At 34.2% G+C, this 142,097-nt stretch overlaps 15 protein-coding genes, 1 long non-coding RNA gene, 2 other non-coding genes and 1 pseudogene across 30 annotated transcripts in view; 10 read left to right on the plus strand and 9 right to left on the minus strand.

Moving 5' to 3' along the window:
- Nucleotides 1-690: 690 nt before the first annotated feature.
- Nucleotides 691-11,469, plus strand: LD (Homeodomain-like superfamily protein). The gene is made up of 13 exons (XM_022051171.2): nt 691-1,110; nt 2,097-2,124; nt 2,850-2,980; nt 3,199-3,602; nt 3,684-3,777; nt 3,863-3,956; nt 4,661-4,790; nt 5,931-5,982; nt 6,067-6,110; nt 6,182-6,270; nt 6,864-7,298; nt 9,226-9,779; nt 10,400-11,469. Exons 1-13 carry the CDS (start codon nt 937-939, stop codon nt 11,267-11,269), a joined length of 3,099 nt encoding a protein of 1,032 aa, XP_021906863.1. The 5' UTR covers nt 691-936; the 3' UTR covers nt 11,270-11,469.
- Nucleotides 11,470-12,001: 532 nt separating this feature from the next.
- LOC110821358 (Cation efflux family protein) lies at nt 12,002-18,524 on the plus strand. 2 transcript variants are annotated; one of them, XM_022051162.2, is made up of 12 exons: nt 12,008-12,460; nt 12,952-13,021; nt 13,983-14,080; nt 14,336-14,493; nt 14,946-15,061; nt 16,161-16,257; nt 16,643-16,727; nt 17,206-17,268; nt 17,390-17,495; nt 17,725-17,870; nt 18,047-18,138; nt 18,219-18,524. In XM_022051162.2, the coding sequence occupies exons 1-12, from the start codon at nt 12,107-12,109 to the stop codon at nt 18,337-18,339; spliced, it is 1,506 nt and encodes a 501-aa protein (XP_021906854.1). In that variant the 5' UTR covers nt 12,008-12,106; the 3' UTR covers nt 18,340-18,524. The 2 variants fall into 2 exon arrangements, 1 of the variants encoding a protein (XP_021906854.1); XR_015819060.1 differs by lacking the exon at nt 18,219-18,524 and having other exon boundaries at nt 12,002-12,460; nt 17,390-17,577.
- A 352-nt stretch (nt 18,525-18,876) lies between these two features.
- On the minus strand, nt 18,877-18,953 carry LOC148253651 (small nucleolar RNA Z155). Its single transcript, XR_015820858.1, has one exon. It is a non-coding gene; the product is annotated as a small nucleolar RNA Z155 (small nucleolar RNA).
- Nucleotides 18,954-19,039: 86 nt separating this feature from the next.
- On the minus strand, nt 19,040-19,133 carry LOC148253652 (small nucleolar RNA R41). The gene has a single exon (XR_015820853.1). It is a non-coding gene; the product is annotated as a small nucleolar RNA R41 (small nucleolar RNA).
- Nucleotides 19,134-19,688: 555 nt separating this feature from the next.
- Nucleotides 19,689-22,560, minus strand: LOC110821225 (uncharacterized). Its single transcript, XM_022050989.2, has 3 exons — nt 22,320-22,560; nt 21,240-21,636; nt 19,689-21,143 (listed from the first exon to the last, which is right to left on the minus strand). The coding sequence occupies exons 1-3, from the start codon at nt 22,558-22,560 to the stop codon at nt 19,856-19,858; spliced, it is 1,926 nt and encodes a 641-aa protein (XP_021906681.1). The 3' UTR covers nt 19,689-19,855.
- Nucleotides 20,983-22,954, plus strand: LOC148253653 (uncharacterized). The gene is made up of 2 exons (XR_015819216.1): nt 20,983-21,121; nt 21,401-22,954. It is a non-coding gene; the product is annotated as an uncharacterized LOC148253653 (long non-coding RNA).
- A 2,454-nt stretch (nt 22,955-25,408) lies between these two features.
- Nucleotides 25,409-27,989, minus strand: LOC110821408 (ATP synthase small subunit 6-A, mitochondrial-like). Of its 2 annotated transcripts, none has more exons than XM_022051245.2 (4): nt 27,880-27,989; nt 26,853-27,023; nt 26,602-26,644; nt 25,409-25,642 (listed from the first exon to the last, which is right to left on the minus strand). In XM_022051245.2, the coding sequence occupies exons 2-4, from the start codon at nt 26,971-26,973 to the stop codon at nt 25,639-25,641; spliced, it is 168 nt and encodes a 55-aa protein (XP_021906937.1). In that variant the 5' UTR covers nt 26,974-27,023; nt 27,880-27,989; the 3' UTR covers nt 25,409-25,638. The 2 variants fall into 2 exon arrangements, with proteins under 2 accessions (XP_021906937.1, XP_088076453.1); XM_088220327.1 differs by lacking the exon at nt 25,409-25,642 and adding an exon at nt 25,649-26,463.
- A 9,227-nt stretch (nt 27,990-37,216) lies between these two features.
- Nucleotides 37,217-38,024, plus strand: LOC110821302 (nuclear transcription factor Y subunit B-4 pseudogene; annotated as a pseudogene).
- A 670-nt stretch (nt 38,025-38,694) lies between these two features.
- Nucleotides 38,695-43,903, minus strand: LOC110821303 (potassium transporter 5-like). The gene is made up of 8 exons (XM_088220039.1): nt 43,596-43,903; nt 43,030-43,255; nt 42,128-42,376; nt 41,773-41,823; nt 41,148-41,408; nt 40,297-40,464; nt 39,970-40,224; nt 38,695-39,864 (listed from the first exon to the last, which is right to left on the minus strand). The coding sequence occupies exons 1-8, from the start codon at nt 43,761-43,763 to the stop codon at nt 38,930-38,932; spliced, it is 2,313 nt and encodes a 770-aa protein (XP_088076165.1). The 5' UTR covers nt 43,764-43,903; the 3' UTR covers nt 38,695-38,929.
- Nucleotides 43,904-62,135: 18,232 nt separating this feature from the next.
- On the minus strand, nt 62,136-64,944 carry LOC110821490 (uncharacterized). 2 transcript variants are annotated; one of them, XM_022051350.2, is made up of 3 exons: nt 64,799-64,944; nt 62,532-62,634; nt 62,136-62,446 (listed from the first exon to the last, which is right to left on the minus strand). In XM_022051350.2, exons 2-3 carry the CDS (start codon nt 62,623-62,625, stop codon nt 62,301-62,303), a joined length of 240 nt encoding a protein of 79 aa, XP_021907042.1. In that variant the 5' UTR covers nt 62,626-62,634; nt 64,799-64,944; the 3' UTR covers nt 62,136-62,300. The 2 variants fall into 2 exon arrangements, with proteins under 2 accessions (XP_021907042.1, XP_088076274.1); XM_088220148.1 differs by having other exon boundaries at nt 62,532-62,642; nt 64,799-64,914.
- Nucleotides 64,945-66,332: 1,388 nt separating this feature from the next.
- WEE1 (WEE1-like kinase) lies at nt 66,333-71,526 on the minus strand. The gene is made up of 11 exons (XM_088220141.1): nt 71,510-71,526; nt 71,076-71,387; nt 70,696-70,756; nt 70,540-70,606; nt 68,928-69,194; nt 68,745-68,812; nt 68,545-68,654; nt 68,422-68,462; nt 68,188-68,333; nt 66,989-67,342; nt 66,333-66,746 (listed from the first exon to the last, which is right to left on the minus strand). Exons 2-11 carry the CDS (start codon nt 71,339-71,341, stop codon nt 66,657-66,659), a joined length of 1,470 nt encoding a protein of 489 aa, XP_088076267.1. The 5' UTR covers nt 71,342-71,387; nt 71,510-71,526; the 3' UTR covers nt 66,333-66,656.
- Nucleotides 71,527-71,739: 213 nt separating this feature from the next.
- On the plus strand, nt 71,740-75,895 carry LOC110821268 (kinetochore protein). Of its 5 annotated transcripts, XM_022051055.2 has the most exons (13): nt 71,740-71,889; nt 71,995-72,025; nt 72,117-72,193; nt 72,426-72,465; nt 72,684-72,733; nt 72,844-72,978; nt 73,082-73,208; nt 73,825-74,114; nt 74,213-74,311; nt 74,440-74,573; nt 74,672-74,769; nt 74,883-75,090; nt 75,417-75,895. In XM_022051055.2, the coding sequence occupies exons 1-13, from the start codon at nt 71,866-71,868 to the stop codon at nt 75,487-75,489; spliced, it is 1,386 nt and encodes a 461-aa protein (XP_021906747.2). In that variant the 5' UTR covers nt 71,740-71,865; the 3' UTR covers nt 75,490-75,895. The 5 variants fall into 5 exon arrangements, with proteins under 5 accessions (XP_021906747.2, XP_088075716.1, XP_088075717.1 ...); XM_088219590.1 differs by lacking the exons at nt 71,740-71,889; nt 71,995-72,025 and having other exon boundaries at nt 72,111-72,193; nt 72,426-72,476; nt 72,684-72,753; nt 72,826-72,978; XM_088219591.1 differs by lacking the exons at nt 71,740-71,889; nt 71,995-72,025 and having other exon boundaries at nt 72,111-72,193; nt 72,426-72,476; nt 72,684-72,753.
- On the plus strand, nt 75,530-81,634 carry LOC110821267 (autophagy-related protein 18a). Its single transcript, XM_022051054.2, has 5 exons — nt 75,530-75,912; nt 76,613-77,675; nt 79,485-79,692; nt 80,217-80,343; nt 81,390-81,634. Exons 2-5 carry the CDS (start codon nt 76,782-76,784, stop codon nt 81,478-81,480), a joined length of 1,320 nt encoding a protein of 439 aa, XP_021906746.1. The 5' UTR covers nt 75,530-75,912; nt 76,613-76,781; the 3' UTR covers nt 81,481-81,634.
- Nucleotides 81,635-82,630: 996 nt separating this feature from the next.
- ATGSTF13 (Glutathione S-transferase family protein) lies at nt 82,631-83,862 on the plus strand. Its single transcript, XM_022051335.2, has 3 exons — nt 82,631-82,887; nt 83,053-83,101; nt 83,290-83,862. Exons 1-3 carry the CDS (start codon nt 82,741-82,743, stop codon nt 83,769-83,771), a joined length of 678 nt encoding a protein of 225 aa, XP_021907027.1. The 5' UTR covers nt 82,631-82,740; the 3' UTR covers nt 83,772-83,862.
- Nucleotides 83,863-88,006: 4,144 nt separating this feature from the next.
- Nucleotides 88,007-89,095, plus strand: LOC110821372 (glutathione S-transferase F6-like). Its single transcript, XM_022051187.2, has 3 exons — nt 88,007-88,245; nt 88,346-88,394; nt 88,485-89,095. Exons 1-3 carry the CDS (start codon nt 88,096-88,098, stop codon nt 88,928-88,930), a joined length of 645 nt encoding a protein of 214 aa, XP_021906879.1. The 5' UTR covers nt 88,007-88,095; the 3' UTR covers nt 88,931-89,095.
- Nucleotides 89,096-89,783: 688 nt separating this feature from the next.
- LOC110821371 (pentatricopeptide repeat-containing protein At2g02980, chloroplastic-like) lies at nt 89,784-91,226 on the minus strand. The gene has a single exon (XM_022051185.2). The coding sequence runs from the start codon at nt 91,211-91,213 to the stop codon at nt 89,798-89,800; it is 1,416 nt and encodes a 471-aa protein (XP_021906877.2). The 5' UTR covers nt 91,214-91,226; the 3' UTR covers nt 89,784-89,797.
- A 5,510-nt stretch (nt 91,227-96,736) lies between these two features.
- Nucleotides 96,737-98,174, plus strand: LOC110821223 (uncharacterized). Its single transcript, XM_022050987.2, has 3 exons — nt 96,737-96,918; nt 97,043-97,118; nt 97,351-98,174. Exons 1-3 carry the CDS (start codon nt 96,859-96,861, stop codon nt 98,124-98,126), a joined length of 912 nt encoding a protein of 303 aa, XP_021906679.1. The 5' UTR covers nt 96,737-96,858; the 3' UTR covers nt 98,127-98,174.
- Nucleotides 98,175-131,539: 33,365 nt separating this feature from the next.
- On the minus strand, nt 131,540-139,520 carry GH3.9 (putative indole-3-acetic acid-amido synthetase GH3.9). Of its 4 annotated transcripts, none has more exons than XM_088220020.1 (5): nt 139,373-139,520; nt 134,613-139,200; nt 134,384-134,485; nt 132,643-133,466; nt 131,540-132,308 (listed from the first exon to the last, which is right to left on the minus strand). In XM_088220020.1, the coding sequence occupies exons 2-5, from the start codon at nt 134,900-134,902 to the stop codon at nt 131,734-131,736; spliced, it is 1,791 nt and encodes a 596-aa protein (XP_088076146.1). In that variant the 5' UTR covers nt 134,903-139,200; nt 139,373-139,520; the 3' UTR covers nt 131,540-131,733. The 4 variants fall into 4 exon arrangements, with proteins under 4 accessions (XP_088076146.1, XP_088076147.1, XP_088076145.1 ...); XM_088220021.1 differs by having other exon boundaries at nt 134,613-136,288; nt 139,373-139,492; XM_088220019.1 differs by having other exon boundaries at nt 134,613-139,456.
- Nucleotides 139,521-139,665: 145 nt separating this feature from the next.
- Nucleotides 139,666-142,097, plus strand: part of LPA1 (tetratricopeptide repeat (TPR)-containing protein) — a 4,826-nt gene continuing 2,394 nt past the window's right edge. For 2 of the 3 annotated variants that reach the window (XM_088220025.1, XM_088220024.1), the window contains exons 1-5: nt 139,666-139,969; nt 140,692-140,795; nt 141,255-141,390; nt 141,603-141,834; nt 141,975-142,097. The exon at nt 141,975-142,097 is cut by the window's right edge and continues 35 nt beyond it. In XM_088220025.1, the coding sequence (XP_088076151.1) occupies nt 139,685-139,969; nt 140,692-140,795; nt 141,255-141,390; nt 141,603-141,834; nt 141,975-142,097 (880 nt within the window). In that variant the 5' untranslated portion in view covers nt 139,666-139,684. The remainder of the gene's footprint in view (nt 139,970-140,691; nt 140,796-141,254; nt 141,391-141,602; nt 141,835-141,974) is intronic. The other variant, XM_088220023.1, reaches the window with a different exon arrangement.

The raw sequence follows: 142,097 nt of genomic DNA on the forward strand, positions 1-142,097 counted from the left end.
GCAAGGTATTGATTAATTCTGCAACTATAATTATTGAGAGATCATTACAATATTCAAGTACTTAAGTACTCGACTCAAACTTTTCAAACAAACTTACAATAATTTTTTTAATTATTTTATTGTATGAAAATAATTCACCAAATAAATTAATATGTTTTTTTTTATAATTCAATTTATTATTTTTTAAAATACCATTTTTGTATTTTTAACAACATAATTAAAATAAATATATTATAATAAAATATTTTTTAAAATAACTCAACAAATAATATTAATTATGTAATTAAATTAACAATATTATATATATATATATTTATATTTATTAATTCAGCTAATTGATTAAAATTATTTCTTAAAGTATCCAAATATAATATAGGAATTTTAATATTTTCCGTTAAAAAATAACAAAAACTGAATGTTTAAAATAAATAAAAATATTAGAAATTAAGTTTACTAAAAATATTAAAAATTAAATTGTGATAAACAAAAAATTTTAAAAATTAATTTATTAAATTATCTATTAAAGACTCATAATAATAAAATATTAAAAATTGGAAGATGTATATTTTTTTGGTGTTAATATGTAATTAAAAAAAAAAATTGCCGTCTTTTATTAAAGATTTTTTTTTTTTTAATTTGTTTTGGTTGCACGAACCTCCGGTTCAAACAAACGCGATAAAGAGCGGTTACTGCGCGTGTTGTCACCGTAACTGGTTTGGCTTTTTGACTTCCGTACCCCGTTTGTGCATGAAATCGGCTTTTACTCGCAGTTCTCCATTCTCCCCCCTCTCTCAAATGTCCTAACCCTAACCCTAACTAATTTGTTTTTCACATCAAATTATACACCGTGTCTTTATTCTAATGGTTCTTTGCATCGAAGTTTAATGTTTGGCCTGTATCGATCTGGCGCTGCGAAGTTCGAGTTCTCAATCGACAATGGAGGTGTTGAAGGACGATTTTCAGGACATAGAGATTGGGAGCTCAGTGGAGTCGTTGGAAAGGTTATTGGAGTCTCAAAGAGAGCTTTTCCACAGTCAGATCGATCAGCTTCAAAACATTGTCGTCACACAATGCAAACTCACCGGCGTTAATCCTCTCGCGCAAGAGATGGTACGTCTGTTTTTGGGGAAGAAATTCGGGATTCGAGTGTCAGTCCCTTGTTGATTGTGTCTCATGATGTTGATTGTTATTCAGCTAGGGATAGCATTTATGTGTAGTTATTATTGTTTGCCTGTGCATATTTGTAGGATATTTCTCTCATTTTTGTTCAAGCAGTTTGTTTCCACTGTTTTTTTCTATAAGAGATAAAACAAGGTTACTGGGTTGGTTCGCAACTGTTTAGATTCATTCTGATGCGTCTCATACGTGTAATAGCATCCACTGATGCTGGACATGGCATCAAATAAGCATAATTAACTTCTGGGGATGGCGTGCGTGACTTTACTATTGATCATTTTAGAGCCACAAATTAGGTGAACATCCCTGGATGTAGTATTCTTTAAGAGGAAAAGCTTCAATCATTATTTATGATAATGATCATCAAAGATTGGGTTGATTTTGGGTGTGGCATGGACTATTTAATTGTCTTGTAACTATGTTTTGTTCATGGGCAGTACCCCCTTGGTACCGTTGTGCATAATAATACTTATCTTATATTTCAAAAAAATTTTATGACGATGATAAATCCAGCATGGCTGGTAATTGGGTGCATTGGAACTTAAAATGCTTTTCATCAAATAGAGATACGTCACCGTGTTGAATGTCAGTAAGTCGGTGCTACTGAGCGGTAATAAGCATTAGAACTTATTATTGTTTGCTAAGAATTGGAGGCAAGGTACTGAACTTGTGATTTTTTTCCATTTTTTGTCCTGGAATTTGTTTTTGCATTTATAAAATTACACAGTTGGTGGTGTACAAAGATATTATTGGTAATTGCTTCTATTGTTAGTTTGATTTGATCTGATACACTGGGAATCTCTTCTCTTAGGCTATTCAATTTTATAATTGTTTTCTGAATGCTTTCTCTGTTTTTAAATCAATATTCATTATTGCCCTATGATATTGACTTGTAAATATGGTATCTCTTTGATGTGCAGGCAGCTGGAGCTTTGTCAATTAAAATTGGTAAGTTACAAGGAGATAGTAATTATTATGTCCTTTAATATTCTTAGGACATAAGATATGAGGTTTCTGGTCATTGCCCCTTTATGACACGCATGCATGAGGCAGTTGCTCATTTCTAACTATAATCTGCCATTCTAGGTTAACAAGCAAATACATTTTTCATATTCAGCATTCTTCACTTTTTATGTCTGGTTGTTGTCAAGTAGTATCAGCTTTGAAAGTACCAAGTAGAGCAAAAATGGGAAAAATCAAGTTTTTAGCTAACTATCAACATGAGTGGGATTGAAAGTTTCACTAGAACGCCTTTTGGATTTAACCTAGGCCTATTTGACCATGGTGGTCATGTCCCAGGCCCCCCAAACAGAGGATTGGGTTTGAATCCTGCTAGCTGCAGTGCTATCAGACTCTGTTGAAAATTTGATTCTTGCCTCTGTTTGTGTTTTAGGTCTACCTTTCTGTCATTTGTCAAGGGATTTGACCTTATCTTGAGTTGTATTAGATTTGGTACTTTGGATGCTTGTGATTGTTGTATTTTCTTTCACCATAAGTGGTCTATGGCTGATGTGCTTGATATTATTATGATTATTATTATTCCTACATCTGTTTGACTTTTGTTTCTTGTAGGTTCTTTTACCTTAAAGGCCATAATGACCTTAGGATGACACACTTATAAATTTGCTACTGCTTTAACGTGTTTCTTTTGGATTATATTATCAATTTCATAGGTAAGAGACCAAGAGATTTGCTGAACCTCAAGGCAGTGAAATATATGCAAGCGGTTTTCTCTATCAAAGATGCAATTAGTAAGAAGGAATCTCGTGAGATTAGTGCTCTGTTTGGTGTTACAGTCACACAGGTCTTTGTTACTTATTATTTCTTTATTTTCTTTGATATTCTTATGCTTACAGGATTTAGAATAAAAGATATGCCTTTAGCTCTCTCCCTCCTTTTCTACTTGCATGACAGGATTTCCATACAACTAGATTGTAGTAAATAGCTACATTTTAAAATACTGCTTTACTTCTTTAGGAACAAAAGATATTGCTTACATCTTTATAATTTATTGATCTGTAGGTTCGAGACTTTTTTACTAGCCAACGAGCAAGAGTAAGGAAACAGGTCAGGTTGTCAAGGGAGAAGTCTATTAGATCTAATGCACATAAAGAACAACATGATGTAGCACTGACAAGCTATGATTCTAATATACCTATTGAACCAGTACCCTTGAACTCTGTCCCAACAGAGTCAGATCCTATCAGGCCTATTGAGCCGGTTCCACTAAACTCTATTGGTCCTCCCACTGCTGATGAACTACCGTCCTGCTCAACACAGAATGACATTCCATCTACCATAGATGAGTTGGAGAAACATTTTATTGACAATATTTTTAGTATGATGCATAAAGAAGAAACATTTTCAGGGCAAGTTAAACTGATGGAGTGGATCTTGCAGATGCAAAATTCTGCAGTTCTAAATTGGTACTCGTTTGAACATTTAAGCTTTTGCCAGCTTTTTTTGACCTTTTCTTTTTCTTTATTCAGCTACCTGCATGGTTGCAGGTTTTTAGCGAAAGGTAGTGTGATGATTTTAGCAGCATGGTTGAGTCAAGCTGCTATTGAAGAACAGACAAGTGTTCTACTAGTCATCCTCGAGGTACTTCTAATTCTATGTGCAGTTAGTTTATTGTTTCCATATATCTTATTGTGTTTAGGATTGATAGTGGGTGAATAACATACAGGTTTTATGTCATTTGCCTCTTCATAAGGCCCTACCTGAGCATATGTCAGCCATACTGCAAAGTGTTAATCGATTACGTTTCTACAGGACATCAGGTGCTCGTCTTTCATGAATCTTTTATTGTTCTTCTTGCATTTTGACTTGGCATATGCACGCGAATACGGACATGCAGAGATACTCTCTCTAAGTTGAATCTTGATGTTAATGCTCTGCTTTAAGATATTTGTCAACACCTTTTTTTTTTTTTATAAATATAATATCTTTGTCGACACCTTAATGCATTATGATTCACTGTTAGGAATTTGGTCAATACCTCTGGGCCTTTTTTGCTTTTTTTTTCCTCTCCCACTACATATATGCATATATGTGTCTGTCTGTATCTTGGGGGAATGGAATGAACCAACGTTACTTAATCTTTTGAAGATAATTGCTTTACTGTTGTTAAGATTTTTCTTAATGTATCATGAAAAGTTTGGTTCGGGCTTTCTTTCTAACTGGAAGTTTCACGTGGTTGACTGATTCTAAAAAAATCTGATTTAGACTTTTGTAATTTGCTTGTACAGCTTTTCTTCTTTGTGTGGTTTTTAGATCAGAAATTTGAACTAATAACAGATATAGCAGATATTGCTTTCATATTGTGTATTAAGCAGTTCTGCCTATCTGATTTCAAATTCTTATTTCTTCATTTTTGCTTAAAATTTTTCATTTACTAGTATAAAACATTTATTGTGGTTTAGCTGTATTTCTTTGATATTCTTTATGATATTTTTGGATCTCATTTATCTGATTTGAAGATCAGACATATCAAACAGGGCGAGGATTTTGTTAGCAAGATGGAGCAAATTATTTGCTAGAAGTCAGGCTATGAAGAAAACAAATGGCGTGAAGTCTACTACTGATGTACATAGTCAGATGTTGCTGAAGCAGAGGCAAGTCCGTATCTTTGTTTCATAAGCTTCAAAGTTTCTCTTATCAGTTTCTTATTTTTTTTCTTTTCTTTTTGAGCTATACTTGATTTATCATGATGGCTATCTGTTAGGAGCTCCAGACATGAACCCTGGTGAGCGTTTGTAAGTGATAGTGAGAGAGAGAGGCAAGGAGTTTTAGAAGTGAGTAGGAAGGGAGAAAAAAAAAGATTCTGGGGTTAGGATAAGAGAAGAGAAGGGAGAGAAGAAGATGAGAGGAGAGGATTTGGAAAGGATGCTAAGACTGTTTGAAAGTTGTAGGCAAATTTTCTTGTATGTCTATTACATGGCTGAATTCTCTCACACCCCGTTTGAATAAATTTTAGTGATGGTTAATTAACGTAAGATAATGACAGTAATTGGATGACAATGGTATAGGATGGGGATGGTAAATTTTTTTTATATTTGGATGATTGTATATTAATAACATATTTTTATTTGGATGATAGAATGGTATGATTGTATTTTCAGTCAAATTACTAATTTATCCCTCCTTATTTATGTAATAGTATATAATAAAAAAAATTAAATTATTTACCAATATAATTACATTTGTATTTAAATAAATAATTATTACAAATTAAATTTTTATATTTAATAAAATAAGTAATAAATTGTGAGGATAAAAATAGAATTAAGTATATTATATGGGAGTATAAAGGAAAAAAAAGTAACCTGTCATTCACATACCACCGATTCGGTGGTTTTAAAATTTAATGTCAAATTTGGCAGTCAGATACCGTTTGTTACCATTGGAAGTTGTAACAAATATGATTTTCTCACACCGTGGAATACCATTCATTAAAATCCAATCATTTACTACGATTCAAACATACTGTTAAAGTTTACCTTAGTATGGCAACACCATAAAATCCAACAAATCATGACAGAAAGGAAATCCTAATAGTACTACCAGCAGCTGTTAAAAGTGCCAGAAATTATTTCATTTCTAAATACCCAATTCTGGTGTGCCCACATAGCTCAGCAGATATTTTTCTTCTTTTTTCGATAAGACATGGAGTGCCTTGCCAACTTCCACAGCAGTCTTTTTACCATATTGACCAGAGTCTTTTATGGTCTTAACACTATCATTTGCATGTGCAGCATTGTAGAAATTATGGGTGATGAATCGTGGAGCTCAAGCATTGGAATTCCAGTAAGTATGATATAAATCAAGTGAAAGAATGCATCATGAAGTTTTATGCTGGCAACTTATCTTATTGTTGTAATTCCTGTACAGGAAGAAATTATTGCTCCTAAACATGAAAGTTCAGAGAATCTCAGGTGTGAATTTCCTCCAGTACAGCGTTTTGTTTTGGGTAATTTTGGTGGTATAAAGGATAGACCCTTTGCAGGAAGTTGGAATCTTCACAAGCACCAAAACTGCTGCTTGGATCTTCGGATGATTCTGCAAGGAAGCACATCCTAGGTGCATCTTCATCTTGTATCCATGGAAACATTGATATTTTTTTAGTCAGTTCCTCCTTAAAACTAGGGAAATTTTTTATAACACAACAAAGAGCAATTTGGAGAAAAATAAATGAGAATAAAGTTGATTGCTATCTTATTTAGAAAAAAAAAGGTTGATTGCTATCAAAGTTAGACAAGCAGATATGTCTTGTACTTTCTTCCTGAATGGTTCTATAGTTATTATTATGGAAAGCTATTAACTTCACCATTTTTTTTTTTTGAGATGGAAATGGGTATAGGACTCAAACTCGAGTCATCAACTCCACTAAACTCCTACATGCGATCTAAACTATATGTTGTTGGGTTACAAAAAGTCCTTGTTAATGATGGAGAAAGGTTGGTTTATCAATTATCCCCAGGACTTTTGGGAATAGTGAGTTGTTTGCAGTTGGCAAATGGGTGAATTTTGTAGTTGTAGCTATGAAAATGTGCTCCCTTTCCCATCTCATACTTATTCTGTGAAAACAATATAGGAATTACAAAATTGATCCTCTCATCAAATACGCCAAAATTTTTGTTTAATCCTTTTAATACTTGAATGAAGTTGATTGCCTTAGCTAGCTACAGATACTAGAGAACGCAGGAAAGTTCAACTGGTGGAACAACCTGGTTCAAAAACTGCTGGTCGGAGCACACAGTCCGGTAGGGCAGTATCTCTTAATCAAGGCCGTCCTATGTCTGCTGATGATATTCAAAAAGCAAAACTGCGTGCTCAATATATGCAGAGCAAGTATGGGAAAATGGGTTCCTCATCCAATGGAAGTGGTGAAGCAAAGACTGAATGCATAAAGAAACTTTCAGCAATTCAGTCCAGCAATTTGTCACCTATCTCTAAATTCCATGTTTGGGCTAAAACTGACGAACACAAGAAACCTGTGACAGTTGCCACAAAAGTTTCTAATGACTTGGAAGTTTCTCTTGATAGTAAGCATAAGATGAATCCAGAGGAGCCCCTTCAGGAGGATTGCAAGAGGGTCCAGATACCGTGGCGGGTGCCACCAGGTACATTCTTCTCAGTGTTTATTTACTAGTTCTTTTGACTGTTTTCTGTTAATGTTCATAATAGTTTAGGGAAAGTAGTTCCACAGGGAAAGGGGAAGAGATTTTTTAAGATCTTCTAGGCTATAAGTTACTTAACTGGTCGTCTGGTCCTCACTTCTTCGGTGGGGGGATATTCATTTTCCCTCTGCAGCCACAGATACTAACTCTTTTTTATTAGGAATGGAATATTGGTCTGAACTCCTGTTGTATATCATTTTTTTGAGGTGCATAAATATGTATTTCTTTCTTTTTCTTTTCGTCGGTAACTTTTTGAGTATTGAATGCAAGAACTGCTCCCAGCAACGTCATCTATTGCGATAAGATTACATTTGTTTAACCGTCATGTTCAAGGCAATCAGTTAAAAAGTAATAATGTAAAAGGGGTTAGAGGCAAGGGAGGGCATGCTATGTGGTGAAAATTGACTACTAGACTATAGATTTCCAATTCTACGGCGCACCATTATATCACAATGATTTTGAAAAAGGATTTCCCTTTCGATGCAACGTATGGATACCCTTGATGTGGCAAGCTAAGCACCACATTGCAAAGGCAGTTATCCTGTTCCAATGTCGTTGCCGAGGTCACAGAGTCACCATTCGGAATTCTTTTTGTTTTGATTGGCTAAACTGAGAATATCATCAATCAGTAAAATATCACATTAAATCATTAAAATTCAAGAATTTACTGAAATTTTCAAAAATTGGCCACGCATAATTATGATAGATTGTACTTCATCTTTTGAAGTACTCTTCTTTGTAAGGGTTTTATGAATCAGTATTGTTGTACTATTTACAAGATGTTCAAACGAAACTCTTTGGAAGAACATCCATATCTTTATTATTATAAAGAACAAACATCACTGAGGATATGCTGTTGGTTTAGTTGGATCAGGAAGTGACTACCGGACATAATTAAGTGAAGGCAGATAACACTCTCATTTCTGTTCCTAGAAAAGTTGATTGGATCTGGAGAAAAAAATTTAAATCAGTGAATCACATCATTCATTCAACACCATTGTACCCAATTCACCAAAGTAGTGGTCTCATGAGGATTCTGTTCTGCGCATATGCAGATGCTTATAACATGTGAAATTGGAATTCTTGGTCAATCATTGTTTGCTCCATCAAGATGCTATAAACGGTGAATATTAATTCTTGTTTCATTGACTTGCAATGAGAAGAGAAAAAACAGAGTTTAGTGTTGATATATTTCGTTTCCTGAACCCACTCTGGATTATATTATTGAATATCAAGCCAATTTGTGTGGTTGACGTTTTGAAGGTTGCAGAATTGATTGGCTGACAATCTTCAGTCATAAACAAATTCATAGATGACAATTTTTTTTTGTATCACTGGATGATGGATTAGTTTCTTTTTTAATTAATAAGTATTGAGAAACGATATTGGGTTAGATTAAAGCAGCCAAAAGAGGGAAAAATCGGTTAAAATTGATTTTATTAATTCAATTTACATGTATAGCTTGCTCGCGTAGTTGTATAATCAATATGTCCTGGGCGCACTTTTCTCTGCCGATACTAATTTTTAAAGCCTATTGCCTTTGGTAACCTGCACAATCGTTCACATTGTCTGAACTGAGGGAGACTCTCCGATTATGGAGTCTTAACTTTGTGCAGTGCAGGCTGTTGGGTCTTTGTGTGGAGAATGCTTTCATTTTCTTGTTTTTTCTTTCTTTCTTTTTCTGATATCCAGCTCTTTTATTTTCTTACCCAAAACATATAAACCTATTGAGTCCCAACTGAGCAGCCAGCCTTGTCTGTTGAGCGTTATGAACACATTGATCTTTGCTCCAGTTTTTCTTAGATGTTTTTCAGATTATTATGAGAGTTACCTCTTCATGTTCTCATTTCTTTCTTTTCTTTTTCTGCAGAAATAAGTTTCCAGGATGTCTGGAGAGTTGGTGCTGGTGAAAGCAGCAAAGAGATTGATGTTGAAAGAAATAGAAACCGCCGGGAGAAGGAAACTATCTACCCAGCTATCCAAAACATACCACCAAATCCAAAGGAGCCATGGGACCTTGAAATGGACTATGACGACTCCTTGACCCTGGAAATTCCCACTGAGCAGCCACCTGATACTGACACTAGTGAAGCACATACGACAGGGCAACAGGTTTCCAGCTTTCAAGATGTAAATGTTGCAGTTACCTTGGGGCCTACCTCGTCAGACAACATTGGTGGTGGAAACACAGCAGAGCCAGATCTTGAGTTGCTAGGTGTACTGCTGAAGAATCCAGAGTTGGTTATTGCACTGACATCTGGGCAAGCTGGTAACTTCTCGAGCCAAGAGACAGTGAAGTTGCTTGATATGATTAAGGCTGGTGGATCTGGTTTAGCAAGTAATTTAAATGGGTTTAACACAAAAGTGGAAGAGAAGATTGAAGTTTCTCTTCCATCCCCAACTCCCTCGAGCAATTCAGGAATGGTGCGTGACTTTGGTCCATGCTGCAACTTATGCCAAAAATCATTGGGTTATTATTATATGATCATTGGTCTATTCCCTCGGGCAATGCTACTGTCATTCTTAGTCTTATTCAATGTCCCTCGCTCCACATTGTTAGTCTAGATATAATGTATATAATTCTTGGAAATGCATCACATATCATCTTAAAAAGCATGATCTGAAATTAAGAAAGCTTTTAAGTTTATGCATTTTTTTTGAAAGGGTACCCAATTTTGTGTAAACCAGGAGACACCAGTCCTACTGTTGTTGGAGGGAGGGGTTTTTTCATTTATTGTCCTACATGAAAGTCAACCACCAGTTGACTGAAATACGTTAATGTTGAATTGGTCTCTGGTCTTAATTACAAGGCTTTTCTGCTTTGTGGACTCATTGGAGAAGCAACTGCCATGGTGTCTCTTTATCATAGTCGGAATACATTTAGTAATTTCTTAAGTCTTCTCTTAAAGAGAAAGAGTTGCTGATTTTTTCTCAATCAAATCTTTTTTACAGAGAAAAAAATATGATAATCTTGAGTAGGATTCTACTGTTTGTTGGCTGTTGTTTCAGTTTTGTTGAACTGAAATTATTTCGGAATTTTGCAGAGTGGATGGAGACCAGAAGCTGTCAGGAATCCATTTTCCCAGCAAACTCCAATGGGAAGCATAGTTACTTCAGTAGACAAGCCTCCCGCTGCGAGCTTGGCAAGGCCTCAAATTCCAGCCAGCAATATCACAATACATCAGCAGCAATCAAGCAGTGTTCCGTTACACTCCCAACATGTCCAGGCAGCAATCCCACCATTCTCCTTGCCTCACAAAAGTATTGTTGCACCCGAAAAACATCAAACACCAATAGTCCACTCCTTACATCGGTCTCTGCACGCCAATTCTCCTGCTTCTCCAATTATGTCAACACAATCTGCAGACGTGGCTTTAGCCACAAAGACAAACTTATTGAGTGTGGCAGGGCGGCCTTCATTGCGAATGGAAACTATTACTAATAATGCTAAACCATCAACTTTATTGATGACCCAAGAGAGGCAACCTGTTTCACTTCAATTTCCCACGTCAACATGGCGGCAGGCACCATTGCAGCCCGATTCTCCAGTTCATGCACCTTCATACTCATCTAGACAACCGATGGGAAATGCGGGTGCAGTGCCAGATTCTTGGAGAGGCAGGCTTGGTTTGGGTTCCAATCCATATTCACCTTCTAACCAAAATGGATACAATGCATCATCACATGGTCAGCCGCTATCAGCTCCTCAATGGGAGGGAACTGAACAAGCGGGCAGTGATGGATTTGAATCATGGAGTCCAGAGAATAGTCCAAGAAGTAAGTCACCGAAATATATGCGGGGTAGGAACTTGGGGGAATCCAGAATGAATTCGGGTTGGGATAGATTGGACAGATCAAGACAACAAAACTCTCCCAGGAATTGGGACCGAAGATGGCGGGATAGGAGCCGATAACCCTACAGTCACGACGTGGGTTCTGGCCTTTGGTCTGATGTAGAATATAAATTGTTCAATAACAATTTTTACTGGCTTGAGGGCAACGAAGTATACACTGAAAACTAAAATTACAATCACAATTGTAACTCTCGGAATGTTCATAGATTAGCTGGATCTATTGAATTTGACAAAAAAAACATGAAAAGTTCTCCTCCCAATCTCTGACCCTTTTCCATTCTTTCTTCGTTCGGCTTATTGACTCAAGCTTGGTGACCCAAAAGATAAAATTCAACCAGAAAGTAACATCAAGACATGGATTTGTTGGAATGACTGTAAATTTCTTGGGCTTAAAACTATATGAAGAATTTGAAAACTGACCAGGCCCAGAAAGGTTTTCTTTCCCTCATGCACAAGGCAAGGCCCTTTTTCTCCAATTAAAAAAATTAGGTTAAATTTTTTGCCCGAACTATCACGAAATATTTTTACTCTGTTATTACGATAAATCTATTAAATTAAATATTATGAATCGACTAACTAGTTAATAAAATCTGAACTTAAATTAAAAATTTATATTTGTATTAAATTATTTTAATTTTATTAATATATTAATAAGTTAAATAATAAATCTATAGAATCAAAAAAAAAAATATTGATTTTGTAAAATATTAGAAAAATATTGTTGCATGTGTTGCTACGCGTCAGCATCACGCTGCACGAACCTTTGTCTCCGCAATCAAACCATTTAATTTTCCTGGTGATTTCTAAATTTATAAGACGCAAGAATGAAACTGGACTTCCACTGTCCTGTGATTTCAGTCTCAGAAAACCCCAAACCAGTGGGAGAAATATAGAAAAATGGGATTCAGATTTCACAGCTTCAATTCTATTTGCAAATCTTACCTTCTATCAAGACTCTCTGCTTGTAATTCTCTCTACCCCAGTCACAAAATTCACTCCCAATTTTGCTCTTTCCCTCAACTTGTCTCTGATTATCCCACTCGCAAAGTTTCCAGGCGGTGGCATTTCGGTGATTCTCACCATCATCATCATCATCATCATCACTCTGACCTCTCCGGCACGCACGGAGAGAGTATTTTTCGGCTAGGCCTCGCCGCCGATATCGGACTTGCCGCTGGAAAAACTGTGACCGGTTATTTGTCTGGAAGCACTGCGATCATCGCTGACGCTGCTCATTCTGTATCTGATGTGGTAATTTTGTTTTTTCTTCTAAGAATTGTATTGGTTTTTAGCTTATAAATCGACATGAACTTTCACGCACAACTGTATTAGTTAAATTAGTAGTTTACATATGACTCCTAGTTTTCACTGCCTAGCAGGTGTTGATAGTATTCAAATTCGCAATGTTTTTGACATGGTTTACGATCCTTTTTCTTGTTAAGAAATGTGTGGGTAAATGATCTGAACAGTGTGAATTATATTGGATTAGTTGACAGAAAACGGAATATGGTCATTTGATTACGTCTAGCTTTTCGTGGACTATTGTTATTACTTTTTTCGTTATGTCGGAATTTTGCAAAAGGGATGTTTGTCTATAAACCATACATCAGTAAATGACTGACACACTATTCTTGCATGATTTTGTGACCGCTATAATAGCGTGAATCCATATTTTTATAGTTTTATGCATGTATTAAGTTTCTTTTTAGATGATAGTCTTTACTTCAATTAATTTTTTTCAGGTTCTAAGTGGCATTGCTTTATGGTCTTTCAAAGCTGCACAGGCTCCTAAAGACAAAGAACATCCATATGGTCACTTATGATCTGTACCTACACGTTACTCCATTGATCTTACATATATTGTTCTATAATTCTATCCTATATTCCAATCTGTACTTTTTTTCTTTAATTTTTAACAAACTTGTTGGTTTCACCTATCTCCCCCTCTCCCTTGTTATTAATTCAGTGCCAAGTGGCACAACACAAGCATGGCCCCAATTTTAATTGCATTTACTTCCCTCTATGCAAATATATTTTTTAAGAAGGTAACCTAGCTCTTCTTCATTTTACAGTGTCTCCTGCATTAGTGGAGAACTCTGGACTTGAGTAGATCCGAAAAAGAAAATTTATCAAATTTTTCGTTTTGAGTGATGGAAAAGTTGTTTCCGGCTTTTTCAAGTTTCCTAAAAACAGAAGCTTAAGAAGTAACAAAATCAATCAGCCAATGGGAAGCTCTCTTGGATGGAGATGACTTAGGAGATCTTATAGATACTTTTTTCTAGTACTCTTGTGCCTGTTTATTCAACTCTCTTTTCTTTGAAAGAAAATGATGTTCTACTCATGGTTTGTCTTTTTCTGTGATATCTTATGATTTGTTGGCAGCACTAATCTGGTGATGGCAGTTTCGTGCTCATTTTGATTTGTTTTTTCTTAGTCATTATAATTTGACTTTGTAGTTAGGGTACCTTACTGCAAGTTTATTGAGGATCTTGATGTGATGGCCTTGTTTTTTTCGAAGTTTTATTTCATCCTTTTTCTAAAAAATTATATGTAAATAGTAGTGGTTGGACATCCTTCTCAGCTTCACCCCCTGAATTTAACTGAAAGGGACAGTGCACAATTTTTTTTCCTCATTTCCTTACAGTAATAATGGAGATGTTGCTGAAAACAAATATTTGATGATAGTTGCTTTTATGTAAGTGTTTGCATGGGCTTCATGTTGCACTTGGCTTCTAGATTTCATACTCTTTTCTTTGTTTTGTTTTACTCTCAGGACATGGTAAATTTGAAACTCTCGGAGCTCTTGGAATTTCTTTTATGCTTCTGGCAACTGCTGGTGGTATTGCATGGCATGCTTTAGATCTTTTGCTTGTATGACTGCTTCTGCTTTTCTCCTATATTGACATGAAATGTGCAGTTAAAGATTAAAATTTAGTTTGTTCGTTGCACTTTTTTTTATAGATGAAAGTTGGATATGTGTGTGTGTGTGTGTGTGTGTGTGTGTGAGAGAGAGAGAGAGAGAGAGAGAGAGAGACATAACTCTGGAAAACTACTAGTATGATGTGAAATTGCATTGGTCTTTGATTTCTTTCATGCCTTGAGATTTCTTTTATCCCTCATGTACAGGGGTTACTGTCTACAGCTCCTGAAGTTGTCAACCAATCATTTATTCATGAGCACACTCATGACAATCGTCATGATGATGGACATCACCATGGAATTGATATGGATCACCCGATCCTGGCTCTGAGTATGACTATTGCATCGATATCTATTAAAGAAGGGTACCAAAATTTTTGGCTGTTGAGTAAAGAATGTTTTGCTTGTTTAATGTCCTCCCAAAGTGTAAATTTTTTCATTCTATAGTTTGCATTTTATTGTGTTATTTTTTCGTGTGTCAGCTCGCTTTGTCTGCATGTGTAAATACCTGTAAGCATTATGGGCAGCTCATGTTTGTGGGAATCTGGCATTAACAAAGGCTTCAGAGCTACTGTTTTACCTTGTTGGATGAATTTTATGTACTGTCCTTCTCTTTTCAGGATAATGTTTGGAAAGGAAGGGGTGTCTTTTTTCTTTTTGGGGTGGTGAAGTGGGTTGTGTGGCTGGGGGGAAGGGGTGTAGTTTGTTGTTGTGTAATATTAACCAGCTATCTTTTTTCAGGTGTCCAATTTTGATGCTATGTTTCTTAGCTATATGTCTAGTTCATTTGTACATGCTCTTCTCTTCTTGTCCTTAGGCTTTATTGGATAACAAAAAGAGCTGGGGAGAGACAAGGCAGTGGGCTGATGAAAGCAAATGCTTGGCATCATCGTGCAGATGCAATTTCCTCTATAGTTGCTCTGATAGGTGTTGGTAAGACATCATTATTGATAAATGGTTATTCAGTTTGCTTTAAGTTATTAAACATGAGGTATATTTGTTGCATGATATACAAGTTACCTGGTGTAATCTGTTTAAATGGCTTCGTTTAAAAATTGTTTATTGCAGAACTTATTCTCTTTTTTTTTTAATTATTTTTCTCGATCTGCTGTTAAGGATAGGTGGTGGTTGTAGGACATTACACTGCAGTCACAGAAGTGAGGTGGTGGTGCTGAGTTGCTTCTATTACTCCTGCTTGTTAATTATAGTTTTAGACATTATGCCGTTTGAATGACTGCTGATTAGCAGGTTAAGATTTATTTTTTATCTCAAATGATCAGACTGTTGTCTTCTGAACTATAGCTAGCTCTAGATTTTTTTTTTCCTATGAGGAACACAGGCTCTGGGTTCTGAATCTATGCTACTATCGAATCTCCACTTCAGACTTTGATTCCTGAACAAAATAATAAAGGATGAAATCATAATATGGTGGTCTTTTGGCTATTGGACCCAAATAATCTTATGGTTTAAGACGAGACTAGAACCTATCTAATCTAGAGGTGAAAGGTTGGATCCAATGGGATTTAAGAATATTGTATTTGAAGGGCTTTATAAGATGATATTGCTGCAGTAGATTATTGTCCAACACTCCTTTTAAGTTTTTATAAGCTTCTTTCAAAGATGTGGTACCACTATATTTTGGGTAGAAAGTCCCCTCATATGGTTATATTCTAATAACTTGTGAATGTTTGATCATCTTGTGCCAATTTGTCTGGTACTTGTTTTTCATTTTTGGAGTATTGAACATTTCTATATTTTCAAGGTGCAGTTTCAACAGTCGTTTATTAAACATTAGAAGAGTGGAGTATTCTGTTTAACTCTTCAATCCTACTTTTTATCCCATCTTGCAACTCTTTACTTCACTGTTTAAAGAATGACCTCTCAAGCGAGAATTAAGCAGTATTTCCATATTTATTAACTTTTGGCCCTGGTTCCTATTTCCATTTAGCATCTCTTTGAAGGTAGTCTTTCTGTGCACATTGTGTTTGCTGAAGTACTTAATGTGTGAATGTTTGTTTTTCATGCATTATAGGAGGCTCAATCCTTGGAGTTAAGTTTCTGGATCCTCTTGCGGGGCTTGTTGTCTCAGGAATGATTTTTAAAGCTGGACTAGAAACTGGATACCAGAGGTAGGCATTCTTAGTCTCACGCACATCTGTATCTTATTGTTCCTACCTCACCTTCAGCTATTGCTCTTTTGAATTTTGTTGGGTCTAAAGTAAGTATAGAAAATTGGACTTAGAAGATCAATGTAAGTTAGTGAATTGGCAATTATATCTTTTCATGTGTGAATCTTTGTGTTCTTTTGTCCTGAGAATTTGAAGAAAAGCATTTGGAGGAAATGCTATGACTACATAACTCTCTTAATTATGTAACTGCATCAGCCATGAAAAGTCTTGCATTTTTATGCTGTATTTTACGTTTTTAGCATTTGACTGGGACTGGATGAATCTTTTCCTTTTGTTTGTTTCCATCCGTATCTTACTTGACATGTACTTTGGCACGAACTCTTAGCATCTTGGAACTGGTGGATGCTGCTATCCCGGCACAACAGTTGGATCCTATAAGACAAACAATATCAGAGGTTGAAGGAGTTAAGGTAAGTGTTGTTTGAGTAAACAGTAAGGGTAGATAAGCACATAAATTTAATTTCTTTTTTCTGGATGTTATTCTGCTGAATGAAAACTCCATTCATGAAGATTGCATGGATGTTCTAATTTTTTTTTTTTTTTTTTTTTTCATGGAGCACTCACTTTTAAGTTATATGAAGCTTATTATCAAGTAAAGTAAATAAATGCCACTGGGGGCTTATAGATTTAAGAATGCTAGTTAACATTACTGTTTGAATTGCCATACTGCCTTGAGATTCAGGAACTCAAACTACTATTTGACCTCTCGAACTTGTAGTCAGTTTTGTTCAGGAAGTATGTAATTCATTTTCTCAATCAGTACAATTTATTAACTTCGACATTTTAGATTTACTTTTTCTTTCTTTGGTCATGGAATACGAGAGTTATTATCAGTTGGCTTCTTTACTGATGAATTTAATATTTTATTTCACTGATATAAATCTGCAGGGATGCCATAGGTTGAGGGGAAGAAGAGCTGGTTCATCACTCTACCTTGATGTGCATATTGTAGTGAGTTCTCCTGCTTCTAAAGTTTAACGCTTCTGAACGTAAAAAAAAAGAAAGAATCATTTCGCAACCATCAGGTATCTCTCATGATTCTTTTCCTGTGACCTGTTACTTCTTATTGCAGGTTGATCCCTTTTCTAGTGTTAGTGCTGCACATGGTGTAGGTGAAAATGTTCGTCATCAAATTCATATGTCTCATCCAGAAGTTTCTGAAGTTTTCATACATATAGGTAGGCGAAATCATCTTCGCAAAAAGTTGCAGGAAGAAGTTTATTTTAGTTATACAGCAATAAAGAGTCTTTGCATACAAAGGTAAAACAATAGTAAGACCCATGAGGACTGGGGTGAAAAAACAGGAAATTATGTCCTTTTACCAGCGATATTTGTATTGTTTAATAGACAATTCTGTTTGATGGAATCATAAATATCTCGCAATTACTTTCTTCAAATGTTCTGCAGATCCAGCATATATCCAGCTTTCTTCGAGTGCAACAGATCAACAAGAATGCTCGACTCGAATCACTAACCGGGGCAGGAATATCTGTGAAGAGGCCAAAGATGTTGAAGATATGGTCTCTAATATTCTCTCATCAGAATTCCGAGAGGTTTGCATTTCCTCTGACCTTCTTATCAATGCGTAATTCTGTTCATTAGAGGATGCCTAAAGAATTATTCAAGATTGAATCTTCTGATTAATTTCCCTTCAAAATTGAATTAATGTACCATTTAGAAGTTCATTAGGATTGCAAATAAGATCCTTTTTCTTTGTGAATTTTTTCAGAAAATGGTAGTGGAACGCATAACCCCCCACTTGTTGCAATCCAAGATTTTCCTAGAAATAGAAGTTTCCATGCCACCGGATCTCACAATTAGGTACTTACGAGCATGTCAGTTTTACTCGTTTCCCTCCGGTTATAGGTTTAACATATCTGTAAACTATTCGGTGATTATAGGGAAGCAAAAGAATTGGCAGAAGAAGCAGAAAGGGAAGTTTTGAAGGAAGCCAGGAACATTGCTCAGGCAAGCATTCAGCTTAGGTTGGGACCTCCACTCCCACCATGTCAACACCATTAACACTAAATTGATGAAGCTGGACTTTCACCTTGTTTGCCATTTGTTATTAGTTCTGTAGTTTTAAATAATGGGGCAGAATACCCAAATGAGGAGCAGCCTGCCCTAGTTTTGATGGTGCCACTATTATTGGAAATAATATTAACATGTTATAGTTTTAATAAATTATACACCTAATTTTTCAAGCATATGAGATTTTCTAATCTTCATATTTTTCTATTACGCTCAGAGGCTTTTGATTGTTCATCTCATCTTTATAAATTTATATTTTAATAAAACACATCATCTTAATATTCTATTAAGATCTAAAATTGTTAAAACTCTATTTTCTGTAATTTTTAGGGTTCATAAAAAAAATCAGGTTCTTAAAAAATCAATTCATCAGTCAACTTAAAAACAAAATATTTTTCATTTTCAATTTTGGGTTATGGAGATAAAACTAATTTTGTTCAAGAAAACCGAAAAACTTGATCGGATCAAATTATTTTCCGAGAAAAATACGACTCGTACGAATAAAAAAGAAAATAGAAGAAGAGAACCAAGTGATCAGATAATTGTAGTCTGATTTGTTTGAGTCGACATCGTATTTTCCGAGAAAAATTATCATCACATCAATGGCTCTCTCTTCTTTAACCCAGAAAAGAAAAGGGGGAATTGAACGAGCAAAAGTAAAAAAAAAAAATACAGAGAGGAAAAATTGAAGTGAGGAGCTCAGAAGGATCCATTGGTGTTTTCTAATCACGAGGGGAGAAATTTTCCCTCATAAAATAGGTAGTTCTCAGCATCATCGCCTCCCACTCAATTTCTCAAAACCCTAACAACAAAATTAAACACAGGTAGGACACAAATGAAGCACGCAAGAAAAAGATGACAACCCTAAATCGCACACCAGCCGGGACAGATGGAGAGATCGTAGAAGACGGGTAAGAATGAAATGAGATGCACTGTCTGTCAATATTTATACATGTTGTGGCGACACAAATTAGGGTTAGGGTTTGTTGGCCGCATAGAGAGGGATGGCTCCTAAATTTACCTAATTACCCCTGGTCGTTGAAATGGAACCCTATGGGTCTTTTGGTCATTTCACAAAGGTTAGATGGGCCTCGGCCCAACAATGACTTTTCTAGTGGTTTGCCTAATTGATCCAAAAGAAATCTTAGGCCCAAGTATGGCTAATTAATTAATTAATTAATTTTTTTTTTACAAAATTATATTTTTTCTTTTATTTCTAAATTTTCGTAATACATGTAGACTTAAAAATGGAGAGTTTAAATTATTATATTCTATAAGTATATATGATTGATTTATTTTGTTTTTTTTTTCCCGAAAAATCATAGAACAAAAATTAAAAATGATAGAATTTTCAAAATGTCATTTATGCTCATCATCATCATAACCAACAGCAAATGTTAATTGCCATATCTCAGTTTCTAACTTGAAGCAAAAAAAAAAAAAAAGGAAAATTTTCTTTCTTAGATTGAAAAAAGAAGCCTACTTTAATTCTCTCTCTCTCTGTGAATCAAACATCCCAAATGGGTTTTTCAATGGCTGAATGATCTCCATGCGAGAGCTGTTGTTGATTGTAAGGATTCATCAATGGCAATCTCTGCTGACTCATTGCTTCCATCTCCAAACTTTTCTGCTGCTGTTCATGCAAATTTACCGGTCTTGACACTGATCCAATCCCCAAAAAATCAAGTGTCATCATGTCACTCGATGATCCTCCATTGCTGCTTCCTGATCCAAATCTTGTTGACCCACCTGTAATAATCTGGTTATTCCTGTTATCCGCCATTAATGCAGCTCTTCCACCTTGTACCAAGCTTGACCCACTTCTACTCTCTTCCTGCTCCATGTTTTTCGGGAAACCTTGGTTCTGTTCGCCACCCGCCATGAACATGTTCGTCAAAATGCCAATGTCGTTCATGGCGGAGCTGCAGTTGCCTGATGGGTCGAAAATCTGTTGGATTTCTTGCGTGTTTTTTCTCAGGAGCTGGTTTGGGAGCAACCCTGTTGATGAAGATGATGATCCACCGTTGATTCCCACCATGTGGCTTGATTGATGATGACGATCATCATCATGATTCTGCATTACTGGTGGGATGTGATCGTATGAGGAGCTGTTATTAGTAGCATGCTGCTGAACTGCACTGGAGTAAGCTGGAGACGATGATGGTCTCACCGATGAGAGCTGGCCCTGAATCTGATGATGATGGTGGTGATGGTTATTATGATCAGAACCCACCATGCTACCGGTGAAGCTCTTCTGCATCATGGGAGAATTTATACTGTTGCTTGCTGTGGCTCCCATCTGTGCTGCTTTCTGCAACAAGGCTGTAGCAGACATGTGAGCTGACCCAGCTGAAAGCTGGCTCATTGAGCCGCCATTTTTGGTATCTGGATGGAAGTAGTTGAACCCAGATGACGTACTATTGGAACTGAGCTGGAGACTGGAGGATGAAGATGCAATGTTGCTTCTTGGTCCGCCAAAGAGAGTGCCTGAGCTGCTTGAAAACATGCCAGCTCCTGCCCCTGCCATGTTCATGGACTTGAAAGGCATGGGCATGAGGTCTTGAGCCAGGGACTTCAGAGGGTTTTTAGGGTCAAAAGTGTTGAAAGTGTCTGATCCAATGGATGGGTTATTAATGGTGTTTGGGTTTAAGCCCGCCATTGATGAAGACATGAGCTCTGCAGGCACTTGGGTCTGCAAGTTTGATCCCATTTGGTTCATTAGTCCTTGGTTTACTTTATTGTTCTCTTCAGCCAATGCATCACAAAAAGCTCTGTGAGTAATAAAGCTGTCCCTCCTGCACAAACAACAGTATATATATATTTTCACATACATATATGGGCTTATATGTTAGTACACTCTTAGTCACATATAGAACTTTTAGATCATAAACCTGGAAAAGATTGTTCCACAGTCACATTTATATTCCCTAGTGCCGCAAGTCTTCTGGTGAGCTTTCCAGTCAGACTGCACTGCGTATTTCTTGGAGCACTTATCGCATTTCCATTTCTTCTCACCATGTTTGCGGCTGAAATGCTTCTTGATTCCTGTTAGGTCGCCTAGAGCGCGAGCCGGGTTGTGGTGTACACATGTTGGTTCTGGGCAAATATACACCCTTTTCTTCACTTCTGTGCTGGTTCTCTGCCTGAGCTTCCATGGAAGATTGTGGCCTCGCCTGTGCAGTTGCAGGTTCTGGTCTCTCTGAAACCCTTTGTTGCATATTTCACACACAAACCTGTTTGTTGCCATTAGTGTTGTTGGTGATAAAGCTATGACTTCTGCATTTGGGTCTGTTAGATTAGGGTGGGAAGAAGAAGAGAATTAGTTGATTAATTAATTACATTCATATTTTATATATAATACATATATAATATATATTTATTTGTAAATATAGTCAAAAAAGAATGTAATTGATGACCCCATGATTGAGAATATAAAAAAAAAATATATATATATTCACACACACACACACACACACACACAGTACTTCCTCAACAATTATTGGAATCTTTTATGCCAATAATTGAACCTCTTTCTTTCTTTTCTCATGTAATTTGAACTTTCAAGATTTCACATGAAAAGGGTATTTTTCAAAAAGGAAAAAGAATCATTCTTCTATTCTTTTTATAAAAAAGGGGAAAATCCAATTTAAACAGATTAGGTTTGATTAAATCCAGCCATGACATGTATGCCCATCTTGAGACACATAAAGGTAGAAATGGTGAAACCTCATTTATATATACACATACATACATATATCTATATATATGTATTATATCCAGTTGCCATGAATATAACATGTATATGATATCATCTATATACATAATTCTAAGACTAATAACAAGAAGCAAAGAGGAAGCATGCATCTTGAAGTGTTAAGAAAGGGGATTAGTGCATTTCAAAAGACATATTTATAGTAACATATATATTATTACTGATACGTATATTTATCAAGAAGGGACTGAAATTTTGCCTGGATTTCCCGGAAGATTTCTTTTCTTCTTGACTGGTTGTTGTTGTTGTTGCTGCTGCTTCTGCGACTGTTGTTGCACAGTAGAACCACTACTGTTAGTCGCGCTAGAAGTGGCCGGAGCAGCATGTATCTGATTCTGCAGTTGCAGTTGCAGTTGCTGATTAACTTGCAGGTGTTGCACTTCTTGATACCCGGCATCATCCGAAGAGAAACTCCCATCGTCCCCCGTGATATTCGACATTAGTGGCAATACAAACTAATAATATACCAATCAGAAAAAAAAAAATAAGTACAATTTATACGGTATGCAAATTTCACTTTGTATCCTTTTCTTTGAAAGTAAAGAAATCGAAAGAACAGACACAAAATCAAGACAAGAAGCATATGAATTCTGGTGAAGAGGATGAGGGAATTGTCTTTTGATTCATAGGACTAAGACAGACATTGCAAAAGCTTGGTCTTGTTTGGCTTTATACATATATATATATATATGTGTGTGTGTGTACATATCTGTTGTTTGACAGAGACCAGAAGAGTATTCATGTGCTTTCTCTTGATGGGTAGTTAATGTAATTACGGTTTTACCCCTCTAATTATTATATGTTATTTAATTTAAATTCTTCTTGTGGAATGAAGTGATGATATTATAATTTTCTTGTACGAATATTTTTAATTATGATTAAATAAAATTTTAATTATTTTTTTTAAAAAAAAATCAAATTTAATATATTGAATATAATTTTTTTTTTAATTATAATTAAAACAACATGGATTAAATGAATAGAAGAAGCTTAGGTTGTCACTACATGTGGCTGTCGTTATTTAAACGGTGCCGGATTACATTCGTCTCATCTAATCCAAACAATCGAAGGGGGCCAAGCAAGTCATAATCATGGTTTAATTAACTTAAGATTATTTACTAATTATAAAATTCTAATCACTTTTTTTTCGGTTTACATGATACTTATGTAAAGTAATCCTAATTAACTTCTTTGTGATTCATGTTAATTTTCATTGTTTAATATATAGATTTTTATAACGCAAATGTCAATATTTATTTATTTTTTAAAAAAAATGCTTGTAGATATTTTTTTTATAAATTAATTGAAAACCCTTTTCATAATAATTGGAAAAAGTAATAGTTATATATATATATATATATATATATATATTGATTGTATTGTTCTCTTGCCTAAGAGACAACTTAAGAGATCATGAGAGACAATTTTAATCTTCATAATTTTGTAGTTAGAAATGGACAACCTTCAACTTAATTCAATTTACATTTATCGAACATTAACAAATTCATATTATATAAAAACAAAAATATAAATATATATATATATATATGTATGTATTTATACTACCAAGTTTAATCCACTCCCCTCACATCAATCCACTACATAATTAAAAACCATGTTCATAATTATGATCCATGAACTTAATTAACTAATTAATTAAGATTAATTATGTACGTTTATGTATATATATATATATATATATATATAGAAATAAAGCATGTTAAATAAGATCGATTCATAATCAATATTAAGTTTGCCAAATTAAAAAATTATGACAAAAAAAGGCATCCATATTTCATCGATGCTAATAGATATAATTATATATTAAGTAGTAATTATACTAATAATATTTTTAATAATTAAGCTTATTAATGAAGACCAATGATATAAAGCAGCCGATACTATACAACGAGAAACAACAAAGAGACAGAATCTATAATATTAAAAATAAAAATAAAAATAAAAAACATTGAGGTAATAAATTCTAAAATTCGAGTCAAATTATTTTAAATTAATTTTTTCAGCTTCAATTTCTCCCAAATTACAAAACGACAATTAATTTGGCTTGGTAATTACCGATCATGGTCGATGGAATTTATGTACATAACATTAATTTATATATATTATTATTATTATAATATATATATATATATGTAGATGTCTTTGAAGAGTTAATTTTATAGAACATCTTTTGAAAAACCGAGTACAAGACAAGCTGGATTAATTAGAACTAGCAGCATTTAGATGTTAATACGTCGCATTAATACAGGTTAATTAATTATTAGTTGCTAATTGACATAGGCTAAGTTATCTCTTGGATAAAAACAACACAAACGACGTCTATGGCCTTCTTTCTTTATATATATATATATATATATATATATATTATATTATCCTTTTCCCATTAGCATATATATATATATATAATTTAATAATTAATTAGTCATATTTTATGATAATGATGTTTCATTAAGAAAAAAAAAAAACAAATGGGATAATCTAATTCATGTTGATTAAGAAAATAATTTAAAATAAAAACAATGTTAATTTTGTTTCAAATTCAAATAGAAATTTTAAAATATAATTAAATGCTTCTAAATTAATTTTATATCTAATTTATGTTAAGTATTTCTATAATCCCTAAACTAATATGTGGAAATACAGTTATATATAAATATAGAATTAAAAAATAAATGCAAATGATTTAATTAAATTATAATTATTTTTTTCTATTTTTTTTTTTAACTTTTAGAGAAAACTTTATAACTTTCTTTCTAGACATTAATCTAGAAAAGATTAGGCAAAAGGTAAGATATATATATGTATATATAATATATATATATATATATACTCAAAAAGATTAGAAAGATGAGCCCTTTGGGCTTTTGAGTTTTGATCAAACACTTTGTTCAAAAAACAATTGACAAGAAGAAGCGATGATCTGATATGCCTTTGACCATGTCTTTTGAACAGCTAATCGTGTGAACCTATATATATATATATATGTATGTATTACATGCATGCATGAATGTGCATAGAAGAAGAAAAAGCATGTTTCGACTTGTTTTAGTTGACTTCTATTCATTTTCAGTCTATATCATATTCCTTCACTAATTAATTAATAATTTTAATATAATATATACACACACACACACACACACATATATATAATTTGTCTCAATTAAAAGTATCAGATGAGAAAACTCAGAGATTTTATAACATTCCCCATCCCAAATTCAGTTCTTTGGTCAGTAAGCTTTTTAGGAGTCTAATTCATAAAAGTTATGCTTTAACCACAATAAACATACTGTATATTCATAGCATAAGCTCTTGCCAAAATTAATATTCCTTTGTAATTCCCAATAAGGGTTCAACCAGGCAAGAAAACAGCCAATCAACAGAGATGTCGAACATTATTCGAGAATAAGAATGTATATAAGTAGGAATTAATTGTATATACACAACTTATCTTGTATTATTAAAAAGCAAGCCATACACCCCCCATGACTTGGCAGAAATCACCTACAAACACATTGGAGGAGAAAGGGTGATCTCTTGGAAATAGAGTTGAGACAGTTAGAGCATCGATCGATATGATCACACAGTCAATTTGTAAGACTTGATTATAAGATAGTTAGAACATCCATAAATTTTGCCGTCACTTTGTAGAATTTCATTGTAACGTAGAAAAAAGTAATGAGATTCAACTGTTGGTCAAGTTTGGTTCAATTCCTACAATGATTTCATTTGCTGGTGGCTAAGTTTGATTAAATCCTTCAGTATTGGACACGTTTGGTTCCCTTTCTATCTTGTTTGTTTACCTTAACCCTTTAGTGCAAAACCTTAATTTCTAATCCTAATTTAAATTTCTAGCAGATGGATTAGCAATTGTTACTCGGGAAGCTATAAATTAGAAATCCACTTATTTTGACTGTAGATGTACTATTCTACAGATTTTTCAATCAAGGATAGCCTTAATCTCACTACACCCACTTGAAGTCCCATATGATATCTAAAATCCAGCATTCTCGAATATCCTTATTTCATAAAATAATCACATAGCAACGGACTGCATCATACAATAATCACATATCTAAAACGCAGCATGTTCTCTTTTTGCAGCCTGAAAAGCCCGCTAATGACAGAAACCTTAGTGTTTTTTTTTTTTTTTTTGGCTACACTCTGCATCCGTAGGTGCTGCTAAAGTTGAGTTGGGAATATACATCTCACAGGAAAGAATACCATAGCCATTTTCTTTTGAAATAAGATGTTCTGAGGCCTACTTGCATGTCAATTATAAAAGACTTCCAGTTTCTCATTTGTCAAGGAAAATGAAACACAATCTGTGAAATGACAACAAATTATGGAAAAATAAAAGCATATTGCTAGCAAGAATAAGATCATATGCTTTGCATTGGTTCATGGAAATCAGGGAAAATAACAAAGATTTGAAATCAATTAATTGGGAAGCAAGGAGGTACCTGTTGTGCCTTTGCACGAAGGGTGAGTTCTTGGCATCTTCCTCTGCATATCATTAACATCATTGAATATACAATTTAAGTTAAGCAATTAGGCTTTTAAAATCACAAAGGAAATACACAGAAGTAATCACATGACAGACCAAATTAAATCCATATATGAAGATGCATACAGATATTATGTATATATATATATATATATATAGATGACAAGAAATTAGAAAAGATGCAAAGAGCAATGAATCATCAGGTACCAGTGAGGCTGCTAGTAAACTTTGTAATTAGGGTTCCAGTGATGGCAAAGCCGACCAGGAATGGCCAGTTACGACTCCATTCTCTTCTAAAGAAAATGGGCCATGGATCAAACTTTTTCATCTCTCTTCCTCTTTTGCTTCTTCAAATTCTATATGCTGCTTCTTATTCTTCTGCAATTGGCATGAAAGGACGCCCATGTGCACAACATCCATCATAAGAACTCAGCTTCCAATAATAAAATCAAAACACTCATCCAACAAAACAACAAATATGAAACAAGAATTCAATGATCACCAAAACCAATGGCTACTAAGCCTAAAATAAAAGCGAGGAAAGTGAGGAGGTAGCTGCCTATTCTAAATGTTGTAGATTGGGGTTCAAGTGAATCACCCAGGTAAAATGAGACCAGCAAAATTTTTACTATGGCTCATTTGATTTAAGCGGGGTTACTGCTTGCTTTTTCAATAGAAGAAAATACTACTCTATATGCAATGCGGAGAAAACATTATCTTCGTGCTGCTTGTAAAATCATCTTATACAGCTGAATCAATGTGCATCGTAACTTGAGTCACTGTTGCTATCAGCAATCTAAACTGAAAGGGATTTCAAGCAGCATGAACAATTTACTCATAAGTCTACTCCATTACTAACACACAACTTATAATAATATCATAGAGGATTTAACAGCCAGAACATTGCACATCCGGAGTAACACACATCCTAGATTAAAAATTTTTGGATTAGCCGACTGAAGTTAAATCAAAATGGTGAAAAATCTAGCAGATTAAGGACTCTCATTCAGAACACGAAGATGAAACAAATGCAAGGGAGTCCAATTTGTCTCCTATCTTAAAAATCAAACAACCAAAACTTCCAAGTTCATATCCGACCAATCAAATTCAATACATCATCCAAATTCCAACAACAATCCCTAAATCAATCCTCAATTTGTTCAAAACGAAAATGTATTTACCGGAGATTAAAAAAACAAAAAAACAAAAACAAAAGGTCCGATCGAGTCGTTACCTGCTTGAGGAAGATTTTCAGCTCTTGCTATGACGAATATGTAAGATGAGCGACGATGAAGACCGAAGAGATCCTTGAGATAAAATAAAATATATTTTTTAGTACTTTTTATGCTTTAATTTTTTTTTTTAAATTTTCAAGAAAATGTTAAATTTTAATATGGGCCGGGCTATTTTAACGGTTCGATTTGGGCCAGGCCCAAATTGGGCAAAGCCTCATTGACGCCTAACCCATTAAATTAATTAAAAATTAAAATTATTAAAATATTAAGTACAATTAAATTAATTTTTAAAATTTTTTAATATTTAACTTGGTCATACGGACCTAATTTTCATGTTCATTTTCCTTTAAAATTTTAAATTAAATGGTAATTAAATATTTTCATAAATTCATATTTGAAATTTGCAAAAATTATAAACTAAAATATAAATATAAGTTCATTTGATAAGCTAAACTCAAAGCATAAGTAGGTACAATTTGGGATATTGGAATTTAAGATAAGGTAAAGTCTTTAAATTGCTTTTAGAGCTTTTTAAATGAGTAAATTATTTTTAGCTTACAAGCTTATCCATTTATATAATAATGTCACATAAACATTGTTTCTAATTTTATTATATTATGCATCTAAAATTAAATGCGACATTAAATATTTAAAACTAATAAAATTTACTTTAATTCGAAAAAATATAAAATTTCACTTTACCTATAAATGAAATTTTATTAAAAATTATCGAATCAAGCTAAATAAATATATGATTTAGCATTCAATCAATTTGAATTACGAATAATCAAAAATTTATTGTAATATTATCAATATTATTATTTGGTAGAAATATTTTTAATATTGATGTCTATATAAATGATTATTTTGCTAGTTTTGAAATAAATAAAAATGGGTAACAATTAGAAAAATATATAATATCGCATGAATATAATAATAATATATCGAGATAACATTATAATTTATTTTATTTATTAAATTATTACTTTGCCACCATAGTATATTAGAATAAAAAAAATATTTAATTTTTACCAAAGAATTCCATTTATATCAAAACTTGCGAATAATATTAAAAATTATGTAATTTTTTTTTTTCATGTTATTAATATAATATTCAACACAAAAGTTATTCTTATTATATGATCTATTAATTTTTATTTCTAACAATCTTAATGGATTAATAATTTAAGACTATCTGACAAAAAAATTATATTTATATTAATAAATTATTTTTATAAATATAATTAGTGATACAATACCATAAAGGTAAATTTTTTGAAAAAAATAAAAATATTAACATAATATATATATATTTACATAGAAGAAAAATAAGTAACAACAAAAAAAAAAAATCAAAGAAATATAATGGAAGATCTAAAATCAAAAGATTATAATTAAATTTCAGTATTGTCATTAGTGTATGTATATATACCATTTAATATTATCACTAAATTAATATATGTGTAAATAGGTTAATCAAAGGTACTTTTATTATTTAGTTTACTTTTTTAAGTACCAATAAATAAAATTGAAGTGGCATAAACACTGCCTTGATTAAAAATATTCCAAATAAAGTAGCTTATATATATATATATATATATATATATATATATATATCTATCATGCGTGTTATATCATTTAATAGTCTAACAAGCGGCCCGTACAAAATCTATGTAAAAAGAGATTCACAAAAACATATCATATCAACTAAGATGCCCACTAAAACATGATACTTAAAATTAAAAATATATATGTATATACACGATATATAAAATTAACAAAAGTGAGAAATATGGTACATAAACGTGGCAATTTATCTTAATGACGATGATAATAATAATAATACTAACAATAATAATAATAATAATATTTTACTATAATATATATATAGGTATATGAGTTGTTTGTGATCAAAGTTATCAAGTGCTTACATCAATGAATGCCTAACATATATACTAGTTATTCCGGTCACAAACCCACATCATGATTCATTATGTATGTAATGATTTTCAAATATTTTGATAATGATTTGTGAAATGACCAAGGATTAAAAACTTAATTAATTCTTAAAAAAATGATTAAGTAAACTTATTATATGAATATATTTTGTAACATACCGGACAGAGTATGGGGATGGTCTGATTTACCCTCATACCAGACGGGATATTAAGGGATGATACTTTTGGTGCTCATACCGGACAGGGTATGGGACAACCTGATTCACCCTCATACCAGACGGAATATCGAAATATGGTATTTTTGGTGCTCATACCGGACGAGGTGTGAGAACAGCTGGTTAGTTAACAAGTTTATATATTAGGTTCATGCGTAGTGGGACATCCCTATGGACATACAGGGATACTAATAAGCAAATAAAAAGAGAAATTTGTTGTTTTTGCTCACTTGAATATGAGATCATAATGTTATTTAAGTTATTGTCTCTATAGGTCAATTTTGGAAATCTCGTAATGGTAAGTATGCAATAAATAGTTTTTCTTATGATAAATAAATTTACTTAAATTAAAAGCTCAATTGGTTGTTTTTATAATTTTTATCAACATTCAGTTCCCCTATCGGTGAGTAATGTGATATTCTTATTGGGTTAGTATAGCTCACCTCCTCTCCTATTAACCATTTCATATTAAAAAGATCAAGATCCAGATCCTGATTAGCAAGAGGGCTGTGAGTAGGTGTCCCCTCAGATCCTATCAAGAGCTAGTGAAGGTTAACATTCATATAATATTTATTTACTATTTTTATATATTATTATATTTTTTTTATGAACTGCTGTGAAATGGACATTTCTATAGCCCTATTGGGTATGGTAATTTATGTGTAAGAAATGTAAACCCTAACGTTATTATACGCTTTTACATTTAATTTGTGACCTTATTTTCATTTAAGTTTTGAGCATTTACAGTTAGTATTAGAGTCGCATTCCTCATAACCATTCCTTACACAAAAACTTAAAAATATAAAATATGAACTATCGCTCAACCATTTCTTGTGAAAAATAAATATAAGGACATGAAGAGAGGAGGACCCTTATTGAACAGGGCAGCCCGAGATGGGTTACTTCAAGAGGATGCTGATCACCTATTCGAGATGTTAGAGAGGCTCATCTTTGCCCAGCAAGCTAGGAAAGAGATGAGGGAACTGTATGACCCTCACCACTGCTACAGTATGAGCAACCTCTACAATGAGAGGATTCAGTGTCATCTCGATACAACCCTACCCCTCTATCGTATCATCTGACACTACCATAGCTGCTCATTTGACCCGACTCACAAAGAAGAACGTCAAGTTTGAGTGGAACGATGACTTTTAAATGAGTTTTTCAGAACTAAAGGAGCAGTTGACTACTGCACCTGTGTTGGTTTTACCGAGTGGGATAAGTGAATACACAGTTTATAGTGATACCTCCTATCTAGAGTTGAGTTGTGTTTTGATATAACATGGGAAAGTCATAGCCTATGTCCAAACAGTTGAAGAGTCATGAGAAAAACTACTCCACCAATGACTTAAAATTTACCGCGATTATTCATGCATTAAAGACTTGGCGCCATTACTTGTATGAGGAGACTTTTCAGATTTATACCGACCATAAGAGCTTGAAACACATATTTACTCAAAAGGATTTTAACATGCATAAGAGACGATGGATAAAAATCCTCAAGAACTACGATTGAAACATTTTGTATCACTCGGGTAAGGATAATATGGTAGCCGACGCACTTAATAGAAAAAATACAAGTATGTTAGCTCACCTAATGGTTTCAGAATGCAGGGTAATAGAGGCCACACAACATATACGACTTCAAAACCTGAAGAGAGTTACATGTTTGGCCCACCTAACTGTTCAACCATAATTGATTCAGAGAATAAAAAAAGTCTAATTCGTCGATTTCACCCTAACAGCTCTCAGGAAAGATGCAGAATAGGGAGTAAATTCAGAATTTCGAGTCTTTGCCAATGGGTTGCTCAGATTTCAAGACAGGGTATGTGTTCCATGTAACAGTGAGCTAAAAATGGACATCATGACAAAAGCTCATAGCTCAAAATTTGTCATACATCCTGGAACCACTAAAATGTATCAAAGTATGCAACTCTGATTTTACTATAATGGAATAAAAGAGAGGTAGCCGACTTTATTTCCAAGTGTCTACTGTATCAGCAGGTCAAGGTAGAACATCAATGCCCAGGTGGCCTACTTCAGCCATTACCGATTCTGAAATGAAAGTGGGAACGCATCATAATGGATTTCATGACAGGACTACTTAAGGCACGCTCGGGACATGATGTCATTTGGGTAATTGTTGACCGACTCACCAAGTCTTCTTACTTCTTGGCCATCAAGATGACCAACTCCTTGAATAAGCTAGCAAGAATATATATCCGGGAGATAGTCAGATTACATGGAGTGCTAGTGACAATAGTATTCGACAAAGATCCCATGTTCACTTCGCAGTTATGGTCTAGTTTTTGGCAAATCATGAGAAATAAATTGTCTCTTAGTACTGCATTCCACTCTCAGACTGATGGACAATCAGAAAAGACGATCCGCGCACTGGAGAATATGCTTCGAGCTTGTGTTCTTAACTTCAGGAGCCATTGAGATGATCATTTACCCTTACTAGAGTTTGCCTACAACAACTCTAAGCAAGTATCGACATGGCTCCATACGAGGCATTATATAGCCGCCCATGCAGATTGCCAATATGTTAGGAAGAGGTGGATGATAGGAAATCGTATGACCCAGATCTTGTGGAGGAGATTACAACCAAAATAATTAAAATCAAGAAGAACATCCAGATGGCTCAAAGCATGCATGAGAGTTATGCGGACATCCAGATGAGGAATTTGGAATTTGAGAAAGGTGATCGAGTATTTCTCAAGGTCACCCCTTTCAAGAGAATCAGTAGGTTTGGCAAGAGGAGGAAACTAAATTCTTAGTTTATTAGACCATTTGAGATCTTAAATAGAATTGGTATCGCCGCCTGCAGATTGACATTACCTATAGAACTATTCAGAGTCTATAATGTGTTTTATGTGTCCATGTTATATAAGTACAACTTGGACCTCTTTCACATCTTGGCCCACGAGTCCCTTTCACTATACGAGGATCCGTCCTATAAGGAAGTACCAGTGGGTATTATAGACTGAAAGAACAAAGTACTCTGCAATAGGAAAATATCATTTGTTAAGGTTCTATAGCAGAATCACACACAAAGAAAGACCGCATGGGAGCTAAAATCAGACTTTAAGTCTAGTATCCCCAAGTATTTGATTAAGTGAGATGGAGACAAATTTGAGGAACCAAATTTCTTTTAAAGACCCAGAATTTGGCCTGAAATTAATTTTAATATTTTAAATATATACAAAATTTATTTTTAAATTGATTTATCTTAATTTTTGTTAAATTTGTAAAAAAAATAAGTTAGGGATGAAATTGAAAAAAAAAATTGAGAAAAAGAAGTGAAAATTTAGGTTCGGAGAGTATTTTTGAAAGAAAAATCAAAAACTGGGAGGTCAGAGTGCAAATAAGGAAAATTTTACCACGTAGGACCACTCAGTCAGCAACCCCGACGTACCGAAACACACCGCGGTAAGGCATGTTGACGTCAGTGCCACACGGGATGTCACGTGGGCAATCTGCGTGCCTCGTGATCGAACGACCCAATATCGATCCCGCGCGTGTGGTAGACCCAGATTTGTTCTTCCTTTAAATGTGATCGGACGATCAAGATCAAATCGCGATGAAAAGTTCAGATTAATTTCTTCCTTAAACGGGATCAGACAATCGAGATCAAACAAGATGAACAACCATATTCATTTTCTCCTTAGGCGCGATCGAACGGTCGAGATCAAATGCGATGAGCAGCCAGATTAACGCGAAATGAGTATAAATATTTTGCATCACATTAAACTCGAACTCTAGCCATTAGCTGCCCACTGGAGAAGAGGAACCAGTCGCCGGAGAAGGGAGCCGACCACCAACTGTCGCTACATCGGAGCAACATTCGATCGCCAAAAAAAGGTAGAAATTCTCCTACCCGCTCGAAATTCAATTCTGAGCACTCCTGTGGCCATATTGGAGCAAAAAGAATGACGGATGAACTGGAAACTACGAGTAAAGCCTGGCGGCGACGCCGCGGACAAAACCCTCAACCTTCTCCGATGAGCTCCTGTTTTTCGTTTCGTACGATTTTTTCACCATTGAGTTCATCATTCTGTTTTCTACAAGTTGACCGAAGAAAAAAATTTCAGCCGCAAAAGTGAATCGGCAAAGCCAGCTCACCCAAAAAATCCACCACCGGTAGGTTTCCGTTTTCTAATTTTTTAGGCCAACCGAGACCCACTAATGTATTTTTTTCGCAGGAATATATATAAAATCGGCCAAAAACGGCCAAGCTGAGGCAAACCGCCACCATGAGCGGTAGTACTGTTGCCGAAGTACGATGGTGCTGCCGTACTGGAACCCCAAAATTTGCTAAAAAAGATTTTTAATACCGATTTTAGGTTTTTAGAGTATTTTTAGGTACGTAAAGCGTGTTTTAATCTCCCCAGAAAAATTTAAGAAACCCGGGGACCGCTATTAGATGCAGTAGAAAGTTCAATATTTCGAACACCGATTCGGGTAAGAATCTCTCACTTTATTCTTTGTTATTGAATTGAAGCTTAATAATCAATAATATGATATTTTGTGAAATTTAAAAAAATTTCAAAAATAATTACAGGTCACTAATGGAGTCGCAACTTGTTAGTTATTTATTTGTCTTGTTTAAATTTTATAGCTTTAAATACATGATAATATATTGAAATGATTAAATGATTCAGTTGTGCTTCATTGATACATATATCGTTTGTCTCGCGTGATTTATGGTTGATTTGTGAAATTTAAAATTAATATGCAAATAGAAAATTGTTTGATTATGTGAATTAATAAATGGTTGCCTTATTGGATATCCTGAGAGATGGTGGATGGACCGGGTACATAAAAAATTCTATTGTGAACATTATCTCATACCGGACGGGGTATGAAAAAATGGTACTTTTAGCGCTTATACCGGATGGGGTATGGGGACGGTCCGAGTCACTCTTATACTAGACGGGGTATCGAGGGATGGTACTTTTGGTGCTCATACTAAATGGGGTATGGGGACGGCCCGATTCACCATCACACCGGATGGGGTATCGAAAGATGATATTTTTAACGCTTATACCGGATGGGGTATGGGAACGGCCGGTTAGTTGATAAATTTAGATATTAGCTTCATGCGTAGTGGGACATCCCTATGGACCCCCAGAAAAACTAGTGAGCAAATAAAAAGGAAAAGTTATTTTTCTTTCTCACTTGAATATAAGATCATAATATTATTTGAGTTATTGTCTCTATAGGTCGATTTTAAAAATCTCATAACGGTAAGTATGTAATAAATAATTTTTCTTATGATAAATAAATTTACTTAAATTAAGAGCTCTATTGGTTGTTTTTATAATTTTTACCAACTTTTAGTTCCTGTATCGGTGGGTAGTATGATATTCTTATTTGGCTAGTGTAACTCACTCCTTCTCCTATTAACCATTTCAGACCAAAAAGATTAGGATTCAGATCTTGATCAGTAAAAGAGTTGTGAGTAGGTGTTTTTCCGGATCCTATTAAGAGATAGTGGAGGCTAACTTCCCTACAACATTTATTTACTATTTTCATGTGTTATTACGTTTTTTTTATAAACTGCAATGAAAGAGATATTTTTATACCCCTATTGGACATGCTAATTTATGTGTAAAAAATATAAAATCTAACGTTTTTTATACGCTTTCGTATTTAATTTGTGACATTGTTTCCATTTAAATTCTGAGTCTTTACATAGAAACTTAACTTATTTACTCATAAGAGATATATTAATATTTTTAAAAATAGATTAAATCGTTTTTCATCATTGATTTAAATATTTTAGATAATTAATTTTTTTATCGGTTAATATTATTATTTAAGATAACATGGAGAAATTTTCAATTAATAATTTGTAGCTTAAATCATAGGTTTAGTTATGGAAATTAAAGAGAATGTCTAATCTTCATATTTTGTCTATATATATATATATATAGTTCATATATAATATTATTGAGTGAAAAAAAAAAGAAACACTAATAGTAAGTCAACATAAAATAATTACTATAAATTAAATAAATATATATATATGCTTATATAAATCTAATATGTTTGAATCAGTAATTATAAAATTCTTAATTAATTATATAACATTTACAACGAATCAACTACAGGATATGTATTAAATTAAATAATATTACTATCTTAGTAAATTAAAAAAAAAAAAAGAAGAAGAATTAGGGCTATACTGATTCTTACGTACGTATATAGAATTAAACCAATCAGTATGAATCGAACAATTGCTTGCATCATCTCATGTTTTTAGAATCTTTGATATTCGAACTTTATAAAAAAATATATGTATATATATATTATTATATATAGGCATCTAATTATGGCCTGATCTTACATAAGCAAAGCATGGAATATAGTTAATAATTAACATTTTCTCTTATTATAAGATAATAAGTTAGCTATTCAAACTACTATAAGGTCAAAAATAAATTATCAAATTAATTAATTAATATTAATTAACCATAGGATATTTAATATTTTTTAATTATAAGTAAAAATTGATTGAGTTAATTTTTTTTAGAGAATTAATTATATTATTATTAATGTATAAGTATCAATAAATATATTAAAATTTTAATAAAAAGAAATTAAATAATCAAAAGATCATTATCTACTAATAAGGTAATTAAATTAATTAATTAATTATAATTTGACACTTGTCTTGAAACCCATGAAGCCTATAAATCCTAATGTTAGGTTAATTGGTCCCTTCGTGTCGTTTTATATATATTTTAATGTCGTTTTATGTTAGCTGTCATTAAGTTCAGAACCCAGACAATCTTTAACTCGTGAAAATAATGATAGGAAAGAAGACAAGCTCTTGTGTGACATAATATGATGGGAGAAGTAGGCAACACTCAAACATTAGGGTTGGATTGTATGTACACGTGTATGTATATAGTCCATTAATTAAACTTTATATAATTTATTAAGAGTTAATTAATTAACTAAATTCAAACTTATTGGGAGCATTAGATAGATCTAATAAGAGCTTAGGGGACCATTAATGTCTATAAATGTTGATTAATTAATTAATTAATCTCTCCAAAGCTCCATATGAATCCATTATGTTTACATAGGAAAAAGGAAAAGTAAACAGTACAATATATATATATATCCATATATATGTTTATATTTTACATAGTGCATGTCTATATCTAAATATATATATATATATATGTATATAAATGGAATGGTATATAGCAGAACTGCTTCTTTAGGTCTACCTAAGAGGATAATTTTCTCAAGAATTTTTTCTCTAAATGGGTGATAGAGATAGTGCATATAAGTACATTCTTGACAGAGAAGGAGATCATCATCATCATCATCAAGATCACCATTATCAAGATCATGAAGTGATCAAGGAGCAAGATCGGTTACTCCCCATAGCAAACGTAGGGAGGATCATGAAACAGATTCTTCCCCCCAAGGCGAAAATCTCCAAAGAAGCGAAAGAAACCATGCAAGAATGTGTGTCGGAGTTTATAAGCTTCGTCACCGGCGAGGCCTCCGTCAGGTGCAACAGAGAGAAACGGAAGACGGTGAACGGAGACGACGTGTGTTGGGCGCTGGCGAGCTTAGGGTTTGACAACTATGCTGAGCAGCTGAGGAGGTATTTACAGAGATACAGAGAGACGGAAGGAGAGAGATCAAGTAGCAGCCATAACCAGACGGTTGGTGCTTCCGACTCTGTAAACGATAGAAGGAAAATGATTAACCTGTTTGGTATTGATGGCGAAGATTAGAAGATACGTGAGATCTGCATTCAGAAATTATTGTGGTAGTAAAAATATTCAATTAATTTCCAACTAGCTTTGACGAGTATTACTTTTTCTAATATGTATATATATATATATATATATGTATATATATGTGAGCGTGAATGGATGTTGGGGTTGAAGATGTACTGCTCTCACATTCTAATTATATATATCATTATAAATATAATAATTATCACCCGAATTTTACTTTCGATTAAAAATAATATTTCATATCTTACTAAAAATAAAATAATTATTATCTAAGAATGATCAAGTGATAGTTAAGTAACGTAGAATAATGTATTTTAAAAATAATAATAATAATAAATTTAAATTAATTTTTATTTTTCAGATTAATTAAACTTAAACCTTAATGTTAAAACTTTATATTATACAATTTGTATATTACGTTCGGCCATCGTCTTATCAATTTGTAGCCATTTTAACAGACACAGGTAGATGGAAAGTAGCGACCTTGACTTGACTACTTGAATTAGGAAACCTACTGTATGTAATAGCTACTAGGTATATATATACTATAAATAATATATAATATCTTATAATATTAATTACAAATATATACAGTGTATATATTTGTAATTAATATTAATATGCTATTTTTATTTTTTATTTAATAAAAAAAAAGAAAAAGAAAAAGCCATGCATGCAACATTTTTGGTATTCCTTTCTTCTCTTTCAGTGGGCCGAACGCAAAGCCCAGCCCATTTTCCTTTTCCCCTCGGCCCAGCCTGGAGCCGTTTTAAGCCCAGCTCTCAGAAACGGTGCCGTTTTCCTTGTAATAGGAATGTAAATTGGAAACCTAAATGAAGCGATCATGTGTTCTTTCTTAATAATATGAATTGCTTCTGTCTCTCAACATGCAGACAACTATACACACACACACATATATATATATATATATATATGTATATGTATATGTATATATCATTTCATATTTTTTATTAGGATGGGTAATACAACAACATAATAATAATTAAGTAGTCTAACTTATACAATACACACTACTTAATTATTATTTAATATATGTATATCTCAAATATATATATATATATATATATAATGTTGATAATTTATGTTTTAAAGTTCAAGAGTCATTCCAACTTTGAGCAGCTGCTTATGAGGAATATCAAATACCTTATCACTCATTCTCAAGTTCTTCTTCAAGAAATTGAAGGCATAATCAATCATTATCTTCTTCATAATCCCACTTCCTCTCGCTGCCACAACCTCATTCTCCCCCATCAAATGCACCACCCCAGCCCTCACTCCTGCATCAATCAACTCTATCTCCTTCTCCACCATCTGATTATCACCATTCTGATCATCATCGTGATCATGATCATCACCTACCATGTCTCCACTACTTCTCTTGGCAGCTGAAACTCGGGCTAACCAGAACTCTCTTTCTATAAACTCCTTCAACTTCTCGATCAACATCTTCTCAAATGGTTCTTGATCATTATGCACGTCGGTATATCCATACCTTGCTACACAACGGAACATATTGAGCTCCTTAGGCGCCACTCGACGAAACAAGAACCTTTCTTCCACAGGAATTTTTCCAATGGGGAGGGACTTGATGGAGACGAAGATAAGAACTGAGTGTAGAGCCGGGACATTAGCAACATAGTGCTTGAAGATGGGCGGTATGCCTTGAACAAGCTCTGAATAAAACATGGCAAGCCCTGGGATTCGACACACGTTAGCGTTGTCGCTAGATATGATCTCTTTAACGTGCTCCGGAGAGATCTTGTGATCGAGCTCGTAATAGTATTTTCGTCTATAAACATCGTTCCAGACGTACATAATGGTCATTAGAACAACGGCGAATGCTAATGGGAGATAGCCTCCTTGGTCAAATTTGTAAAGTACAGAGCTCAAATAGACCAACTCGACTGAGCCGATAATAAGAACATAGATGATAACGAAGAGTATATTCGTTTTCCATATCATCAGCATTATGAGCACCAGAAATGATGATGTTAAGGTCATCACAAACACCACCGCGATTCCTGCATATTATAATAAAAAGATTCAAACTTTAACTGCGACAACAAATTTAAAATCAAAACCCAGAACTGAAAATTTAGTTTAATGGAGGTAGGGTGAGGGATTACCGTAAGCATGACCGATTTTATCAGTACTTTTAAAACCCGCAGTGACACCAACACAGGCAAGCATGAGTATGTAATTGATTTCGGGGATGTAGACTTGGCCTTCATATTTTTCAGAGGTATGGACGATCTTGACACGAGGAAAGCAACCTAACGAGAGAGACTGTTGGATTATAGAGAAGGTTCCTGAGATCATGGCTTGACTCGCTATGATCGAAGCTAGCACCGCCACCACGAACATGGGCCAGTATAAAGGATCTGCAAGAACCCTCACATCAACGTTAGTTCAAGAATTTGTCTAATAACTTGAGTCTTTTAAAGTATACTTACTGGGTATAGATTCATAGAAAGTGTCTGCAACTGAGTCTTTGTGTTTACGAAGGAAGGAAGCCTGTCCTGTGTAGGCGAGAACGAGTGCCGGGTAGGTGACGGCGCACATGCTAATTTGTATGGACTGAACCGTAAAGTGTCCAACATCTGCAAATAAGGCTTCCGTCCCTACATCCATTTTCCAAAACTTTAAATCAATAATAAAAAAAAAAGGTGAAATACAAATCCATAATATATGAAATTTCTAATTAGTACTAAAATAACTATTGAAAATAATAATTTACAAAATTAAAAAGAATTTTTGTTTCAAGAAGTTAATGTTATAAATATCTATTTTTAAGTGATTCATATATTAAATTTAAATATGTGTATTTAGAGCTTTCCTAAGTATTTTATATACTAAACTTGGTTATGGTCATAAATCATATTTAATTATGGTACATGTATTTAGAATTTTAAGAATTATGAGAGTATTTTTTATTATAAGAACATAAAAAAATTACTAAAAGCCTCCTTATATATAAGTTTGCTAATTTATGAGTGTTGTACTTTTTTTTTATTATAATAAAATATTTTTCTTACTAATCTTACCCATATATATAAAGTACACTACCGAATCACGTAAAATCTTGTGTCGTTTACTTTTCTACTTTTATTTTGTGTTAATTGTACATGCTTTAGTGCCTATATATAATTATATACTTGAAAATTTTTGCAACAACTACAAAAATTAAAATTGAACATTTCTATTAATTTTTTATTTATTTTTTCGTTCTATTTCTAACAAAGTATTACATAGAGTTGTATATATTTTAAAATTTGTTTCCAACAATAACTAGGGTTAAAGATACCTGTAATGGCAAGAACAACACCACCAAGAGAAATCCAAGCATCCTTCTTGTTCCTTTGGAAGTAGTCAATGATGTATTTAGGGTTTAACGCTCTTATAACTCCTGGGTCAAATTTGATGAAGTTGTAGAGACCAATTCCACCAATCATGGCGAACCAAACACAAATTATAGGAGCAAAACTATATCCAACTTTGTCTGTTCCAAGTCTTTGTACCATGAATAGACATATCAAAATTCCAACTGACACCAAGACAATCACATCTGCACAGAATACCAATATATATATATATATATCATTGCATACATCCTCTCTATTTTTGTATCTACATGAATATAAGTTCAAAGTAAGACTACCATCAAATGTTTTTTTTTTTTTTAAAATTGTAATTATTTTGTTTCTTATGTATAAATATTAAATTATATGTATAATTTTGAAAAATTATCAAATAGTCACAAATGAATGAAATAAATAAACTAGATGGGTTATAAGAGTATTAATTAGTAGTAATTATTAAGTCTAATAATTAAAAGAATTGAATAATTGAATAATTGACAATATATATATATATATATATTGATTCTAGTTAAATTTAGTGACGAACATGGGTTGGGTTTAGGTGCATACCTTCTGTCATTTTAGATGTAGCTTCCTTGATGCCTCCAACAGCTGACAAAACTGCCATTAAAAAACAGACAAGTTTAGTTCCTACAATTTCATAGATATATATATATATATATATATATGCATGAGATTAATCATGCATATATAACATAACATATACACGGAACAACGACTATATTGTCTTGTTCCAACAACTAAAACAAATCACACATGTTTAATTTGACTGTTACATACTTAATTAAGTTCTTAATTTTGTTTTTAACTAATTAATATAATTATCGTTAAATATGTAATTTTTTTTATTAATTATTTTATATATGTATATTAAAAAATTATGTTATGATTAATATGAACGCACCTGAGATGGATGGCGTGAGAACACCATCACCGATGACCATAGAGGTGCCAAGCATGGTGGCGAACAAAAGAAAGAGCTTGGCAAAATGGCTATTCTCCAACTTTGATTTGAGTCTCGATGCTGTCTCTAGTCGTTTGCTTGGTAACTCTAATTGGTAATTCGATACATTCGAGTCTTCGGCTTCTTGGCTTGGGATTAAACCCACCTTGGCATATCGACATATCAACGAGTACAATGCAAATGTTCCTCCTATAAATCCATTATACATATATATATATATTATTATTAATTTTAAGCAATATATAATGAACAACTCTAATAATTATATATGAAATAGATTATGAGAATTGGGCACCCTTTTCGTCACCAAACGTGGGGGATTCAAAGAAATTGACAACGAAAACGAAATTAAATATAAAATTATTTAATATATATAAATTTGCGTACCACAATGATAATATTATATATTAATTATTGAATACATATAGGACAAACAAAAATAGTAAAAAAAAAAGTTTAAAAAGAACAAAAATTTAATTAAAAACTAAAAAGAAATAAGAAAAAAAAAATCATGAGGATTTTTTTTTTTTTTTCCAAAAAAGTATATTAGATTAACTATTAATTAATTAATTAGAAAGTACATATATGTCTCTTAATTTTAAGATATAATAAATTAATTCTGAAATTTTACATTTATTTTTTAATTTTTTTCTAAGGAAATAATTAAAATAATTAATAAAAAATCAAAATAAAAATAAAAATTTCTAATACGGTCAAACCAATAAGGTTAAAAGTATAATTTTTTGAATTAAAGTAGTTAAGAGTGTAATTAAAAAGAGTTGAGGTCTCTGATTAAAAAAAAAAAAAAAAAAAGAAAAAGGGGAGTGAGGGTGGGATCTTGCCGTCGCCGTTATCGTTAGCACGCAAAACGATGAGCACGTATTTTATAAGAGGGATCAACGTGAGGGTGTATAAGATCAATGAGAGGACTCCGAGGATGTCGTCATCGTGTTTGATGCCGTCAGTAAACGTGCTTGCGTAGACGTAAAGCGGCGACGTTCCGATGTCTCCGTACACTATCCCGATGCTTTGGAAGGCCAGGTGCAATATCACCGACCACTCCACATTCTTTAAGCAAAAAAAAAAAAAACAAAATAATCAACATGAAAATCAAGAAAAATATATTTATTTAAATTAATTTCTTATTTTCTTAGATTAATTTTTTATATTACAGTTTCTATATCTATAATTTAGTTTATTTTGATTAATCCCCGTGATTTTCCGTCCTAATTTACTATTTATAATCTAAAGTTTTATCATAATTTTATATAGAACCATTAATTTAAATCGAATTAAAATTTAAGAAAAACCCACAAAAAAAAAATAATCTTATATAAATTAAGAAAAAAAAGTTAAATTGCGTTATAAAATTTGAATAAAAACGAAATTAAATTAGAGAGATTGTTACCTTGGAGCCATGGATTCGATGACCGGTGATCTTGGCGGCTTCGAGGTCTAACGAATCATGTCTTTGCAACTTTGGATATGAAACTTTTCTTCTTTGAAGTTGTTCGGGTATGACTATTTCGTCTTGGTTTTCACTCGTTTCGGGTTCTTGAGTAATAGAAGTGGGCATTTTTCTAATTTATGTCAAATTATAAGAAGATTATATGTAGATAATATACATATATAGAGAGAGAGAGAGAGAGGAAGGGAGGGAGAGAGAGAGAGAAGGAGATAATTAAGTAGCTCTAGTGATGGAGTGGGAAAATGAATATGGATACTAGCTCCATACTTATACACAAAGGAAGACGGCCTCTTTTTGAATATATATATATATATCAAATAAAATGTTGGTTTTAATAAATTATAATTCATGTATCTTTCATGGGTAAATTTTTAAAATAATATTTAAGACTTTTTGTTTAGAGTTCGAATGGTGATGGCTGCACGATTCGCATAACAAAGGATCTTAAATAATAATAATAATAATAATAATAATATAAATTACACCCTAATTTTATTTATTATTAATAATTTAAAAGGAGAAATAATATTAAAAATAAAGAAATTAAATCAAATTATAAAAATATAAAATAAAATTATTGAATGGTTAATATGTTTAATTTTCTATAAAAAAAAATTACGAGTTAAAATTGAGTTATTAATAAAATTTATGTGTTTTACTTAAAAAATAATAATAATAATAAAATTTTAATTTAGACGTAATAAATTAACTAATAATTTAATTTATTATTATTATATATAATATAACGATGTACATAATATACACGTATACATAAGGAATATGATGCTAAGATTCCATCAATACTAAGAAAAGGTGCCTGATTAAAACTATAATATACACACATAACATATATATATATATAAACACACACAACCTCATTTTGTTCCCCCTACTTCAAAAAATTTATATATATTTCAAGTGTTGAATTATATATATATATATATTTACAACTAACTAAAAAATAATTGTTTAATTATTTTATAATACATCTAAAATATCAATCTTTTGAGATTTTTACACTATGTATCATCTTTAGATTTATATTTATTATTAATTAAAAATATTTATAAAATTTTTAAAAATAAAAAAAATTAAGGGTTTTAAAATAATTTCATCACGTAAATATATAATATTTTTATAATAAAAAATTAAATTTATTATTTAATAAAATAAATATTAAATTAAATACGCGTAAAACAAAAAAATGCAGCGTGAGAGTTTGTTATTGTCACGTGTGGCTTGTGCATAAAGGGCGGGATGCACCTACTTGACCAGTTCGCATCCCTGTGTTTTTTCAACTCCAATTTTGACTTTTTTAACGGCTATTATTGTATTTATGAACTAAAACAAAATTATAAAATATAAAATATTATTATATTTAATTTATTATATATATATATACATATTTAATCGCTTTATAACATTTCATGTAAATTTAATCATAATATATTTAGTTTTATTTTTATATATTAAGATAATTTATATTTTTATACTAAAAAAATCAACCATTTACCTTGAAACTATAAATTCATGAAATATATATATATATACATATTAGGAGGTCTAGGAAATATTATTTTCCAAGTAACTCTTATTTATCACAATATTAATATATATATATATTATAATTTTAATAATCAAATTTTAAGAAATGGGTCATTAATTATACCATGATTATTAGAAAATTCAACAACTTTTTTTTTTAATTTTTTTTTTTGAAAAGTCAACAATTTTTGTCTCTTCTAAAAGATATATATATATATATATATATATATCACTTTTCGTGAGTGTATATATCATTGTCTCCATCACAACCTAATTAATTTAGAATATTTACACATTTTCTTACTTTTATATATTTAAAATATTTATATTTTTTATTAATTATATTGAGTTTGATTTAAAATTTAATTCTTTTTATATAATATAAACATAAATATAATTTAGAACATGATAAATTATAAATTATAAAATTATAAATATAATTACAAGGGAAGAAAAACTATTATTAGTGGCAATTAATATATTCTCTAGCATGCAACGGACCTGCAAGATGGGGGAAGAAAAAAAAAATTGTGGTGGTAAAAGTCAATCACCAATCAGAAAGCTCCACGTGGATATTCTTAGCAATAATGTTAATTAATTATTCAACATATCGTAATTAATTATAGTGTTTGTATAACATTCACTAATCATTTTATTTATTAAAAATATTTATGTTTTATATTTTGTTTATTGCATAATATTTATTATACACAATAAAATAGTTTTAGAAATTAGAAAAGAAAAAAAGTATAAACATTTTTATCAAATTATTAGAGATTTTTTAAACATTAATAATGTTTTAAAATTTTGTTAATTTAATTAATTAATTAATTAATTAATTAATTAATCCCGTCATAAATGTCAACATGGTATTAAGATTTGATGGCATCATAATTACATAGTACAATCATGCTATAGTTTATCAAAATCTATAATCAACCTCATTAAAATCATATATATATATATATATATGTCACTAAGTTGAAAACTTTAAATGGTTACTTACCAAACTACCCATCTTGCCCTAACAAACGTATGTATGTGTGTGTTTGTATATATATATATATATATATATATATGAGATGTTGCCTGTCTTGCGGCAACACATGGTTCATAATAAATCAATAATTACTTGAAATCATTAATCAATTAATTATATCAAGTTGTCAACTTAATTAATTTTTTTAATATTGAAAATCAATAATTACTAATATACAACATAATTTTTTTAAAAATAATTAAAGAATACTTGAGCAATTAAATATTGATTATAGTATAATCGTCCTCGAGCAATAATTCGGCTGAAAATATAATAAAATATAAAATAAATATGAAATTATTAATTTCCACAAATAATTAATTATATCGCATAAAAATTAAAGAGTGAAATATCACGTGCGGTTTCTTATTCTCACGTGTGGCTTGTGACGGTGGATCCGAGGTATTGAGGCGGTTTGGTCAATAGCCCAACTTTGACTTTTCTTCTTTTTTTTTTATTTAATTGGTAATTATTATGATTATTATATTATTTTACTAAAATATGATTACAAGAGCAAGGAGAATTATAAATTGATTTTTTAATATAAATTTAATGATATATTTTTAAGTCTAACTTTTTACGTATTTAAATTAAATATTTCAAATGTGAAAAAAATAATTTAAAGTCGAATTATAATATTTATAAGAAATATTCTCACACTAAATCGAACCCCAAAATATAATCTCTAAATCCGTAATTATAAAATTAAAATATAATCATATATTAAATATTAAAATTAATATTATATATATATATATCAAATAATTAGCATTAAATTTAAACGGAAAAAGAAGTTCAATACAATTTAAAAATAATATATATATTCTCTAGCTCCCACTATGAAAAAGAAAAGTATGATTATAAGAGACTTTCTCAAATCAGAAAGTTACACATCAATAATGATTAATTATTAATGTGATTAATTTAATTATAAGTTTTATATCACTTTCAACAACAATTTTAATTTTTAGTATAAAGTATAACATAATCAATGTAAAAGCCTAGAATTTAAATGTAAACAAATTCAAAAATTAAATGCGAAAACGAATAATAGAATTAGAGTTTTGTAAAACCCTAATTTTTTTTTTTTTTTGCATCAGTAGCGTTAGTTCAACCCTATTAACATATATAACATAACATGTATCATTCAATAACCAAATTCGATCGTACACATAAAGAAAATACTTGAAACAAGTTATTCAATTTTTAAATTTTCTCCATTGTATATCCATTATTATAGTAGTTTACGAATTCACAAGTTCTCATTTTACAAATGAGTTACTTGTTACCAACTGTGTAATTATTCCATTTTACTAGTCATACTCTCTGCTTCGTCTCCTCTATACGCTAGGTTCGGAAGCATGCAGCTCTGATCCAGTCTCCGGTCCTACTTCATCTGTAAGTGATAGAAAATGAGTATATATAAACTCAGCACAGTAAATTCAAATCACAAATATAATATGGAAATCTAGTTAAATGCTTATTCTTCTAGTTTTTCCCCCCCATTCTATTGGTCACGCATTCTTTTCTACCCACACTCTCCGACTACTACTTATCTAACTCTACCATAATTATCACATCTCCTTGATGAAAAATTATCAACTCTGCTGTAACGACCTCAGAATGTCTAAAGAAATAAATTATAACTTAAGTGCGGAAGCGAAATAAATAGTTAAAGTTTACATTCCTTACACATAAACTTAAGAACTCAAATAGTGCTACGGAAATTAACTTTTTGAAGGAAATACAAAACAAAAAAAAGAAAATAAACAAAAAATAAATAAAACTGGTATCCTACTCGTAACCCTCTTGTGGATCAAGTTCTGGATCCTGATTCTCTTGATATGAAATGGTTAAATAAAAAATGAGGTACACTAGCCCAATAAGAATATCGCGCTACTCACCGATACAGAAATGAAGTTTGGTAAAAAATTAAAACAACTAATGAAGTACTTAATTAAATAAATACATTTCTTAATAATAAAACCATTTATTACCCACTTATCATAGTGAGATTTACAAAAGTAACCTATAGAAATAATAACATTATACATATCATGATTTCATATGCAATTGGTAACATGCACACATTATAAATCCATATTCAATAAATCAAACAATAACATTTTCTTTTATCGGCCTCCTGGTATCAATGGAGATTCATAGGGATGTTCCCGCTACACGTGAACCATTTTCTTCAACATTCTCAATTAAAGGGTCGTCCCTATACCCCGTCCGATATGAGTACCAAACTACTAAACTTTAATACTCTGTCCGGTATGATGGTGAAACGGGTCGTCTCATACTCTGTTCGGTATGAACGCCAAATTATCAAGTCCCGATACCATGTTCGGTATGAGACAACATTCACGGTAGGATTTTTTATTGTACCTGGTCCGTCCACCATCTCTCAGGATATCCAGTAAGATTGTCGTTCCATCCATTCACTTAATCATACAAATTTTCCATTTTTCTTTAGTCTCCATTTTTCAAATCAACCATAATCACATAAATAAATAAACATGCATCAAGGAATGCAATCATATCTCGGTCTCTTAATTTAACAGTAGTTACGTAAGGCAGCAATACATGCATTCAAATCATAAAATTGATAAATCAGATACTATAATAATTTAAACTGTAAAATAAATCAACATAAATCAATAGAGAATAATTTTCGGTTCTGCCTCCATTAATAACCCGTAATTAATTATAGATATTTTTTAAGTTTCACGAAATACCATATTACTTAAAATTAAACTTTAATTTTATAACAGAGGATATGGTGAGAAATTCTTACTCAATTTGATGTCCGAAAGGCTAAACTGTTGACTGCGCCTATTGGCGGTCCCCGGGTTCCCTGAATTTTTTTTTTGGGAATCAAAACGCACTATAAGTACCTAAAAATGTCCCGAAAAATCCAAAATCAGCCTCAGGGTCCAATTTTGGCCAATTTTGAAATTCCGGCATGGCAGCTTTGCCGAGCTTTGGCGACGGCGCCACCGCCTGCAGCGGCAGTCTGCCTCGGGTCGATTGTTTACAGTCGAATTCGGCTGATTTTACATCGATCCCTGCAAGAAAACACGTTAAGGGGCCTCGATTGGCTGAAAAAAATACAAAAAACCAAAACTCACTGACGGCGGGGCTCTCCGGTGCGGCGACTCCTTTGGCTCACGTTGCGGTTGGATGTTTTGCTCTAGTCAACATGTAGAAAAGGAAACAGTGATCAAAATGGTGAAAAAATTATGTCAAACGGGAATCGGGAATGGCCTCATCGAAGGCATTTTGTGAAATTCTCTGCGGCAGCGCCACCGGGCTTTGCCCGCGGTTTTAAAGCCAATCAGCCAGTCTTTTTGCTTCGATTTGGCCATGGGGGTGTTTAGAATTGAATTCCGAGTAAAGGAGAAATTTTTTACCTCTTTTAGCGGTCAGAAAAGGCTCCGATGCAACGGTGGGTGGTGGTATTCTCCTTTTCGGTGGCTGGGTCTCCTTCTCCAGCAAGGGCGTCAGGCGGCTAGAGTTAGGATTTGGTGTGAAGATGGTTATTTATATCCATTCTCATTTAATCTGGGTCGTCTATCGCGTTTGATATGGACCGTCCAATCGTGATTAAATAAGGAGTGGATCTAGGCCATTCATCGCGATCTAATCTTGACCGTTCACTGCGATCTAATATGGACCGTCTGATCGTGTTTAAATCTGGCCGTCCGATCGCATTTAGGGAGGGAACGCATCTAGGCCGTCAGTGTGTCCGGGAACTGATCTGGGTCGTTTGATCGTGGGCACGCAGATCGGCTGTATGGCACCGCGTCAACGTCCGTTGCCACACGACGCATCTTGGTTCGTCAGGGCTACTGACCGAGTATCCTACGTGGTAAAACTTTTTTAAATTATATTTTAACCCTAAGTTTCTGATTTTCTTTCAAAAATATCCTCAGAACCTAAATTTTCACCATTTTTTTCTAAAATTATTTTCAATTTTATCCTCCATCATATTTCTTTCATTTTTACACTAAATTAAAATTAAAAAATTAAAAAATATATTTATTATTAATTTAATTTAAAATTAAATAAATTTGGGCATTATATCTGCTATGTGTAATCACCACACTGAATCCCTCCCTATATTACCAAGGTACCTGTCCCATCGGCCCTAACCCGACCACTCACTCACATTGTTACTCCCATATAACCCTTTTTTCTCACCATTCGACCCCAAGTTGGCCACTCACACACACCGTTACTATTTCCTTCCATCACTAATATCGGCGACTCAACTTGTTACTAGTCTGGCAGCTCCCAGGCGTCACCAGTATCAGCAACCGACTTACCCTTTTAAGCAATGATAACCAATATAGATGTCCCAATTCTAAGCCAATATCACAACCAATAATATACCATCTCTACAATCATACTCAAGTACCACATATATAAGCATATTTAACAAACATACAAGTTAAATTCAATTTACCACATTTGTAAGTGTAACACCCCGTTTTTTTTTTCCTTCTAATGGTATAAGATAAAGCACTCATACGACTCAACACACAAATCCCATATCATTCCAACCATGCATAAGAGAAACTTGTCCACATTCATTGCTCCAAATCAATTGTACATACATCTCTACCTCTACAACACATAGTAACACATTATCAAACATTTCTAGAAGTTCAATACCCAAACTAAGACACATTTTCAAAACTACTTTAAATCACAAACAAAACTTGTGCCTTATGGCACTACCGACGGGGTTCCGTTACCAGCCGCTCGGATCCCGACTCCGTTCTTACTCCACCTGTGAATGATGAGAAGTGAGTTCACATAACTCAATACGATAAAAATCAAGTTGTAGGTGCAGTATGCAGTGACAAGAATTTTCAGAAATGTCTATATGCATTTATCCTACCCAACCCAAAACAACTCATAACCCCCCTCCCTACACTAATCATCAAGGTCCTACCCCAAGGAAACAGTACGACCAAGCAGCCACACCCACACAACAACCATCCATTAGCTCACGTCACCAACATCGGCGACTCATACTCTCTCCCCCCATCACCCGACCTCATGAGGCCACACACACACACAAACACCTTCATTCCACGTCATCAATATCGGCGACTCATATCCACTCCTCCACCTCTCGACCTAAATAGGCCACGCACACACACAAGTACCATCATCTCGCGTCACCAACATCGGCGACTCATACTCACTCCTCCACCTCTCGACCTAAAGAGGCCACACACACACACAAGTACCATCATCTCGCGTCACCAATATCGGCGACTCATACTCACTCCTCCAACTCTCGACCTCGTTGGGCCACGCACACACACAAGCATTTCCACCTCCCGTCACTAACACCGGTGACTCATACACTCTCCTACACCTCTCGACCTTGTTAGGCCACACACACACACATATCACCTCCTCACGCCACCAACATCGGCGGCTCACACCACCCCCCACCAACGTGCTCCAACTCTCCCATCCTAAACCGCACGCTCCCATCTACCCTTACACCATGCTAATCCCAAGTGCTCTACACTATTCGCCCCCTCCCCCCCCCCCCCCCCTTCTCTAACTTACTAACCCCTACTGTTCATATTACCCCTCTTTTCTCATCCGAACCCCCTCAAATCCTGATTCCTATTCCCCTCTATCGTACCTTCCCCTTCCCTCTCTTACCGCCCCCTACGTACCACTTCCCATATCCTTCTACCTCCTCCCGTTTCCTCTACACTTTTGCCTACCTAGGGCGGTTAACCTCTCGGCTTGCACCGTCTCACTCCATACACATGCCCTTACCACCGTGCATTTCAGGGAAATACATCGCCTCCTATTAGCAACTCCCTCCATGCCTCCACCAACGCACACACCTCATTTTGTCATCTCGGGTTTCTCTCCCACCCGCGTTCCCTAGATTGTCCTCTCACATCTTCCTCACTCTGTTCTACCCGCACCACCCCCATTTTTCCCCCACGGCTCCCTGTACACCTCCAACACCTCCATACTTTCATTTCTTCCCCCGGTCTCCTCCGCGAACGTGCGGAATAACCCCACGCTTTACTGCCTACCTTCACCGCTCAACTTCGTCGCGCCATTACCGACTCCTTAACCTGCAACAAAAACTCACCACACCAAACAACTCAAATTTTCACCGTACCTCCCGTTTCCATCTTCATTCTTTCTGCCGGTCGCGTCGTCCGTCCACGGCCTCCTTCCCTCTCCCTTCTTGCTCCCCTCCGCTCTCTCATCTCTCCTCTCTCCTTCTGGAACTTTCCTTCCCTTCTTCTTCTCGGCTCACTTCTTTCCCTCCTTTTTTCTCTTTTTTTTCTTTTTTTTTTCTTTCTCTTCTCCCTTTCCCGACCTCCCTTTATACCTTGCTAGCCTACCGAAAATGACGTCGTTTTCCTTCATCCCAAACGACGTCGTTTTTTTTTCTTTCAAAACGACGTCGTTTTTCCCCTCTTTAAAACGACGTCGTTTCCTACCTATTAGAAATTTATTTATTTATTTATTTTTATTTTATTTTATTTTTTTTGTTTCTAGTCCTTACAGTAAGTAGTCAACATTTCTATACACCTTTTAAATACACAAATACACTTATATTACGCGCAAACACAAACCCACTGTTACTGTTCTCCATTCTACATTCCTAATCTCTTTTTCTCTCACCCAGCAACACACCTTTATTAACCAACTACAAACCCGCACCTCTTCCAAACCATCCCCTACTATGTGTTTCTTCATCCTCTCACCTCTATCTCTCTCACCTCACTGCACTTTTTTCTCTATCACCCTCAATCACCCTGTAACCCCACATGCTTCCATCCAAAACACGTTCCTTGCATTCCGTTCCGTCTCTCTTCTCATGCCAAAACCCCTTCCAGACCCTCTCAGCATCTCACTTCCCCTCCTACAACCTGATTTTAGTATGTTTCCCTATCTCTCCCTTTTTCGGATGACCGCCTAGAGCACACACACACTCTCTCTTTCTCTCTAATGCTCATCTCTTATTTTCTTCCCCTTATGGTATTCGTCTAAATTTCACTCTCCTGCACATATATCGCTCTCTCTCGACTCACCCTTCCCATACCTATTTATTTCTCCTCCCATGGATTCCTCTACTATTCTTCACTCACAGTCCTAATCGAACCTTCCCGTAACTGAAATCCTTCCTTCGCTCTCCTATTCCTTCAAGCTCCTATTTCCTCCTCTAATTCCTTACACTGTATCGACAACACCGTAGAAACTCAAATGCCAGATGCCATTTCAATGTTTGCAAGATTGAATTTACATTACAAATTTACCATTCCTATGTTTGAAATTCAAATTCACCATACCTCCAGTCTCCATCGTCCTCCACACTGCCACAACTCACTTCCTCGTTTAACTCATCTCCTTCTTCTTCAGCTCCCTCTCCCATCCTCGACAGACTCCTATCTTTTCGTCTCTTTCTTCTCCGGCTCTCTCTATCTTTCTCTCTCTCTCTCTCTCTCTCGAATTTTCTCTCGATAATCTCATCTCTTCTCTTCCTATGTAACGTTCCGTTTTTTTTTTCAGTGGCGTAGTCTTAAATAGGTTAGTATATAGAACACTCGTGTCTCATTTCAAATCAATCGCATACATAAAAGAAAATACTGCAACCAATTGATTAATTTCTAATAGAACTTCTCAATCGTAAGTGCATCAATACAGTGGAGTACGAATTTCATAAATTCTTATTTTACATGTGATTTATATTACTACTAACTATGTAAGTATCCAATTCTACCAGTAGTAAACCCTGTTCCGTTTCTTATATATGCTAGCTTCGGAAACTGACAACTTCGATCCCGACTTTAGCCCTACATCATATGTAAATAATAGAGAGTGAGTACATATAACTCAGTACAATAAATTTGAATCACGAGTATAGCATGAAAACCCAATTAAAATCTCATTATATGTTTTCCCTTCCCACTACCTAGGTCATACATTCTTCTTACCCACTATCCCTACTACTACTCCTCTAATTCTATGGTGCTACCAAGTTTCCTTCGTAATCAACTGTCAAAAACATTAGGTGTGGTTACCCCCTGACATCAGCTCCTCGGCCCTGACTTGGACACTTACCCACACTGTTACCCCCATCCGTCACCAGTATCGGTGACCATTCTTTACTTTTTCACCACTCGACCACTACCTGGCCACCCATACACACCATTACTATTTTCTTCCGTCATCAACATCGGCGACTCAACCCATTACTAATCTGGAAACCCCCAAGCATCACCACTATCGACAATTGACTTATCCTTTTTAGGTAACGATAACCAATATCGGCGTCCTCAACTCAACCACTTCTAGGGCAACCTTACCCCATCCCTACTCAATATGCTACGCATACTCACATACCTAACCCACACGCTGGGTATTCCAACATTAGTTATTACCAAACCATCAACATGGTCAAGCAATTCCCAAGTTTACAAATATGTTTAAAGAATATACGACAATACACACCCACACCACACACATCCACATACAGTACATTTACACAAATACACATCTACACCAAATACTCACACACACAACCCCTACATGCCTACACTCACTATTCCCTAACCCTTATAATGCTCACACATGCAATTCGTAAATTTACAACCATATTTATAGAATATACACCAATACACATCCGCATAACACACACCCACACACAGCACATTTACACAAATACACATCTACACCAAATACCCACACACACAACCCCTACATGCCTACACTCACTGTTCCATAACCATCTAAATACTCACACACCACCCCTACATGCCTACACTCACTGTTTTCAACCATTCCACTCCCCGTTCCTCTCTTTCCTTCTCTTTGTTTTTCTCGGCTTCCAGCACTCTTCTTTCTATCATTATCACTCTCTCACAGCCCTTCGCCTCTCCCTATCTCTCTATTTTAGCATTTTGTCTCCTATTCTCCCGTACCCATCCTACTTCCAACCGTTCCACTCTCAGTCCTTCTCTTCCCTCCTCTTTGCTTTTTTATCGATTTCTAGCACTCTTCTCCCTAGCATTATCAATCCCTCACAGCACTTCGTCTCTCCCTCTCTCTCCCTTTCAGCATTTTGCCTCCCCTTCTCCCGTGCTCGTTCTACTTCTTCAGACTCATACCAATTCACCTCGCCTCCCCACGGACTCTCTTACACCTATTCACTCACCGTCCTCTTTTCACTAACCATAACTAAAACTTACCTTCACTCTCCCATTCCTCATTTCTTCTACTTTCTTTCCTAATTCCTTCCACTGTCTAGACTACACCTCACTGTACCTATCGATCTCTTCTCCCGCGACTTCCTCCCTTTCTCTTCACTCACAACTCCAACCAAACTATTCCGCCACTCACGATCTCTTTCCGCTCTCCCATTCAATCAATCACTATTTCCTAACTCCATTTCCTTAACTATTTAGACATTCCTTCAATATTTACAGTCACAATTCCACATTTCATCATCATCCTATACTCGGTATTTAAATTTACCATACCTCCAATCTCCATTGTTTTTTGCACCTCTGTAGCTCACACCGTCGCCTTCCTCTTTTTCCTGCTCTCTTTTCTCGTTCCTTCCCTCTCCAACCTCTCTCTTTCTCGAATCTTCTATCACTAGCCTCTTTATTCTCTTTCCCGTTCTCCCTTTTCTTTCCTCATTTGTTTTTCTTTTTGTTTTTCTCTTTTTTTTTCTTTCTCCTATTTATACTCGCCCTACTACTCATCCTGGCCATTTATCCCATCTCACCATCTACACTCATCCTAGCTGTCCATCCACTCTCACAAACCCCACCTATCCTAACAGTCCATCTCATCCTCCAAACGACACTATTCACTCCTCTCCCTCTCCCAAGTATATATATATATATATATATTTATATATTATTATTATTACCATATATATATATATACATATAAATACATTATTTTTTTTCCTTCATCCAAATCTCAGTTATTGCATCCTATTTTCCCCTTTTTCCTTTTTTTTTCTTTTCTTCATCTTATTTATACCCCACCTGCCAACCATCCCAATTGTCCATTCTTATCCCACAATCTGCACCGTTCCTTCTCATCCCTCTCCCTCCTCTATACATATATATATATATATATCATTATTATTATTATTATCATCATTCATTTTTTTTACAACAAAAAAAAAATCCAGTTATTACAGATTTAAATTTTTTACACAATAATTTGAATGTCCAATATAGATAGGTGAATGTCCATTCTAAAAGAATAAACAAAAATTAAAGAAATAAATTAAAAGTAATAATTAAGCATCCTAGGACGACATTCACTAACTTTTAAAGGGAATCCGGGTAATTATACTCTGTACGGTGATGGGCACCAAACATTTCACCGTCTTGATACTTTGTACGGTATGAGAGTGAACCATATCTCTCAAACTTTACTGGTAAGGGACTTCTCAGTCCCGTCTGACTGAGGTAATATTCATGGTAGAATTCTCTATGTACTAAGCCCGTCCACCTTTTCTCGGGTACCCAGTCAGTCTTTCACAATACAAATTTTTATCAATATAACAATCAATCATGCAATACCAATAGCTCATTTTATATTCACATATCAATTAAACTACATTCATGCTAATAGTATATAATCGAATAAACCATATCAATCGACAAGCCTATAGAAAATATAAATTTAGAATATGCACCATATAATAAAAAGTCAATAGAGCAGTACAAGAAAATAAACAGAAAATCAAAACAATCGTGAACTAACTGGTTCAACTCTACTAGTTTCTTGTAATTATTTTTAGGATTTTTTAATTTTTCATAAAAATAAGAAATTATGCATCGTTAAGCCTTAATTTGTCGTAACAGAGAATAGGGTAAGGGATCTTTACCCGGATCGGTATTTTGGGATATTGCACTCTACTACGCTTCCTACCAGGTATCAAATTTCCTGAATTTTTCCAGCAAAATCTAAAGCACTTATCACGTACCTAAAAATACCATAAAAATCTAAAATCGGTATCCAAAATTATGGCTAATTTTGGGGTTCCAGCACGACGGCGCCGACTCTGCCGCCCAAGACAGCGATTCGCCTTGGCCTAGCTACTTTTGGCTGGTTTTTGGGCAGTTTTGGTAGTATCCTTATAAAAAAATACGTTAAGGGCATTGGATGGACGAAAAATCATAAAAAAATCGAACCTACCAGGGAGGGGACCTCTGAGTGCGGCAGCTCCGCCGATTCTCCTTCGCGGTTGAGGTTCTTTCTTCGGTTAACCTGCACAAAAAAGGATGATGAACACAATGATCAAAAAATTACGTGAAACAGGAATTAGGAAGGGGCTCATCGGAGGGATTTTGGGGTTTTGGCCGCAACGGCTCTGCTGGGCTTTACCTACGGTTTTCGGCTCACCCGTTGTCTCTTTTGCTTTGATTTGGCCACATGAGTGCTTGGAATCGAATTCTGAGCGAGTATGAGAAATTTTTACCTTTTTTGACGGTCGGCAGTGGCTCCGGTGCGGCGACGATCGGCTGTCAGCCTCCTTCTCTAGTGTTTAGGTTTTCTTCTCTAGCGGGGTCTAGCAGCTAGGGTTTGAGTTCCCGTGTGGTGCAAGGTATTTATATCCATCCCGCGTTGATCTGAATTGTCCATTGTGATCGATCTCGTTCTTCCGTCCGATCGCGCCTAAGGAGAAAATGAATCTGGACCGTCCATCGTGATTTGATCTCGGTCGTCCGATCGCACTTAAAGAGAAAATGAATTTGAACCGTCCATTGCGATTTAATATCGACTGTCCGATCATGTAACACCCCAAAATAAATTAAAATTAAAATTAATAAAAGTAATTTTTTAATTTATTTGGTGTAAAAATGAAGAAAAATAGATGGGGGTGAAATTGAAAATAATTTGGTAAAAAAGGGATAAAAATTTGGATTGTGGGAGTATTTTTGAATAAGAAATCGAAAAACAGGAGTCAAAATACAATTTAGAAAAATTACACCACGTTAGATGCTCGGTCAGTAGCCCCGACCAATCAGGACGCGCAGGGTGGCAGAGGCGCTGACGCGGGAGGCCAAGCAAGGGGGAGCCACGTGGGCGATCCGCGTACGTGCGATCGAACGGCTGAGGCCCGTTCCCGCGTACATGGATGGTCCAGATTGAGATCGCGCACGGACAACCCAAATTGAATCACGTAAGGACGGTCTAGATTGAATCGCACACGGACAACTTGGATTGAATCGCGATGAACGGTCCAGATTCACTCCCTATTTAATCGCGATCGGACGGTCCATATTAAATGCGATGGACGACCCATATAAAAAACAGATAGGTATAAATAACCCTATCTGCACCCAAACTCTAACACTAGCCGCCAGAGCCCCTCGCCGGAGAAGACAACCCAGCCGCCGGGGAGCCGACAGCAGCCGCACCGGAGCAATTTTTGACTGCCAAACGAGATAAAAATTCTACCATTTGCTTAGAATTTGATTTCAAACCCACCCATGGCCAAATCAGAGTGAAAGAATAGGCCAATTGGCCAAAAAATGTCGTTGAAGTTCGGCACCGCCGTCGCGGGGTGTTTCAAAAAATGCCTCCGATGAGACCCTTCTCAATTCCCATTCGATGTGATTTCTCCATCGTAGTGATCACCGTTTCCTTCTCTATAGGTTGGCCGGAGCAAAACACCCAACCGCAACGTGAGCCAGGGGAGTCGCCGCATCGGAGAGCCCCACTACTGGTGAGTTTCAGTTTTTTATATTTTTTCGGTCAACCGAGGGCCCTAAGTGTGTTTTCTCGCAGGAACCGATGCATTTTGGCTGAATTCAGCCGAAAACAGCCAAAAAAAGCCAACCCGAGGTAAATCACCGCTGTACTAGATTTTCAAGATTGGGCGAGTAGGCGTTGGAACTGATTTTTGGGTTTATTTGTGATATTTGTAGGTACTGTAAGCGCATTGTAATTTTCGAAGAAAATTTCAGAAAACCTAAGGACCGCCCGTAGGCGTAGTAACCCTTTAGCTTTCGGCATCAAATCAAGTAAGGACCCCTCACCCTATTTTCTATCATAGATGTGAAGTTTGAATAAATAATAATACGGTTTTTTGTACAAGTTAGATAGATATGCATAATTAATTACAGATTGCTAATGGAGCCCGAAATCAGACATTATTCTCTGTTGATTTCTGTTGATTTATTTTACAGTTTAAAGGCATGATGGTATCTGGTTTAGGATTTTAAATACATGTATTACTGTCTTACTTAACTACTGTGTGATTTTAGGATTTAAGATATAATTGTATTACCGGGTGCATGTTCATTGTTTATGTGATTGTGTTTAATTTGGTAACAGAGATTAAGGAAAAAAAGGAAAGGGATGTAATCTAATAAACATATAAGGTGACAGTCTCACTAGATATTCTGAGAGATGGTGGACGGACCGGGTTCATAGGGAACCCTACCGTGAATGTTGTCTCATACCGGACGGGGTGTGGAGACTTGGTCATTTGGTATTCATACCAGACGGGGTATGTGAACGACCCGTTTCACCCTTATACCGAACGCGGTATTGAGATTTAATGTCTTGGCTCTCATATCGGACGGAGTATGGGGACGACCCTGTATGATGTTATTATTTTTATAGGTTGTTTTCACAGATTCCCCAATGGTAAGTAAAAGAGTAAATGGTTTTATTTTTAATGAATGTATTGGTTTAAATTTAGTGCTCAATTAGTTGTTTTTGATTTTCTACCAAACTTTACTTCTGTGCCGGTGATATAGTGTGATGTCCTTACTGGGCTAGTATAGTTCACCCATTATTTAACAATTTCAGATAAGGAGAACCTGGTTCTCGAACCCGTTCTGTAAGAAGACTGCGAGTAGATGCTAGATACTTTATAGTTTCCTTTATTTTTCTCATTTCTCGTATTTCTTTCAGAGAATTTATTCCGTGATGTTTGTTTAGTACTTTTAAGTTATCGTGTAAGGGATGTTAACCTTAACCTTTTATTTCGCTTCTGCACTCAAATTATTATATGTATTTCCGTTTGAATTTTCGGGGGCCGTTACAGATCGCGCTTAAGGGGGGAACAAATCTGGGCTATCCATGCACGCATGATAGATTCTGGACCGTCCGATCTCAAGGCATGCAGATCACCCGCGTGGCATCTTGCGTGGCACCAACGTTAGCGTGCCTCACCACGCGGCGTGTTCCGATTCATCGGAGCTGCTGACTGGGTGGTCCTACGTGATACATTTTTTTCTATTTGCACTTTGACCATCTGTTTTTAATTTTTCTTTAAAAACACCATCCGAACGCAAATTTTTACACTTTTTTTTTTAAAATTATTTTCGATTTCATTCATAACATATCTTTTTCCAATAATTTCAACAAAAATTAAAATAATTAATTTTAAAAAATAAATTTTTATATATTTATATATGTTAAAATTGATCATAGACCAAATTTTGGGTTCAGATATTACAATCAAGAGTTAAAATTTAATTTAATTTTATATCTTTACATATTTAAAATAATTATACTATATTTTAAAACTTTGAAGACAATTCATTTTAAATTTCAAAATAAATAAAAAATTAAAAATTAAAAACAAAACAACTCTGTGTTTATATAAAATGAGATGTTTGTTAAAAAGATTGTTATTATTAATTATTTAAAAATTTAAAAAAAATATTTTTAAAATTTAGAAAATAGGCGAAAATTAGACTTTAAAAAAATGTATAAATTGTTAAAAACCAAATTGTATAAAGAAAACATTAGAAACTAAACAGTAAGAAGTGTCAAATTCTAAGAATTAACTTTACTATTTATAAAAAATAATTGTAATTATAATTTATAGCGCCTAAAACATATAGTTAAGATAACATAATTTTTTTTTAACTATTTAGGTTTTTGTAGATAATATAATGTGGAATATATAAATATAATTATATAAATATAGGTTAAATGAGGCTAAAGGTTTTGTGAGCCGAAATTGGAGACTAACCATGATGCCAAATACTGGGACCAACGACTAGTTTACAGGACCATGTACCGTAATCAAACAAAATTGCCTGCAGCTTTTTCAATTTGTTGGAAATTATACCCTTCTAAGATCTCTAACACGTAAATACATGAATGTATCGTATTTCAAACTCGATAGAATTTCAGTGTATCATATCTCAATTTGTAGGAAATTATGCATACCATTTAACGATTGAGATAATAGTCGAAAACCGAGCTTTAACCGGAACGAAAATCGGAAATTTTGCTGGGCTAAAACCCGTTGATTGTCATATCCCTATTTTGTCAATGTGTTTATGTAATATACGAGTTGAATACCAGAATTGCATACAGCTCAAAATTTCTTTGGCTTATGTTAGAAAATGGGATTAAACAACAGAATATATATAATGAACAAATATTATGGGGAGAAAACTAATGAGACTTTAATTGCTTTAGTTGAAATGTAGAAACATATATACATAAATATACACGTGCATATATATACATACACACTCAAAAGATAATAAACGTACACTTATAATTAGGTGCTGTTTGTTTTCTCAACTTCAACTTACCATTTCAAACAAATACAACAGTTTTCTTTATTCAGTTTAATTAAAGATCAGATTTACTTCCATTTTTTTCTTATTCTATTCCTGCCTAATTTACACCCACCGTTGTGATTTTACATATTAACACTAACCATAAGAATTAACCCGAATAAAATAAGAATTGAACCGAAAATATTAAACTATAATCCCTCCCTTCCTAGATCGGCAAGGCAGGAAGTGGCACACCCAATTCTTGTCTCAAGATATATTTAACAATTGAAGCAACTAAAAGTTAGGTTCAATCCCCCTGTACTCGAAACAAAAAATGAATAATGGTGTATTATGTAGAAGACCCTGCTGATAAAGATTATTAAGGTGTAATGAGGTTTGCAACCCCAGCAAAGTCAGAAAGTGAAGACATCAAAGATCATATGGCAGCAACAGAAACAAAATCAACAACAAGGGTTCAAGCGAACACTCAGGATTTTAAGAATCAGCTGACTTCACGATGAAATTCTGGCGACTAATTGGGTTCATGACAACAGGTGGTCCTGCAGTTCGAGGCCAAGCCTGGAACTTCTTATCAGTTTCTTCCCACCATTCATTGTTAGAGACAGTTCTTGGAGTGGTACCTGGTTATTAGATCAAAATATAATTGCACCAGCACTATGCATAAGGGGAGAGAAACATGGAATCAAGAGTTTTAGCGAGTCTTACCTCCAAATATCTTCTTGTCAGCTATCAAACTGTCACATGCATAAGCAACACCAAAGGATGCCAATACAGACCCTATAATGTACTTAGTTGCCATGTCGTCCAACTGTAACACTTGAGAACATTTCTCAGACAGTGAAATCAAACAGAGAAATTCTCTAAACACAACTATTTGCAGTGACCTTGAAAAAAAAAACGCAGTAAAAAAAAAACTGAGAATAAAAATCTAGGAGTAGAAAATTGAGAGCCAAATGCTATAAAAAGTTATTCTAGGAGATTTTCTCGGAGTAATTTCTATATGTACTGAGTGAAGAAACTATTGAAAACTGAACTATGCAACATTCAAAATGACAATGGCAATCTGGTTGGCATGAGCTTTCTCATTTTATACAGGTTCATCTGAATTGCTTAAGAAATAAGGACCTAAAATAAATAACAGAAGGGGAAGCCAGCTATCTAGATGCTGATAGGAAGCTGCCTAAGGTAGCAACACCACTATTTAAAACACACATTTAGGATGCTAAACAAATCATAACCTACATTAAGGTAGGGGCTCTATTAGAAGAACTGACCTGACAGAAAAGGGTGAGCAAACCGATATACAGGGTTGGCAAGTATTAAGCATCCACCATTTTGTGCAAATACTTATTGGGTCCTAAAGACATACACAAGTATACTCAAGTGTAGTGGGTGCATGTAACATCCATAGCAAAAATTAAAATGGCCTTCTGGCCTTACTACAACCCAATGTGACATTGGCCCGCAATAATAAACAAAATCAACCTTTCAATTTGTTGGGGGTTTATATATTCCAAAAATATATTTTTTTCGGCTTGGTCCAATAAGTCACAGTTAAGTAATAAATAAATGAATTAAGAACACATCCATACAAAAACAGAATGAGGAAAATGACAAACACAAACAAGTGTTATACGGCAGCTTCTTACCCTTATGATTAAATAACACATCAAATGCATGCATAATGAATGAAGGGAGAGAGATGAAATTTAATGTTTTATTGGAACGTTGAAGGTTTCGGTCCATAGGGATTAATTAACAAAAACTTACGGGAAAAACCTTCATTTCATTTTTTACTCAATAATGCACCTGGGCAAAACTAGAAAATTCAAATCAATCTGAAAATGACGAATGCTCATTCACAATGATAACCAACAAGAAAAACTAGAAAACTCAAATTTGGAAGCAATTAGCTCAAAACTAAGCTTTAAAACAAAATTTCAGAAAGAATTGTCAAAGCAAACACAATAACTTTCAATCATCAAGATGCAATACCTAAGGATTTAGGGCGAGTTAGAAATTGGGTCAAAATTAACTGCTCAAGAATCAGTGAGCCAGGGAAACATTACAGACATGCACTTCAAATATGTGTAAGCTTATAGAATACTCCTCAGCCTCCCACGTTCACCGATTGAACTCATATCTAAATATGGCAAACGCTAACAGTAAGCAGAAAAGTAACAAGAACTTTTGAGCAAAAAAATATGGCAAATGAAATCAAGTGTTACGAAAACACAGTGACCTTGACAGAACAAATATTTCATTGATTTAAACGAAATACAGGCATGAATCTATTCAAGAAAAGGACAGAAACCAAAAATCAGAACTGAACAATCCCAAAACAGATCATTACAGCAGCTCACTTGGACAAAGTAAAAACGTGCATTCTGACCTTGATCTATTCATAATCATCTAAACTCGAGTATTTCAGGGAATCCATTCTCAAATATCGTGTGGTACAAACACATGATCTCCACGAAGCATTTCAAAATCATATGTGAATAGGATGCAGCAAGACACCTACAACAAATAACGGAAAGGGAACCCTACTAAATGATGCTTAGAAGAAAAGAGGTAACCACGAATCAGAGACCCGAACGCACTGAACAATTTACTCACAAGCAGAACTACTTTACTCATCGATAACTAACACAAGTTATAACATCTAGACGCACACTGAACATCTAGCCAACACACTTGCACATCCGGAGTAATACACATCCTAGATTAAAATTTCGGATTAGCTGACTGAAGCTAAATCAAAATAATTAACAGTGAAGAAGATTAAGGACTCTCAACAGAACATACACGTTCAATTTGTTTCCCACCTCAAAAACAAATCTGATACATACTCAACCAATCAAATCTGATGCATGATTTCAGCACCTATCACTAAATCAGCTGGCAATTTATTAAAAAACAAAAAACGAATTTACTAGATAGAAGAAGCAATCGTCCGATCGAGCCATTACCTGCTTGAGGAAAATTTCGAGCTCTTGCTGTGACGAATATCCAAGACGACCAACGGTGAAAACCCTTGGGAGATTCTAGAAAGAAATCAAAATATGTTTTTCAATTTCTTTATGCCTCTTATTATTTCGAAAAAATGAGGGTTAAATTTCAACGTGGGCCAAGGGTAGTTAATGGGTTCAGGCAACTGGGCTTGGCTATTAGGGTTTTTATGTTTTTTAATTAAATTAAATTATATAAAAGTCTTTAATAAATTAGATTTTTATTCATGTAATATTATTAATTAAAAAATAAATTCTGTTTTCATATTTTAAAATTACAGAGTGTATAATTTATAGTGAATTAAAAATAAAATTCTATTTTTTATACTTTAAAATTTCAAATAAATAAATATTATGTAAAGTACCATATTAATTATATTTTTATATTTTGAAATTAGAGTAGATAGTATTTAAAATTTAATGTCTATATAGTATATACAAATATAATTATCATATTAACTTTATTTTTATTTTTAAATTTAAGTGGATAATATTTAAAATTTTCTCTTTATATAATCCAATATTTTATAATATATAAAAAAGTGAGAAAATACTATGTGGTATCATTTATATATCTAAAAATATAAATTTTAATAAATCGTATTAGTCAACATGATAAAAATAAAATATTAATTAATAAAAATAATTTAGTCTCTAGTAAATTAAAAAAGATAATATGATAATTGTGTTCTATAAAGATATAAATTATGAATTCGTAAATTTTTAAGAAACAATTTTGCATCTCTTTGTAAATGCTGAGTGCACAAACAACTCTATAAAAGTGTGTTAAATTCTGTTTTGCACATTTAAAAATTAAAAATATAATAAGCTCGTTGAGATATAAATCAATTTAGTTATTATAATCTCGTCACTATAATAATAAGTTAGTAAAAAATCAAATTAAATATTAAAAATTAATTATCATTAATGTATAATATATATATATAATAATAAAATTTACGTTTTCAATAAAATTCGAACGTATAAAATTTAAATATAACATAATAATTTTTAACCAGTAAATCACTGTATTATTAGTAAAAGAACAACATATTACAAGTAAAATTTTAGTACATCATTGAAATCATCATTGCAGAAACTTACCTTCAATAAAATTAACTTACTGCTAAAAATATGAAAATGATAGCATGGAGATATAGATCATAAATCTGTATATACATATATTTAATAAATTTTATAAATTAAATAATATATGCACACTTACAATATACAAATGAAAATATATAATTCAACTCAGAATTTATAATCCACTTTGATTGAATGGATCGGACTAGCATATACTCTTGACATCAAAACAGAACCTATATATGCACTTTGCAGGAGTTCATATTCGTAGTTTCCAGTTTGGCTTGTACCACAAACAAACAAAACATGATGCATACAACTCTTTTCAGTTTGCAAAAAAATTCCACCATATGATTGATGAATCAGTTTATGGGCTGAGATTCGATTTCAGAAAATCTAACTCGTAAAATAGATCAAAATATTATATCTCAGACCTTGATAAAATGCATGGTAATACAACTCAGCGTTGCATGTGTGATACGTCCAGTCCGCAATACATCTTGAAGCATTTCATTTGAGGTTCCCCCTCTCTCTCCAAAATTTACAAAACTTGCACCATTCTGTTTTGGAGGAAAAGAATTGGTGCATAAATAAGTAAAAGAAAGGGCAAACCTTCATTTGCTCAGTTACCATTGTCCAGCTGCTCTCTTCTCTAGGCAACTGTTCCTAAGCGGTCGTTATCTACAAAATTCCAATACCAATCAAAACATTCAAAGCTGATTCATATTTTTGTCTAGGATTTTTGTCGAATCCTGTCGAAGATAGGATTTGCCACCAATTCTTTGGCAGAAGGTCGTCGTGCTGGATCTGGATCCACCATGGCCTGTTAGAAACATCAAGCAATTATGTTAAATCAGCTATATGAAAAAGAGATAAAGAGCTTGATGCCATTGGCAATAAAAAATATACACTTGTTCAGGTATGCAATCTACAAGGTCTGCAGAAGCATAAGAAGAACTGGAGAACTATTTTTTGGCTCTCTGACACTGTTGATAATAATAACAAAAAGAAACAGGATATTGACAGTAATCCGTCGAAATTCCAAAATAGGAAAAAACTAAGTACCTTCAGCAAGTTCTGGAATTGCAATGTGTGGCCAGGAAGAAGTGGGAGTTTTCCTTCCCTAAGATTCAAAAAAGGATGTCCAGATTCTGGCAAAGGTGAACCTCTAATAAGCTCATAAACAGCTGCTCCCAAAGAAAAGATATCAACCTTGTCAAGATGATCAAAGATCTCATTTAGGATTTCTTGAGGCATATAACGTGCATCACCCTCTTCAACTGGTAAGCTCTGATCAAGGAGTGTTGCACATCCAAAATCACCAAGCTTATATACACCATTTTTCACATAAATATTATCAGGCTTCACATCTAGATGAGCAATTCCTTTCTCATGCATAAACCGCAATGCCTTAGCAATCTGTAAAAGACTTGCATCAGAGTGGCACATAATCAAACAGAATATCGATGTGTGAAAATTAAGACAGGCTTTCGCATAAACTTTCAAGTTGTTTTCTGAATTCAGAAGAATCAAAAGAAGGTAAATAGGTGGATGCCATTAAATGGAAAATAAAGGACCATTATCGGAATCTGGTTGACACAGAGTACCTATAGGTTACAGCCAACCAGATAACAGCCCTTTCAATGGTTATTAACTGGAAAATAATAAAAAAAAGGAAGCCTGGAAGTGACATCAACTGTCATTGGAATAACTTAAGATATCTGTGAAAGATAACAGTCTAGAATCTCTACAGAGTGGTCCGTCTTGACAATCCAAATAAATCACGCACCTACTCAGGAGAAGACTCTATTAGATTATGTTAAGATAAAAACAGAATATATTCAATGAAAGACAAACAAATTAAATCTGATTTTACTTAAATGTACATGCAGTGGATACAGTAAAAAAAGCAACTCCAGATGAAAATGGTTAACACGCAGGAGAAGACTCTTTTAGATTATATAAAATAAATCAGAGCATATTTAACAAAAATGAACAGATTGAATTTGATTTTAAGTAGTTAAATTTACATATAATGGACACATTAAAAGGGAACTTTACAAGAAAAAGATTAAAACAGTCATTTGTCATGAAAAACTTGAATCTTCCACAGGACTCACAATTAATATTATATAATCTTTCTAATACGCTGCAAGTTATAATGGAAACTCTTCCACAAATGCATTTATTTTAGCCTTTTACGCAACCATGCAAGTGAAATATAGAACGTTCTTAATCTATTCCAACTCTACAATAACACTAACCTGATGCACAACTACCAGCACTTCTCCCTCGGTGAAAATTTGAGTAGATTTATTGGCCAAGCTATGATCACAGAGCTCTAGCTGAATGTAAAGTTGCTCATTCTCGAACCATGAAGAGTAGTAAGTAACGATGTTTTCATGAGACCCTATTGGAACAAAAGAATAAAAACACTTAAGCAAGAGTGCCCTGTGTATCCAAAGTGTGAAGCGGAGAAAAGAAAAGAATATACCAACCTAGTGCCGCCAAAGCTTGAACTTCCATAAAAGCTTTCCTCCTGCAAAGTGCAAATCACTATATATAGCACGTCGATACCAAAAGAATAAACAATATAGCCCAAATAAGAAAAAAGAAACTACCTGTCAGTGTCCTGATGCAACTGCCTCGTTGTATGTTTAACAGCATACAAGCAACCATCAATTCTTTTCAAAACTTTAAAGACTCGACTAAAATTGCCAACACCAATTTGCTGGAGGAATTTTAATGATAAAAAAAAAAAATTTATTAGTCTGATTGGTTACAAAGAAATCCACAAATTCTCGGGATAGCAATGAACTACCTCAATTTCATGAAAATCTGTGTGATAGCGTGAAAGACCTTCTCCACCCATAATTGCAGAGAAGAAACCTACATTGCATGGGTTTTTAATATGAAGAATATTTCTGAAAGAATTATTGGAAATGTAACAAGATTCCTAAAGTATCAAGATCATCAACTTTTGCTGGAAAAATCACGAGTCTACCTGAACATTTTGACCTTTGATTTCCAAAAGGGTCTACATCCATTTCTGAACCATCCTTTAGATAGGGGTTCTTGATGCAAGGAGGGGGCATAACCCGACAGCGTAATGCGACTGCAGACTGTGAAACATAATTTTGACTCCTCTTTTTTTTGTTCTCTGCTACTTTTTCTACCTTAACTTCAGCTGTATCAATAGAATCTTCTTCTAGTTCCATTATTTGTTGATGGCAAGACAAGATGGGACTTAGAGGCTTTATTGAAATACCATCTGAGAATATTGTGACAGTACATAGCCAACAGCGAGCAATTAATTTAAAACAGCATTTTAAAAAATCTAATTACAGAGAGAATGACTACATGAAATGTCGATCTCTATGAGTACTAACAGATACACAGAGTTCAACTGATGTAATCTCTATTTCTGCAAAATAAACTGCACATTAAAAAAAAAAAAAAAGAAAAAACTAACAAGCAGACCAAAGTGACTATAATTTGCATTGCAGTTGCAGTTCATATGCTGCAAGTCATTTACAATAAAAGAGTTTACAAACAATTTGCCCACTTAAGTTACGAGTAATTTTCCAACATAATGTCTAAGCAACAGTCAGTAAACCACATTTACAAGTTATAACCAACAGAATAAACCTTAGGAGATGTCATCTCGAAGCTAAATAAATCCAGAAAGCATCAAATCCCCTTCTTCAGACCATGGTGTATCACTTCTGGTCTAATAAGACAAGGATAATCTAATAAGACCAATCCTAATTCTGAGTTGCAGAATTATAGTTAAAAATCACTGACTGAGATTAAGAACCTCTAGGGTATGCTATGTACCTTTAACGAATTCGAAAGCTTCTGTTCCTGAAGCTTTGACTCATATATATTCCTACTAATTTCTCTTCTAGTCAAGCTTTGTAATTACTATTTTTAAATTAAAATTAATTTATCTTCTAGTCCTTCTATTACATCAGTTTGATAATCCTCCCTGATTCTTCACATTTAACCATTGCAGTAAAAGAGAGCATCTCACCGTGCTACTGTACAATTTGAAACAACAATAACCCATGCTTAAACTGAACAACTTGAAAATATACATTTAGGTACTGCTGCTGAGATGCTTTCACCTTCCCATCTCATTTTAAACTCTGACTCAGGCAATCACTGTTAACACAATTTTCCCCACCTAATTCATTTCTAAATCAGAAAAGTCTTAACATTTTCAAATGACATAAAGTCCATATCCATACGTGGGAGTTGTTGCATTAACTTAAGATTCCGTCACATGTAATCAAGAAACAGAAGGCAATATAAGACTGAAATTCACTAAGACCTCTAAAACTCTGACGAGAGTCTATCACTGTCAAGACAGTTTGTGACACATAATTCGTCCAAAGCTTAAGACTCTTAACATTCGCAAATGGTAAATAACAACTACTCACAACGACCATATCTATGTTTTCTCTTTGTGCATGTTATGAAAAACTGCAACTCTCTCCTTGGCTGAAGACAGAGTAGGAAATCTAGAAATGATGAGATTGAGTGATTCATATCATATGCAATCAAAAAGAAAACAGAAGACTCAATATAAGAACTCCAACTCATTTTGATCTTACCTTGTGGACATCTCTTGCCTTTCAAAGTATTTAGTTTCTCTGGTGATTTAGGACAAGGGATATTTTCCTACAGAAAGAACACATACCAATCATAATTTAAAAAACTTCATGCAACTAAGCCACGAAAAGACAGCTCTATGCCTTTCTCAATTTCACCTTGTTGCAATCGAGGACATTCTGCAAATTTTGATTATCCGGGGTGATATAATCAGGAGTGCTGCACACAGAAGTTTGAAGGTTAAAAAGACATAAAACGGATCATCTACGAAACAGAAAGTTCTTTTCAGACTTGAGTAGAAATTGTATCGTTCACTTTACTGATAACTGGCATTAAGCTCTTACAGCAGCGATCCTCACCATCGAATCCATAAATTACCAGTTTAACATTTGGTCAATCTCCAATAAATTCAAACACCAACTCACAAAGTAAACCACATTTCACAAAATTTAGAAAACAGCCAAATCAAAAGCTGAACGAAGAACAACTCGCGCATACATAAAATGAACTATATTAGGCATAGTGGAAGGAGATTCACCAGAAGAAGTCTTGACTGAGAATGAAATCTTTCTCATCACCATCGGCATCAGCATCAAAGTCGAGAGCCGTCGCGAAGGGCTGCGGGGGCGGGTCCGAGGAGCCCGACTCCAGAAGGTTCTGCAAGAAAGGATGGGGGAGAGAAGCTGACGAGGAGCCATTAGCAGAGACTTGCCCTAGCTGGACCTGCAAATGCATCCCTAATGTCCCTTTCATTTTGCTCTTCGCCCCCTTCCTATAGCTTTTCTTTAGGGCTTTCCTCTTCATCAATGAAATCCTTCTTCTCCAATCTCTCTCTGTCTTTCTCTGTCCACTGTGTTTATTTTTTTGATATATAAAAATTTCCGATTTTTATAGTGGAGAAAATAAAATAAACTTTCGAAATTGGCGCGGGTTCCCGGGCAAGGATCAGATGGAAAAGGGAGTACGGTGTACCTTCTTTTTCTGATCCCGATCCTAACCGTAAGTTTGGATGACCGGAGAATTCAGTGGCAATCAGACGATGGTTGGTCTGGTTCAGCCCACGTCGAAAGCCTCCGTTGCGTACTCTGTAAGCTCTCAAATAAATAAATAAATAAAATTAAGGATGAAAATTAAAAATAAATAAATAAATAAAAGGTCCAAATAGTAAATTAAATTCTCAGAAATGGGTATAAGGGTAAATTCAAATCATACTCCAATTCAGGGAAAAGAAAATGATAATCCAAGCAAGAACAGCAGCACGGCTCTGCAAAATTTTAAATTGGAAAAGACGCGTCGGATTGGAGTCTTCATTACACTGAAAGAAGAAAATGTGGCGGCAAAATAAATTCCCGGTAAAAGAAATGCAACTTTTTCTTAGATACGTATATTTTTATTTAAACTATTTGCTCTCAATCCTAATTTTTTTTTGTTTTCCTCCTGGATTCTGTAATTTTTAGGAAAATCCAGACTCTGATCAAAGCATATCAGGTAAATTTTTGTTGCTTTATAAATGATTCTTTATCTATTATCTATTATCTATTTGATTTTGGGGGTTCAGTTAATTATCGTAATATGTCAGAGGAGGAACTGGAAGACTTTGATAACGGCGAATTGGGAGGACATTGTGTTTCGCTAGGAGGGAATACTGAGAAAGAGGTTGGTGCTCAGTTGCTAATTTAATCTGTGTAATTAGTGGGAAGAAAGTCTTGTAATCTTTATCGATGTAGGTTTGGTTTCTATGTCTAGACTGGTTTGTTCAATTTTTACATTATTGTTCTTTCTATTATTCTAAGTATTTGATTCGGCTGTTCAAGTAATTGGAACTCGTATAATCCTTATATAATCTTATACAGTTTATTTATCAATCATGTTTTTGTAAAACTGGTAGGAACGTTTACAAATTCAATCACGGTTGGAGATGCTTAGAGGTATATATCCAGTTAATCTCTCTTCCTCTCTCTTTCTTTGTTTCTGCTATTAGTTATTCTGCAAGTTTTTTTATTTTATGTATATGATATAAATTTTGTATTAAATTATCATGCGCCGGCATGTAGACTGTGTTTTTTGTGTGAATGGGATGTGAGGTTCGGGTTCAGTCAGTCATCAGAAGGGCCTTTATTTGTATGGGTATTGTTTTTATACACAGGTACCAATGAGCTACATTGTGGAAGAGAAGTTGGCTATTTATCGGAGGAGGCATGTGTATTCAATTTAGAGTTATAATTCCCCTTAACTAGTTCTTGCTTTGTTTCATTACTTTTCTGGAATTTGTTAATGAAAATATGTAGTGTGATTGCTGCAATCAGAGGCTAGCAGGTTCGTCCCTTGAAGATGAGATTGAAGTGCCTGACTCCCCAGATGAGGATGACATCACCCGCTCTGCGAGACAGGTGATATCACCAACATGCGTCTCTGATGAGGAACCAGTCTCTGGTAACAAGGTAAGTACAATACGGCAATGCTTAGGTCAATGGTTTATAATTTATTCTAAAGATGGTAATAGTGTTCTTCAAAATGTTCACAAGCCGTTCGCAAAACAAACAGGCACAGCATGATGCAGTATACAAGACAACTGGTGTACCTAAAGAATCCGATACGCTAATCGATTTGAATGGCAATGCTTTGCATTCATCTCATTCTTGTTACCTCAAAACTACCAAATTATCTAAAGGTACTATATCTTCTTTTTATTGTTGCTTGATGTGTATGTGCCTCATTTCAATACTTTGCCTATTAGCCTCCGGTTCTTGCCTGTGGAATTACTTTATTTTTTGGTGGACATGAAGTTAGTAAATCTTTATCATGAAGATTGCATTCCTTGTTAATGCATGTGAAAGAGGCAAGTTCATTCTGCAAAACTGATCCAAATTAGAGCATGTTCAGAAATATTAGGGGAAAGAAAGTGAAGTGAAAAAGGAAAAAGCTGAAGAAAAGCAAACAGGATTATGTAGTCAGTTTGTCCTAGTAGTTTGTGGATAGGCACCAGTGTACAATAGGACCCTATGTGGACCAGGCGCTGCACAATGCCAATAGAATCATCTGTGAGCTCTCATAATGTCGCAATTTTGATATGGATAGACATCCTGTAATAGAAAAGAAACGTGTGTAATATAGATATTTAGCATCTGAACTCAGGAAGCTTGTATAAATCTCTTATCAGACTGACATCAGTGAGGTAGGTTAGTTTCTAACTATCTTTCTTGGACCAAAATGATGCATCTTTTTAGGGCTTTGAAAAGGAAAAAGTTATGTTCTTACATGAGGATACCTATTTTCATGAGCTGCAGTGGTCAAGGGCAGAGCAACCAGAAAATTCTCATTCCATTTTCAGTCATGTAAAGAAATGCCATCCAAGGCTTGTGAAATACCTAAGACTTCGGAGTTAATTGATAATGGAAGAGTTGGCCATTCCATTCCTAAGCTCTTGGAAGACTCTCATGCCAAAATAAGGAACGAGTCAAAGGTGGCTCCTGTTGAAGTGGAAGGTTCAGTGCATAGCCACATTGAGCATTTAATGACTGATGTTTTAGATGGCCTTCAGGATAACATTAATGTGCTTAAAGGAAACTCTAAAATGGTAGCTTACTTCTCTGACTTACTATTCTTTCTCATGCTGCTGTTAGATTCTAGTTTGCTTCAGAACCTGTTACAGAGTTGCAGAAGAACTGATTACAGGTTGCTGTTAAAAGACATGCATCTCAATTGGAACTCAGAGCTGAAGAAAGTGAAGAACTCCCCGAATCAATGGATCGCAGATCATCAACTGATGATGAGGTTTGCTATTACCTGGATGTGCTAGCATTCTAGTAGCTTCTTCTCCTACCTTTTTTTCCCTGCGGAACTGATAGCTTCTTCTTGTCAAAAGTATCAACTTGTTTATAATTATAGTGATTATAATGCAGGCCAATTACCAAAATGTTGTATTTTCTATCCCAGAGATGAAGAGGCAGAGTATTGCAGATCGATTTCAGGAAGCTTTAGATGCTAGATCTTTAGTTGATGAAGGGGCTGTTGCCACTGAAGTTAAACCATCTGGGTAAACAATAGAACGAATTTTCATTATGAGATACCATAGAGTTTTGTGAAAAATTCTGGATTAGTAATTCTATCCCAATTTCATACTTCATACTGCAGCTCTGGACTATTTGCAAAGCTGCAAGATGTCATGCAGAGGGAAAAAGAAAGAGACAAACATTTTCTGAACAAATTGAAGAATGGAGTTAAACCAGATAGTAAGTGACTGATATGCTGTACTTTTGGCTTCTACCTGCTACTTATACGAGAAAACAAGGAAATAAGTTTGGGTAGATCACTTATCCTGGGTTCTTGTTTTGTTTTTTCTCAGATGAACCACCCTACATTGATGTGAAAATTGTGTCAAAATACTTTGATGCGAAGCTGATTGTTTGTCAGTGTTTTGTTGATAAGTTTTGGCCTGACAATCACCAAAAAGTCATAGATAAAGAACAGAAGAGGACAGTTATCTTTAAGCCAAAAGTTTGCGGCGATGTTGACCTCGAAGTTGGGAGCTTGATTCGTATTCATGCACCATGGTACAGATTCTCAATTAAATGATCTTTCAAGAAATGACCATGTCTTCTGTAGTCCCCTAGATTGACCTCTTGAACAAGCCAAAATGTGCTTGTTAACTTGCTTGAGATGCAGATGCATAGAACGAATTTAATTTTCTTCTTAGATGAAAGCCGGCATTGGAATATACTGTACGACTAGAGAAGAATCAGAAATTACCATCAAGTGGAGATTTCCATGATTCTTAATTCATAGCTGTGTTTTTTCTTGTACTAGTTGACGTGATTTGTGGGGTTTTTATTACAAAAGCTCCATTTTAACCTCTCTTTTTTTTTTTTCACTTTTTCAGGAAAGAGGTTGAAGCCATAGGCAATGATGAGAACATTATTCTATGTACCTTTTTCTCTCAAGTTTTTGCTTGAGCAGCTCCCTTCAATTTTGAAGAAGAATATTCTGGTCGGTACATGCACAGGATGGTGTCACGGCCTGGAACTTGTCCACTAGAGATAAATGGATTAACGAGCTAAGTATACCTTATCCTATTAGTAAGTGCTGGAGGGTAGTGTTTTCATCTCATGATGTTTTTCTTCATGTTTCCTGTTTCATGTGGCTTCCTCAATTGGGATTGGGTCACGGAGTTGAAATTCCTCCGCTAGAATAAATGGGTTCGCGAGTTAAAGCATACCTTTTATCCTATTAGTAAGCGCCAGAGTGTAGCGTTTTCGAATGCGGCCATCCGAACGATATTTAGCCACAACATAAAAGTAGTTCCCTGGCTTCCTCAATTTGCAGTCAAGAAACATAATAAAACATCCGAAAGCTCAAAAAGGAAGCTATATGGTTAGGTACAGGATTCATTTTGCTTGACCTTTTGTATTTGTTCTTGAGGTTCTGCCTACATATCAATAGTTCATTGCAAATGTAAAATTTTTGTTTTTGAAGTATTTTTTTGATTCTATTAAGATCTTAATAATTAGATTACCCTGTTGTGTTGATGATATTTTGAAGTTTAAGTTTGTATGTATGTGAGTAAGCATTCGAATGTATTCACCCAAGTACAGACATATATATATATATATATATAAGCTGCCCTGTGAATTTAGCAGAGAATGCCTACCTTAGTAATTGTAGATGTATTAAAAACTTTCAGAAATTCTCTGTCTATATTTAACTGATTTAGTAGTTAATTATTTTGATTGTGTGTTTGCGAAGGGAAAGGCATGGAGTTAATTATTTTGTTTGGGAAGTGAATTTAATTAATATAATAATAAATTAAGTGCTTATAAACAAATATAATTATAATTATAATATCAAAATATTTACCGAAAGAGCTGAATTCTTAAGAAATGGGAACTAGTGACCTGCTTAACGAAATCGGCGCGTGGAGTCGACGCGTAAGTTATCGGCTTTTGTCGGTTCCCGCGAAACGTGGCAGGGTAGCTCCACGATACGTGTTCTGCAATTAACGGATAATCTATTTTTTAAAATTTTATTTTTTCATTAGCTGATGGTTTATGAAGACTATGTTTTTAACTGTAATTACAGATTTATCCAACTGTCTCCTCTCCTTAAATCTTTCGGGCTGAGGATAGAATTGTAATTTGATGTCCATGGATGCATTTCGCTGCTTTCGTTTCCCTTCTTCAATAAGGAGAATACTCTCTACTGTATCGAAATTCAGAATTCTCCAGAATTCCTTCTTGATCTTCCTTCAATGGCCACTCTCTCCGCGTTTTCTTCTCCTTCCTGGCCCAACCCTAACTCTAATTCCAACTCTAGTTCTAATTCTGGTCCGGCTTTCATTTCCCCCGAGGACCCTGCCGGCCATACGAAAGCCCTTGACTCTCTCTCCGCCATGACTCTGCAGAATCAGGAACAACCTGATCAGCATCCGACCGCAAACCCCACTACTCCTGATACGAACTTCAATTCCCCCATGTCTAGCCCGCTGGAATCCGCCTCATTGTCGACGCCTACTTCTCTGCTGCACCTCTGCTTCAACCAGGACCATGGCTGCTTCGCCGCGGGAACGGACCATGGGTTCCGGATCTACAACTGCGATCCATTTCGTGAGATTTTCAGGCGAGACTTTGACCGAGGTGGCGGCGTCGGGGTGGTGGAGATGCTCTTCCGGTGCAACATCCTGGCACTGGTTGGTGGCGGACCCGACCCGCAGTACCCGCCCAATAAGGTGATGATCTGGGACGACCACCAGAGCCGCTGCATCGGTGAGCTTTCCTTCAGGTCCGAAGTAAGGGCGGTCCGGCTCAGGAGGGACCGGATCATCGTCGTTTTGGAGCAGAAGATATTTGTGTACAACTTTGCTGACCTGAAGCTGCTGCACCAGATCGAGACAATCGCGAACCCTAAGGGCCTATGCGCTGTGTCGCAAGGTGCCGGGTCGCTGGTTCTTGTATGCCCGGGCCTTCAGAAGGGACAGGTCAGAGTCGAGCATTACGCGTCCAAGCGGACCAAGTTCATCATGGCCCATGACTCGAGGATCGCCTGCTTCGCGCTCTCACAGGACGGCCACCTGCTTGCTACGGCCAGCACCAAGGGGACTCTCGTTCGGATTTTTAATACCATCGACGGCACCCTTCTACAAGAGGTATTTCATAATCTTTTATTCGCACTGAGAAGGTTTTTTTTTTTCTCTGTTTAGAAATGACTTATTATGTACATAGAAGGATGTTCGCAAGCTTCGTCTGAGTGATTTGGCTTAAATGACTGAAATATTGGTTTTCGAATGCCATTTTCAGCTTGTTTTAGCTATAAAAAAAAATAGGGTTTGGGTACTTCGAAGTCAGCAATTGAAATAACTCGGAAGTTTTCAAGGGAATTTATATCCAGTATGCAAAGATGGTAAACCACATGCTGACCTTGTTTGCATGCTAACATTTGTAGGTTGAAGAAGATTTAGATCAGTACAGTGTAGTTTAGGTGTATGACTAGAGGTAAGTGTAGGATATGGAGGATAATTTTTATGCACTAAACAGTAGTGGCTAGCAATATTGAGGAGTGATCCAAAGTCTTGTACTGGAATTGCGATAGTGGAGGTCAAATATTCTGCTGATAACCTGTGCTCCCTTCTTTTTTCTGTATTTTTTTCCTTTGGGTTCCGTTTCATATTTTTCTTCTCAAGCTTGTGTGAGAGAACTGCATGCTTAAACTGAATTAGAATGGCTATACTTAATGCACTTTCATTAACTGTCTAGTATAATTGGTGGCCCCAAGGCATTGTTTCATAAATGAAATTGCAACTATGCATTCCCATTTTTTGGGATACAGTGCATGATTTAGACAGAGGATAGCCTAAAACCAGGACAGCGTTGAAGTTATTATCCTGTGGGAATTTTAGAGCAATTCGTGTCTGTTTTTGGTTGAACTTAGTTCCTACATGGAGATGGAATGTAGGTTGTTAAAGAGGAAAATGTGCATAGAAATTTGTTTGCAAGTACAATAGCAACGCAGCAGTTAAGAATTAATGTCTCAAATTGAAAATCAGTTGTAAGCTTAGATTCAGTGTTTTCTGAATGATATTATCTAGTATTGGTATGGGGCTTGTGTGGAAAATTTTTTAATTATTTAACTGAAAAAATTGGAAAAAAATTTTAGTTGATGAGTAGAGAAGCTCTTAAATAATGGACTTAAATGTACCAGTGCTAGTCATGTAAGAGATCATAAGAGATGTAAGATTAATATGATTGCTTCTTTGGCTATATTATTTTTGGTTTCATCTACTGAGGTTTATTTGTTTATTTCGGTTTCGACAACGTTGCTTCAACTGAAAACAATTTTATTGTTACTCAGGTGAAGTTAAAATTATTTTTGTTGAACTTTTAATCAGATTCATATGTGGATTTGGTACCTATATCATAACATTTTCATTTCTTTTTCTCCTTTAGTTGTTAAATTACTGTCTGGTATTGTCTTGGTGGAGTAATTTTCCTGTCATGTTTTATTATGGGACAAACATGTTTTATTATGGGATAATTCAATTTGACCAGATATGAATTACAACTGTATCATGTTTCAGCCATGCTGATATGTTTTCTAGCATGGGCTGTGCCAGTGTATATATGTATATATATATATATTGGAATAAAAAGCCTGGTATCATTCATTCACAAGCAGCAAGGGGGTGTCAACCCATGTACTGTACCAGTATATTTATACTTTCTGGCATGGGCTTCTGCCTTCCATATTTATTTCCCAACATGTCATACTTTCCATTTTTCTTTTGCTTGCTTTTGATGAAGTGATTAGCATTTATGACTTTATTTCTGCTCCAATTTCGCTCCTACCTTTCAAATAAGACTTTGACTCACCGGACAGTAAATTTGTGTGTGTGTATATCTGTCTTCCTGTGTGGTCACATGATTTCTGATATACTGGAATCAATTTGATGTATTTTTAGGTGAGGAGGGGTGCTGACAGAGCAGAGATTTATAGTTTGGCATTCTCTTCAAATGCTCAATGGCTAGCAGTTTCAAGTGATAAAGGCACTGTCCATGTTTTTAGTCTTAAAGTGAATTCTGGATCACCAGTGAATGATAACCAGCGAACTGCATCCGATGCTAATCTTTCTGTTTCATCACCCACTTCATCTCTTTCGTTCATCAAAGGTAACTGAGTGCTAGAGATTTATATAATTGCTTTTCCAGGTACTTCAACAGACTTTTTATCACCTATAGCTCATGTCTGGTCTGGTTATTTCCTTTGTGATTTAAGAATGACTTCTGTGAGGCGTGTGACTCAGAAATATCCTCATACTGGAGTCAGTTTATACATTTGAACCCATCAAAAAGTTGCTGATAAGAATAATGGATCCTATGTGATAGAATAGAATCTGTCGCCTGCTGCAAAAATGATACAGATAATTTTTCAATTTCTTTTAGAGCATAAAGAAATTGTTTATTCTTTGCAGCCTTTAGAATTAGACATGTTAAAATTGTGGAAATGAAAATTTATTGTTTCAACTAGATAGTAGTTATGATTGTATTCTAATGAGGATATTAATGAATTTTTGGCAAGTCATTTTGACTTGATTTTATTGTTAAGTTTGGCTCATTTTTCTTCCTTGCAGTGTTTTCTGTCTGTTAGCATTTCCTTTTGGTCTTTTTGATCTAAATTAGCTTTCCACATGCAGGAGTATTGCCCAAGTATTTCAGCTCAGAATGGTCTGTGGCTCAGTTTCGCTTGGTTGAGGGATCTCAGTGTGTTGTTGCCTTTGGACACCAAAAGAATACAGTCGTAATTCTGGGCATGGATGGCAGGTAAAATAAAAAACCACCTGGTAATTGTTTTTTAAAATTTCAGTATAGGTAGATGCCAGTGCTGGACTGCTCCAGTGAGCTAGGAGGTATTTGGCTTGAATTGATTTTGTTGAATTAGAAGCTTTTACAGTTTTCTCAGTAAACCCTGCATTGCTCTTGCATCCTATCTTTTCAACTTTTGACTCTTTTGGTTCAATTTTCATTCAATATTTATCATAACATGTTTTATTTTCTTACCAGCGTATAGAATGAGATCATAATTTTCAATAGCTTGAATTATTCAGTGATAGAATTTTCACTTAGTATGAATTTCAAGTTAGGAAGTAAAAAAATTCGAACATGGAAATTATATCCCTATTGTACATGTTAGGAGTAAAGGGGAATTGATTGAGAATTGAAACGGAAAAGACTTATTTTTCCCATAATATTGAGTCTGGTTGTACTCTTTAATTAGTCACTGCTTGTAGTTAGTGTACCCGCTCGGGGACGATTCCATCCAAAAAGTTGGTATCTTCTAGGAAATTTCCCACCAAGCTTCATGCTTTTATCAAGATAGTGCTTCTTTTTCGATGAGTGGTTTCTTTTCTTTTTGAGTTTTATCCTTATTTTCAACCTCCGCACCCAGCCAGGGCAGGGTTGAGATGGATTTTGTCTTTAGTTTTTTTTTTTTTTTTAATCTTCTTTCTTCAATTGTCTTTTCTTTTGGTGCAGTAAATTAGGAGAAAACCCCCATATAAATTAGTCCTCATTTGGCCACTAGAGCACATGGGTTATAGTTTGTCTTTGTTTTTTTTTTGGTCCTTCATGACTTGGGGAGTATTCTGACTCTGCTTATTTTATGCAAACCAGCTTATAAGCTGGGAGTTTATAAAGGAACAAAAAAATGCCCCCCCCCCCCCCTATATGGAGTTTTAAAAGTCAAATAAAACACAAATGTGTTTTCATTTATTTTCAAGGGTAAGTGGGTGGTCAAGTGAGTAATAAGAATATTACTTTTGGAATTTAATATTCAATATTTGCTTTTGGACTTTTTGTTGCGAATACAGCTTCTATAGATGCCAGTTTGACCCGGTGAATGGTGGAGAGATGAGTCAGGTAGAATATCATAATTTTCTGAAGCCAGAAGCTGTGTTCTGAAACGGTATCTCCATTTTCAATATCTTGGTGACATATTGTATTTTTAAGCACTTCTACTTTTTTTTCTTTTTCCTCGGCTCGCCGAATCTGGCGATACATACATACTTTTTAAGACGTAAATGTAAATATGCATATGGGTATGTACATTTCTGTACAGCGTGTTGCTCGACTCCATAAGAAAATCAGAAAGGTTCGGTGGGTGAGTTGGGAAAATTGGAATGCAACTGGAATTTTAAGCACATTATATAATATTCAACTGGATATATTTAATAAAAAGATAACTTAATTTTTATTATTATATATTGTATTTACATATTATCTAATGTGTAGATATATCTAGTAATATAATAAAGAGGAAAAAAGAAACAAATGCCAAAATTAAGAAACGAAGTACACCCATCGCAGGTCATGCCAATGTTTTAGAATAGGGTCTGTGGGCTTGGAACTTAATGGCATTGGCTAATAGAAACTGGTTCGAAATAGATTTACGTTAATGGGTTTTAAATAAGGGATTAATTTTGGAATTTGCTTAATACGTCTGCCACGAAATTCTTAAACAAAAAAAAAGGAAAGAACAAATCTCAAGAAGATGATGATATTAGATGCCAATCAAAACAATTTAAAATTAGGGTACAGAAAATCATGGTTTGACTGGTTTGATTTTGTATCTCTGTAATCTGTCACATGACTTGAATATATATATATATATATATATATATGACATCACATGTAGCTTCTACAAGCTTAAAACTCATTGGATTCTCTGTACAATTTTGTTGGTGTTCTTAAAATTTAGAAAATTATATAACTACTAGAATTTTTTGTCAGTTCAATTTCTAATCTTGTTGGTGATTGATTATCAAAATGAAGTGCTATATGTATATATATATATATATATATATATAGCATCGGATACCAAAATATTTTCTGTTACCTCTCTCGGATTATGTAATTTCAAAAGAATTATTTTACACATTAAATTTAAAAAAAAAAAAAAAATGTAAGTATCATATTCATAACTTTGACCTATGAGTTACCCAAGTATTGAAAGATTCCAAAAAGACAGATAGTTTTTAAGTTATCAATGGATTATTTAACTTATAGTCATAAAATAGTAAGTACATAACTATATATATATATATATATATAAACTCGGATTATGTAATTGCTGTATGGTTGTCATCTCTGTGTGTGTGTGTGTATATATATGGTTGGGTTGAGAGTAGTGTGTGGGTAAATATCTAAGCAAATAATTTATCGATGGCGCTGAAGTTGCATGGAGACCCAATATCCACATGCACCACAAGAGTCATAACCTGTCTTCATGAGAAATCCTTGGACTTTCAACTTCTCCCTGTTAATCTCTTTGCCTGCGAGAACAAGCTTCCTTCCTTCCTCGCCAAGAATGTACCTATCCCATTTCACCCTTTACTTATACATATATATATATTATATATATATATGTGTGTGTGTGTGTGTGTGTGTGTGTGCATATCTAATCTACATACTATTTATATATATATAGCCACTTTACATTAATGTTTATTCACGGTTATGTATTTTGTCATGCAGCCCTTTGGTCAAATTCCTGTGCTTGAAGATGGAGATCTCACTATTTTTGGTATGTTTTTCATTTCTGTTTATATATATATATATACTGATTAATAATCAATCAATAGATATATCAATATATAATTAGAGATGAATTTATTTATACACATATGTATATAATTTTTTTTTTTGTAAAAAAAAAAAAAAAAACTAATTGAGTGAACTTTGTTGGATTTGCATGCATGCATTATCTTACAGAGTCCCGAGCAATCACCTCATACCTATCTGACAAATTCAAAGACTCCAGCACCGACCTAATCCGCCACCAAAACCTAAAAGAAGCGGCCATGGTGAAACTCTGGTCGGAGGTCGAATCCCAACAGTTCAACCCTCCGATCTCGGCGATCGTCCACCAGTTCTTCGTCGCTCCGTTACAGGGAAACTCCCCGGACGAGAAGATCATCTCCGACAACCTGGAGAAACTAGGGAAAGTTCTTGACGTGTATGAAACGAGGCTGACCGGAAACAAATACCTCGCCGGAGATTTTTACAGCCTGGCCGATTTACACCACCTTTCTTACACTTACTATTTCATGAAGACTCCTCATGCTGATTTGATTAATGATCGTCCCCGTGTGAAGGCTTGGTGGGTTGATATTTCTTCTAGGCCGGCTTTTCAGAAAGTTGCGGAGGGGATGAATTTCGGGGATGAGTTGAAGCAGGAAGAGGGTTCTAATTAATTAATTGTTTATTAAGCTTAATTCTCGTTTTTGTTTAATTAATCGTAATTTGGGTTCTTAATTATGCATGTGTTCGTGATTTTGGGTGATACTTCAAACTTTTTTGTCTAATTGTTATCTATATATATAGAAAATTAATTGGTATAATATCATAAAACTTATTTTGGTAACTAAAATAAGGAAATATAATATATATATATATATATATATATCACATTTAAGCAAGACAAAAACAACTTCAAGGTACAAAAGTACATATATATTGATTATATGCAGGAGTTAGAGCTCGAAATAATGTGTGTGTGTGTGTATATATATTCTTACATATTGTGATGTCTTCCTAATAAAATATATATCGTATCATATCATAAAACATAAATCATCTTATAGCCAAGGAAAATATATATATTCTGGAAACCAGAATATAATGTATATCTATGTAATCAGTATAATATATAATATATATTCTACTTATATTATAATATATATTTCAAAATATATGCATCAATAATATTTTGAATTAAAATATTAAAAAATTTATTTTTATTTACACCATATCTAAATTGGATTTTAGTTCAAACTGTTTAACGAAAATTATTTAATTTTTTATTATAATTACAGAATCGACTCGTTTTAAACAAAAATATTTTACTAATTTTTCGATTTTAATACTAAATTAGTATTAGTAAAAGAGATCTCGAACTAATAAATAAATTATAAAAACTAATTAGAAGCTTAAAAATTATATTACAATAATTAGATTCGTTGATATTCCTAAATCGCACGTAAGATTTTTTTTATTTTGGATCCATCCTTAAGAACAAATTGGATCCGCTCCAACTAACCCTTTACTTACCAATCTTTGTCTTACATGAATTATGTTTGGACACAACTATATATATATAATACACATATTTGTATATGAATATATGTGTATTATATATACATATATGTGTATTAGGTTAAAAACAAATCTAGTAATACCTAATAATCATGTGGTTGCCATTATATTTAACCCACTTATTTTATTTAAAAAATATTGAATAATCATTTATTTTTTAAATATATTATATACTATTTTACTTTGAAATATGACCCCACCCCACATATACATGTATATAAAGTTATTAAAAACTATAATTGTAATAATTCAGAAATTAGGCTCTGAATTTTATTTGTGAAATTGGGGAGGAAATTAGAAAAATATATAAAATCAATTAAATTTAAAAATAATTTATTTAAGAATTAGAACGTTATTTAGAAAATTAAAATAATTTTTTGTTTAAAAAAGTATTTCAAATACATATTAAAACTTGTAATTAGTAAAATGAATTAAATTTTAAAAAATAATAATTAAATTTTAAAAAATCAATAAAGTAGTAAAATTAAATTAGAAAGAAAGTTAAAAAAAATTAATTAACTTAAAAAAATTGATTAGAAAATATTAAATTTTGTAAATTAATTAAGCTAAATATTGTAAAACAAATATGAGAACAAACAAACAAACAAACAAAAAAAAAAAAAATTAATTAATTAAAATTAAAAATTTATCATAATGGAAAGGACCAATCAAATTAGAGAAGGTGCATGTGAGATTGAAACATGAAAAAAATTAGGAAATGGGATAAGGGGGTGGCCACCAATTAATAAGTTTTATGATATTTATACACCCCGTATATTTATGCATATGAGATATACATATATAAACTATAATGAATATGTGAAATATATTTATTTCCATGAATTTTGATGTAAATGTATGAAGGAAAACAAAAATATATATGTATATATAGATATATTGTGTATGTGTATATTTTTAATGTGTGTATATATAAATATATATATATATATACATATAACTATGTATAAATAAATGCATGTATGGGTATATATGATTAAAATAATATTTTTTATGCACGTATAATCCTTATGTTTTAATAAATATTTATATACGTAATAATAGAAACAATAATATTTAGATGACAATTATAAATTTTATAACTATAGTCATAAATTTATAAAATGGTGTAAGTTAAGAGTAGAAAAATATGATGAATGAATAAATTTAGGGAAAAAAATGTGTGTGTATTATAAGTATATATACAAGTATGAATGGTGTATTTGTGTTTAATATAATAATATGTATAGGTATAGTTTATATATATATAGAAATGGGTTTTAATACAGATAAGTATGATTAACACAATATATAAACATATCTTATAAAAATAAATGGTAATGGAGGGAGATTTTACATATATATATATATTAAGTAATGTTATAAGTTTTATAATTATAATTACATAATTTTATCTTATGATATAAATAAATAATAATAATAATAAGAGATATATATATATATTTACATAATAAATGAGTGTGTGTGTGTGTGTATATATATGTATATATATGTGGGAGAAGAATAAATAAATTAAAAATCAATTAAGAATGAGGTAAATTATGATAGTTAGGAGAGTTGAATTTAATTGAATACAAATTTACTCATATGCATACAAATATATATATATTTATACACCACGTATATCCTAAATAAATATATATACATATATATAGGTATAATTTTAAATAAATTTATTTTAAACAATTACGTATGTCATTCTAAACTATTTAGAAAGAGAATAATAAAAAAAAAAAAAAAACTCAAATTTAGATCATTCGAAAGAAAAACATACGTGAGAGGGATGGTTACACGATACAATAATATGAGAATTTATAATATAAAAAAATTTATAATTAATTATAATTTTTATTTAAAAAAAAAATTCCGATCTCCTAAAAAAAAAAATACAATATTTAAGATATTACTAGATTACTTATTAATTATTAAATAATTATTTATAAAATAAAATATTTTATTATTTGAGTTGGGACCAACCTTTATAGACTTTAATTATGAGTATCATATGCCACTGTCCCATTACTCACCGACCTCTACCACCTACCATTCTATATATTATATTAAGATTATAATATGATATACAATCTCTATAAACAAGAGTAGCAAATATTTTACATGGTTTAAGGAAATTACATAATTAATTTAATTTCTTAATTCTAATTCAAATTATAAAGTTCATGAATATAATATTAAAATTTATAATGAATTGGGATTTTTTTTATTATTATTATTTTTTTTATGGGTCATATGGGTCTCAAAGAAATCAACTTAGCAAAGAGTTGGCAATATATATATATTTATAATTATATATATTTAATTAGGGTGTTAATGAGGAAGGTTAGAATTTATTAATTTACTTATCGGTTGGGAAAATCATGTTTGTGACTTGCGCGGAAAGCGCGGAGTGAAAAAGTCAAAAAAGTTTTTTACCAAATAAATGGTCAACGATTCTCGGTTGACTTCGGACGTAGGGTGAGGAGTGGGTGGTGACGTCGGAGCTTACGTTGACATTGAAATATACCTGCCCCTTTCCTAGGAAATTTCGTCATTTGATTTTCCCGAGTAAAATTTTTTTATTTTATTTGAAACATATTATATAATTAAATTAAAAATTACTACTATTGATAAATGTGTTTTCTTATGTTAAAAAATATGTAATATGTTTTCATAAACTTAAATTAATTGTGAATTTACAAATAAATTTTGTAATTCTTTTAATTTTTTTTTTTTTTTTTTTCAAAATTGAAATTGAATCCGTCGAACCCATATATATATATATGCAAGCTTTTATAATGAATATATATATATATATTCCATTTATGACAATTGATATTGTTGAATGGCAAGTAGTGTGGTTTAATTTGAAGATAAATTTATTATATATTTTTTTAAAATGTATTTCATAATTTAAATTAAGGAAAATAATTATTTAAGTTTAATTAATTTTTAAAAGTAATAGGAATAAAAATTATATATATTTTTAATTTTTATTAGTTTAAAGTAAAGAATAAATAATCTGAGCCACAAAATTGTCGTTTTTGTAAAAAATGCTAAATCACGTAAACCCTAACATAAATAATTATAATATATTATAAAAGAGCAAATATCAATTATAATAATACATAAATAATTTATGAATAGAAATATAATTTGATTTGATTCTCTGATATCTTGTATAAAAAACTATATTATAAAAAAAAAAAATCATAGTAATTTAATGGTCCCCCGAACCCAGAAAAAAAAAAATGATATTAAGGGAACATTCCAGAATTACGAGAAATCCACGTCTTTATAGAAACTAATTTCTATATAAAACGACGCCACTTTGAGCATTTCATTCTCGTCTGATCTCCTCTCTCGCTCTGAGCTTCTTCTTCCTCGTCTCGCAAATCCGAGCACCCGATCATGGCACCCGTCAAGGTTCACGGAACCCCTCTATCCACCGCCACCATGCGAGCTCTTGCCGCTCTCTACGAGAAAGATATCCCATTCGAGTTCGTCAACGTCGACATGAAAGCGGGCGAGCACAAGAAAGATTCCTTCTTGCAACTCAACGTAAGCGTCTGCGACTCCATTTTTAAACATTAAACTTTTTAATTTCTACCCAGTTGAGATCACGTTTGAGATTCCATTACCGTTTTCTTTCTCGTTGCAGCCGTTTGGTCAAGTTCCGGCTTTTGAAGATGGCGATCTGAAGCTCTTCGGTAAAGTTTTTATTCATACCTGGTTGTCTAAATGGGTTTTATTGGCACATTGAAATGATCTGATCTGCTTTCGTTTTTTCCTTTTTGCAGAATCAAGAGCAATTACACAGTACATAGCTCACGAGTATCAAGACAAGGGGACCCAGCTGCTCTGCCCTAGCACCAAGCTGATGGCGCTCATGTCTGTCTGGATGGAAGTGGAAGCTCACCAGTTCGACACGGCGGCTTCCAAGCTCGCCTGGGAACAATTCTACAAGCCTTTTTTTGGTCTAACCACAGACTCAGCAGCTGTCGAAGAGAACGAAGCTAAACTCTCTAAAGTTCTGGATGTGTACGAGACTCGACTCGGTGAGTCAAAGTACTTGGCATGTGGGTGTTTCACTTTGGCAGATCTGCACCACCTCCCTGCCCTCCATTGTTTGTTATTGACCCCATCGAAGAAGCTCTTGGATTCTCACCCTCGTGTCTCTGCTTGGGTCTCAGACATCACTGCAAGACCCGCCTGGGGAAAGGTCATTGCTTTGCAAAAGATGTGAGTTGCAGAAATGGGTTTTAGAATCTTAGACACTTTAACTTATGTAGTTCTATGATCTGTGGTGAACTCAGTCATTTACTCGTCTTGAATAAGATCCTGTGTGAGCTTTTCTTTGTATTTTTCTGGTGTCTTCAGTCCTTAATGTTAAGGGTATCTTCTTTTTCTAGATTCAATCTGTTCTTCACTTTAAGGTCTGTGTAATCACCTATTTTTGGATAAGATCACATAAACGTACATTTCAGAGTTGGAAGAATCCTGTTTGACCTTAAGTAAAAAGAAAATGTAAAAAAAAATAATAATAATAAATCTGAAGATGCATTGAATTTTGTGGAGCCTGGACACTAAGTAGGTAGCCTACTAATTTTGAGTGAACAAATGGCATAGACTTCCCGGAGAAGAAACAACTTTCCTTATCTAAAATTTGTCAATAATTGCGTTTTGTATTTGTCGCATCTACTACAGGGACTTGTAGATAGATAATCCACTATGTGTCCCATCTGGGACAAGAACAGGTATATTTAGATTCAAACAATTCCACCGTTTGCAAACTAATTGAGGAATCAGATAATTCCTAAACTAAATGGTAATTGGTAGAAAGTTTAGGAATTAATCACAGTATATATATATGTATATGAACAATCAATCTCTTATACTAGTTCATCTTCCTCTCCTCTTCTTCTTCAATCTTGATTTGAGGCCGCCTTTACAGAAGACTCAGTCCAAAAGGACTTAAACTTTCCTGTTCCGTCAAACAAAGGTATCACCACTTGGGTCCTAGCTAAGTGGCTTCTTTTTTTGCCATGGATGCTATAATACTGCGGTAATCGTAAATGGCAAGCACCTACTGATCTTAGTAATAACATTAGAGTCATGAACATGTATTCATCTTAATAATAGCATCAGAGTCATGAACATGATTTTGGGGATCAGGTTCCATGGAACTGCAGCCGAGTTCCTTGTTGAATCCCTTGTCTTTCATCAATTCTCTAGCTTCTTCAACATCATTCCATCTTCCCATTTCTGCATACAAATTAGAGAGGGCAACATGGTATGCACCACTCTCCGGCTCCAACTCTACAAGCTTCTTAGCTGCAAACTCACTCAATTCCAAGCTTCCATGAGTTCTACAACCAGACAGCAATGAACCCCACATAGATTTAGTAGGTTCAAACGGCATTCCTCTTATGATCCTGAAAGCATCTTTAAGACACCCTGCGCGAGATAAGAGATCAATCGTGGCCGCGTAATGTTTTGCAGTAGGTGAGAATCCGTACTTGCCTTGGATCAATGAACAAAAAATCTGTCTCCCCATGTCTACAAATCCAGAATGGGAGCAGGCACAGAGCATCTCAAGCAAAGTCACTTTATCCGCCATGAAACCTTCTTGCTTCATTCTAGTAAACCAGAAAACTGCTTCTTCTACATTTTTAGCCAGAGCGAGTCCCTTGATTATTGCATTCCATGTAAAGATATTCTTCTCCTTCATCTTATGGAACACACTCAAGCCTTCTTCAATCCTCCCACACTTCCCGTACATATCAATCAAAGCAGTCCCTAAAATCACATCCAATTCCCACCCTTTTCTCTTTATAAATCCATGTATCCAAACACCCATATCAATGGCACCAAAGCTCCCGCACGCAGCCAGCGCATTCACCATCGTCACACGATTTGGCACCACACCCGTGGAGAGCATCTGTTCAAACCCAATCAACGCATCATCGTACTTCCCAGCTCTCCGAAACCCAGTAATCAAAACAGTAAACGACACAACATCTCTCTCACGCATTTCATCGAACAGTTGGCGGCACAACTCCATGTCCCCTTCGCGCGAGGCGTAAACGTTCAGCAGCGAATTCCCCACGTAAATATCAGCAAGATAACCGAGTTTGACTACATGGGTATGCACGGACCGTCCTCGTTTCAGCTCACTGAAGTCGGCCAACGACTTGAAAAGAAAAGGGAAAGTGTAATTATTGGTGACGATGGAGTTGCCGTGCATGCTAGCGTAGATGGCGTAAGGGAAATGAGGAATGCAGGCGTGGGAGAAGGCTCGAATGAGGGAATTGCAGATGAAGACATGAGGGTTATAGAGGTGGATGAAGAGGAATTCATGGGCCGTACAGAGGAGACCCAGTGAGTGGCAAGCAGAGATGAAGTGGGCGGCAATGGTGGTGTCGGATTGAAGGTTTTGGATGATGAGTTGTGATTGAATTTGGTGAAGATGACAGCGATAGGAGCAGCTGTTCAAGAATTGGAAGATTCTGTTCGCTGTAATACTCATCTCGGTTTCATGGATGGAGCTCAAGAAGATTTTGATTTTGATCATGGAGGCCAAACCGAGTTTTCAAGATGAAAGAAAAGAATAAAGCCCATAAAGAAGTCAGCCCAAACTTAGGCCTTGGCCCATCTTCTTAATTATTTTATTTTAGTCTTTAAATTAATTAACTTGAATCACTGTAATTAAAATTTTTAACCGAGATAAAAAAAAAAAAAAAAGTTAAATTCAATTACTTAGATGTTTAATTTGAATTTTCACCTACCAATTTCAGTACTTGTCAGGAAATTAATTGCTGTAATGGGTTTGATTGAGAGTGTGTACCACATTAAGATAATTTTTGTAAGCATAAGATTTTGTGGGTTTCTTTTTTTAAGATCTGGGTGTACTCAGTATATATAGAGATACATATATGTATGTGTATATATATATATATATATATATATGTGTGTGTGTGTGTGTGTACATATTAATGCTTTATATCTCTGCAACCTCTTGTGCTGTTCTAAGGAAGGAAAAAGCAGAAAGTGAGTGGTAGGAGTCATGCATTGGTACTAAAAAGTCCCTGACAGGACAATTGGGTTAATATAAAGTGTAGGAGATAATTGTTCCTAACTTTATAGTTATTATATATATATATATAATATAATATATGTATATAAACAGTAGAAGAAACCAATTATTAGCATAGTCTAATTCACATTAATGTAAAAGAAGTCACTGCATCAATAATTCATAGTTATAATTATTACACTCACATGTTATTCAAATCATTGTTTATTATCATATTTACAATTAGTTACTATTTAGCTGATTTATAAAATATTAAAAGTCCATAATAATAAATAAAAATCAAGATTATAGCTAATTAAACAAAAGTTGAAGTTGTAACATTATATTAACTAAACATGATAAGTGTAGAAGCCCAAACTCTCATTAAGGATTTCGAGCATTTAGCCCTATCATGATAATATAGTAATACTGAAATTATCGTAGCGCAGGAAAAATAAAAATTTAAAAGTTACATTCCTTAGAGCTTTACTTAAATTGCTCATATATGGGCTAAATAAATGTTAAGAAGTTAAAATGAGAAAACTGCTACAAAGTAATTATTAACCTCAATTCGAATTTGGCGAAGCGGGAGGAAATAATGTCCTAGTTAGTCTTTCATTGTTCGGAATCCGAGTCTTGATCGTCTTGATTTGAAATGTAATAACTAGACTTAAATGAGAGGAGGAAGCCCAGGCCTAGGCCAGAAAATGTAAAAATAATAAAAAATAATAATAAAAGAAACCATAGCAGAAAGGGGGACAAGGGCGATGAAGAAGAAGAACAAGAAAAAAAAGGAAGATGAGGAGAAAGAGAAAGAAGGAAGCATGGCGCACAACGCACGCCGCTGGAAAAGAATAGTTGTGCGCGATGCACGCGACTGGAAAAGAATAGCTGCGCGCGACGCACGCGATTGGAAAAGAATAGTCGTGCGCGGTGTTAAGTGTTCAGGTCAGAAGCCCGAATTCGACACCAATTTTAGTAAATTTTCTTCCACCTTACATTCGGTTATTCTTTTAAATTATATTCTTAATCATGTGTATGAAATTTTTAGAAAAATTAGGAATAAGAAATTGAAAAGGGAGCTAACTGTATGGAACTAAAATTATTCGAAAACTTTTCGATTTCTTCCTTCATTTGAGATTCCGGTAAGAATTGAGTTAGTTTTCTTTTGAAAATTTCATGTTTTCGTAAAATAATTTATTGATTTTCAAAATAATTAACCCAAGTTTAATTGATGATTTTAGAATGTGTTTTTTAATAAATTATCATTTGTATGTGAAAGTGTGTGAATGACTTTCTAAGATTGTGTTTGTGTAATTAAAAATAATGTTGAAGCTGTATGAATACATATTTTTCCACTGACATGAAAATTAAAGGATTGTATAAAATTTAAAACAATCGATAGAATATGTTTTCAATGAAATTCGAATGCTAATGCACCTCTTATTCGTTTTATTGAAAATGTTATTATTTCTTTCCTCAACTAAAAGTACTTTAAATACAACACACAAAGATAAAATCAGTATGACAATTTAGACACAATAAATATACATTCTAATGACATGTAATGATGTGCTCTTTACTATTTGTTCGAAATCAAGTTACTTACCATTCATTCCATTTTATTTTCCTTATTGGTATTGCTGGGGGCCCATAAGGATCTCCGCTACACATGGAAACAAAATATCCTTTTTATATTTCATTGGCCGTTCTTATACCTCATCCGATAATGGACGCTACAATTTAAATATTGTCTCAATACCTCGTCCGGTATGAACGAAATTGATTATCTCCCAACTTCGTTTGGTATGGGATTTTTCAGCCCTGTATAGTTAAAGATATATCCACAGTAGGGTTCATACTCTGTACCAAGTCCGTACACTCTTTCACATGATATCCGGTATGCCATTTTTATTGATTTACTCGTGCATATTTTTCATTATTCTTAAATCACATAGAACCCATACTTCAACTAATACTAGAATATGAAATTTATGTTTCAAAACCCGTTAAGAGATAAAATTATAAATAGAAACGAAGTAAAATTTCATGATAGAATAAGAGCTCCTATATTGCGATAATATGAATAACAAAATGAAATAAATAAACTAAGGCGAAATTAACATGGCAATATATGAAAATGAAGCGAAACGAAATAAACAAAATAACACAGAGCAAAACATAATGAAACAAAGTACAATGATTCAAGATGCATGATTAATACATTAGTTCTAGATGGACATGGCGAGATAAAATTGAAAATAGATTAGACTAAGAGAAAAGGAATAGACGACTACAAAATAAGTAAATAAGCAAATAAAAATAAAAATGAAATGAAAATAAAATAATAAACACAATAAAAAGGAATTGAGGCAAATATAACGAATAAATAACACAAAGTAAAGCTAGTGACGAATATAAATAATCGTTTAAATGACTCCATCGACAACTTATATTTAATTATCAAGAATTCACATAACAGTTTAGAGTCGCCATTTATTATATATTAACTTTAATTTAACTGTAATAGGAAAAAAGTTGAGGGATTCTTACATTGGTTTAGAGACCAAAATAACGCATCTTTCAACTAAAGTTCGTGACAACTCTTGGCTCTCAGATTTGTTGAGTTTTTTGGTAAAATTGAGAAACACGCATCAAAACGGCGTGGAAACATATAAAGAGAGATTAAAAAGAGTAGAGGAAACTCATCAGGATCGGTTTGAAGTTCCGGCACGACGGCGCCACTGAGCTCCGCCGTTTGGTTCTCCTTCTCTAGCGCTCCTCTCTCTCAGCCAAGCCAAATCTGGCAGGTTCATGATGGGAATCAACTTAAATCATGAAAAGAAGAGTATTTTACAGAGAAATGATTGAAATTTCAACCTTACCGAGGTCGTTTTGGCTTCTGACGTGGCTACACAGCCGAGCTCTGTCGTGTGCTCTCTCTCGGGTTACGGCTTTCCTTGGCTTATTTTGCATTAGGGTTTGTTTAAGTGATTTAGGACGAAAAAATAGGAAGAGTGAGAAAAAAAAATCGTATTTACTGGCTTGTTTTTGGTTTTTGGCACAACGGCGCCGTCGTGCCTCTTGCATCCCCTTATTCTTCTTCTCGAGTCAGTTGTGTTGGCTAGGGTTTAGGTGCCGACTAAAGAGAGGTTTAAGTGCCTCTCTTCACCTGATCTCGTTCTTCCGATCGGGTTGACGTGGAGGAAAGAGGATCGTCCGATCGAGACCTGTTTAAGCGATTTTAATGTGCAAATATGGGTCATCCATCTTGACTTTGAGGAGTGAATCCTGCTTGTTCATCTCTCAACCGTTGATCAATACCGTCTGTTTGAATATGGGCAGGATTTGTAATCCGACCGTTCGTGCGAGCGGAAATGGATGTCGACTGTTTGATCCGCTTAGCATGCGGATCGCCAACCTAGCTTCTTGCATGGAAGCGCAAGCTGACACAGTTGCCACGCAGCGTACTGTGGTTCGCCAAGTTGCTAAAGTGGCCCGCTCTTTCTTTTTTTTTACAATTTGATCTCTGTTTTCTTTTTTTTTTTCTTTTCAAATAGGCTTTTCCTATTTTACAGTTGTGCCTAGATTTATGAAATTATTTTCAAAAGAGTCCAAAACGATTTTTTTTAATTAATTTTTGTATTTTTATGATAAATTAAATTTATTTACTCGTTTTGCAATAAAATATATTAAAAATAAATAAATAAATAAATAAAAATTTACAAAATTAAATGAACGAAAATATTTTATTAACTCAAAATTAAACCAGTACTTTTCAAATTCTGTGCGGTACAAAAAGGATAATTAATTATTACTTCATAATCTAATTAGTACAGAGGGTAATTTTTTTTTTTAATAATTTGAGTATGCTTTAAATTTAATTTATTTTTAAAGAATTATAATAAATAACTATAAATTAAAATTTTATATATTTATAAATAATTAAAAATTAAAATTTAAAATTAAAATTTAAAATTTAGATATACACCTGGCATTAGGTATGATGGGTTTTATTTATTTATTTATGAAACTAATGAGAATCATCTGAAGTGGTCAGTAATTAGTAATTCCCCAAGTACAAAGTTTGGTGTAATTGCATTTACGCTTCTAACTCATAAATTATAAACGTGTACTTGTATATATAATGCAAATATATATATATATTATATATTATATATATAATGCAATTTAAAAGGACATCGTACATATATATATATATATATATATATACGTACTGACTTTGTTGTTTTGTAATCATTATTCCCCGAGGGTTCACTATAAAATATAAGATGCCAAAGCAGTAGCCTAATATTAATTACGAAATCCAAATTAATTTAATTAATTTAATCATAATTATTGACTTAACAGTCTTCGGAAGTTGAAGCAATACACCCCCCACCATCATTTGCTTTTGACCTCAAATTTTGACGAATGGTTAACGGTGTTAATTGGGATATATGTATGTATGTATATATATATATATATGTGTGTGTGTGTGAGTATTATATCTCGTTAAAAATGTTTAGGGGTTATTTTTTTTTTTAAGCCACGTCTGACACCTGATGACCTCAATTAAGCTATATATATATATATATATATACGACACACACATATAATATATATATATATATGTATGTATGTATGTACAGACATATCCCACCAGAATTTATTCCAAGCAGTCATCATGGACTAGCCTCCCCCGCTTAGATTAGATTTGCCAAATATGTTCAACGGTCGCTTTCATTCATCAATACATATGCATACATATACATACATACATACATACATACATACATACATATATATATATATAATGCTAACGCACCTGGGTATGATGCTTGGCTTTCTCACGTGACTATTAAACGTAACCTCACGTGACTTGCTTACGTGTCAAATTTTGGTCTTCACTCCTCGAAGGTTGAAGGTGACGTGGCATCCGCACCTGGCCTTTTTCTCCCCCCTTCCTTCAACCTTTTTAAAGTTTTTCCGGGTAGTCAATCATCGATCACTCACATCTCTTCTCCTCGCTCTTTCATTTTCTCTCTACACTCCCTTGAAACCCCATCAACCTCTCTCTCTCTCTCTCTCTCTCTCAGATGGCAACACAGTTACCAGCTGCTGAGGATCAGACCCCTGCGGACACACTGAAATACCAGGTGACGCATATACATATATATATACACACACACACATACGCTCTTGCAAATCTTCTTCTTAATCTTCCTCTTTTTCATCTGCTAATCGCTTAAACTCGCTTGTTTTCTTTCTGTGTTACCACAGACATGGACCTTGAAAGTTTCTATTCACTGCGAGGGCTGCAAGAAGAAAGTCAAGAAAGTTCTTAAAGCCATTGAAGGTACGTAACTTGCTCATCGTTCCTACATACATACGTAGATATTATCTGGGATCTTAATTACCTCTTCGTATATGGAATCTAGCTGCCTGTTTATAATGTACAGAATGAAGATAAAAAAGGCATGTCTGAGCAGTTTTTTTTTTTTTTTTTTTTTTTTTTTCTGTTTGTTGGGTCGGAAAATCTAAGAGAGAAAGTGAAGGGGATGGTCATGTATATATCTGTACTTGCTCAGGTGTTTATACAACTACGGTAGATGCTCAGCAGCACAGAGTCACAGTGACGGGCAACGTGGGCGTGGAGACTCTTATTAAAAAGCTGGCTAAGGCGGGAAAACACGCAGAGCTTTTGCCTGAACCGAAGAAGGAGAATAAACGGCCGGCGGCGGCTAAGTCAAAAAACACCAACGATCAGAAGCAGCAAAACAACTCTAAAGATGGCAAGCAGCAAAACGCTGCTGGCGACAAGGACGAACGTCAACAGCCCTCAGCACAGAAGCCCCAAAATGGCGAACAAAACGACGCCGGAAGTAATGGCGAGAAATCTCCGGCGACAGACAAAGCCGGCGGCGATAAAGGCCAGGACACTAGTACCGGAGAAGGTGGTAGCAAAAAGAAGAATAAAAAGGGGCAAAATGGTAGTAATACTGATAAAGTCCAGGCAGATAATAATTCCGGCCAAGCACCCGCACCTACCGGATCAGCTCCTCCGGCCTCTGCGGCACCGGATCCTGGCCCACGTCCGGTTTCATCAACGGATCTCGCGCCTTCACTTCCGCCGATATATCCCTATTCCCCAGTGTATTATGTGCCGCCAATATATGGGGTGAGTTACAGTACGGTTTACCCTACTGTAAGTAACTTGCACTATACCCCCGATCATGTGCATGTCACCAATGCGGACGCTCGCCCTATTCGCTACATGACTCCTCTACCGTCCGATCCGATTACTAAGTACAGCCAGGACGAGGACTACGAGGATTATGATGGAAGTTCATGCTCCATAATGTAAAATATATATTTAGTTATTAATTATATAAATACGTAATTATGCTTTTAATGGGGGAGGAGGGAGGGAGAGGGAGATTAATTTTGTAAAATCAGAAGGGAAAAAATAATTAGTGGAAAAAAAAAAGATAATTAATTATGGGGTTGTGGAGTTTCTAAAAGTATTAGTTAATTTATTTTCTTTTTTAAAAAATTTATTTGGGTTTATAATTAGTTTCATTTTAAGTTTAATTTTTTTTTTGGTATTATCTAAAAAAAAAAATCTCTTCACTTTCTTCTCTCCTATGTGTAAAGAAGCCTTTTGTTTTTCTCTCTTTATTCCTTCATGATTTTTTTTCTTTTTAATATTATAATATTTTATCAAAATTCAAAAAAAAAATGATAAAACTCAAAAATAAAAAATTCCATTTGGAGTTTTTGTATATATATATATATATATGTATATATGTGATGGGTTTAACTCTAAATGGGCAACAAGCACAATTTGACTTCAATAATTTCATTTGAAAATCATATAAATTGAAAACATACGTAATATCAAATAATATTAAGAAGATTAGGCATGCAAATTAATCCGAAAAATAAATTCAATATATTTTTTTATTCAAACATTACATTTAAATTCACACTAATTATCCATATATATGTATATATACACACACACACACACACACGTGTGGTAAAATATTTTATGCCTCTTTGTATTTTATTATTAGTTTTTAGATATGGGAAATGCTTAAAAGTCATCTTTTAGGAAAGTAACCAATTACTTTGGTTAAAACATATGATGCATGTCTTTTAATCTTTTGCTTTCATGGAGGATCCCACATCGAACATATATAAAAGCTAAGTCTTTTCTCTCTTTTTAAAGGGCTTTAGATAACTTCACTATGAATTTTTAGTTTATGGTGTCTAATTTTTACAATACCTTAAAAATTAAGTCACTTTTATCAATTTATTTTTTAAAAAATTTAATGAAAAATTCCGTGTTTTTGATTTTTTTTTTAAAAATCAAAATTTGTAAATTAATGGGTATTAATAATTAATAACTTTATGATCGTATGATTAATGCTCTCTCATTATATTATAATGTTTGATTCGAACTAAATTATGTGTTTATAAAACATATAATAATTTATTAAAAATAATTAATTAATTACTAAAGAAAAGTAATTAAGCAATAATTTCTTCACCCGTGAGCTTGCTTTAATGCTAATAAAAGTAGAGGCTTTGAAAGTATCGATCACAAAATCATCTATTGCTTTATCTTCTTTTTTCATCGAAAGTGGAATATTCACGTTGAATTATACTTTTTTTTTTTATGTTATATGGAAAGAGATCATACATATCTATACGTATCACATATATATATATACACACACACACACACACACATATAACATCTTCTTCCAAATTAAAAACCTAGCTTGTATATTCTTAAATCCTTGGAAAATGACATAATATTTGTGTAAGGTGTGCACATACACACATACCCCATCACAAAATATATTCACTTTTTCAATAAATTAAGATTCTATATACATGTGATACATATATGTACATACCCATTAATTGGTTGACATATACATATATATATACACACACACACACACACGTTGAGATTCTAATATGAGCTATAAATCCTAGAAACCTCCATAGTTTTCATTCAAAATTAGGTCAAAAAGAAGAGTCATGATTCTAAGCTAAAACAATGTAATTATTACAAAACCAATTATTGAAAATTATAACATTATATATAATATAGATTTATAGGACCCTCTCTCTAGAGATTGATACTATAGAATCTAGAGAAATACTCCCTTCTTTTGTCTCCCATGCATGACCATAACATTCAATTAACGTTACGTTAATACATACCGTATGATTAATATATAAGTATACACACATATATATATATATCTATATACACATAACCGTATTATATAATAATTAATTTTCTTGTGGGATGAAGAAATAATTATGAGAAGAGGTTGAGATTTAGGACAAGGTGAAGATATTGTGAGATTTTTGATGTGAAAGAAAATTTGAACAAGGACGATAAGTGTTAGACTGTTCATTGTAAAAGGAAACTACTCAAAAAGAGAATCACCATTCACCACTCCAAAAAAGTGTAATGTTCACATCCCTACATAACATATACATATATAACACACACATATATATATATATATACACATATACTTGCATGACTTCATGATGTTCAACCTGTCACCGACCAAATGGCATCTTTTTATGTACATATAAAAAATTTTCCCATCATTTTACACCAATGTGACCTTTCAGAACTATTTAGTGTAATTATTGCTTATATTCTATGGTAAATTATTAAATTATTACATAAAGTTTAACACCCATTATAGTTTTTAATATTATTTTATTATAATTTGATCATTTATTTTTTTATACCTTTCGAAATTTTAATTTTTATCTACTTTTCAATAGAAATAAAATAATTAACTTACATCGGAAGAATTATTTAAAAAAAAAAACTTATTTTCAAATTTTAAGATAATTAAGAAAAATCAAAAAATAACTCGTATATAATTTAATTATTGTATAACTAAATCAAGAATTAGATTGTAACGAAAAATCAGAAATTAAACTGTAATAAATGTTAAATTTTATAAATTAATTTGGTAACTTTCCTATTTTGTTAGCATTAAGAATATTCTTTAATTAATTTGTGAAATCCCATTTCCGGTTTCGATTGCATTAAGATAATCTATTCCGCTATCCTATATCAACATAATGCATTTAGAGAATTCAAACTATTATTTCATTAGTAATTAGCCATGTGGTAACAAATCTCTTTACAATGAATACACCACTAGACTCAAGATAATCTCAATGAACACAACCGAATACATGAAATTTTGACCACCACTTTGACACGGTTAGTTGTATTATTACATCTCGATTGAAATATACAGTATTACAATCATATCTCTTTTAGGTATGGTGCTCTATTTCTAAGCATTCTAGTCTCGATTCTCGTTTTAATGCGTATGAAAATAAAGGTAATGAACATACATGGACCGGTAATATAAAATTAGAACTGGAAACTAAAGTATGACAATTAGTTAAACTCTCACCCCAATATTCTATATCTTTTTCTTCTACACCCTATTCCTTCATTTTCGCTAACTACACTCTCCCACCCCTTAATACTATCCTCATACCTATATTCACTCCCATTCGTTACCTTCTACTTCTAACACTCTACGTTTTGCCTTAACCTAACCCACAACAGTTAGACCCACTGATACACCACCAACAGAATGCAAACCACACAAACACATATGATGATGACATAACACTAGTTCACCACCAAACAACTAGACAATGTCACTCACATGTATAATATTCAAAATAACCAACCAGCCCCTTAAAACCCCACATGCAAACACCGGTCCTAGATGGGCCACACACACACACTCTTGCTACATCCAAGGTCTCATCCCAATAGTAGGTACCTTCACCCAAACATATGTCGGCACACACGCAAACACGCCACATCATCATATCGACACCTCAACACACCATAACCCCAGCACCTAATGTAACACCCAGCTAGTCCAATGTTTTCTTCGGGCTAATCCAAAAGATCCAAACCCATAGCCCCAGCCCTAAGCCTGAATGATCTCCCTTTTTCTCTTCTCACCTGTAACACAATAAGGGAGAAATGATGAGTTTAGTATGAAGAGAGGAGAGGAAACCTGAGTGGAGAAGGAGAGTGGTGACCTAGAGAGAAAAAGAGAGGGGAAAGTGAAAGAGGATAGTAAAAAAAAAGATGTTAGAGGAAACAGTGAGATCGAAGGAAGTTAAGGGGAAGGTGAACAGTAAATGAACTTACCATAACACCATCACTGACACGGGAGCGTAGGGACATGAACGAGAGACTGCGTTGAATCTTCGTTGCACAGGTTCGAGAGATAAGTATCATTTGGTCTTCACAACTTGAATATAATTTTATATGCTAAGTTCTTTGTGATTTCTTTTTTTGTATTCGAAGTGGTATAGAATAGATTCAGGAGTAGGATCTGGGAGGCAGAGACAATTATGTTAAAATTGCTAATAACAACAAGGAAGAAAGAAGAGAGGAACAGAGTAAAAATTGGTGAGAAGAGGCTCAGAATTGAGAGATCTTTATTGGATAGGTTTAGAGAGTTGTTGAACTAAGGAACGGGAAAAATTATGTGATTGATGAAGCCTGGACAGAGAGAGAAAAAAAAAAGCTAACCGAGCCGATTAAGAAAAGAGAGGGGGAAGAGGAAAATTAAGATGTGCATTGATATATATATACATAATTATTTGGTGAATATTACTTAGACAGGGATGTGCGTCGATATATATATATAACGGCTTGGTGAACACTATTTAGACAGGCTTGGTTATCCTCATATTGTTATTGTGAATTAAAGTTCATGTTTATTTTACAACAATTAGGTTATTGTAATCATGTGTTTGTTGTGCTTAAATGGTGTAAGAATTTCCATACAGTAGGCCCAGTGTTGGGTCGAGGGGTGATGCCTCGAGTATGTATTTGGCATTGATATGCTGTTGGGGCAATCGAAATAAGTGCCATTCTATGATCCAGAGGTGAAGGAATGTGGGATTTTGTAGTGGCCCAATGTTGGTTTGAGGGGTCGATGCTCGAGTACGAGGTTGGCAATGATATGTCGTTGGAGCCAAGTGAAATAATTGTCGTTTTATGATCCAAAAGTGAAGGAATAGGAGATTTTGTTGTGGCCTAGTGTTGGGTTGAGGGGTCGGTGCTCGAGTGTGTGATTGGCATTGATATACTGTTTATGGGTAATTGTAATAGTTGTTGTTCTGTGATCCAAATATGGGGGAATATGGGAGTTTGTTGTGGCCCAGTGGCTGGGTCGAGGGGTTGATGCCTCGGGAAAGAATTATTTATCTATTTTTTGTTTTATTTTCTTTCTTTCTTCTTACGTTTGATCACTTTTATCTTTTCCTTTCTGTTTGCAACCTTAGTATATCTGATGGTTGTAACTACTGAATGAGTGAATATCTAGTGGCTTAGGAGTTGTGGTAATGTTGTAAATATGTCAAGAGGAAAATTGGTTTGAGGGAGGTATGGGCTGAACTAAAGTGAGAAACATAGGGAGTTTGTGAGGGTGTTCTGAATAATCTGAGTGGCAGTGGTGTTCTGTTGGGCAAGCTCGGGAAGTTGAGGAGAGATTTATGGTAGGGGTTAGACTAAGGTACTAGGCAAATTCTGGTTGAAGGGAAATAGACCTATTAAGGGTATATTAATTTGGGAAGAATTAAGAAAAGGCATATGGAGGTATATGGCTATGAATAGACGACTTTTTAAGAGGGAAATTAAGAGTAAGCAGTGCGAAAACTTGTTACAGTGGGTTAGGGTCTGATAAGCTGTATACAGGAACTATGTATATGATCAGTGGCAGTGAGAGAAGGGAAAGGAAATGGTTAGGTTGGATAATACCTGGTATCAGGAAGTTAGATATAAATTTTTTATTTGTTTTGGTGTGAATTTTAAATTTTATTTACTAGGCTATGTAGCTCATTACATATTATATATTACAAAGCATGTAAAAAAAGAGTAGAAGTCCGATGTACAAGAAGTGTGTGTTCAAACTTAGGGATAAACAAGGCGTACCATAGAGTAATTATCGTTGGTTTGGAGCATAGTGTGAGATCGTTTTGATATCGTTACATACATATAGGTCTTATTTAGATGGAATTTCTTATACTTTCGTTATTGACACTTGATAATTTGGTTAGATGTGGTAAATGAGAATCAGTGTAGACTTGTGTCTTTATGTATATATATATACTTGAGTTTCGAATGGAATGAAAAAATAAAAGTATTCAAGTAGATGTTATGAGATTTGATGTGTTATTTATAGAAAATAAGGTGAATAAGTCTTATAGGTTTGACTGGTATAACAACTACCTTGAAAAACTGGGGTTGTTACACCTAACAACCACTGAGTGGCCATACCAAAAATCAGCAAACATTGACCAACGGCCTCACACACACCCACATCTGACCAAGTGAGTACCTTATCGACCACTGAGTGGCCACACACACACCGACATGCCACCACTCACCATATTGGTGCACCAAAAACCTGCAAACATCGGCCAACGACCTCACACATCCACACACACACAGATAAGTACTGACCAATGGATGGCCACCACTTCATCTACCTCTCTTCCTATCTTCTCGTTTCTTATCCGTTTAACCTCAAGTCACCCTCACATCTTGATTATAAACCACGCTTCATTCTTCCTTTCAGATTGGTTCTCTCCCAACAACATAAACTAGACGACTTTAACTCTGTTCCTTCTTTAATCCTCTCTCTCACATACTATGTACACCTACCTACTAAAACAGCCGTTTATCCCTATGGTTCAATCAACATGTTTTTTCCTTCTTCCTTTGTTTTCAGTCTCCAACTACACATTTACCTCTAAATTACATCATTACTTCCTATTCCCTACCTCTATGTACCTTAGTTAACTTAAAACACAAAAATACAAAGTACATTGCAATAATAATGTTTGAAATTCCAAACTCTCCTTACCTCTCGCTTCCATACTCCTATGTCTCATAAAATCTACTGCGACCTCACTTTCTCCAAAAAGTTTCGGTCAATCGCCTCTTGCCCTAGCTCGTTTTCTTCTCTTTCTTGCTCATTCTCTGTTTTTCCTCTTTTTTCGTTTCTTGTAAAGGTCCATAATTTAAATAAAAATAAATTTATAAATTAAATGCGGAAACAATTAATAGAGTCAGGTTTTACATTCCTTACACAATAATTTAGAATGCCCAATAGGGATACGAGAATGTCCATTCTAAAAGAACAAACGAAAATTAAAGAAATAGAACAAAAAGCGAATAACTAAGCATCATAGGATGATCTTCACTAGCACTTGAAGGGAGTCCGGGTAGTGAACTATTTACAACCCTCTTATTAATTGAGATATGGATCTTGGTCCTCTTGATATGAAATAGTTAATAAAATGGCGAGCAACATTAGTCCAGTAAAAATATCACACTAATCACATATACGAAAAACTGAAGATTAGTAAAAATTAGAAAAATAACTAATGAAACCCTCAATTTGATTAAATTCATTTAATATAAAGAAAGTCATTTATTGTGTATTTACGTAACAAATTTTCCAAAAAGAACATATGAAGACTCATATTCATACAATTTTTATTTTTACATGTACGATAACAAGAGACAATAGCTTTTTTTTTTTTTTACCCGTTTACCGATACCCTTGGGGGTACATAGGGATGTCCCATTGCTCGTGAACCCAATATCAAATTTAAACAATTAACCAGTCGTCCCCATACTTCGTCTGGTAATTGGCGCCAAACATTCCACTACTTCAATACCCCGTATGGTATGAGGATGAACCACATCTCACAAACCTTACTGGTAAGGGACTTTTCAGCTCCATTCGACTAAGGTGACATTCATGGTAGGGTTTTCTATGTACCAGAAGCATCCGCCCTTTTTCGGGTACCCAGTAAGTCTTTCACATACATATTTCCATCAACATAACAACTAACCACGCAATACCAATATCTCATTGTATATTCTTATATCAATAAAACGACATTTAAGCAGGGGATTTAACTTATCATAACCAATAACCGAGTAATCAGATAACCAGATAAATCATGTAAGAAGGAAAAAATTAACCCAGATAATCGAGAAGACTATTAAAACTATCAATGTAAGCATGCACAATGTAATAGTAAGCAATTTAGGTAGTACATAAAAATAAACTGAGAATCAGAACAAATATGAACTAATCAGTTACGGCTCCACTAGTAACGTATAATTATTTTTAGGATTTTCTAATTTTTCATAAAAATATGAAATTATACATTGTTAAGCCTCAATTTATCGTAATGAAGAATAGGGTGAGGGATCCTTATCCGAATCAGATTTTCGAGACGTTACGCTGTCTACTACGCCTCCTAACAGGTATCAGGTTTCTTGAATTTTTCCTGTGGAATCCAAAACACTCGTTATATACCTAAAAATATCTCAAAAATCTAAAATCAGTGTCCAAAACTCATTCTGGCCAATTTTAAGGTTCTGGCATTACATCACCGCCGTGCTCCAGTGCCGGCTCCACCGCCCATAGCTGTGGTTTGCCTCGACCTGGCCGATTTTGGCCTGGTTTTGTGCATATTCTTGTAGAAAAATATGTTAGGGGCCTCGATTAGCCAATAAATTACAAAAAATCGAACCTACTAGCAGGGGAACCTCTAAGTGTAGCGACTCCACCAGTCCTCCTTCGCGGCTGAGGTTCTTTCTTCGGCTAATCTGCATAGAAAATGATGGTGAATATAATGATAAAAAAATATGTGAAAGGGTGAAAAAGGGTTCATTGGAGGGGTTTTGGCCGTGTTGACTCCGCCAGACTTTACCCGTAATTTCTAGCTCACTTGTTATCTTTTTTGCTCTGATTTGGCTATAGGGGTGCTTGAAATTGAATTCCAAATGGGTAGGGAGAATTTTTGCCTTTTTTCGCGATCGATGGTGGCTCCGGTGTGGCGGCAGTTAGTCGTCGACCTCCTTCTACGGCATCTGGTTTTCTTCTCCGGTGAGGGCTGGCAGATAGGGTTCGGGTTCCCGTGTGATGCGAGATATTTATATCCATCCCACGTTGATCTAAGCCGTCCATCGCGATTTGATCTCGACCGTCCGATCATACTTAAAGGAGAAACAAATTCGAGTCATTCACACACGCTGGATCGATCCTGGACCGTCCGATCGTGGGGAACACATATCGCCTGCGTGGCCTCCCGTGTGACAATGATGTCAGCGTGCCTTGTTACGCGGCATGCTCCGGTTAGTTAGGGCTGCTGACAGGGCGGTCTTATGCGGCACAATTTTTTCTATTTATACTTTAACCTCGTGTTTCTAATTTTTCTTTCAAAAATACCCAAACTAAATTAAAATATAATATCTCACTTTCACATATAATGACTTTTGCTTAGCCATACATACACCTACACTAGTCCTATACGTTTTTAGCCCCAATGCCACCCACACCCACATACCTCTAACAACTACACCACCACCAATTATCAACTATTCCTCCTATCTCCATATTCCAGCCCTAGTTTGGCCACATACGTACACACAGGCTCAAATTTATCCACACACTCACATCGACTTAAATTTATCTACCCACACACACGCCGACCCTAGCTTAGCCACACATATACTCACTCCAGCCTTAACGTAGCCTCGCACACACACTCACTAGCCTTAATTTCTGCCACACGCACCAGGCTTCACTCAGCCACACAAACACACTCACTTCAGCCTTAACCCAACCACGCACACACACTCACCAGCCTTTATTTTCGTCATACACACCACACCTGCCCATTCAATCACACAACCAGAATGTCATAGAACACAGTCCATACACATGCACGTTGGCCCCAGTCAGCCATACATAAACATCAACAATATACATATATACAAACACATACGCATTTTTCGAACTCACAAGATATAGTCCACACTCACGCACCCCGAATCTCAGTCGGCCACAAACGCATATTTCCACTAGCACCAACATCAGTGCATCAAACTTTCTCCCTATGTTGTCGTTAATATCGGCGCACCAACACTCCAAATCACTGGCACCAATATCAATACCTCAAGACTTCAAAATGGCAAGGCATATCTCCGTTCCCAGTTTCACATAGACTCACTCTCCCGTCTACCGCCTCTATTTCACACGCTTTCTACCTCAGCTCCTCATTCACCGAAAGAATGTAATCACACTATTTATCATACTCTCTCTTTACGGTTGACCTCATTTCATTTTTACAACTAAACAATCTCTATCCCCTACCCTGTGTTTTCACATTCTTGTCATCTACCTCACTTTTCCTCCCTCAGTCCTTATACACGTTTTATCCATCATTCTCCGCCTCTCTACCCCTTTAGTCTCCATCTTCTCCTAGCTCGGTAAGATCTTTTTCACTTGCACGCTTCTTCCACTTCCGCTCTCGATCTCTCCTTTAATTTATTTACTCTCCCTCTTTTTCTGTCGACCGACCTCTCTCTTGTTCCCCCCCTTTTCTCGTTTTTCTTTTTCCTTTCTTTTCCTTTTCTCAGCCCATCCTTATTTATATATCTACCTTTCCATCCAATCTCAGCCCTTCATCCTCCTACCATTCCAATCCTCACTGTCCACTTAGGACCTTACAACACCTCCCCTTTTTTGTTATGTTACCGGTGAGAAGAGTGGGGCTGGCTTATGCGCTTGGGTCCTTTGGATTAGGCCAAAGAAGACATTAGGCTAGCTGGGTGTTAAACTCCGAACTTAAATTTTTACTCATTTTTTTCAAAATTATTTTTAATTACATCCCTAACTTATTTTTTTCAATAAATTTAACAAAAATTAAATTAAATTAATTTATAAATAAATTTTATTTATTTTTAAATACTAAAATTGATCCTGTGCTAAATTCTGAGACCGGACATTATATTTCTTCTCGCTCTCGCTCACTCTCTGTTTTCTTTTTTTTTTTCCTCTCTTCTTTATTCTCTGCCCGATCTTCCCTTTTATATCCAACCCAAGCCAAATCTTGGCCGTTGAAAATATCTACATAATCCTAGCCGTCCATCCTAATCTCCCTTAACTTATATATATCTAAGCTATTACATAATTAGTCTTAATTATGTACATATATATTCAAATTAAATACTACAAAATAAAACTACATACACTTTTGTGAATATTTGCAATCAATATTTGTTCATAATCATTAGTGAATGTTGAAAAATAATAGATTTCACATGGCAATCTTTATACTTAAAATTTACTAATTTATTATAAATTCATGTAGATAACGTAAGAAAATTTTAATTATTAATGAACGAATTTTATTATATTTATCTATATCTTTAGGGATAATTTATATGAATTTTTTAATATTTATTTTGGATAATATTTGATACATATATCGTAGAGAATTTTTTTTTTTTATGAAAAACTTTATTAGTCTCTCTGTAAATAGGTTTGCTAATCTATCGGTGATGTACTCTCATATTATATAGTAAAATTCTTTATTATCGATCTTGACCGTGAATGTAGTCACACTGCCAAATCACGTAAAATTTTTATATTTATTTTTTATACTTTTATTTTAATGTGATTGTACATAACTTTTAAAATAATTTAATATCAAATTAACTTTATTATTTCACAAGAATTACAAAAGGACATTCAATTGTCCCTTTGCTAATTTTGAGATATTGATGGCTCGAGTGGGCTTATCTATGATTATCATTTTGTCATATATGAACATATTTTGTCAATATAATTTAATTAAAGTCAATTTTTTTAACTATAATTTTCTTGACAAGTCATATATATACATATATATATATTTATTATTAAAATAAAAAGAATTAAGATCATAAAGTTATTAATTAGTTTTTTTCTAATTATTTTATATTCTTTTGGGCTATATGAATTAGTCTTCTTAGTTTCCTATTCAATTTGGACTTGTTTCCTTTATTATTAGATTGGGCTCCGACAACCTTGAATTATTAGGATCATCTTTGGTGGGTCATATGATTTTGGATTCTATTAAAAGAATTTTTAACAGTTCTAAAAATTTTTTTGTTACAATTTAATCAATAATTTTGAAAATAATAATTTCCAAGGTTATTTTTTTTAAATAAAAATAATAAACTTAATTTTTTTCTTCCATGGGTAATACAATTTATTTATTTATTTATTTTTAAAGAATATATTTTTTATATCTTAAACTAGGAATTAAAATATTAATTATTCCCTTTTATTGATGTAATATTACTATCATTCAAACTATAATTAATGAAACTAAAATGACAATTATCTTAAAATTTTAGTGGTGTAAAATCAAGTGACGTCATAAATAATTTTGGATTGTTTTAAAAGTTTCCAAATTTGAATTAAAAAAATAAAATAAAAAGGAAAAGGAAAAGGTGGCCATTGGAAGTGAGGAAGAGTCAATAGTACGTTGGGGATGAATCTTTGGCAACGTAATTAAAGTCATCACATCAAAGTGACCCAATTGGCCCATTATGATGACCTCTGTGGTCCTCAATTTGTACACCCTTCCACACTAATTCAATCTTTTTTAAACTATAGTAATTGTGTTCGATCATAAATATAATAAATTAATTAAAATTTAATCGTTATAATTTTAATATAAAAGAAGTCAATTGTTGTTCGATGATTTGAATATAAAAGTATGATATGTGTTATGTTACAGATGATATACGAATTCATGATATTTATAACGTTATTGTTTTCATATGATGTTTCTATAAATCTCATTACGGTAAACGGACGGTAAATGGTTTGATTATTGATAAATGAATTTGTTTAAATCTACTGCTCTATTGGTTGTTTTAATTTTCTACCAACTTTTACTTCTGTGGCGGTGATTAGTATGATATCCTTACTGGGTTAGTGTAACTCATTTTTTATTTAACCATTTCATATCATGAGAACTTGGTTTTCGAACCCGATCCACAAGAAGACGGCGAGTAGATGCTAGATGTCTTATAATTTTCTTTATACTTCTTTCATTTATAGTATTTCTTTTAGATAACTTATTATTTGATATTATTTACTAATTTTAAGTTATTATGTAAGAAATATTAATCTAAATTTTTTATTTCGTTTCCGCACTTAAATTATTATAATATATTTTTTTTAAATTTTCGAAACTGTTACACTCTTCCACACTAATTCAATCTTTTTTTACTATAGTAATTATGTTTAATCATAAATATAATATATTAATTAAAATTTAATCGTTATAATTTTAATATAATTTATTTTTATTAAATATTTGACAAATTTAATTATTTTAAATTTATATTTAGAAAATCAAGTTCGAATCTTAATTTTTCAAAAAAAAAAAAAATTCTTATTCGATTGCACATCTTGGAGATCAAGAAAATAACATTTCAAGACCATATACTCCAAATATTTTGTACATTAGTTCTTGAAAAAAATAAAAAAAAAACATTTGAAACATTATTCCTCAAGAAAATTTGGTATATACGTTATTGTTTAACATCAATTTTGATGGAAACTTGCATGATAAATATATATATATATATACCAATAATATTTTTTTATAAATTTAAATCAAAATAACACATTTTAAAAAAATTCATAATACACGTAAAATTAGATACGCATATTAATATATAATATACATATGAAAACAAATAACATTAAAAATATTTAGTATCAGATTCTAATAAAAAGACTCTCGATAATAACACCAATTAATAGACAATTAATAAAAAAAAAGATTAACAGATTTTAACTCAATGATTATCTACATTATTGTTTAAATTAAAAATTTTAATTTTAATTATTATTTAATTAAATTTTAAATTTATTCGTATGTTAAATTACAGTATGAAAATTTTTAATAACGATATTGATTATTAGATTATAAGTAAAAAAAAAAACTAACGGATTTTAACCCAACGGTAATTTATATTTTTGTTTAAATTAAAATTTTTATTTTTAACGTTTATTTAATCAAAATTTAGAAATTTTGTTGTGTAATTTATTTAAAATTAAAGGAAAAAAAAAACAAAAAAAGAAAAAAAAATGGTGGTAAGTGGTTATAGACGTAATTACCGTAGTAGTAGAGAAGTGAAGCTGATCTGTCATCCACAAACAGAAGGAATCTAATCCCTATACCCAAATAGGACAAGTGGGCCCCACAAGCCCACGTGACATTTCCACGTCAGCTTCCCCCCCACAACCCCCAAAATGCTCGTCTCCCTCGAACTCTTCTATAAATACACCCTCTGCTCCCCTCTCCAAGTTCTAATATCTCTACCCCGGAGTATATATATTTTGTATATTTATTGTATATTTTAATCTCAGATATATATATATATATATATACGTATACAGTGTTGTAGATATTGTGAAGGATGAGATCCGTGGAGCATGGTGGTTCACAGAAGTCGAAGAAGACGGTCGGAGAGAAGCTCCGGCAAGCTTATAGGGCGGCGACGGTCGAAGGAGTTTCGAGCTTTTTTGTTGCTAAAGAAAGTGATGATGATATTGAGAAACGAAAATGGAGTTGTCACACCGAAGATCCCATTAGAATTATGATGTTTTTGGGATCATGGAGTCACACTTAAATTAGGGTTTTCTAATTTATTGGGAAATAAAATTAATTATATATATGAACAAAAACTCAACAAGATCCATGTTCATCTGGTGCTCGATATATATATATATATATATAGATCTATCATGGAAAAATTATGTATATCATGTAATTTATTCAACGGTAGGTGTATATATATATATATATTACTTAAATTTGTGGTGAGATATATGTATATATATATTTATAAACCTAGTTATTTGGTCAAGAATAAATAAATAGTTAATTCATGAGAATTTGGATTGATCTGAAGATTTTTACTAAATGAGTTTATTAAGTTAGATTTATTAATGTTAATTATTATATGTATGGAAGATATAGTTAAATATTACATTAATTTTTTATTTATATTTTATGAGAGAAGAAAGATTCAATATAAATAAATAAAGAAATTAAAAGTGTTTTGAAATATAATTAATTGTATATATATATATATATATATATATATATGGAAATTACTTTATATATACATGATGTGACTACTAATAATGTACAAAGTTGATATGATTTGTTTTTTTGGATCTTATAACGTGGATCCAACTCATTATCAATTCACTTAAAAGAAAATTCCTATATATATATACATATATATATATATATATATATTTCTTTTTAGCTTCATATAGCTAGAAAACTGATTTTATGAATATCTTTTATGGTGGAGACAGGAAAAAAAAAATCCCATCTTAATTTAATGGTTGATTGGTCTCTTTTTGCATATATTTATATATATATATATATTTAAAATTATGATGATTGATATATATATATATATTAATTTATAAGTATATATGTTTCAATTTTTTAAAAACTTTCATTATTATATATATTACTATTGGATGTGGTATTCTAAACATAATTCTTAAGGTTTTAATTAAGTAATATATTATATATATATGCATATATATATATATATATATATTTGCTTCAATCATGTTTTAGGTTGTGTTAGGGCCACATGCTTTTCTCTTTATAAAAAGTTATGTGTTTGAATTTAATTATATATTTATATATTTTTATTTGAATGTTGTTTATACTCTATTATGTTCAATATATATATTAATCAATTGTTTTTTTAAAAAATATTATTATATATCTTACTATTTTATGCCCTATCCTAAAAATGATTCTTATATTTTAATTAGTTAGATATATATATATATATATATTTTTTATGGGTCAAGCACATTAGAAGTTGTGGGAATACATATTCCTTGGGAGATTAAGACTTTGCAACTACTAAATATTTTCAAGTTAATGTGATTTTCATGCTAATAAATTATTGGTCCCAACAATTAATATAAATGAGTAGTTGATTCCTACCTCAACTAAATACTATCTCAACTTATAAATCATTAATATCTTTTTTATTTTTTATTATTTTTTTAGTTCGAGTTATGAATTATATATTTTATGCAATAAAATATGAAGTACCTATGAGTTTGAGAAGCTTTTGGTCCAGTATACTCATAAAACTCACAAGAAAAACGGTATTATTGAATCAGATAAAACAACAAGCAACGAAACCAAAAAATATATAAAATACTTTAACTATAAGACAAACAAGCCTCCCGAGACTATACTAATGCATGACGAGCCAACATAAAAAGTTTGGTTAATATATGCCAGATTCTACCAAAGATACAAATAGACCTAACCATACATGTTCTCCACTTATATCTTTCAAATCGTCCATACTAACAATCTATTATTCTCTCCCAAAGGGTAATTTTAGTAAATAACCAAATATAACACTTGGGTTAAGAGTTAAGTCGGTAATTTTTGGTATATCTTCTCGCGGAAGTCAGTATCATATATGCCTCCAAAATAAAGACTTTTAAATACTAGAAGAAAATTATCTATACCTGACAAAATTAAGTCAACACCAAAAATTGTGGTTATTTTATTTCTATCTTTATGTATATAATCGAAAAATGGAAAACATTTTTCAAGAGTCTTGAGTCTTAGAAGTGTATGATAAGTACTGTCAAAGTCCAAAACTGCGAAGAAAATTAAGCAATGTATTTTATGTACAAATTATGGAAAGATGTCTATACTTCTCTCTCACTGTAATACCCGGGTCTAGAATTTAGTCCGGGATCAATTTTAACATTCTAAAATGTATAAAAAAATTATTTTTAAATTAATTTATTTTAATTTAATATGAATTTATGAAAAAAAATAAGTTAGGGATGAAACCGTAAATAATTTTGGGTAAAAAATGTGAAAATTTGGGTTCATGGGATATTTTTGAAAGAAAAATTAGAAACTGAGAGTCAGTGTGCAAATAGGAAGAACTGTGCCACGTAAGATCAGTCAACAACCCCGATGAACCGGAGCATGCCGCGTGGCAAGGCACGCTGATGTCGGTGCCACGCATGATCTCATGCGTGCAATCCGCGTGCCCTGCGATCGAATGACCCAGGATTGATCCTACGCGTGTGGACCATGCCGATTTATTTCTATTTAAATACGATCGGACGGTCGAGATCAAATTACAATGGACGTCCAAAATTTATTTTTTCATTAGACGCGATCGGACGGACGATATCGATTGCGATAAACGGTTCAGATAAAAGCAGAATAGGTATAAATATCTTGCATCACACGGAAACCCAAACCTTAGCCTCCAGGCCCTGCAGGAGAAGAAGAACCAGACACTAGAGAAGGAAGCCGATCGCCAACTGCCATCGCACTGGAGCCACTATCGACCTCCAAAAGAGGTAAAAAATTTCTCTACTCGCTCGGAATTTGATTCCGAGCACTCCCATGGTCAAATCAGAGTAAAAAGGACCGCAAGTGAGCTAAAAACTATGGGGAAGCTCGATGGAGTCGCCGCAACCAAAGTCCCAAAACCCCTTTGATGGTCCCCTTCCTGATTTTCGTTTCACGTGATTTTTTGACCATTGTGTTCACTGTCCTTTTCTGTGCAGGTTGACCAAATAAAGAATCTCAGCCGCGAAGGAGAATCGGCGAAGTGGTTGCATCCGGAGGTCTTCCCTGCCGATGAGTTTGATTTTCTACTGTTTTTTAGCCAACCAAGGCCCTTGACATGTTTTCCTGCAAGGATATGGCCAAAACTGCCCAAAAACGGACCAAAACGGGCCAAAATCAGCTAGGCTGAGGCGAACTGCTGTCGTGGGCGGCGGAGCCGACAGCGGAGCACAGTGGCACTGCCATGCTAGAATCTCGAAATTGGCTGGAACAAGTTTTGGACACTAATTTTAGATTTTTAAGGTATTTTTAGGTACATGACAAATGTTTTAGATTTTGCAGAGATAATTCAAGAGACCTAGTACCCATTAGAAAGCGTAGTAGACAGGACGACATCCTGAAATACCAATTTGGGTAAGAATCCCTCACCATTTTTTCCGTTACGATAAATTGAGGCTTAATAATTAATAATTAATAATTATGTATTTTTGTGAAAAATTAGAGAACCCTTAAAAGTAATTACAGGTCACTAGTGGAGACAGAACTAGTTAGTTTACAGTCATTTTGATTTCCTGTTTATTTTTCTGTATTGCTTATATTTGTTTATTATTATACTGTACATAACTCAAATTATGATTTTTAGGGTCTTTTTGATTATTTTGTTATTTGTTTCCCCTATATTGTGTGTCAGTATTCTGGTCATTGGTTATTTGGTTGTGTTATACTATATTGTTGTTTAAGTGAACGTTAAGTATAAAATGAGATATGATTATTGTATGATTAATTGTTATGTTGAAGGAAATCTGTATAGGAAAGACTTACTGGGTACCCAAGAAAGGGTGGATGGGCCCGGTACATAGAGAACCCTACTGTAAACGTTACCTCAGTCGGAGGGGATTGAAAAGTTCCTTACTAGTAAGGTTTGGGAGATATAGTTCACCCTCATACCGCACGGGATATCGAGGTGGTGGCATGTTTGGCGCCCATACAGGACAGGGTATGGGGATGGCTGGTTAACTGTTTAATTGGATATTGGGTTCACGAGTAGGAGGACATTCCTATGGACCCTCAAGAGTACCGGTAAACAGGTAAAAATATCGAATGATTGTTTCTTGTTATCTTCTATGTAATAAATAATAGTACACGAATATGAGTTTTCATAAGGTATTGTTGGCAAAGATTTGTTACACAAATATGGAATAAATGGCTTTTTTTTTTTTATAGTAAATGAATTTATATTAAATTAAAGGCTCCATTGGTTATTTTTCTGATTTTTACCAATCTTTAGTTTTTCGTATATATGATTAGTGTGATATTCTTACTGGGGTAGTGTAACTCACCCATTCATTAATTATTTCAGATCACGATCAAAAAGGGAGTTGTGAATAGTTCACCACTCGAACTCTCTTCAAAAGCTAGTGAAAGTTGTCCTAGCATTGCTCAGTTATTTGTTTTTCATTTATTTCTTTAATTTCTATTTATTCCTTTAGAAGGGATATTCCCGTAATTCCATTGAACATTCTAAATTATTGTATAAGGAATGTAAACCCTAACTCTATTATTTCGCTTCTGCATTTAATTTATGATTTTATTTCCATTTAAAGTTCTGGGCCTTTACAGTCGGCGGACGAGCCCGGTACATTGGGAACCCTACCTTGAACGTTACCTCAGTCGGACGGGACTGGAAAATTCCTTACCAGTAAGGTTTGAGAAATATGGTTCACCATCATACTGGACGGCATATCGAGGTGGTGGCATGTTTGGCACCCATACCGGATGAGTTATGAGGACGACCGGTTAATTATTTAATTGGATATTGGGTTCACGAGTAGGAGGACATCTCTATGGATCCCCAAGGGTACCGGTAAATGGGTTAAAATGTAAAATGATCGTTTCTTATTATCTTTTTAATATGATAAATAATAGTGTACAAATATAAGTTTCATAAGTTATTGTTGGGAAAGACTTGTTACACAAATATGGAATAAATGATTTTCTTTATAGTAAATGTATTTACATTAACTTAAGGACTCAATTGGTTATTTTTCTAATTTTTACTATTCTTCAGTTTTCTGTATCTGTGATTAGTGTGATATTCTTACTGGGCTAGTGTAACTCACCATTTCATTAACTAGTTCAGATCAAGAGGACTAAGATTCAGATCCCGATCAACAAGGGAGTTGTGAATAGTTTACCACCTGAGCTCCTTTCAAAAGTTAGTGAAGGTCGTCATAGGATTGCCAAGTTATTTACTTTTCATTTATTTCTTTAATTTCCGTTTATTCTTTTAGAATGAATATTCTCGTAACCCTATTAGGCATTCTAAATTATTATGTAAGAAATATAAACCCAAACTTTGTTAATTCCATTCCGCATTTAATTTATGACTTTATTTTTATTTATAGTTCCGGGCCTTTACAGTTGGTATCAGAGCCGCATTTCTCGTAATCATTCCTTACACGAAGACTTAAAAACACCCAATATGAACCATTACCCGACCCTTCCTTGCGAAAAAATAAGTAGAAGGACATGAGGAGATGAGGGCCCCTACTGAACAGGACAGCCCGAGACAGGTCGCTTCGAGAGAATGTCGATCGGCTCTTCGAGATGTTAGAGAGACTCATATCTGCCCAACAGGCTAGGAAAGATAGGAAGGAGCTGTCGGACCCTCCACCACTGCCACAATATGAGCCACCTCTGCAACGAGAGGATTTAGTGTCATCTCGATACAATTATGTCCCTCCACCGTATCATTTAGCACCGCTATAGTACAATTTGGTGCCCCACCACACAACCATGTGCCACCATAGGGTCACTCGATCCTTCCTCAGCGATATCCAGTTCCTCTTCCAGGGGATTCAGTTCCACCCATGATGGACCTGATAGAGGTTGACATGGGGGACTTTGATGTAACCCTATGAATGAACTGATTAGCGGCGTATCATGCCACCATGGATTGAATATTATTTAAGCCACCTAACAATGGGTCATTTACAAGCTAATAAAAAGTTTTGAATATTATTTCCTTATAGCAATTTTCTTATTACATAGCACTTCAACTCGGTTATTTTCTCTACACTATACAAACTTGAGAAAGAAATTTGTAATCAAGAGATCCTGGTACTCCGAGACTTCCCAGATGTATTTCCTGAAGAACTTCCCACACCACCAGTAGGCAGGAAAGTTGAGTTCACCGTTAACCTTCAGCCTGACATCCAGCCTATCTCAGTTTTTCCTTACCTCAGGAGTCATGTAGAAATGGAAGAGTTGAGAAAATAGATCAAAAAATTGCAGGACAGTGGGTTTATTTGATACAATGTTTCTCCTTGGGGTACTGGTGTAACACCAGAAAATTTTCTTTTATAATTTAGGATTTTATTCTAAATGTAATAAAATAATTTTTCAATTTTTATTTTATTTTTATTTTAATTTAGAGTAAAAAAATAAAATAAAATTGATAGTGGATATAATTAAAAATAATTTTGGAGAAAATGAGTGAAAATTTAGTTTCTTAGGGTATTTTTGAAAGAAAAATAAAAAAACAGGGACTAAAACATAATTTTGAGAAGTTTCACCACGTCAGACGCACGGTCAGTAGCCCTAACAAACTAGGACGCGCCAAGTGGCAGAGACGCTGACACGGGAAGCCACATGGGCAATCCACGTACCCGCAATCGAACGGCTGAGGTCTAGTTCGGCGCACACAGACGACCTGGATGCTCTCCCTCCTAAATGCGATCGAACGACTTGATTCAAATGCAATCGGACGACCCAGATTAAATCGCGATCGATGGTCCAGATTCACTCCCTATTTAATCGCGATCGAATAGTTCAGATCAAACGAGATGGACGGCCCATATCAAAAGTGGACGAATATAAATAACCCCTCGTCGGAGAAGACGACCCAGCCACCGGAAAGCCGACCGTTGCCACCTGCCGTCGCACCGGAACCCTTTCCGACCGCCAAAAAAGGTAAAAACTTTCTCTTTTGTACAAAATTCAATTTTAAGCTCATCCATGGCTAAATCGGAGAAAAAAGACCGGCTAATTGACTGAAAAACACCGGCAAAGCCCGTTGGCGTCGCCGCGAGGAATTTCACAAAATGCCTCCGATGAGCCCTTCTCGATTCCCGTTTCGCGTAATTTTTTCACCTTTGTGATCACTGTTTTCTTTTCTGTAGGTTGACTGAAGAAAAAAATCCAACTGTAATGTGAGCCAGAGGAGCCGGCACACCGGAGAGCCCCGCCACTGGTGAGTTTTAGTTTTTCGTATTTTTTTGGTCAACCGAAGCTCTTTAACATATTTTCTCACAGGGATCAATGCAAAATCGGTCGAATTCGGCCGACCCGAGACGGACCGCCATCGCCGGAGCACGGCAGAGCCTCTGTGTTGAAATTCTGAAATTGGCCGAGTGGGCCATGTTACTGATTTTGGGTTTATTTGGAACATTTGTAGGTACTATTAGTGCATTTCGATTCCCAAAGGAAAATTCATAGAACCCAAGGACCCCCCGTAGGCATAGTAAACAGCTTAGCTTTTGGGTGTCAAAATTGAGTAAGGACCCCTCATCCTATTCCCTATCATAGAAGTGAAGTTTAAATAAATAATAATATAGTATTTTGTGAGAATTTAGTAAACATGCATAATTAATTACAGGTTGCTAATAGAGCCGGAACTAAAAATTATCTATTGCTGTTGTTGATTATTTTTATAGTTTACCTGCATGATGGTATCTTATTTATTCATTTCATGGATTTGGACACATGTATAGTTTATTTCACGTGTTTACTGTTGAATCGGGAAAAATGAAGTTTAAACGGTAAGAAAATTGTGTGATTAAATGATTAGATGAAATGACAGTCTTACTGAATATTCTGGGAGATGGTGAACTGACCGGGTACGTAGAGAACGATATCGTGAACATTGTCTCATACCGGACGGAGTATGGGGATGACTTGTTTCACCCTCATACTGGACGGGGTATTGAGGTTTGATAAGTGAATGATAAATGATTTTATGATTGATAAATGAAATTGCTAAATTTAATGCTGCATTAGTGGTTTTTTCGATTTTATACCAATCTTTACTTCTGTGACGGTGATATAGTGTAATATTCTTACTGAGTTAGTGTAGTTCATCATTTATTTAATCATTTCAGATCAAGAGGACCAGGTTCTAGAGCCCAATCCGCAAGAAGATTGCGAGTAAATGCTAGATATTTTCTATTTTTTGTTTGTTTCCTTATTTCTCGTATTTCTTTCCAATAATGAATTCCGTAATGCTATTTAGTACTTTTAAGTTATTGTGTAAGGAATGCAAACCTTAACCTTTTATTTCGCTTCCGCACTTAAGTTATTGTATATTTTATTTGGGTATTTCTGGGGCCGTTATAGTTGGAGTCACATTTGCAAGGAATGAGGATAGGACGCTAAGGTTATATACTGACTACAGGGGATTGAACAAGGTCTCGATCAATGACAGGATCTTGATCAAGGACAAGTACCCCTTCTCCAGGTTCAATGACCTTTTTGATCAGTTACAGGGTGTCTAGATCTTCTTCAAAATAGACTTGCATTCAAGTTACCATCAAGTAAAGATCAAGGCAGAGGACATTCCCAAAACAACTTTCCAAATCAGGTACGAACACTATGAGTTCCTTGTCATGCCATTTGGACTAACCAATGCACTAGTCATCTTTATAGATTTGATGAACATGGTCTTCAAACAATTCTTGGATCAGTTCGTCATTATATTTATCGATGATATCTTGGTCTATTAAAAAAGCATAGAGGAGCACATTCACAATCTGACTCAGGTTTTGTATGTTCTTAGAGAAAATAGATAAAAAAATTACAGGACAATGGGTTTATCTGATACAGTATTTTTCTTTGGGGTGCTGGAGTCATATTTGCAAGGAAGGAGAATAGGACGATAAGGTTATATACTGACTACAGGGGATTGAACAAGGTCTCGATCAAGGATAAATACACCTTCCCTAGGATCAATGACTTTTTTGATTAGTTGCAGGGTGTCTATATCTTCTTCAAAATAGACCTGCATTTAAGTTACCATCAGGTAAAGATCAAGGCAGAGGACATTCCCAAAATAGCTTTCCAAATCAGGTGCGAACATTATGAGTTCCTGGTCATATCATTTGGACTAACCAACACACCAACCATCTTTATGGATTTGATGAATATGGTCTTCAAATAATTCCTGGATCAGTTCGTTATTATATTTATTGATGATATTCTGGTATATTCAAAAAGCAGAAAGGAGCATGTTCACCATCTGACTCAGGTTTTGCAAGTTCGCAGAGAAAAGAAGTTATATACAAAGTTGAGTAAGTGTGGGTTCTGCATTGAGTAAACTACCTTCCTAAGGCACATCATATCAAGAGATGGAGTGTTAGTGAACCTCGAAAAAGTTTAGGCAGTGTTTAGTTGGGAGAAATTGACCTCGATCAAGGAGATTTGTAGCTTTCTAGGAATGACAAATTATTAACGCAAGTTTGTAGAATGATTTTCTAGTCTAGTTGCTCCTTTGACCCGGCTCACAAAGAAGAATGTAAAGTTTGAGTGGAACGAGGACTATGAAATGAGCTTTTCATAACTAAAAAAAATGGTTGAACATTGCGCCTATGTTGGCCTTACTGAGTGGGACAAGTGAATATACAGTTTATAGTGATGTCTCATACTTGGGGTTGGGTTATGTTCTGATGCAGCATGAGCAGATCGTAATCTATGAGTCCAGGTAATTGAAGAGTCATGAAAAAAACTACTTCACCCACGACTTAGAACTTGTCGCGATTATCCACGCCTTGAAGACTTGGCGCCATTACTTGTGTGGGGAGACTTATCAAATCTATACCAACTATAAGAGCATAAAACACATATTCACTCAAAAGGATCTCAACATGCGTCAGAGACGTTGGATAGAACTCCTCAAGGACTATGATTGCAATATTTTGTATCACCCGGGCAAGGATAATGTGGTAGCCGACGCACTCAACAGAAAAAGTGCAGGTATGTTAGCTCACCTAATGGTTTCAGAATGTAGGGTAATAGGGGCCGCACAACATATATGACTTTAGGACCTGAAGAGAGTTACATGCTTGGCCCACTTGATTGTTCAACCTGAGTTGATCCAGAGAATAAAGAAAGCCTAATATGCCGATTCTACCCTAAAAACTAGCAAGAAAGATGCAAAATATGGAGTAAATTCAGAATTTTGAGTATCTGTCGATGGGTTGATTAGATTTCAAGACAGAGTGTGTGTTCCAGATGATAGTGAACTGAAAATGGACATCATGATAGAGGTTCATAGCTCAAAATTTATCATGCATCCCAAAAATACTAAAATGTATCAAAGTATGCAATCCTGATTTTGGTAGAACGGGATGAAAAGAGAGGTAGCCGACTTTGTTTCTTAGTGTGTAGTATGTCAGCAGGTCAAGACAGAGCATCAATGCCCAGACAGACTACTTCAGCCATTACCGATTCTGGAGTGGAAGTGGGAACACATCACAATGAATTTCATAACAGGATTGCCTAGGACACGCTCGGTACATGATGCCATTTGGATAATTATTGATCAGTTCACCAAGTCTTCTCACTTCTTGGCCATCAAGATTACTGACTCCTTTGACAAGTTAGCAAGAATATATATCCGAGAAATAGTCAGGTTACATAGAGTGTCAGTGATAGTAATATCTGACAGGGACCCTAGGTTCACTTTTTGGTTCTGGTCTAGTTTTCAACAAGCTATGGGAATGAAACTGTCTCTTCGTATTGCATTCCATCCTTAAACCGATGAACAATCAGAAAGAACGATTCGCACACTAGAGGATATGCTCCAAACTTGTGTTCTTGATTTCGGGGGCCATTGAGATGATTATTTACCCTTAATAGAGTTTGTCTATAATAACAGGTACTAGACAAGTATCGACATGGCTCCATACAAGGCGTTGTATGGCCGCCCATCCAGATCATCGATCTGTTGGGAAGAGGTGGGTGATAGAAAATTATTCGGCCCAGATCTTGTGGAGGAGACTACAACCAAAATAGTTAAGATCATGAAGAACATCCAAACGGCTCAGAGAATGTAGAAGAGTTATGCAGATACCCGGAGGAGGGATTTGAAATTTGAGAAAGGTGATCGAGTGTTCCTCAAGATCACTCATTTTAAGGGAATCAGTAGGTTTGGCAAGAGGGAGAAACTAAATCCCCGTTTTATTGGACCCATTTAAAATTTTAGACAAGATTGGTACCGTTGCCTACAGACTGACACTACCTCCAAAGCTATCTAGGATCTATAATATATTTCATGTGTCTAAGCTGCGCAAGTATAACTCAGACCCCTGTCACATCTTGACCCACAAGCCCCTTTCACTCTAGGATGATCTTTCTTATGAGGAGGTACCAGTGGACATTCTAGACTGAAAGAGCAAAGTACTTTGCAACCAGAAAATTCCATTTGTTAAGGTCCTATGGTAGAATCACACACAGAAAGAGGCCACATGGGAGCTAGAATCAGACTTCAGAGCCTAGTATCCTCAACTGTTTGATTAAGTGAGAGGGAGACAAATTTGAGGAACCAAACTTCTTTTAAAGGGGGGAGAGTTGTAATATCCAAGCCCAAAATTTAGCCAGGGATCAATTTTAACATTTTAAAATGTATAAAAAAATTATTTTTAAATTAATTCATTTTAATTTAATGTGAATTTATGAAAAAAAAAATAGGTTAGGGATGAAACTGAAAATAATTTTTTGAAAAAGGAGTGAAAATTTGGGTTCGGAGGTATTTTTGAAAATAAATTAGAAACTGGAGGTTAAAGTGCAAATAGGAAGAATTGTGCAATGTAGGACCGCCCAGTCAATAACCCCGACGAATCGGAGTACGCCGCATGGCAACGCACGATGATGCCGATGTCACGCGGACAATCCGCGTGCCTCGTAATTGAATGGCCCATGATCGGTGCAGCGCGCGTGAACGATCTGGATTTGTTTCTCCTTTAAACGCGATCGGACGGTCGAGATCAAATTGTGATGGACGATCCAGATTCAGTTTTTTCTTAAGCGCGATCGGATGGACAAGATCGATCACGATGGACGGCCTATATCAAAACGGGATGGCTATAAATACTTCACATTACACGGGAACCTAAACCCTAACCACCAGCTCCTATCAGAGAAAAAGAACCAGACACTGGAGAAGGAAGCCGACCGCTAACTACTGCAGCACCAGAGCCACTGCCGACTGCCAAAAGAGGTAAAAAATTTCACTACTCGCTCGGAATTGGATTTCAAGCAACCCCATGACTAAATCGGAGCAAAAGGGACAGCAGGCGAAGCTCGGCAGAGCTACTGCGGCCAAAGTTCCAAAATCCCTTTGATGAGCTCCTTCTTGATTCTCGTTTCACATAATTTTTTTACCATTGTGTTCATTATTCTTTTCTGTGCAGGTTGATCGAAGAAAGAATCTTAGCTGCGAAGGAGAACCGGCAAAGCCGCTGCACCCAGAGGTCCCCCTGCCGGTGAGTTCGGTTTTTTTACGATTTTTCAGCCAACTGAGGTGCTTGACATGTTTTTCTATAGGGATACGGCCAAAACTGCCTAAAAATCGGCTAAAATAGGCCAAAACTGACTAGCCTGAAGCGAATTGCCACAATGGGTGGCGGAGCCGGCGCCGTGCCAGAAACCCCAAATTGACCAAAACAAGTTTTAGACACCGATTTTGAATTTTTATGGTATTTTTAGGTACGTGACAAGTGTTTTGGATTCCTCAGGGATAATTCAGAAAATTCAATATTTGTTAGAAAATGTAGTAGACAACGCAGCGTTCTGAAACATTGATACGGGTAAAGATCTCTCACCATTTTCTCCATTATGGCAAATTAAGGCTTAATAATTAATAACTATTTGTTTTATAAAAAATTAGATAATTTTAAAAATAATTACAACTCATTGGTAGAGGAGGAACCGGTTATGTAACATCCAACATTTTATTTTTTCTTATTTTTATTTTTTTAAATACAGTTATTTATTTAATTTATTTTAATTTATTCTATTTTAATTTAATGAAAAAAGCGGTAAAAATTTGTTAAGAATTAAATTCAAAATAATTTTAGCAAAAAAGGGTGAAAATTTGGGTTCTGAGTATTTTTGAAAGAAAAATCAGAAATTGGGGATCAAAACGTAATTTAAAAAAATTACACTACATCAGATGCCCGGTCAGCAGCCTCGACCAATCAGGACAAACCAAGTGGTAGAGGTGCTGACGCGGGAGGCCACGTGGTGGGGGGGGGGGAGCCACGTGGGCGATCTGTGTGCGCGCGATCGAACGGCTGAGGTCCGTTCCCGCACGCACGGACGACCCAGATTGAAATCGCGCACGGATGGCCCAGATTGAATCGCGCACGGATGACCCAGATTGAATTGTGATGAACAGTCCAGATTTACTCCCTATTTAATTCTCGATCGGACAGTCCACATCAAAAGCGATGGACCGCCCAGATCAAAAGTAGATGGGTATAAATAACCCCATCCGCACCCAAACCCTAACCCTAGCCGCCAGAACCCCTCATCGGAGAAGACAACCATGCCGCCGGGGAGCCGATCACCGCCACCCGCCGCTACACCGGAGCAATTTTTGACCGCCAAACGAAGTAAAAATTTCACCCTCTGCTCAGAAATAAATTTTAAACACACCCATGACCAAATTGGATCAAAAGGACCGACCGATTAGCCGAAAACGCTGGCAAAGCCTGGCGGCGCCACCGTGGGGTATTTCGAAAAATGCCTCTGATGAGGCCCTTTTCGATTCCCGTTTGATGTGATTTTTCCACCATTGTGATCACCGTTTCCTTCTCTACAGGTTGACCGGAGCAAAACGCCCAACTGTAACGTGAGTTGGAGGAGCCACTGCACCGGAGAGCCCCACCTCCGGTGAATTTTGATTTTTTACGTTTTTTTGGCCAACCGAGGGCCCTAAGTGTGTTTTCTCATAGGAACTGATCCAAATTTGGCTGAATTCGATTGAAAACAGCTGAAAATAGCCAACCCACTGTGCCAGATTTTTGAAATTGGCCGAGTAGGCCCTGTGACTGATTTTTGGGTTATTTGGGACATTTGTAGGTACCGTAAGTGCGTTTTAGTTCCCAAAAAAAAATTCAGAAAATCCAGGGACTGTCCGTAGATGTAGTAAATAATTTAGCTTTTAGGCATTAAATCAAGTAAGGACTATTCACCCTATTTCCTATCATAGATTTGAAGTTTGAATAAATAATAATACGGTCTTTTATACAAATTAAATAGATGTGCATAATTAATTACGGATTGCTAATGGAGCTCGAATCGAACATTGTTCTCTGTTGATTTTTGTTGATTTATTTTACAGTCTAAAAACATGATAGTATCTGATTTATATATTTTATGGTTTAAATGCATGTATTACTGCCTTACTTGACCACTGCTTGATTTTGAGATTTAAGATATGATTGCATTGCCGGATGCATGTTTGTGTGTTATGTAATTATGTTTGATTTGGTAACAGAGACTAAGGAAAAATAGGAAAGGGGTGTGATCTAATAAACAGATAAGATGACAGCCTCACTAGATATCCTGGAAAATGGTGGACGGACCGGTTCATAGGGAACCCTACCGTAAACGTTGTCTCATACCGAACGGGGTATAAAGACTTGGTCATTTGGCGCTCATACTGGATGGTGTATGGGGACGACCCACTTCACCCTCATACTGGACGGGGTATTGAGGTTTAATATCTTTGGCACTCATACCGGACGGGGTATGAGGACGGCCCTGTAATTGAGATTGCTAAGGAAAAGGGTTCACGTGTAGCGGGGATATCTCTATAAACCCTCATGGATACTAGTAGGCTAGTGAAATGAGAAACGGTTATGATTTGATTTATTGATAATGGATATGGATTTATAATATATACCATGATGGTTGATTATGCATGAAATATTAGTCTGTATGATATTATTGTTTTTATAAGTTATTTTCATAAATTCCACAATGGTAAGTAAACTGTAAATAATTTTACGATTGATAAACAAATTTGCTAAATTTAGTACTCCATTGGTTGTTTTTTATTTTTTACCAACCTTTGCTTCTGTGTTGGTGACATAGTGTGATGTCCTTACTGGGTTAATGTAGCTCATTCCTTATTTAACCATTTCAGATCAAGAGGACCTGGTTCCCGAGTCCGATCCGCAAGAAGACTGTAAGTAGATGCTAGATACTTTATATTTTCATTTACTTTTCTCATTTCTCGTGTTTCTTTCAGAGAATTCATTCCGTGATGTTTGTTTAATACTTTTAAGTTATTGTGTAAGGGATGTAAATCTTAACCTTTTATTTCACTTCCGCACTTAAATTATTATATATTTCCTTTTGGATTTTTGGGGTCATTACAGGTTAATTCACAGTCGTTTTGATTTCTTGTTTATTTTTTTGTATTATCTATATTTATTTACTATTATACTGTGCGTAACTCAATTGATGGTTTTTAGGGTCTTTTTGGTTATTTTGTTATTTGTTTCCCTTGTATTGTATGTTGGTATTTTGATCATTGGTTATTCGGCTGTTTTAAACTATATTGTTGTTTAAGTGAACGTTGAGCATAAAATGAAATATGGTTATTGCATGGTTGATTGTTATCTTGATGAAAATCTTTATAGGAAAGACTTACTGGGTACCCGCGAAAGGGCGGACGGGCCCGGTGCATAGAAAATTCTACCGTGAACGTTACCTCAGTCGAACGAGGTTGGGAAGTCTCTTACCAATAAAGTTTGGAAGATATGGTTCACCCTCATATCTGACGGAGAATCGAGGTGGTAGCATATTTGGCACCCATACCGGACAGGATAGAGGGATGACCGGTTAACTGTTTAATTAGATATTGGGTTCACGAGTAAGAGGACATCCCTATGGACCCTTAGGGGTATCAGTAAATGAGTAAAAATATAAAATGATTATTTCTTGTTATCTTCTATGTGATAAATAATAGTGCATGAATATGAGTTTTCATAAGTTATTGTTGGGAAAGACTTGTTACACAAAGATGAAATAAATGGTTTTTTTTATAATAAATAAATTTACATTACATTTAAGGGTTCCATTGTTATTTTTCTGATTTTTACTAATATTCAATTTTCCGTATCTGTGATTAGTGTGATATTTTTACTGAGTTAGTGTAACTCACCTCTTCATTAACTATTTCAGATCAATAGAACCAATATCCATATCCCGATCAATAAATGAGTTGTGAATAGTTCACCATCAGGACTCTCTTCAAAAGTTAGTGAAGGTCGTCTAGAATTACTCAGTTATTTATTTTTCGTTTATTTCTTTAATTTCCATTTATTCTTTTAGAATGGACATTCCCATAATTTTTATGATTTGAATTTACTTCACTGAGTTTGTGTATACTCATTACCTATCACTTACAGATGAAGTAGTACTAGAAACTGGACCCGAGCTGCGTGCTTCTGAACTTAGCGGATAGAGGAAACAGAGCAGGGAGTATGATTAGTGAAACAGAGTAATTACATAACTAGTAGCAAGTAACTCATATTGAAATAAAAAATTGTGAATTTGTAAGCTACTGTAAATATAGATATACAATGGAGAAACTTTAAAATTTTGAATGATTTGATTTGAACATTTTCGATGTGTATGACCGAAATTATTTGTAGGATGATATATAATATGTTACGTATGCTAACAGAATTGTGGTAATATCGCTGAAGCCAAAAAAAAAAACAAGGCGTTATAAAGACAAACAAGCCTCCCAAGACTGTACTAATGCACGACGAGCCAACACAAAAAGTTTGGTTAATATATGCCAGATTCTACTAAAGATACAAATAGAACCTAATCAAACATGTTCTCCACTTATATCTTCCAAATCGTCCATACTAACAATCTATTATTCTCTCCCAAAGGGCAATTTTAGTAAATAACCAAATATAACACTTGGGTTAGGAGTTAAGTTGATAATTTTTCGTACATCTTCTTGCGGAAGTCAGTATCATATATGCCTCCAAAATAAAGACTTTTAAATACTAAAAGAAAATCACCTATACCTAACAAAATTAAGTCAACACAAAAAATTGTAGTTATTTTATTTTTATCTTTATGTACATAACCAAAAAATGAAAAACATTTTTCAAGAGTCTTGAGTCTTAGAAGTGTATGATAAATACTGCCAAAGTCCAAAACTGTGGAGAAAATTAAGTAAAGTATTTTATGTCTAAAGTATGAAAAGATGTCTATAATTTCTCTCTCACGACCTATTCCCCAACCTAGAATCGCTAAGTGATGAAGTTAAATTAATCATTATTCATACATGGGCTTTTCTAGTACAAAATGAGTCACTTTAAATAGACTCATTGTTCCTCCTTATAACACGATTAATCCGGCACGGGCTATATAAATACATTATTTTAGAATAAATATTATTTAAATAATTTATAAATATATAAAATTATTGATAATAAATTTAATATTATATCATATTTAAAAAAATATCAACTTTATTACCATTGAAAATATTATTCACTTCTTACATTTATTTCTTATTAGCATTCATTTTTACCTTTTTGATCTTATTTTTATTAAAAATAAAAAAATAATTTTTACTTTTACATAAACTAAAGACTTATATTTTTTAAATTGGACTTATGATTTTACAAGCGAAACCAAAAGTAATTTAAATTGGTGGGTATGTACTTTCTTCTAATTTAATAATTTATTTGTTTCCATTCACATTGAAAAAATATCTTAAAAGATTTTTATTTTGCAAATATACTACACCTCTCATATATATATAATATCTTTCTACTCGTTAAAAAGACAAATTTAGCGGGTGTTTGACATGTATGACTAGAATTTTTTTTTTTTTTAAGTAATCACAACTCATATTGTATCACTAATAGAGATATAGCTTGTGTGTGTGTGTATATATATATATATATATATATATATGTATATGGTACTCTGCCGTCGAGGTCTCGCTGATATTAAAAGAAGGAAAGAAATATTTACAAAGACAATATTCTCTTCTCCAGATTAAAAAGACAAAACTTAGTTCTCTTCTGGGAATTAAGAAAGTCGGAGAGTATATATAATATATATATATATGTGTGTGTGTGTGTATGTATTCTTTCACATCCATCATTTCTTTGAAAACTATATGTTCTGCATGCGCATGATCGAGCACGCTTTAAAATCTGATAAACACCATTGTAAATATTATGATTAAATTCAACAAAAAAAAGACTCTGCAACTGCCAAAAATGTCAACCAGATAAAGGTAATGGATTGAGTTGCCTGCCTCAAAAGAATCATAATAAGAACCGCTAGTTCAATACTTCAATAATTCATGAGTGACACCTCCAATATATATATACACACATATATATATATATTATATGTCTACATCCATGGTTGCTAATATTCCATCTTAACAGGTTTGAAGCTTTTCTCAAGATCTTGGATTATATACGTGCTAAATATATACATATATATAATATTATCATGCAACATATACATGTTAATGTTATATATATATATGTGTGTGTGTGTGTGTATAGCTTCACTTCAAAAATCTAAATAATGATGTGTTGCTAATATTCCATCTTAACAGGTTTGAAGCTTTTCTCAAGATCTTGGATTATATACGTGTTAAATATATACATATATATATAATATTATCATGCAACATATACATGTTAATGATATATATATATATATATGTGTGTGTGTGTGTGTATAGCTTCACTTCAAAAATCTAAATAATGATGTGTTTCTCAAAAGTACCTTCAAATACGGAGCTATCACGGACGCTCAATTGCTGATATGACTTGACAAATAGGATAAATATTCTAAAGAAGGAGACCAAGAAAAAAGGTAATTTGTTGAAAATCTTTTTCAAATAATTTTTTTTTTAAACTAATAAAATTTTATTAGATTGAATTTATTAAAATTTAAAACAATTTATGCACTCAGTAATATATGAATAAGAATATGATTCAAGTTCGAATATTAATTTTTATATAAAAATATTATGTCATTTGAAGTATACGTTATTAGTAAATAAAATATTATTTTAAATATAAAATGATACTTTATTATTTCATCTAAAAATTCTAGATCACATAGAGATAAAAGAGAATAAACACTCGGACATAATAAATAACATAATTCAAGCATCGATAGCAAGATTCAATACACCATTAGTACTAAACATCGCGTTTCAACACATATCTCGGTGCTGATATATGCCTATTACTTATGGCACAAACTCATTTAAAACTCACATTAACGGTAGTACTATTATCCAGAAAGATGAACAACGAAGGCAAAATAAGCAATTCAGCATTTCAAGGAATCCATGTTGGATCTCTGGGACTAAAGAAGCATGCAGTAACGTGAGCATTAAGCAACTTCAAAGCAGCATTAGAGTTGATGCACCTTGGTGTTTTGTACTGGTTGACTGAGCCTCCTTGGCTGATAAACAAATCCATCAATGCCTCAAACGTCCCTGGCTGCACCACCCGGATCTCCAATGGCCCGACGGATTTATCGTTCGTCCTGCATCGTCTGTACACATAATCAAGTTCTTCTTCAACAGCGATGCAGCAATCTTCTATGACCTTTGCATCAATTTGGCTCACTGACTCCACCACTGATTCCTTGAATTGAATTTCCCAGAAGAGCGCGTAGTGTCCTGGCACAGATGATGTGTCTGCGTAGCTAGTGTACTCCATGAGTAAGGCATTGTAGGGATCTAACAGTTTTTTAGCTTTTGTAATGCTCTTGTGAAGATCTTCTTCATTGGTTTTGTCATTGTCGATGCTCAGAAGAACGTTTCTCCTACAAATGAATCGGAATTGTGGGGCTTTATTGTGAAATCCAGTCACTTGGAGAACATCTCCAATTCGATAATGATACAGTCCTAGATCATCAACAAAGCATTATCTAAATGAGTTCATTATATGTAAATACTAAAGGAATTAAGCAAGGTGTAAAATCAAAACATATATAATGAATGAAAGCACATAACGCAGTTTGTACGTGCTCATATAAAGAATATAGATTATACAAGTGTGCTTCACGTGCCTATTTGTCATATATAAAGGAAATAAAAGTAACAAAGGGGTACTAAAGAATTTGTTTGAAAGATGGAATAGGTTAATGCATTCATCTCAAAGTCAAAAATAAAGAACCTTCAGCAGATCTTAAAAGAAAATAACAAAGAACTGCTGCTGATCACTAGTGCGTATTCTTACCTGCGAAAGTAGTAACCAACAACTCGTAGTAACAACCGAGTTTAACATTCACCAAGTCCACAACCTTATCAGCTGACACCTCTTCCTCCTGGACTACATCAAATGAAAGCATCCCATTCTTTCCCAGAGGTAAAAATTCAAAATACCCCATGTTAGGCAAGAGTGTGAAAGACACATCAGCAGGGTCACACAAGGGTTTCAAGTTGAGACCAAAGTAGCACTCAGATGAGGCATACATGGTACACACCAAGGGCAACTTTCCACCACTATAATATTCAAGTGATGGTATGTATTGTGCCATGGACCCTGTAACCACTGCGTCAATGTACTTAGCTTTGGGCCAAAGTAGACATAAGATCCCCCTCCATGATGCACGGCTACAAATGTCCTCAATCTCGTTAGCTAGACACTGATCTGGTGATACTAGCAGAGCTGACATTGATGATCTACATCCAGGATCAGTGATCATAAGATCTAGCTGCCCTGTACGGATATCATGGCATAGTTGCATCCATTTGCGTTCGAGGAAAGATATGGCTCGGAGAAAAGCTGATGCAAACACGGCTCCAAGGCGCATGACCTGGTGGCGATGGATCAAGCCAGCCAGCAACTGGCAATACATGCTTTGGTTGCTGTCATTGCACAAGATGGCTTTGTCTGGACTGGTAAAATCATTGAATGGATCGCTTGTACGACACTTGAAGTGCGTGCTCTTGTAGTAGCTGGTGAGCACAGCCCGGGCTGGTAAGCCACAAGGAGTAGACATTTCCGCCTTCACAAAATATAGGAACATTGCCTTCCCCTTGTCAAGCCCAGGTACATACCTGAAAATTGAACTGTCAACATGAGCATCATTGGAAGTATTGAATGAACAAGAATCTAGTGAAGAGCCATGACATTTTTGCAAGAATTGTTTCACTATTATTAGAGCGGGATCCACTTTTTTGGGAATATGAATCAAAGCAATAACAAGAATCTTTCTAGTGGAACATCTTTCACAATCCCTGGAGAGAGAGTTCACTAATAGACTGAGAGATAAGTAATTCGACTCATTCACATCCAAATCATGAATGTTTGGAATCCATATTATGCAAGGAGACATTGCTTTTGCTAATTCAAATTGAATGGTGATATAAAATCGGTTTATTTCCGATATCATATCTATAGTTAGCGCATTCATCATAGTTAAAAGTTCCAGCTCCGTATCAAATTCACGATCGATATCGTCACTAGCATCAATATCGTTACTAGCATCAATATTAGGGTGGCAGAAACATGTTGGTGCTGAATGAACTGTGAATCATACAGAAAGCTTATTGAATTAACTAGATGCGTCTTATATGTATGAAATGAAGTAACCTTATTGTGGATGCTCGTCCAAGTGTTGTATATTCCAAGGATCTTTTCAATGCATTGTTGGAGTAGGGAAAAGTAAATAACTAAAATGCATGTACTCAGTGAGTGCTGTGTATAGCCAAACTAGCCTATCCACACAACGGCCCACTTGGATACAATGCATGTAGCCTGAATCCTATGAAACAAGATGTTGAAAGGCAAAATGAAAGTGTGGACACCAGCTATATTGTCTACACATGGGTGTCCTTTTACTTTCAAGAGGCTTCTTTCTAGTGCCAATTGTAACACACTAAGTGCTGCTCCAGATGAGTCCAGCTCGGCACAAAAGAATGGTTTTAAGTTACACAGAAATGGAAAGAAAGAAGATAATGGTGGGTAATCTTACTGGTTCATGATTGGCATGATGAGATTATATAGGAAGGTCCGACGGTCAAGATCTTCTGCTATTGATGGCATTAACTTCGGTTCTCCACCTGAAGTTCCTGAACTGTAATTACCAAGAAGACAACTTGTTAACTTGCAAATAGTTCTGGGTAAGTATTTTTTTCTAATATGATAGAAGTATATAGCTGCTACATAGAAGAAGGAAAAGGCCAATGAAGGGAGAGTAATACCTGCACAACATTTCAGTTATAGGTTGACCAGTAAGAATAGAAGAGTCTTCACCATTGGCAATTCTCTGGATATAAGGATAGATATCTTTGTAGGTAGTAACAGGAACAGAACGTTTAAACTCTGAGATATCTTTTGAACCTTTCATATACTTACTCAAATACTCAGTTTCCATATTTTTTTCTAAGATCTCTTTCAACATGTTCTCTTGAACTTTATCAGCTTCTGTTGTTAGCTTCTCAATCTCCTTTAATGCCTCCTCACCTTTGTATTCAAGTTTCTTCCCATCCATGTTATCAAGATAAACACACACAAATAGTAGCAAAAGGCCCAGTACTTACGATAGTTTGTGTTAAACAGGAAATGGAACCAACAAAAGTGATATATAATAAGTTTAGCTCTAGTTCTCTTCCTGAAATGTATGTTTCTCTCTGCACATCATTGGAGAAACAAAGGGTGCCGATTCCACCTATTTTGTGGGCCCACACAAGCTTTTTTTGATTTGAAAACCATGACTCCAAAATGAAAAATAACATGGCTGCAATTCAATGTGCAAGAACTTTTCAAAATAAACCAAACATCTAAGTATGCTTTGTGATTCCAACTAGCAAAAACCAATAAATTATTCACAAATCTTGCATTTACTTTTGAGATAAACTTATTTCCTTCAGTAGCAAGCAGCAGGAAAGAAAAATAAATGCCTGCATCAATGGTTCTGTTTCTACCATATCATTATCTATACTTTTAAAAATTAACAGGAAGCTGATTATGCATTATATGTGATGTTCTTATAAATTTTGTTTCTCAAATAGTTATCACTAACCTTAAAATGTTATTTGGAGTAGAAATACCATTCCTATCATTGAAATTTGACAGGAGGAATGTAACGCATATTTAGATACATGTTGATTGTATAACTTTGATATCATCCAAAAGAGACTGTCAGTATCAGGTTCTACATCATAAACAATCCGCACAAAGCTCTCTTGCTCATTTTGTTCTCCATAAAAGCATGTAAAAGGACAATAAGTTAAATCTCTTTATTTAGTGTATCTATTCTCACTTTCTCTCTAAAATAAGAATATGATGTGTAAAACACAAAACAGCCCTACTTCATTCTTCTGAACAGCAACTTTAACTGTTAATAAACCGCTTTTGGACTAGAATGAACATCTAAAATTAATTAGTCAAGTTGCAGGCATCAAAATGTCATTCATAACAGTGTTAATGTAAAGTTATTCCCAAATGCCAAAATAATGTCATAAGACTGGATTAGAAGGAATTCCTGCATCTTTCTTAGGGATGGAATTTGCTTAAAAGACTTGTAGAATGAAACAAAGAAACAATCCTAACCAACCATCAAGATGCTAGAGAGGATTGCATATCAGCAAAATCTTTAAAACATGTGTATTCAACAAGGTTGATGCTCGCCGCATCTATTTGTGATCTTCATTTCCTTTTCAATAGTTCAGACACACTGGAGCTGTACAGACTCCTCTCGTCCGTAACATGACAATTTTAGCAAGACAGTAGTGCTCCTGCAGTTTAATTTCTTTTTCCATACTTGGAAAGTTCGTGATGATGCATGAAAAAGTAAACTAGGTCTTGCTTTTCAGGAGTAGATGGAGCACATTGTGTGCTATCATGATGTCCTCCAATATTCTCTTGGAAGTATTACCTATGCAAATAGTTCAGCACTTATCATCTGTAAAAGACATATCTTTGCATTGATTCTTCAAAAACAGTTTTTCACAATGTTATCCATAGTGTTGATATCCTCCATTCTTGAACTCACCAGAAAGATGCAACGTTCATCAATAGAGAGATAAAAAAATGTTAAGATAATTAATAAATGGGAACTCACCGGGAAGAGAAGTACTACTTGTTTTTTGTACTACTTGTTATTTGTTTATTTTCTTGGCATAGCAGGTATATGCCTTACTTGTTAACTATTTATTTCCAGTCAAGTTGGATTCTATTGCCTTCAACAGGATATTTTAACAGAACAAGTTTCAGCTCTTAATAAAAGATTATAAAAAGTTCGAGAGGAACAATGATTTGGTGTCCAACTTATCCTAATGGAACTTCTTGACGGATAGGGTTCTTCATGGCTCCATTTAGTTTTTGTAAAGCCACCTTTTTCCTTCATATAAGCTGTGCAAAATATCCACTAGAGCAGTATTATTTGACTAGACAAAAAGAACAAAGTGAGATACTTTTCCACAATGGATCTGTTTGCACTCAATGCAAGCACATAGTGGAGGCAGCCTTTTGGACAATAGTGAGGTGTAAAAAAAATGTGGCGAATGAAAAAGAACAAACCATCTTTAACAAGAGAGTTAAGTTGCTTTCTTTTGAAAGTGTGGATCTGAGGAAATGTTGCCACCTAAGTGACTCATGCATGCATTGTCGCTGTACAACTTCAAGGGCAATTTCCATTTCCTCGACAATGTTAGATGGTCGTGGAATACATTATTCGTGTCCTGTTGTATAATCTCCTCATGTCTTCTTCCTATGTTCATAATTCAGTATGGTCCAAAAGAACTAGAAGGGGCATCAAAATTAGCGTGAGTTTTTAGAATTCACCTTAATCGTTGTTTATGTAAGGTTAACAAATCATCTAACATAATGCCAGTAAATTACAGAAGTTTTTGGTTCATCTAAACCTAGTGAGCTTTAGTGCATATCTTTGGCAAATAACTCCAACGTGAAAGAATTGAGTTTGGTGACTGAATATTTCAAAAGTTTAACTTGATAGGAAATAATTTTATAATTTATAACTAATTTTATTGACTTTAAAGCATAAGCGAAACACAAATCTGTCTTATCCCTGTGAGAGTGTACTATGTGGGCTAAAACAAAGAATAAAGTTATCTCCATGGCAACAAAGAGGAAGCTTGATTTAGACCTAAAAAATAGAACAATAATTATTTTTTTAATTATAGTTTATAACTAATTTCATTGACTTTAAAGCATAAGCGTCTGTCTTATCCCTGTAAGAGTATACTATGTGGGCTAATCCAAAGAATAAAGTTATTTCCATGGCAACAAAGAGGAAGCTTGATTTAGACCTAAAAAATAGAACAATCATTATTTTTTTAGACAATGATATCACAAGATAAGCTATTGAGGCAAGTGTTTTAAGCATATAACTCAAATAATAATTTATAAATAATAAATTTGATGGTTCTTTATAACTTAAACCTTTAGGAAAGCTGCACAACTTAATAATTATACACGGTAATGCCAGGAATTTTTCCTCTAAAAAAAAACAAAGAGTTTCAATCTTAACTAATCTGTGAACAATAAGCTACTGAATTCACACAATATAGGACCAATATTAAATTTTTGTTTTTGAAATAAATATGACCAATATTAAATTAAACATAAGTTATTGAGGACTTGTGTTTTGCCTATGCTTTAAAATCAATAAAAATTGGCACAGACATCATATATTTAACACAAAAGAAAAAGAAGTGGAAACTGAAATATACTAGTACAGTAAGTATATAAAAACAAGAATTCAAATTGGGTGAGTTTAAAATTAAAAGTTCATTTCCTATAAAGGTATCAGAAATAATTAATACTTATTTGAAATTCTAATATATAAAAATGACTGTTAATTAATACTTTTTAATAGTTTATAGAAAATTTTAGCTGGATCAAGTTATTTCACACTGGACAAAACTCTCCTCTTGATGCATTTGATTAAGTAGATCGTCTACTTAGCCTAAAATTCAATATTAGATAACTTTTTCTCCATCTACAACCCAAAAGTATACGTAGCAAAGGCCCTAAAACTTGATCATTTATATCAAGAAGCTAGTGCTGGTACAGAGAACAATGCAGTTGCATATGTGTAGAGAAACTATTACAGATTTCTACACTAAATCATTACAAACTTCGTCTTTCCAATTCATAAAATTTTTCCCAGAGATAATTAGTTCATGCTTTCACACGCAATATTTCGGGTAAAGATGGTTTAGATAATGGCAAACCAAAATGGCATTTACCATAGAAAACAAATACGGACAATGTATGAGCAGATACATAGCCATTCTATCACCATCAGTAATTGAAGTAGTAGTGGCAAATGAAACAACCAAAAAAGTAAGCTTCTTAAATATAACATGGCGACCGAGGGAGTGCGCCTTAAGTATCCGGAAAGGGATTTTATCTCCATGTATGCAAGATAGCTCGAGGAATCCTTATCAGAAAAACAATAGAAAACTATAAAACCTCATCACCTCAGAAGAAACCTACCAAATAAACACATGTCAACCTAGTTAGAATGTGATTTTGAGGCACCAGAATCATCCCATCCACAAAACTACTAGCTTGATTGTAAAATCGGGTTCCTTATCCAAATACATCAAGAAAAAGAACAATTTATCTTTCTCCATCTCCATTTCTAGATCATGAAATCCACCATGTTTACCCATTCAACCAGACAAAACCATAATATCATGTCAACTATAGTTTACTCAAGCCAACCAATTGTTCTCCGTTTTGACTAGCCATGGCGGTGTCAGCTCGCGGAACCAATAACCATAGGTTTCCCCTGACAAAATGGACCCCTTTAAAGAAACCCTGTCCAGGACTAGAGTTTCAATAAGCTAAAATTTCATATGCAATCCCAGAGAAAGAAGTGAAGCAATAGGAATCCAAAAAAGTTTACCACGTTAATACGCACGATCGCTTACATATACGCGAAGTATATACAAATTATAGGCGTAACAGACAAGATAGAGGCAGTACATACCTGAAATATCCAGGGTTCATCCATCCGTCTCCCCCAAATTCCTTGGGTTCCAAGAAAAAGAACCGAGACTTACTGTTTCGCTGAACGCTTATGTAAAGCTAAAACGGTGTCGTTTAATGTACCCTCGCGAATACGCGGTACCATTCGAGGAATGCTCTTAAAAAACGAGACTTCTGTTTCGCTGAATGCTTTGTCCAGATAAAACGGTGTCGTTTAAGAGAAAGGAAAAGCGAGTATATAGTTCAATGTACCCTCGCGAGTACGGGTATTATTAAAGGCATGCTGTTAGAACTGTTGTTAATAAGATAAACCATGTTTGGTGGCATAAGAGAGAGAATCCGAATGGCTGTGTCTGCTGCTCTGGTACCGATCCAACTCTTGCTCTGCAACTCAAATTCAAGGACAAGCTCACGATGGTTACCCTGCAAATCAACCCTTTTGAATTCTCAGCAAAAGAAAGCTTTTATATTTCTAGTTTCTTGCTCTTCTTCTTCTTCTTCTTCTTCTTCTTCTCCTACTTCTCAGCCCCCGGAGACCGAGACGAAGACCGCCGAGTCCTGTGTTAATCTGGGCCTGTCTCTATTCTCCAGAGGCCGGGTATGGATAATGCATTATTACCTTGTTAATACCCAAATTGATTTCAGCTGCTGTTGTGGGTCTTTCTGAGATGGGTGTGTTATATTCTGGTGATTCTGGTATAATATGTACTAAAGGCGTTTCCTTTTTTTCTTTTTTTTTTACAGTTCTGAACGTATTTGAGTTATTTCATAGGTAAAAGTTAGTAATAGTTCGTGCATTTTGTGTATAACTAAATCTGAGTTACTAGTATATTTAGTTCTACTTATTGTTATCATGAAAAGAAAATGAATAACAAAAATAACTTAGTTAAATTGATTATAGGTTTAGTTGGAATTAGAATAGTACTTTCCTTCAAATTTATATTTGATTTATATAGTATTTTTATTATAGAATTGAAATTTGAACTAAAATCAATATAATAATTGAATAGTATCCATTTGTAATATGAAATGCTTTAGAATTTTGAGTGGAAGAGAAGAGCATTTTCTTTTTTTCCTTTTTGGGAGCTTTTAATTGTTTAAGTCATGATAATTGCCTACTGGTATCAAATTATAAGCCAGGTACCCAATTCTTCTATGGATTGGCTTCATTTGTTCATAAAGTTTGTTTGGAGAACTAAATTATATCAGGCCTGTGTTTCTTTTGGATTCTACTTTTATATCAACGTTTTCTATTTGTTGTTGACTGAACAGTTCTATGAAGATTGCAAATTGATAGGGTTCATGAAAATTGATTTTCAGGTTAAAGATGCTCTAGTCCAGTTTGAAACAGCACTTAGTTTAGATCCAAATCCCGTGGAGGCCCAAGCTGCTCTGTATAACAAAGCATGCTGCCATGTGTACCGGTTGGAAGTCAGCTTTTTTTTTTTTCTTTTTCTTTCTTTCACTCATTAGATTTTTCAGTGCTCTTTCCTCGTTCTTTGAGAGAACTATTTCACTATCAAAGTTTTCTATTATTCTGAAGTGATTAACAGGTTGTCTCCATGGTACCACTAATGGTTATCATGCAATTTTTAAGAAAAGATGAAATAAAAATTGGTGAAACAAGACCTATTATCAAGTCATAGATTGTATGATTGATTTTTTTCCACATCTTTTTGGTCATATTAATCCACCCATATGTTTGAACTTTCCTTGTTTTCGTCATTTCTAAGAGAACAATAAACAACTGGCTATTTTAATCGTTTGGTTTACAATCTTTTGAAAATTCAGTTGTGTTTTACCTTGTGTAAGACTTAATCATGAAAATATCTGTTGGGTGACTTGAAGAATATCTTCTGATTTTTTTTTTATTTTTGAGGAAGAGGGGACGGAAAGAAAGCTGCTGATTGTCTTCGCACTGCTTTGAGAGACTATAACCTCAAGTTTGGCACAATTCTAAATGATCCCGATCTAGCATCTTTTAGAGCTTCGCCTGAATTCAAGGAATTGCAGGAAGAGGTCCGATTATTCTCTTCTCAGTATATATTTTCCTTCTACGACATGTACACTTAGTTCTCATTCTAATTTAGAGATTTTTCCTCATTCTCCATTACTTTTCCTTCTAAATTCTATGAGTTGGTAACTGAGAAAATCACATGAAAACATTGATTTCTTCCATTTAAGGATTGGAACCATAAAATTGTTGCCTGTAACTATTTCAACAATTGCAGGCTAGGTTAGGTGGGGAAGACATTGGATCTAGTTTTCGAAGAGATCTCAAACTCATCAGTGAAGTCCAAGCCCCATTTCGTGGTGTTAGGAGATTCTTTTATCTCGCATTCACAGCAGCTGCGGGAATCTCATTCCTGTTTACTATACCAAGGCTATTCCGTGCAATTAAAGGTGGCGATGGTGCTCCTGATCTTCTAGAAACTGCCGAAAATGCTGCCATCAATATTGGAGGTATAGCACGAGCTTGATTTGTTACTGAAATTTTCTTCAGTTAGTTAACCTTTTATGATACATTTATATTAGTGATTATTATGTTGGATATTAAAACTGGCTCTAAAAAGTGACTAAGCGTTTGAATCAGCGATTTACAGGTATCATTGTCCTTGTTGCATTATTTTTTTGGGACAACAAGAAGGAGGAAGAACAACTTGCACAGATATCACGGGATGAAACCCTATCTAGGTTGCCCTTGCGCCTTTCTACTAATCGGGTTG

This window comes from Carica papaya, chromosome 5, assembly GCF_054855325.1.
Source record: "Carica papaya isolate Zhongbai chromosome 5, ASM5485532v1, whole genome shotgun sequence".
Lineage (NCBI taxonomy): Eukaryota > Viridiplantae > Streptophyta > Magnoliopsida > Brassicales > Caricaceae > Carica > Carica papaya.

Bases quoted from the DNA above. Each gene is read 5' to 3' on its own strand.
- LD (XM_022051171.2), top strand. From the start codon at position 937: ATGGAGGTGTTGAAGGACGATTTTCAGGACATAGAGATTGGGAGCTCA. The intron at 2,981-3,198 runs GTCTTTGTTACT...ATTGATCTGTAG, and splicing joins TTGGTGTTACAGTCACACAG to GTTCGAGACTTTTTTACTAG. The intron at 6,271-6,863 runs GTATCCATGGAA...AGCTAGCTACAG, and splicing joins CCTAGGTGCATCTTCATCTT to ATACTAGAGAACGCAGGAAA.
- LOC110821358 (XM_022051162.2), top strand. From the start codon at position 12,107: ATGGGATTCAGATTTCACAGCTTCAATTCTATTTGCAAATCTTACCTT. The intron at 16,258-16,642 runs GTAGGCATTCTT...ACGAACTCTTAG, and splicing joins CTAGAAACTGGATACCAGAG to CATCTTGGAACTGGTGGATG. The intron at 17,269-17,389 runs GTGAGTTCTCCT...TTCTTATTGCAG, and splicing joins ACCTTGATGTGCATATTGTA to GTTGATCCCTTTTCTAGTGT.
- LOC110821225 (XM_022050989.2), bottom strand. From the start codon at position 22,560: ATGTCGAATATCACGGGGGACGATGGGAGTTTCTCTTCGGATGATGCC. The intron at 21,637-22,319 runs GCAAAATTTCAG...CTAATCTAACAG, and splicing joins AAATCTTCCGGGAAATCCAG to ACCCAAATGCAGAAGTCATA. The intron at 21,144-21,239 runs GTTTATGATCTA...TTGTTTGTGCAG, and splicing joins TGTGGAACAATCTTTTCCAG to GAGGGACAGCTTTATTACTC.
- LOC110821408 (XM_088220327.1), bottom strand. From the start codon at position 26,973: ATGAAAAAGTTTGATCCATGGCCCATTTTCTTTAGAAGAGAATGGAGT. The intron at 26,645-26,852 runs GTACCTGATGAT...AATGATATGCAG, and splicing joins GTTTACTAGCAGCCTCACTG to AGGAAGATGCCAAGAACTCA. The intron at 26,464-26,601 runs GTACCTCCTTGC...GTCATTTCACAG, and splicing joins TTCGTGCAAAGGCACAACAG to ATTGTGTTTCATTTTCCTTG.
- LOC110821303 (XM_088220039.1), bottom strand. From the start codon at position 43,763: ATGCCCACTTCTATTACTCAAGAACCCGAAACGAGTGAAAACCAAGAC. The intron at 43,256-43,595 runs GTAACAATCTCT...TTTTGCTTAAAG, and splicing joins ATCGAATCCATGGCTCCAAG to AATGTGGAGTGGTCGGTGAT. The intron at 39,865-39,969 runs GTAATCCCTCAC...TATAATATGCAG, and splicing joins TAAAATCGGTCATGCTTACG to GAATCGCGGTGGTGTTTGTG.
- LOC110821490 (XM_022051350.2), bottom strand. From the start codon at position 62,625: ATGGCAACTAAGTACATTATAGGGTCTGTATTGGCATCCTTTGGTGTT. The intron at 62,447-62,531 runs GTAAGACTCGCT...TCTAATAACCAG, and splicing joins TGACAAGAAGATATTTGGAG to GTACCACTCCAAGAACTGTC.
- WEE1 (XM_088220141.1), bottom strand. From the start codon at position 71,341: ATGAAGAGGAAAGCCCTAAAGAAAAGCTATAGGAAGGGGGCGAAGAGC. The intron at 69,195-70,539 runs GTAAGATCAAAA...CAATATTCTCAG, and splicing joins AGGCAAGAGATGTCCACAAG to ATGGTATTTCAATAAAGCCT. The intron at 66,747-66,988 runs GTACTTAGTTTT...TGTTTCTAACAG, and splicing joins AATTCCAGAACTTGCTGAAG to GCCATGGTGGATCCAGATCC.
- LOC110821268 (XM_022051055.2), top strand. From the start codon at position 71,866: ATGTGGCGGCAAAATAAATTCCCG. The intron at 74,574-74,671 runs GTAAACAATAGA...TTCATACTGCAG, and splicing joins ACTGAAGTTAAACCATCTGG to CTCTGGACTATTTGCAAAGC. The intron at 74,770-74,882 runs GTAAGTGACTGA...GTTTTTTCTCAG, and splicing joins GAATGGAGTTAAACCAGATA to ATGAACCACCCTACATTGAT.
- LOC110821267 (XM_022051054.2), top strand. From the start codon at position 76,782: ATGGCCACTCTCTCCGCGTTTTCTTCTCCTTCCTGGCCCAACCCTAAC. The intron at 79,693-80,216 runs GTAACTGAGTGC...TTCCACATGCAG, and splicing joins ATCTCTTTCGTTCATCAAAG to GAGTATTGCCCAAGTATTTC. The intron at 80,344-81,389 runs GTAAAATAAAAA...TTGCGAATACAG, and splicing joins ATTCTGGGCATGGATGGCAG to CTTCTATAGATGCCAGTTTG.
- ATGSTF13 (XM_022051335.2), top strand. From the start codon at position 82,741: ATGGCGCTGAAGTTGCATGGAGACCCAATATCCACATGCACCACAAGA. The intron at 82,888-83,052 runs GTACCTATCCCA...TTTGTCATGCAG, and splicing joins CTTCCTTCCTCGCCAAGAAT to CCCTTTGGTCAAATTCCTGT. The intron at 83,102-83,289 runs GTATGTTTTTCA...ATTATCTTACAG, and splicing joins TGGAGATCTCACTATTTTTG to AGTCCCGAGCAATCACCTCA.
- LOC110821372 (XM_022051187.2), top strand. From the start codon at position 88,096: ATGGCACCCGTCAAGGTTCACGGAACCCCTCTATCCACCGCCACCATG. The intron at 88,246-88,345 runs GTAAGCGTCTGC...TTCTCGTTGCAG, and splicing joins ATTCCTTCTTGCAACTCAAC to CCGTTTGGTCAAGTTCCGGC. The intron at 88,395-88,484 runs GTAAAGTTTTTA...TCCTTTTTGCAG, and splicing joins TGGCGATCTGAAGCTCTTCG to AATCAAGAGCAATTACACAG.
- LOC110821371 (XM_022051185.2), bottom strand. From the start codon at position 91,213: ATGAGTATTACAGCGAACAGAATCTTCCAATTCTTGAACAGCTGCTCC.
- LOC110821223 (XM_022050987.2), top strand. From the start codon at position 96,859: ATGGCAACACAGTTACCAGCTGCTGAGGATCAGACCCCTGCGGACACA. The intron at 96,919-97,042 runs GTGACGCATATA...GTGTTACCACAG, and splicing joins CGGACACACTGAAATACCAG to ACATGGACCTTGAAAGTTTC. The intron at 97,119-97,350 runs GTACGTAACTTG...GTACTTGCTCAG, and splicing joins AGTTCTTAAAGCCATTGAAG to GTGTTTATACAACTACGGTA.
- GH3.9 (XM_088220020.1), bottom strand. From the start codon at position 134,902: ATGGATGGGAAGAAACTTGAATACAAAGGTGAGGAGGCATTAAAGGAG. The intron at 134,486-134,612 runs GTATTACTCTCC...TGGTAATTACAG, and splicing joins ATAACTGAAATGTTGTGCAG to TTCAGGAACTTCAGGTGGAG. The intron at 132,309-132,642 runs GTAAGAATACGC...TTGATGATCTAG, and splicing joins GTTGGTTACTACTTTCGCAG to GACTGTATCATTATCGAATT.